This window comes from Fringilla coelebs, assembly GCF_963513975.1.
Source record: "Fringilla coelebs genome assembly, chromosome: 6".
NCBI lineage: Eukaryota > Metazoa > Chordata > Aves > Passeriformes > Fringillidae > Fringilla > Fringilla coelebs.
The window spans coordinates 11,263,340-11,407,518 of NC_140034.1; the positions used below are offsets into that span (position 1 = coordinate 11,263,340).

Genomic DNA, 144,179 nt, shown 5'->3' on the forward strand with positions numbered 1-144,179 from the left:
CACAGTGAGGACATGATCCAAGGGGCAGAAATACTCCACTTTTAGGTGGGTGGCCCATAAAACAATCCAGAACATGGAAACCTGAAATCACAGCTATCTCCTGTCAGTATGTTTGTGAGGTGGATAAAGCAAATGAACACATCTCCAAACACAATCAATATGTGCTAAACTAGCACCTTCCTTTCCAATTCTACAAAGCCAAACCATGAAAGCAGTGCCAGAAAACCACTGCTGGTCAAAGCCCCTGAGACTAATTCCCTTAGAAGGAAAGGATTAAAGGTCATTTCCTGAAAAAGCTGGCAACTCACTAACGTATTTAGGTGGAAAAAATGTCATCGCTCTCAGTATTTTAAAACATTGTATTTTGAGATGTATCTAACCCTGATTTCCAAAGGCAAAAAACTGGATCCTCAGTTGTTTCAGTATCTTGTTTTTCATTCATGATTTGATGAGTTCACTACTGAGTTCATGCAGAAACTGTTTCTTTCACTACACAGACCTAACTTGTAGCTCCAATCTTACATTTGTAACTCAAGCCAGTAGTCAGCTCTTGATCCCTAGCCCAACTCCCCCCAACCCCCCCAGTTACTGAATGTCAGCTTTATGTGAGTAATTTCCTTAGTTCTTTTGAAGATTTTTATGGATTGCAGAGGGAGAACAAGTCTTACTGTAGACTTCAGTTTTTCCCCTATATCACTGGCACCTGATTATGAATCGAGTACCACAATATAATCCCAGATTTTATGGCTACTTTGCTTGAAGCTTGTCAATACAGAAATGTTTCACGGAAAAATACTATGGTATGAAAGATGTTTTTTAAATATTTGTAGATTAGAGTACTACTAAATTTTAGTACTGATTGCTGTTCTACAGGCAAAGTCTGCTTTTTCTGCTGAATATCAATCACTCCTGCTTTTTTTTTTTTTTTACTTAATGGCCTTTCCATAATTTTGTCTTGCTTTTGTGAAATTTATGAAGTTAATTTGTACGGATCATTCTGCTACCAGTGATAATCTGAACACACCCCCAAACACCTTGTGTTAAACTTAGTTTCATGATGAGCAAGTAAAATTCACATGTTCTTTATTTGTCCATATAATACACCTTTTTTTTTAAGTTTTAAAATTAGATAAAAGCATATTAAATGGCAGGTGTATGAAGTTCTTCAGAAACAATGCCAGAACAAAAAATTGAATTACAAAATGTTAAAAAATATGTAGGTACATTTGAACTTAACATTCCACTAACGTATAATGTTACAGATATTGTCTAATGAAAAATAATTGTGCCACTTACCTATTTTTGCTGTTTCTAGGAACTTTTTATTCTGTACATAGGACGATTCTGTACAAAATATGAAGTCTACATTTTTATTACTTATTACCATAAAACAAGGTACAATGTATGTACAATATTAAAATGAAGCCATACTAAAGCCACACTAAAAAGACACTTGTAATATTACTTTCGACATTCCTGATGTACAGGTGTAATTTTGGAAAATGGGGGAAGGTATCAGACAGAACTTTATGAAGAACAACAGTCACCAAAATTCTACTTTAATTTTTCTTTTTATTTTGGATGTATTAGTTTTAGAATTGTTTAGTACAAGATTATACGAAATATATAAATATTGATAACAAACATGCTAAACCATTAGTGATGGTAAGATTTTGGAATATTGCCTAAGCAAATGTTCAGTGACCCAAAATTTCAAATATGCCTTTATAGAGAACTTGAAGCATCTAAATTACCACAATACTTCCCTTTTTGGTGAGTGTTTATCTTCAATAAAGAATAAAAATAAAATCTAGACAGTGAAAGATGTTCTTATACGTTGAGTATCACACAATCAATCAAACACTGATATACAGTTGGGTTTTTTTCCCCCCCTTGGATAACATAAGAATAATTCCTTTCAGCAATCTCTTGCACAGACATACTGAACACCCAAAATCAAAGGTAACTGATAATCTACCAGCTAAAGATGGAAGTTCAAACAATGGTATATCAAAATACATAGACATTGCTTTACACAATTAAAAAAGCACCCTTTTTCCCTCAAAAGTAGAAGGCATCTTTAAACTGTTTTCATATAGTTTATCCTAATGGTAAAGCATTTTCTTTTTCAAGTTTTACAGGAAATGTTTTCAGACACAGTGGACATTCCACTTAAAGGTTGGGTTGGTCTTTAAATTTAGGTGTTGTAAGCCAATATTTACCACTCACAATTTTCTTCCAATAGACAATGTAACAAATATTGGAAATTGAATGTTAAATGCAACCAACAAACAGCAGGCACTACATCTGCACAAGTTTACTATGAATGTCTGCTTTGAGCAATACTTTTTTTTATGGATGCAGGAGATGTTATACTTCCTTAAAAAGTAAAACAAAGCTATTTTTAAAGAAGCCACATTTTTTTATCTCTTTATGCATCAAGACATTAAACATTAAGTTATACCATGTTACTGCCAGAGACAAAAGAAACTAATCACCCATTTAGAATAGCAGAACACATTTCAAACAGCTTGTAAGCAGGATAAGTAAGTCAAAATACTGGCCACCCTGAGAGAAATCAAATATTGAAGACAAAGCACTATATTTTAAAAGAGATTTTCCTCCCGTGCTTTTCCATCTACAACAAAAAGCTCATTACATGCAAGTAATCTTGTGGAATATATAGCAGCATTTGAAGATCATCAGCAACTCAGATGCATTTTCAGTTCACTTGTGAGGTGTATTTGCAGCACATGTGCTCTTTACAACAACAACAAAAATATTTTCACGGTAAAATTATGGTCACTATCTCCTCAGCTCTTAGACTCATTTAAAAAGAAGCAGAATAGAATTCAAGAGTCTGTTCTTTTTTTTTTTTTTTAATTTTAATAAGCTTATGATGTTGTGTTCATCTTTCAGATAAAAACTGATGCAACTGAAATCACACATATTATCCGCCACAGAATATTGAACTCCTAGAGCCCAAGAAAAATGCTGAGTATTAAAAGCTCAGATAAGGGAGAAAACAGTGAAAGAGTTATTTTATTGACTTGAAAAAAATTAAAATGAAATTTTATTTTCAGTCTATTCCCAGTCATAGTAAACAAATTTTCATTTTAGGAAAAATTCTTCTACCAGTTTATATCTGGAATACTGGTGCCATATTATACACTAAAGACTGGAAGTTATGGCTTTAAATATACATAAAGTATTAGGATGTGGTATATATAGATATATATATATCTTTACCCTAAGTAAAAGAGAAATGAATTTACAGAATTCTTAGAAAGGAATGATGACTGAGGATTGTCATGAATGTTACCAGTTTGTAAGCCACGTTTTATAATACGAAAGAATAATTGTATTTTCAAAACTGCTGGTATATAACAAGACAGCAATCATGTTGAAACAACTGTAAAGCTGAGAAATCCTAGAAAAAGTTTAATACTTATATCTGAAATAATTTTCCTTCTGAAAACACACATTTATCATTAGTACCAACTATTGGTCATTCACTTATTTAGATGGGAAGATTTTATGGAACGCTTTTTCCAAATGTGACTATAAAACCTGCATGTTATCAGCTAGTTGGTACTATGACAACACCTCCAGGAAATTGTGTCCACTTGATTATAGTCAACCCAATATTCTGCAAATGGAACTGGGTAATTTACCATTGTTTGAACTACTAATCTTGAGCTGCATACTCTATTAAGTTATTGCCTACAGAAATGGGTTGAAGAAAGCTTTGACTTTGTGTGTAACTGATTGGTATGGCACAAAAAATTAAGTTCTACTGTAGAACTGAGTCCAGAAAAGAAAACAACTTTTCCTCCAAAATAATATTTCACTGTAATAGTTTAATGCCCATCATGTGATATTAATTCATCAGCTCTGCAATGTGATTCCAAGGCTTTCATGGTATAGATATCCTGAGGCAGTTCTGACTTGCGTCGCACAAGAGGACGATCTTTTTTCTGATCTTTTTGTGCCTGAAATAAAAATAGAACGAAGTTAGCCAAACATACTAATTACTAAACATTACTTAAGAGTACATCTTGCACATCACTATATTCACTTATAGGAAAAAAAAAAATCTGGAAAGAAGTTTATACTTTCTCCTCTTTACCCTACCATCTATGCAGTTTCAAGTATTAAAACCAATTTTTTAGCTAAGAGGAAAACTAGAAACAACTATGAAATTCTAAGCTATTAACAATCATGATATCATTACCATTTTACCAATGCTCTCTCAAACCCAGACAATATTCCTAACAAAGTACCTCTAACTTTATAATGGTGTCTTTATGTCTGTCTCACCAAACCTAATTTGCTTGCTTATTCTTTTTTTTTCCTATAAACAAGTCCTTAATAAAAAACTGCCTGGCTTTTACTCAGCCGTTTATTAATTGGCACGTTCTAAGTCAGTCAGTCACAGCAGTCCAACAAAGTTTCTAAGAGGAAACCTTAAAAGAGACTATGTAGCAGATTCACAGGCATTAGAAACATAACACTACTTCTGGCTGCTAGACTATCATTCGAAAGTAGCAGCCCTGCTGAGGCCTATTACTATAGAACAAATGGTTATGGGGCTGAAAATACAAGCCAAGTTTATGATTAATGGTCACCTAAAGAAATTAATTCATAAATTGGAGCACTTTGCCATTTCCACAAGGCTTTACCTGACAAGCCTCTTCTTTCACTGTCTTTTTCAGCGTCTGTAAATCTTCAATTAAAGGCCCATCTGTTTCCATTGCAACAGGACTGTTCAGCAAACTCGTGTCACTGTATGTTGGGTACTAATAAAATGCAAAATGTTAAAATAATCATTCTTAGTCATAATAACTAAACACTAGGAGTGTATTTGAGCATTTGATTTATATGACTAGTTATTTGAGATTAACTTCAATATTTTATGCATCCAGGGACTAAGTAATAGATTTTAGAATTGAACTCCAATACTTTCACACTTGGCAGAAATATGCTGCTGAAAAATAGAGTCAGGAGTAAAAAAAAGATGTTTTGATTATCTGAGACTCAACTTTAAAATACTCAGATTTTGTCAGTATTGCACGGCTATTTTGGCAATCTGAAACTTCATTAATACATTGTTCAAGTGCTCTGTGAACAATATAGTAATCCAAACACAATCATTTCACTTGCTGATGCAATTTTGTGTTGGAAGAAAAACCACACTGTTAAAAGACCAAATATACCTAATATACATTTAATATGATTTCAAACAAAAAAATTTCTTTCTTTGGAAAGAAAAACAATTACAAATGTACTTTAGGAATTAAAAAAAACCCAAAATCTTTGTTGCCCAGTAATCTCAATACATCAGATCTTATATAATTTCAGATGAGGTGTATATAGTTTTGAATTCAGAACTTATTTATATGCACACACAGACCTTTTAATCAGTTTTTCCTCATAAATATTTTGGTATCTGAGTGTACCAATAATCTCAATGCAAATGAGAAAAAAATTAAAAAATCCGAACAGCAAGGATTTGACAAATATAATGATTTAAAATCTTAAATTGTACTTTTGTGTCATGCAGAATCAGGAACAGGTCTGAATAATAAGAATCATCAGTTATTAGACGAATGAAGAAGTTTAAAGACATTTCAGGAAAAAAGAAACTCCTAAAAATCCATTATGTAGAGCACTAAAAGCATTTATATCCTTATGTCAATTTAGTGGAGCATTCAGTAATTTGTATTTTAAATTTCTTCCAAATATTAGCTTTCTTCAAGCAGACTATGCAGAACATACTGTATGCAGTCGGTGTTAACCATATCAGAAAATATATTTACAAAAAATTCCTTGGAAAGAAAAGGAAATGGATACTGTAGAACCCTGAATTTTTCTACAACTCAACCTACTTATTTGGCCAAACAGGTATTAGCCCTTCATTTGTGATAGCAAGTGACCATGTATATCAAATACTCTTCAAGCAATGCTTTTGTATGACTTAAGTCGTTGGAGAAATGTTTTGTCAGTGGAAGTCATTTAGTGCATTCATATGAATAGTCCTTTTTGATTCATTTAACTGATCTGTTGTCAACTGACATTTTATTAATTTTAATAGATTTTACTGAAGCAGTTTAGTAATTGTTGCCTGGTAAATAACCCAAGAGGAAAAAAACATTTACGGATTTCCTCTTCTTAGAAAAAGAGATTACCTCATACTTTCTGTTTTAAAATAGCACTGAGATCAGGAAGCGTCCCACTTCTGTTTACAGAGTACCCTTTCTCCCTCTTCCACCACTTTAAACTCAGCTAGATGGTTTTGGAAATATACAGTACATGAAGTTTCTTGCTACAGTATAACAGAATTCTGGCTGTGAAGTAATTTGAATGTTTGGAGGTTTTTTGTTCATAGCAGAAAACCATATGACTGAGCTGAAAGAAAACTGGCAGCAATCTCCAAGCAAGTGAAGGGGGTGTGGGGGGGATCCAAGCCAAACCATTTCCTTCTCCCGTAATTTCAACATCCAATGAATAGTTTAAAGGACCTTTGTTTCGTTATCGTAACTGGAGCCACACCATTAATGCTGGACAGGATGGTTCCTGTAGGAAAGACCTGAGCAGCAAGTTCACCAGCAGAGCAGCCCAGCGCAAGTATGGGAACAAATGCACCAGACATGAACATACAATATCACTTTAATCCATTTCACATGGAAAACTGACCAGTCAAAACTCGCAGTTTGCAGAAAGAACTCTTTTGTAATGTATTGTTTGCAGAACAGCTTTTCAAGAGAAACCAATTATGGCCTCTCTATATTTTTCCATAATTTTGCACAATAACTGTTCAAACTGCAATATGGTATAAGTCCTATTATAAGGAAAGGGAAAAGTACTTAATATCATACTTTTCAGAAACCTTTTTCTAAAAAAAATAATTACTTGCACAAGAGAAAGGTTACAAATTTGAAAAGTACTTTTATTGTGTATCTTTCATAATACAATTGGTGAAATTCCGTTATTTCCATTATCAGTCAGACCTGTCTCCCCCACTGATATTTAACAAAATTTGAGTATTTAAACATGATCATATTAATCTTTTCTAAATACCTGGGGATTTGATTTGGCTAGATTTTCTATTTTAACCCATGCTTCTTCCCGTTCCTTCAATTTTAGCTTCTCTCTGGAAAAAAAAAAGAGATCATATAGAAGTAAAAGAATTCAACAAAATAGATTATTCAGTTATACCTGTTTGAGTCTACTGTTCAAAACACCACTGTTGACAGGATAATTTGCATCATATCAATACCCCATGATCTCAAATCAACATTAAAATGGAAAACCCTCCAGATTTTCTCATGAAAGCAACAAACTGGCTGATACCAGTTTTATCTTCAGCACACGTGCATTGTTAAAAGTTAAAATTAAAATAGAAAGAAATTTTGATCTAGGCTGAAAACACAGTTTTGTTTTATTTCTAATATTAGAATGCTATATTGGTAAATAAGAAGACAATAACTGACCATGCAAGGGCAGAGATTTTTACTTGTCAGCCAAATGGCTTCAGGTAGCAGGTTAAAGGAAAAGGCACCAGAGACACTTTGAATTGAACTCTAACAGAGAAGTACCCAACAAAACCATGCTCATCCCAGGGAGCAGCAAGCCCGGAGGGATGACATAAATGTGGGTTGGTTTTTCTTGTTTTGTGTTTTTTTAACAAAGTAGAAGAAGTTTGTTTTCTTATGCCTAATGCAATTTGAAAAGGTAAAATGTAGGGTTTCTTTTCCTTTCTTTCTTACAAATTAACATCTTCTTGCAGAGACCAGAATGATCCACTTTGCCTTTGAAGGCTGGTAGAATTTAGAAGAATTTTGAACTAAGAGTGCTAAAAATGCTCTCAATGCACAGACCAGATGATCCAAATGTCAAGAAAAAAAAGGAAGAGCAATTATATCCAAGCACATACCCAATTTGCCTCCAGCTCTCAATTAAATTAATTCAAAATGGGAGGTAGGAACCCTTCAACCATCCCCCTTTTCAGTTCTTATGTGGTGGGAGATTTTTTATTTTGGTTTTGTGTTGCTAGCTCATCGCTCAGCACTCTGCTTTAGTTCACACTCAGAACATCACCCAAAAATGTTGCAAAAATCAGAGAAGATTTGATTTCTCATTTAAAAGGGGTTCCACTTACTTGCAATCAGGAAAAAGAGAATTACAGTCTTTTTTTGAAGAGCCAATGCTCATATTTTGTCATCTATAAACACACAAACCTTAAGAATTTGATACAGTACAAGATCATTTCCTCTTGAATTCTAATAGGAAACTTCAAAACTTGGACAAATCAAGCTACATTGAGAATCTGCACTACTTCCAGTACACCAGTTTAAAATAGGTGTCTAATCTGAACCACTACTTGAAAGAATTACTGATTACTTTGAAATTTAAAATAAAATTAAAATCCAGTTATTTTATATCCAGTTAGTGGGTAGGTACTAACCCACTTCTGCTAGTCCACTAACTGCTTCCAGCCCCTAAAATGAGACCCAAACCATTAATACTTCTAAATTCTCTCTCATTTTAGCAGGATTCTTCCATCAAATAAAATCTGTACTAGAGACCTGCACTACAGTAGAATAACAACTTGATTTCAGTTAACTTCTATAATAATATGAAGATATGCTAACACACAATGCAATGTCGAAAAATACTGGGAAGGTATTTTGGGACAAAGTGAGTGACAACATGAAAGGAAGTAACACTGGGTAAATAAAGCATGCAAAAATAAACACAGGATGTGAACTAAACTGTACAACAGATTCTCTACACTGGGCTCCATCATTAGCAGTGTCCCTCTCAAAAACTTAATTTTTAGGAAGATGGTGACCCCAGAAGTATTAGGTCTAAGCCTACATGAGATGCCTTATTGACAGGAAGATTTACAATTCACATGTAACAAGAAGTTTCAGCAAGTCAGCTTTGAGACTGCTGGAATCAAATGGGCAACTTCTCACTAATGACACAGAGGTTTTTCAGAGCTAAAGCACTCTGAACAAAATACTCAAGAACAGACAGACACACTGACATGAAAACTTACTTCAGTTTTTCTGCTTTAAATTGCTGTGTGCAGTCATCGAACAGTTTTTGGTTCATCTCCATGAAGAGTTTCAGAGCATTGTATATCAAGCCATGTATTGTCCTATAAGTAAAACTTCTGGTTGAAACTCAGAGTACTTTAAACTTTGAAATCTACTTTTTCTGGTCAACAGTAGCCAATAGCCTACATAACTGGAAAATTACATCATTTCAGAATAAGTGGAAATAAAATTAATTAGTGGAAGTTTCAATTTACCCACAAGAGGCCTAACACAAGTACTAACATTACCAACTTTGAATGAAGTTTTCTGACTCTGAAGTGCTACTCATCACTTACACTTCTGACATTTGAACTTCACTCTTAATACTACATGTATCAATACAGGCCTAGCTGTGAAATTTATGACACGAATCCCATAAAGGTTAGTAGAGAAAATGCAGTATGACATTCAAGATCTTGATGTAAGTAACTTACTGGCAACTGATAAATTGAAGAAAAAAAGAGTTAGTAATTAAAAGGAGTGCAAAAAAGACCCCATTCCATTTGAAAACTGCCACACAGCAACAGCACTCAGCTCAACGCAATTATGACAGAACTCTTAAGAAACGTGTTAGAAAAGTAAAGTTGAAAACATCACAAAAATTACACAAAACCAATCTGCTTTGTGAGGCACTTTTACAGATTAATTTACAGCTACAGGCTATAATGTACTGCTGCTCAAAAAGCAATCTGTTAAATGATTACTTTGTATTGTATATGGAGTTACAAGTAAGAGTGCAGCTGTACTGGTAGCATGACTTTTACTCAGAATAAAATGAATGCATGACCTTGAAAGTCAGAAAAAAATAACCAACAGCAACCCACATTTACTATGTACAATTGCATCACTGAATGGGAATTTTATTAATGAGTACATTATTTGTTGCTGCTTGCACCCAGTGACAGTAAGCAACCACTTTAACATCACTTTATTTTCCATTTCTTTCCCAGTGTTTAATTGCAGACTGATTACTCATTCTTGGCCAGCCCATTAGCAGTCCTCAATTCACAGCTAGAGCCAGACTGGGATACTGTCACCATCCCAGCAGTTGCACAATAGCTCAAACAAAGAGGCACTTCACAATGCAACAGCTGCAGAAGGGAGCTGACCAGGACTGTTTTCATGCGTAAGTATTACGTTATTGTGGGGAAAAAAGTGAAAATGGAGAAAGAAGAAAAAAAGCAATGGAGAAAGAAGAAAAAAAGCAATAAACAAAAAGAAAATAAAAAGAAGGGAAAAAATTATCTGATCTACAACATATTTCACTAAAATGCAGAAGAAATGCAAATCAGCAAATAGGTTAGTGATCAGAAATCAAAGTAAATCTTTAGAAGAATCTGAACTACAGATGAATGCCAAATTTGCTCCATATTTTTATAAGAATGTCATGGATTAGATGCACTAAAACACACTTTCTTGTTTAATTAAAAAAGGAAAAATTATCTTCCACAGTTCTAAATACTTCCTCAAGATTGACAACAACAGTCTCTTTATCCAGCAACTTCAATGTCATGGAATAAACAGCTCAACACACTGTTAAACTAGCAACTCACAGATCCAAACTCTTAAACCTACAACTACACATAAGTGAAGAGGCAGAAATTTGTACAAGTGTTTCTTACTTATTCCAATGCGTCTTTGAATTCCGGTACAAGGATGGAAACATGATGGGTAAAATCTTTGCTGCATTATCACTAATTAAACTCATAATATATTCATTATTCCAGTAGTATAATGCTCGCTCTGCAACCTAAGACAACATGAAAAAAGGAACACTTCTTCAATCTCTTACAGAGCAAATAATTACAACATTTGGCAAATACAGGGAAAGGTAAGAAAAGTTGCAAATCGGACTTGGATTTTTTAGTGCTAATGAGAGTCATGGAACTGATGGAAAGAGAGACAGAAAAACTGCTCTTTACCTTGCTAGGGACATGATTCAATCTATAATCCATGAACTCTCAAATTCAAGCAAAGAAATACTTTCCAAAAGAACCAGTAGTTGTAGAACTTGTATTACAAGTAATGAAATGCAAACACTACACTGAAAGGGTTCAGGTACTTCTGAAAACACTTCAGCTTTTTTATGGTAAGCATAAACACTGAAGTGAATCATCCAACATGAATGCACATACTGCACTCTTGAGAAGAACCAGTAAAACCAATGTTTGGATCCCTGCAACTTGACACAGAATTGAAGACTTCTTTGCAAGAAATAAAATTCATTATGGTGAATAATACATTACAAGTTTGCTTTACAAAAATTCTGATATCATTGTACATGCAGTAAATACAGACCTGAAAGTGTGGACTGGACACACATTTGGCTAGCTGTCTGAAGAGAGGTTCCATAACTTTAACAAATTCAGATGGCTCAATAACATCTAAAATTTCTTCTAGTTCATTTAAAAACATGACTTCTTTTGGACTGTGAGTCTTTGGCCAGTATTTCAGCAGTGCCATTACCACCTGTAGAGACAAAGATAAAATAATTTCATGATAATTTCACTTTACCTTGAACTCAATTGTAATGTATTCATTATTCTGGTATTTTAAGCAGAACACAAAAGTTGTGATTTCTCGTCCCATGTGACAGGAGTAATCAGACATGGTTCAGTGTCACAGAAATAACTGTTAGTCGGTCTAAACTCACTTCTTTAGAAAACAAAGCGGTATGTCTGTAAGACATGTTCGAAAATAATAATCAAAATACTAGAGAGAAAACCTAACATCTAACTTAGTATGATCAAAGTGTAAATTCTCTACTACATTTTTGGGAAAATTATCTGCCATTTAAGTGACAGCAGCTTTAAATCTCTACCTTCTTGGGGATGTAATCCAAAACTCAAGCAATTAAGTTCTATCAATATATTTTAACAAAGTATTTATTATAAATGCCTTAATTACAGGTGACCAGCTATTCTAGGTATGTTGCTCTTAAACTTTGATTTGACTATCTTACTGTAATGTTAGTCTTAACTTTCTTCACAATTAATACATTATTTACCCAGCTTGCTTACCTAGCAAACCATGAACACTCAAAACACCATCTTCTGATTCTATGATTTTTAAATATAAAAGCTGTAAGCAATATTTAATATAATCACAAGAAAACTCTGAGAAACATGTGCTTCTTTCATGTATATATTATTTAATCATGAAAGCAGACATTATGTCATCCATGAAGCCTTGGTTAATATACACAGATTCTAAAAAATAAGGTGTCAAAATGTCTCATGTGACAACTGTAAGGGGAAGCAAAGACCAGGATCTTTCGAAGAGGAACTTAGTACTTTGCTGATGTGTATGCTAAGTTTTTAAAGAAAGTTGTAATCACATACTAATTTGGGATCATAAAAGGAAACAAACCTGGTTGCATATTAGTTCTAGATTTCTGGATTCCTACTAGGAAATATGCAACATCCTATCTGATGTCTGGAAGAAAGCTAAGAAAACAAGATCTCATACAATAGAAATTATAGAATGCCTGACATTTGCTATCTTATTAAATATTAAAAGCTCCAGCTAGAAGAGAACTCCTGCTCAGGTGCATACTTCCATTTGTTTCAAGAAATCCCATTTCAATTCTATAATGGAAATGGTCATAATCTAATAACGCACACTTTTGTTAGCAGCAGTTGTTTTACTGATCTACTGATTAAACAGATTAGTTCTTACCTACTTGATATTGGGTGTAATGAAGCAAACCCCTAGATACTATAGAGGGCAGTTAAAACTACTCATCTCTGCAATTATGTGCAGCCAGACCAAAGCCTGATTTTGTCCAAGGCTGGTAGACATGAACAGGATCTGATTTAAAAGCCTTGCACCAATAGGTAGCTGTGTGTCAGAAATCTCTGTTCCATCATAACATCCATCTCTGAACAGAGCACAGTTCAGGCAAGCTAATTTCTGACTAAACTGCTTCTGGATTCACCATCTCCTGTCTGCTCAGCCAGAACAAAATAAGCAGAATAAAATCTGTCCTTCCTAAGACCTGTACTGTAAATGTTGTTCTAGGTATTCTGAACGAGTGCTGGAAAAACCAAAATTTGATAGATCAAAATGGTTAAATATTTGACTCAAATATAAACAATTACAAATAAATACTTTGATTCCCAAACCTCCTTAAGCAGTCTACAGATGTACGGTGTATTAAGAGTTCAAAATATGTAATAATAGCAAGATAAACTTACCGGTTCTGTAAGTGTGCTGTCCTTTTCTAAAAACTGAACTACACAGTATGCCAGCTACAGTAAAAGAAAAAGAGTTTTATTAATTCTCACTATGAAACTGAACACATTTGGAAGTCACTAGCATAAGTCAAGAATAATTTTGAATACAAGTAAATAAAATACAAGTTTCAAATAAAAGACAAGTTTCTTCTGTAATTTAAAAAACTTAAAATTTAAAAAACTATTTGGTAGACAACTTAAACAGAAGGGTAAATAGGCTTTTGCAATTCTTTCCAATCTTTGCAAGTCTGTCCTCACCTTTTCCTGTGTTATAATACAGATACACATGACAGTGTTTTCTTTTTAGACCTGGTACTTTGCATTTCATCACACTTCATCTTTTCAAATACAGGACTTAAAAATCATGACCTTGTCCTATAGAGTGCTTTCCACTCACTAACACTTTGGTGTCCTGTGCTGATTTAGCAAGTATATTCTACTTCATAAACTAAGTTAGATAAAAGTGCATTGAACAGCTGTAAATCTTGGGATTTTTAAATATATCACAACTAATGACAACTATGCCTATCAATGTAAACTGATGGATTAAAAGAAGTCCCATTTTTTCTGTGTACTTCTAAAAGGATCTATTGAATTAAATAATGATGTCCTCGTAAATTCCCAATTCCTTTCAAAACAGGAAATTCAACAAACTGAATTCAGCTGAATTACTTCATGTAATTTAGGATAAAGTGTTTATAGATGACATTCATTAAAACCATACTTTTCTGCAATTTTTTATATCTAAACATTACAGACAAGAAGATAAACAAAAAATCCTGTGTGGATAAATACTAAGAACTCTCACATTAACCAACTACTACATATGTTTCATCTATAAACACTACAGTGCTTTTTAAAAGGGTATTATTCTGTACACACATGTTTTCTTTTTAATTTTTCTATCACACAAGTGAAGCATTACAGGCATCTGTGTTAAGTAATTTTCCCCAGGCTGGTTAGCAAGGAAGCTTTGGAGCTTAGAACCAAATTTACAGCAGATCTACTTAAGTCCCCCAACCTTCTCAAGCAAGCTTACTTAAACACTAGTATGAAAAACACCAAGTAAAATTTACCTGTGGATGGTAGACACTGAGTGATTTCACTTTGTGCAATGGTAACAAAACCTTCAATAGGAATATTTTGTGCTCTTCTTTTAATGGTAAGGCAAATCCATTAATTATGCTGGCCAGGGAAAGAAATTTAAAAATAAAGATCAGTAATTATATGGAAGTTTGCACCATTGTACAGGATAAAGAAAAATTCTTGGGCTTGTTTTCTAATATTTACAAATAAACAGAATAGTCAAATCAATCTCTGTCCACACCTTAACCAAGCTTTCAGCAGTCTCAAATTCTTCTTCCAAGCTGCACACAACTATACCTACAGCTCAGACTTCACCCTTCACTATGAACTACTCATAGTTTCAAAGCTTTGAATATACATCTCTCTCAGCTTCTTCATGGTATTAACAAGTGAAACAGAGACTGGATGTAGAAGAGGTAATCTAGGACAGCAGATAAATCAAAACATGACTTCTACTCAACTATTAGTATATCTGCAAGGCCCTAGAGTACAACCAAACAGCATATCCCAACACAAGACATCCCAGCTAAGGCTGAGTGCAGATGTAGCTCAGTACCGGGTTAATGGCACCTTTACCTAAACCACAGCACTAGACCAAGAAGCTCTGTATCAACAACTGCTCAGTGAAACTTCTTAATGGACTGGATGAATTACCAATACAGAACAGTTCCAGAACAGAAGCCTCACTGAGCTACTAAAAACCTTGATTTGGAAGCCTGAGGGGGTAGAAAATCTGCAAACCAAACTGACAGTGTCACTTTTAAATCTGCAATACTTACAGCCAACCTATCAAAACCAAGAATGAAAGAGCTGGTGACTCAATAACAGTTTGGAAGTTTTAGCTCCATATTCTAGTATTTAAACTTTATAGTTTTCATGATGAGTTTTGAAGACCTAAGTATAGTGTGTTGAAGTAATGATGGACATGTAATTTCTTTAATCACGGAAAATTTAATTGAAAATTACAGAACTATCGGGGCATGTAGATTTAAGAAATTTTAAAACATCTTTGCAATTTCAACAGCCTTCTGGGCTGCATTAGAAACAGCATTGCCAGTAAGTTGAGGTGAGTCAGTGATGCTTCACCTCTGCTCAGCCCTGGTGAGACATCTGGTGTATGTGTCCAAGGACAAGAAGGATGCAGACGTACTGGAGGGAGTCCAGTAAAGTGCAATGAAGAGGCTGGAGCATCTGACATACACAGAGAGGCTGAAAAAGGTGTTTAGTTTGAAGCAGAGAAGGCTCAGGGGGCTCTCACCCATGTGTGCAAATACACAAAGGGATGGTGTGAAGAGTCAGACTCTTCTTAGCAATGTGCATTGAAAGGGCAAGAGACAAACTGAAAGATGGGAATTAAATTCAAGGACAAGAAAAAAACCCTTTTTATTGTGAGCGTGGCCAAATGTGGGAACCCATTGCCCAGAAAGATTGTAGAGGTCTTCATCCCTGGAGATATATAAAGCCTGACCAGACACAACCATCAGCAACCTGCTCCTGCTCATCTGTTACTTTCATGTGCAAAGATATGGAAATACCATAACGTAATCCTAGCTGAGCTTCTGCAGTGTATTAATGTATAAAAAATTGCAAAAAGCTTGTACGTGGATTACAGAAATCAGTTAATAAAAATCTCACTAGTTTCAATGAGGCTATCAGCTTTAAATTGTAAAATTTCAGTGTCAAAGGCTTACAGATAGATCACTGCAGTCTGAGAAATTATGGGATTAGCAAAGTGAGGTTTCTGAAGTTTCATAATCTGTGCTTCCTTTGTTTACCCACTGTATGTTCAGTGAAGAATTTTTTTAAAATTTCAATTCACTACATTTTACTGGTAGTTGCTTTAAAACTAATGTTAATTACATGAATCCTAAGCAGAAAATAAGACCTAAAAATAGGCTTACAAAAATTGTCATGTCCCAAAACATCACCACAAGGTTCAAGTTTTTTCTGTGTTTCTACAATCTTACACAAAACCCACTTAATTTTTGAAGTCAACTCTTAAAACCAAGTGAATTTAATTAAACAAAATCTACAACTCACCTTCCCAGTATTTCCAGTAATTCTGCTATGCCATTGTGATGTTCCGTTTCATAAATAAACCTAAATAAATGAAACATTTTATTGGTTTACTGCTGAAGAGAGACACAAATCTAATACCAAGATCCTCATCTATCATTACAGGTAGCCTTGACCCCAAATATTTCAGTCACTCAGTAAAAGGAAAGCAGAGACACATAGTGGAAAAGAAACTTTGTGGAAACAAAAATCAGCAGCACACCCAGCTGCTTTCAAGCTTCACACCTGCTTGCTCTTTTCTCCCACATTTAACAAAGCAGCCTACACTCAAGCTTTTCCCAATACTCAAATTTTATGCCATTTTAATAATGCAAAACTGAACACAGCAAATAACACTTTAAATATTAAAATAACACAAGAGTATCTGGCATAATTAACCACCATGACTCAACTTTCTATAGCAAATGCAAGCACAAGGTGTTCAAACAGTTACTACTTCTGGATGTAAAAAGCTTTTTGGCATGACAGATCTCTGTGCATACAAAAGGCTTGCAATAAACAAAGGAAATCACATCCTCCTGAATCTTTAGACAGAGCACTGCATTTTACTAGGCAGTCACCTTTCAGCCTCCTTCACTTGAGTGCAAATTTATTGACAAAGTTCTATGCATGGCTTCAGGTAATTTGCAGTTATAAACATTTACATTTATGAGAAAATATTTCCACTAACTTGAAACCATGTTTTAATTTGAAAATTTGTCATAGGCAGACTCATTGAAAGCTACTTTTAATCCAGAATATTTGAAGCAACAGTTTTTAATTCTTAAAGATCCCTTCCTTATAATTCAGGATATAATTCCAAGCAAAATTAAACACAGTGATGCAAAAAGGTTTGGACTGATTTAATAGGCACATGCAGGTTTCATAATTTTTTAAAAAAAGTATTTTACTTCTGGAAAAAATAGATTAACACACTATGGGGAAAGAATTAATGTAATTCTGGTCAATGACTAAAAGACAAATGAAGGCCACACATTTCTTAGGTAAGCACAGAAATAAACTGACAACTTGAAGGTAAAAGTATACAAAAATTAAATATTTTTAAAGCTGTACACATACTTCATGTGTATGTGTACACATACACATCATTTCACATAGCCCAATTCACTAATTCAAGACAAGCTGGAACAACTTCTCCTCGGTGATCATAAACAAATGCACCAGTTTACATTTGGATGCAAAATTTTTAAACTCTGAGCTCCTAAATATTATACACCTGATTTTTTGTCTAAGTTTGTGGTTGGCTTTTCTTTTTCTCCCACAATTTCATAGCTGTGCAAATTATATCATCTCCCATACACATGTCAGATTGAAAACTCTCTTATACAAACTATAAGAAGCTGATCTAACAACCAGACAATTTCTTAAAAAACTTTCTTTAAAAAACTTAGCACCAGAGCTATCTGTATTTGAAAACTTTGCTTTCATTATCTCTGAAAGCAAAGTGGAAGAAATGGCGAATAAAAACACTTTTCAGAAGTGCATATAATGTGCTATGATGCTGTTTTACCATCTGTTCAGATATTTGACCAAATTATGCATTTTGGATTTAATTTAATAAAATCATTGGGAAATTTATTAATGTGTGGGGGGAAAAAAAATCTGCATCTTCAAGATCCACTCGTACTTTTTCCTTGGGATATACTGGCTCTTCACTTGTCCTGTCAAGACTGTCCTGTGAAGTCAACTTCCAGTTGACTGCAAGACAGTACAAGCTCACCAATTATTTTAGAGTAGCTCCTCTGTATCCCTTCCAAAGGCTCAGCTGTTGCCCTGGGCAGCTCCCTCAGCTCCCTCTACAGCTGGTACTGCCAGGTGCCATTCACGATATGGCACTGAGGGCCTGGCAGCTCTTTGCTACTTCCTTAAAGAAGTACCACCATACATTCATTTTGGGATGAAAACAGTGGCAGAGAAGGCGCAGGAGGTAAAACTGATATACAGCACTATTATTTGTAGAAAAGCAAAGAATATCAAAATGAAAAAATTCAAACAGGCACCACAATCTTGCATTCACACTGGATGTAACAGTCTTCCAAAGATCTCTGGTAATACAGTGGTTTGTATGAGTGACAATACTAGAGTTCATTCTAGGCAACAAACAACTATTTCACAAAAACTCAACTGCACATGTTAATTCTGAGGAAAGAAGAGGCTGCAGACATGTTCCTTTAAGCAAATTACACACCCCTCAGTCATTCAATTTCAGCCCATTTTCTGCATTATAAAGAACTACACTTTATGAAGGCGTTATTCTAATACAAACACTACCACCCCCCCCCCCCCCCCCCAAAAAAGCCTCCCTCAAAGTTACCAAACCCCCCACTAAATCATATTCTAACTCAAATTTCAGCTGCCAGATATACGCCACAGGCAAGACTACCCTAATTTTACCACTCTCCCAGAGTGGTATTAATTATTATTAGATGTAACTATATTGAGTATAAATATATTAAGAATTTAAAAAATTGCTAGCAGTGTCTTGGAATGTTTTAATTGCATACCTGATCACATGTACCATAATACAAAGATATTGACATACCTATAAAATATATTATTAATTTGTTTCCGGATGTAAGCTCTTAAGCCTAAGAATTTCCCATATATTCTGTGTAGAGTTGTTTTAAGAAAATCTCTTTCACGTGGATCTTCACTGTCAAAGAGCTCTAAAAGCTGAAAAGAGGGGAAAAAAGATGCACTTTAACTGATTCTAATGCATTGTAAAAATAATTTAGAGCTTGAAGTTAAAAAAAATAATCTTTTTTTACCTCACCTGTAATACAAACTTCTGATCAATATATTTCTTAGCTATATTAGGTTGAAAATCTGGAGATTCTAAAAACCTTAAGAAAAATTCATAAACAAGCTGGAAAAAATAAACAACAAAAACCCAGGATTAGTCTTTTAAACAAGAACCATTTTATAAGCATCACATTACTAAAATTGCTGATTAGTTGCTCAGAACTGCAAAACGTTTTTAGTTATATTTATCTAAATAACACACAGTAAAAGCTTTGCTCTTGCTCTCCTGACAAATTACAAGAACTTCAGGTTATTTAAATGGCAGAAATTCTGCTGAGCTCCATCAGTACACTTTACTCAAATGACACACAGTAATCTAATATTTATCATGCCCAGAAGTCCATGTTCTAAGAAGTCTCTCTTCTCCTCTGTTTGTCACAGTACCTCTGAAAGCTAAAGCTGCGCCAGAGCCAGATCAAAGCATTCATAGTGACAAATAGAAGCTCATTTAAAATCTCAGCAGTTACATCTCTACCACAAGAAACAATGAGCCTTTAACCTATAACAACTGATTTAAAAAAAACCAACTTTCAGTTTTAATTCAAGAAACACATTTTAAAAATTATATAGGAAAGTAACTGCTTTGAGATAAACAAATAACCTAAACAAGTTACAACAGATAAACAATTAATTTAATGTCAAAATTCTGTTATAGACTGTGATGTTTCAGCCTCCAAGAAGTACCTGTAGATGAGGCCATGCAGCTTCTAAGGTTGGTTCATCTTCCTCTGGATCAAATTCTGCTCCCGTTGGATTGGAAGATGGTGGTAATGTTCGAAACATATTAACTGCAAACTGAAATTACATGTGCCTTTAAGACCTCTGAAACAAGTGAATGACTAAAAAATACTTCCAAGATAGTTTTGGCTAAAACTTCTTTACATCAACTATTTTAATTAACATTTGCAAAAATACATGCTGTATAATGCAGTATTTTAAACAGTGAGGAACATTCATACTTTACATAGTTCTAACTTGGAGAACACTTTTCTATGCAGTAAGTACTCTTTGAAACACAAAACTACTGTCAGGATGTGTTTTATGAGGATACTGCTCTGATCTCTCTACATGCAGACATGTATGTAAGCAAACATATGTAAAATGCTTACACAAATATTTTTATATATATACACTTAATAAGGCCTTGCAACAACCTGCAAAAGTGTAAATCAGAAGTAGAGATGCAAACCAAAGATAACTCACATCTGTTCTTCTCTGTAAAATGCTAGTTTCATTTCACATAGCTGCTGCACACATATGGGAACAGTTCAAAACCAAGTTTCACAACACCAACCTCCCCAGTGGTATTTCTCTCAAACCATGTCCATATACCTGACTTTACACAGCACCAAGGGGGAAGAATTAACTACACACCCTCATCCTTTTAATATTTAAATCCTGAACCCACTCAAAAACTTTTAGCATTCTCATGGAAGTGGACCACTCTGCAAACATGAACTACTTTTCAAGTTGTTGATACAAATGTATTTTAGTGTTTCCAAGTGCATGTCTACATACAAGGGCCAAGGAGGATGTGTACGTGCTGTCCTCCCATCTCACATCTGACAGATGGCTGAGCAGACAGTGGGAGGCAGTATCAAACTGCATCAGCTAAATCTGCAAGGCCTAAATTATACTCCCATGAGGGAAAAGTCATCCTGATGCTCTGTTTTTCTGCATAAAATGCCTTCATTCAAGTGATGCAGACATAGGTCTGATACACACCAAGACTGACATGTCAGAGTAATTACTACTGCAGAGAATTAAAACTAAAGCTGATATATCTTTATGTTCCCCTTTTTAAAACCATGGGTATCAAGTGATTAACCACCTCTGACCTTTGTTTAAAACATATGGTGAAAATTTGCAGTAATCAGTGGTCTTCCAAGAAAACAAATCCAGGAAGACCAGACTTGAAATTTAAAACTTGTTGAGGTTGTTAAACAAATGGAAGAATAAGCTTATCTAAAGAATTCTTAAAGTCTCAGGCTCTCACTATAAAAAAGAACATCTGGGTCATGTCAGGTGTTAGCAACCAAGTTTTGTACTTTGTATTTTTCAAAACAGAAAATAGATTAAAAACCTAGAGAGTATTTTTCCATGAAAAATGGAACCAGTGAAGCCTGATGCGACCTATTTTACATTTTATATCCTTGACCAGCAGAATAGAAAACTGCTCAAATCAAGCTGCAGGATCTTGCATGGAAAGCACAAACCTGAAACTCTCTTGGTCCCCTGTCTCTCTTGTCTACCCTTCTGAGGTTTAGGAAAACCCACAATGAATTAGTATCAGTGAGTCCTTTGCCCATTAAATAGCTGATCTTTTTTCTAACTTCTCAGTCTTTTGTCCAAACAGACAAGACACAATTTGCAAAGCCTGATCTCCTCTAAGGCAAATTTCCCAGAGAAGTATAAATAAACACAGCATAACTGAAAAACATTCCCCTCCCCAGCTCCTCCTCCCGCCAATAAAATTCCACAAGACCCCCCAAACTTATGAAATTACAGTATTTATGAACACTGGCCTAGTGTGCCAAAATTCTGTCAGTGCTGCCAGCACTAACAACACTTGACTTCAACGTAACAGGAGGATGGAAGAACAAAAAGGGAAAAGAAAACAACCTGCATTTTTATCAGTTCAGGGGCTTTTGCTGTAATGGCAGTCACAAATCCTGCTTTTCTTGTGGCCCATTTCATACAACATGAGAATATTTTCAAGCAAGTAGGCATCAGAGATACTACACATTTTTTCCTCCCTTGTGCTGAGCAGCCTGAGTGAAGCTTGATGTGAACAGCCCTGAATGAAAAGGCACATAAACTCAAATTCTGTGCCTTCTGTATTGATATGAAGAAAGCCAACCTTACAGTTAACAGAGCAGCAAGCAGCACACTTCTATTCACAGCAGTCCCTCTTATTCTAGAGCAAAGATAGAGAACACCACACCTGCAATGCCCCTTTGAAACAAAACTAAAAAAACCAACCAAACAAAAAAACCAACAAAACCTCAAACTCACATAGGTATAACTGAAAATGTAGTTCTAATAATGCATGAAAAGCTGCACTGAAAACCATATCAGTTGCTAAATAAAATTACTGTTCCTATATACAGTATCAATTAAAAAAAATAGTACTACCCTATGTGCTAATGCACAACAGCATATTCTCATAAAGTCCTGCTTTCTGCTAAAGCCAAGCTAAAAAGAAAAGCATTATTATTTTCTAAGTAAGAATCTGAAATGGATGCTTTTCATCACAAAACCCTGAATACATCATGTACATTTAGAAAATTTACTCAGACATTTGCCTACACATTTTATAGTTTTGAGAAGAGGTACCTAACTATATTACACCTAGGAAATGGAACTTGTATAACAAGCAGTTAATAAAACATTTCCTTTTTCATCACATCTTTGCTTAGAAATATAAAACAAATTTGAAGGACATATCATCTGGCTCTTTGAGGAAGAAACGGAAAATACTCTTGAATCCACTCTGAAAGAAGAACATTAAATCCATTTTAGAAATGAATTTCTCATACCTTTTGAAAAAAAGACTTAGGTTTAACACTAAATGATTAGCTAAGCCACTAGATGAATATATAGCTTAAAGAAAATATCTTACTATAATTTAGTCCAGGACACCTAAAGGCGGGGAAAAAAAAAAGAAGGGTGGGGTGGACAGACATGACATGAGCATTAAGACTATAAAGAATAAAGCAGAATGAGATAATAAGGTAAATGTTTATTTTATCAGAGACAAAGAATGTTTGAAGCTATGGAAAAGGAAACATTATTTTATTTCTAGTAAATAGATAACCTGTGAAATTCACTGTCCTGAGTGATTGGCCTAAGTAATAGTTTAGTAATACCAAACAGAACTTTACACACACACACATATATATGTGTGTGTGTAAAGTTCTGTTTGGTATTACATGTACACATGTACACAAACAAGTAACCTCCAAGCTGTGAAGTCTGGCAGAATGGCATAGCAAAATCCCAACTTTCCTGCCAACTCCACATACTTTCCAAACTGAGAACCATTCTCAAATCTAAACACTTCCTGATCCTCATAACTTAATTGAAAATGCTATTCCTTACTAATATAATTCAGTGGCAGTAGCAGCACATAACTTACAAATGTTTCTTGAAGAGTTTTAAAGTACATGAAGACATTACATTTATTTTCCTTAAAATTCCCACAATCAATTCAGATCTATGTCTAGAATTTAGCAAATGTACATGACAATCTACAGATACATGCCTGAAGGAAGATCATAGATCAAAGATCATGCCTGATCAAAGATCATAACACTACTGGAGAAAGTATACAGTTGTTTCAACAAATGACCAAAGGGAAAAAAAACTATCTGAATTTAAACTCAAAATACCAGTCCAGGTGCCTTCATTGACAGTGTCTCTCACAGTGCTGTGTAAAACCAATGTAAGGGAACTCAATACCCTTCAGACCCTTGCACACAAAAAGCATTTTAATGTCAACAAAAGATTTTTCAAACACTGCCTGCTACCAGCAAAACACTGTCAACCAAGATAGCAGCCAAATTCTGCTGCAAGATTTGTTCAACTGACTGAAGTGCAGACTTGTTTACTATTGGGAACACCTGAAAGCAAAGAAAGTATACATTCTCTTTAGTAGAACGTACTCTGGCCATAACTGTTTGGTGGAGAAAGACAATGCAGGCATAGAAAGCACAAGCAATGAACTATGGGCAGTTAAGAACTCTTGCACAGAGCAAGCACCAGTGTCTGACACTGGTATTCAAGAACTCATCATGAACTCCACTTTACCCAAAGAAAGTCTCAGCAAGTTTATTCTCTTTCATATCTCTCTTTTCGACAGTGTCAAGTACTCCCAAAGAAGCAATCAATTAGAGAAAAAACCCCCAGAGATATAAATAAGTTATCAAAACATGGGAAAAGCCATGATCCCACATCTCCTCATTAACTGTACTCAATGCTTTGGGTACATGTTTGACATCCAGAGTTATGTGCAATCCTCATATTCTGAGAAGTTCTCATGAAAATAACTTCTGTCTCAGTAAACACTTATGGCTGATTTAGATAACAGTATTCATCATAAGCAACGTCCTACATACTATAAATCCTTAAAATCTTTGAAGAAGCTTCAAAGTCTCTGATTTGTAGGAGAATTACTAAATTTGAAGTTTATATTCATGTTCAAGAAGCACTGTTTTCTCAACCCACTGAAAATTCACCCCAAGTTATAAAGACTTTGAAAACATCATCCTGTTACACACAGCCAAGAGCTTCTTGTAGGCTTATTAGTTAGGAATTTCAAAATATGCCTTCTGTCCTCAGTGTTTTGTAGACAACAGCTACAGACCTCAACCCAACTGCTACTCCAAGCCACTGGTGTCTGCTCACCATCACGATGAGAGCTGAAAGACTCTGCTGTAATTTTGTTGTCTCCACCTCTGGAGAGGACTTGCAGACAACAGAAAAATAAGCTAAGTCTAGCTAGCCAAAATCTGGATATTTAGAGGGAAGGGACAATGCAGGTCTGAATGGCTCACATAACTTGCTCCAGCAGAAACCTCATTTGCCATCCTGTGTGCTTAATAAAGTCTGACTCTCATTCTCACTTCTGAACACAGAATAAAGTCAGTCTGTGGTAATGAACAGGATTAAAAGTGTCAAGCTTGCACATGTGATCTTAATTCTAACCTTCCAATTTTTTAAAATTTCAATTTTACAATTTACATGTTTTTTAAACAGTTTTGTGTGAATATATATATATATATGTACGTACCTATGCATGAATTTAACTTCCCTCTATTTTTTTAATTACAAGATTTTTTTTACCAACTTTACCCATCATCTAATTCTGCTTCATATACGTGTCTAGTTTCTGTCTTACAAAAAAGAAAAATCAACACTGGCAATAAAATGTCAAAGTCCTGTTATTCTTTTGCAGACGTGCAAACGTAGTTGATCTTTTCTGAAGATTTCATCAAAATTTCTTAAGATAAATTGATACAGCTGAAGAAACAACACTGAATCATAAACCAGAAACACTTACCATATGTACTACTTCAGGGTAAATAGGTTCTGTAATCACATTGCGATTGTGTGTGATATATTCTACCATTTCACTTAAAGCTGCTCGTTTTACTTCCTTCCACTTTAGGTCACTTAGTGGATCAGAAACAAAGTCAAAAAGTACACAACATTGTCGCAACTTCTGGATAAAAAGCTTTTCTTGATCCGCTGGAGGAACATCTGAAAAGTGAAAATAATTATACAATGTTTAATTATACTGTAGTGGATTCACTGCCCTCCCCATTTTTACTTTGTGAAACACAGGTATAGAAGTGTTTAAGATTACAAGCAAACTTTTTAAATCTTCACACAACTTTCAGGAATATCATGTCCCAGAGTATGAACCCCACCGAAATACTCTGTACATATCAGGATGATGTAAAAAATTGCAACAGTGACACATAACTTGTCCTTGCCAGAAGCAGACACTGCATGGAAAAAAATACATATTTGAAGAAATGCCTGCATATGCTTTGTGTTTTGCTTAAGTAATCCCATGAGCCATTAAAATGACAGATATATGTGAGATTACAAACTATACATAGCAAAAACTTCCAGGATCAGGACTTAAATATCTAGGAAATACTAGATAACTGGCCAGAGGTAAAGAAAGCAATACCATGTTTTGACTGCAGCAAAAACTTGTGTCCAATTAAAATGGCCACATAATTACAGCACGAAGCTTAAGAAATGAAATGTGAACACACCACAGAGAGTATGCCTAAGTTTATACCATAACACATTTTATGTTTTTGCATAATGACTTTTTTATTGTTAGATATGAACTACTAAGGCAGTAATAGCATGTTAAAAAATAGGACTAGAGTGATTTTGTAAATAGTTCTGCAATTTACTCCCACTTCTTCCAGCTGATGAGCTTTTCTTTTTCCTTTGAGTTATCATAAAATGCTAAGAATTTTCTTACACAAGCAGCAACAGCTACCATCCAAGTATTTCAAGTGGCATTACTGAATAAAAGCTCATGTGTATGTACAATCTAATTAACTGATCTATAGTCCAGTTGTTTAAATACCAGTTCCTCTCCTTAAGAGTGGCTGAAAAACTTCCCATGATAACAAAGCTGGAATAGCTCCTCTTTTGAAGAGAAGCTGCTTTCCAAAGTATTTTTGAGATAATAAATCTTGAAGACTTATTTGGTTAAAAACAGCGGGCAATTTTTTAAAGTTATTTGTGCCTAATTGCTCTGAAGAATAATTCCAGTAAGAAAACACTGCATAGTAATAGTCCTGAAGAACATACAGAATAAAAATGCAGCCTTCATGAAAGAAACCACAGCCGGTTAGAATTTAGTGTCACCAAAACACCTGAGATAGTGCAGAATTCTAGAAGTAGAAAGAAGGTGCTAGGTAACAGGTGTCCCTATGCAGAGCAACAACTTTCTCACAAATAAACCAAAATTCCTGTAGTGTTGCGAACAACGACACACAAATTTTGTATCTGAATACCCATGCTTTGGTTTATTTGAATTAAAAAGTAATGAGTGATTTCTCCTGAGAAAATACCAAAGAAGTAATTAATTGAGAAGTCTGAATACTGAAAGCCAGCCAAATTTATGACCTGAATGCAAAAAGTTTCAGACATACAAAGTGGTTGGAGTGGTCACCTTTCCCCCATTAGCTGTAAAATGGAAAACAGTTCAACCTGAAGCATAACAACAGTTACACTTACAGATACTGTGCTACGAATGCATACTCCACAAAATCCAAAACCTAAATACAGACTATAATTACACAAGTAATGGACATACAATTACAGTGATTACACTGTACGGTACACTAACCTTAAAGAGAGGAAGCATTAAAGATGTAATTACCACTAATAGTGAAAGTTAAAGACTGACAACAACTAAGAAGATCAAGAAACACCCTCAGCTAGGCAAGCCACCTCCCTTGCCATTTATTCTGAGATGGCTTAACTATTTTAAGTACCTCAGTCATCCTCATTATTTGAGAGATCCTCTTTATACAGACTGAGAACCACACATATTTCTAACAAACTGTGTTTTGTTTATTTGGGTGAGACATAACAGCCTCCTTTAGGAGTATTCATCCACAGCTTTCAAGTTTCTGGACCTCACATCTCTTCTAGTACTTTTTCTGGAGTAGTTGCCTTGAAATCAGGATCATCCCTACTTTTAAGGTCTGAAAGGATGATTTCAGCATGATAACAAGCAGAAAGTGGTTAAGAAGATGACTTGAGTAGCCCATAATTTTGTGCAGAGAAGGTGTACACACCCGCAGAGCAACTCTGGGACACCCAATAAGTCATTTGTCCTCAGACATTTGCTAGGGACTATATGGTTATGTTCTTTCAGTTAACTGTATGCCAATTTCTAAATCACCTTCCAGTTTAATTGATAACCCCTCACTTCCATTTGCTTAATTAATTGGCATATTTGAAGAGAATGCCATCAGGGAAAAAAAAATCCCTATTTGTGCAACTCTGGTGCTCCATTCTCTGATGACTGTGGGAAGGTCATAATTATTCAGAAGATACTCCTTAAAATTACACCAGAATTGACACTTAGAGCTATTCACTAAGCAAAGTTTTTTTAAAAAAAACCCCAAACACCATCACTCTCAATCAAACCAAACCAACACCCCATATATTCTGCTCCCCTTCCCCAACTGGTAGCAATGGTTTACATAATTTTCACAGGACTTCCTTCTGAACAGTAGCAGTAGAATAATCTTTTTTATTCACTCCAAACACTTATCCCTGTCAGTACTCATATCTTAAATGAGCACTATTTTTGCTCTTCTACTGGAACAGGAGTACAGTTTGTTGTAATCCCAAGAAGGTCAGTCTTATATTTGGATTGAATGTCCATCAGTTCCTGACATAGCTTTACAGAAATTTGTTACGGCATATTTTATGCCTAAGCCTGCATCATTTATCCTACTGTCCCTTTTGTACGAGAGAAATATACACTGGAAAAAGTAAGGTTTTAAAATGAGAGCAAGGTATATCTGTGGGACAGAGGGATCAGCTTTTTGTCTTGTTTGGGCTGTCCAGAGGTTTTTTTCTTTACAATCACAAGGTAATTGCTGGATCAAGTCACACAACCTACAGATATGCAAGCTCTGTCCCTTCTGTTTTAACAGTATCAATACAGAAACAGCTATTCAGTATAAAATTTTCAACACCATCTTAGCCTGTGGCCTTGCCAGATTTTCTGTATACTGATGAGGATAAAATAAGATACTTTCCACTTTATAACTGATACTAGCTGTGCTTTTATTATCAGATTAACTAGACCAATATCTCACTCTGAAAGGCACCACTTCCAGTCTGTATATCCCTTTGAAACAGCCAGGTAAAGATCAGAGGTACTCAGCTACCAAGTGCCTTAGTAGAACACAAATAATTGGATGGAAAAGCCTAAATTCAAACACTGAACTCAGTATGGAAACAGATTCTTTGGAAGCTTCAGGCATGTCTTCAGTAATTCCTACTGTGAGTTCACTGCAAACAGACTTCACACTGGTAGCTGTCCTCGACCTCGAGCGTTTCTCAGACAGGATGTGGTACTGGTCTGCACCCAGGAGCTACCACCCCCACCCTTTCTTTTGTAATCTACAGACCAGCTAAAGAACTAAAACCTGTGAATATTCTAAAAAAGCAAGATATCTTCATGCTAAAACAAAATTTTCCTGTTTTTAAAGAAAATTAGCTAAAGTAAAAAAAACCAAAAAACACACACAAAACCAGAAAACACTGACGTTTCGGTTTTTACTGCCTGAGCTTATGTCCAGTATTCTATGGCACACAGATATTTTTGCTGTGCAGGACTGTGGAGATCTTACTGTTTTCTCAATTGTATTTTTTATGTTCCTTCAAATCTAAAAGTTGTATTTTTAGTCGTGTATTGTAACTGTGACATCACTGGGCACTGATAACAGATCCATCCCTACCTTTTTCATTGAAGCCCATTTTTCTGTGACAACAGTGTAATATAATAGCTGCTGAAAGGAGGACAAAAGGCAAAGCAGGGTAAGTGGGTGACCCAGAGATGTCACATGAAACAGCTGATTTCTAGTACAGATTCAAACTGAAATAAGGTTGAATTTCAAGTTTTAGGTCATATTCTGACACAGAAAAGAGCTGATGCAATTCCTACCACAAAACACAATTTGTGGCCAGTAAAACACACTATGTTACATCATTTTAAAAGCAGAAAACAAGAAATATGGTTGACAATTTGCAAAAAATGCATTCAGAAGACAAAATTCATTTCAGTTGTATGAATACTTTTTTACTCATATATAAAAGCTTAGCATAGGTACCAGATTTGGTTGGCTGACAGGTCCCTATTTCATTGAAAGAAAAGTAGCTCCTTTTTCTTAGAAGGCCACAGAACAAAAGACAAACTAAACATCATAAGCTGAAAGTAAATGCTTCTATAAAACACTGGTGTAGAGCAAAAGCCCAAGCATGCAGATGATGCCTGCTTGCAAGTAGACAAAACATCTCATGAAACGTGTCAGCAACCCTAATGAAGGACTAGAATTGTTAATGATTTGGGAAAACAACGTTTAATTGTCAAGTAGAGGGCTACCCAGGATATCCCTAAATTTATTGGTCACATGGTCCCTTCTGCTAGTCGAAAGTATTAGTGCATTTTAAATTTGATGTTCATTGGCAAAAAAAAGCAGCATTAAAGCTTTATTGAAGCTTTGTAAGATGCCCTATAGAACTGCACTTCAACAAAGGGACTCTAGTATCTTGCAATGTTCTCTTGAAACATTTCAGTTGACAATACCACGGCAGCATTTTTACAAAGAATGGAGTTCAGTGCCTTGAGTAAGAGAAATGGAAATTGCCAGACACAAAGGCACAGGAACTACACAATATGGAAAGGAGAACATAATCTGTCAAAACATGGGATTACCAGATCTAACACTTTTTCCAAAACGAGGGATCAAGTCCTTAAAAATGAGATTAATTAGAAAAAAAATAGAATATCACAAAAGCTGAAACAACATTTGGTAAAATTCCATTTAAAATATTTATTTTAAAATTTTGTAACGACCATCCTAATTCAAAGCATGAAACACTATTCTGGAATGATTTTTATTGCACTTCTATTATGTGATCAACTCTTTATAGTTTTCTGTGATTTTCCTGAAATCATGATGACAATTTTGAACACTGATTAAAGATGACAGTGTCCCATTAACAGAATTCTATCCTAACACATGATATTGGAGATAAGTGGGTGTCACAAGGAAGAAAACTTCCAATTCATGCATGGACAAATTTAATTCAAGCTATTTCTTCTAGCAGCATATAAAAATAAACTCAAGGAATACCAGAAAGTACTAAAATTATACACAATACATTTTATACTATAACTAGCAACTAGTAGTGGGAGTTTGGCTGCAGCTGCAGATAACTCAAAGCAGGCAAGATGTTGTATAGATACACTGGACTAACAAATACATAGAAAATACTGCTGTTTATATCGTTTTATTTATTGACCCTGCAGAAACATTTCTTTGCCAAAAGAAATGCGTAAAACAAGAAAAATGACCACAGTTACCAAAATGCCACAGGAACACTCATGGAAAAACAGAGTGCTAGTACTAAGCTCAAGAGAGCATCACACAGAAACATGTACAGAAGAGGAACAAATTTCTGTTCTTTATCTCACCACTGAAGATTAAGGGATGTACATGTCAGTGTTGTAAAGTGTCATAAGGAATACTGGCTTAATCTAAAAGAATTGTAAATTCAAGGTCCTTCTCCAACTACCATGTATATGACCAGTAAACATTCCTGTTTTGTTTTTTTTTCAAACACTTCAGACATTTCCCTTCAGAAACAGGACACTGAAGAGTAAATAGACTCTGTCTCATCTACAAGCTCATGACTCCCAAACAACCCATGATCAGTAATTAAAAATATTTTACAGGCACTTGGAGCTTCTGTAAGGATTACAAGAAAACACTTAACTACTCCAACCAGCTATAATCAAAGAAAAGCTGTTTTGTTCAAGGCCAGCTAGAAGGTGAGCTGAGAAGAGCAGGTGGGTGCACAAGGGAAGTTTCCAGTCTCAGGCAGCGCTTGAACAGTGAACCAAAACTTCCAAAGTGTGTCCTTCATCTGTATCAGCTGCCCTGCTGCACCCTGTGATGTTCAGCCCCTCTGCAGGTACTCCAGAGACATGGGAATGAGACCTAGCTGCAGTTACAGGCTAATGTCCACTCTCCTGCATTCAAGGAACTGAGCTGCTGCCAGAAATACCATTTGGCTGTTCTTCAGATAACAGAAATTTGTAACTGGAAAAAACCCTGCCTTTCATTTCCCTGTATTTGAAGAAATTACACTGTTCCTATCTGCCACTGTTTCACATTTTCACCTGAAAAGCTGACACCCAAAATGTCATAGACGCACAAAATATAATTACTTCCTTAAATACTGATAGAAAATAAGGTTTAAAAACAAAAATTAAAACTTAAAATTGTAAATATGTGGAACATTAAAAACTTTAAATTTTAAATATGTGGAGCATTTTTTACCTAAATTTCAAAAGCAAGTGCCTTTTATTTAATTTTCAAGTAGTTCAATTTTTGGACACTCCAAAATACACTCAGATACTCCATCTTATTGTTTCTATGCCAATCTGCAGCCTGGATCAAGCTGTAACTCCACTTACAATGAAAAAGTTATTTCAGCTGCGACAGCTTGTGTATGAAAATACTCTTAATCATGTGCCCAGCTCTGGGATCCCTGACACAGGAAGGACAGGCAAGACAAGGAAGTGAGTCTAGAGAAGGGATGAAGATGCTCAGAGGGCTGGAGCACCTAATCTGCGAAAACAGGCCGTAGAACTTGGCGTTCTTCTGCACCTAAGAGCAGTCTGGGGAGAGTTTACAGCACCTTCCAGTATGTAAAGAGGCTACAAGGGAGCTGGACAGAGACTTTTTACAAGGGAATGGAGTGATAGGACAAGGGGCAATGGCTTTAACTGACAGAGGGCAAGTTTGGTGTAGTAGACATTAGAAAGAAATTCTTTACTGAGAGGGTGGTGAGACACTGGAACAGGTTGAGCTGAGAATGTCCATCCCTCGAAGTGGTCAAGGCCAGGTTAGATGGGGTTCTGAGGAACCCAGTCAGGTGGAAGTTGTTCCAACTTATGGCAGGGAAGCTGGAACTGGATGTTCTCTAAGGTCCCTTCCAATCTAAACCATTTTATGATACAGAAGTGGGGAGGGAAAGGCAAGAGCAACATGCTGGAATTCATTAAGGTACATAGCATTTAAGATTTTTAGTTTCTACATAAAGAAATCTCTTGGCTAAATTTTCGTTCAAAAGAGTGGCTTTTCATTTGATGATGAGGCTTTTAAAGCAATATATTTTTTTCATGTAATGAAAAAAAAGGCTGTTAGAATCAAATAAGCTATTACCAGACTAATTAAACAGCAACTGAAAAAAAGAAAGAGGAAAAAAAAAGGCCAACACCTCAAGAATCCTACAATTTAAAGGAGCCTGAAAAGAATGGGAAGCACATGTTTTGTCAGTCCCAGCATGAAGCTCAAAGCAGGTGCTTTACAACACTAATCCCCTCTGAAATCTCCAGTCAATGGGGAATCCAGCACTGAGGCAGCTACCTCCTAACAGAGATTACACTGTGGTTTTGAGGACAGGGGAACTAAGTAATGACATTTAACTGTCAAAGGTTTAAGATGGGAGATTTTAAGGACTGATTAATAATGAAACAGGAAAAAAGGTCTGCTGTAATTTTAAACTATTTGGCATAATTTTTACATCCTAAACAACCTGAGGCACTGAAACTACAGCCAGTAACTTTATTCCAGGTGTAAATCATAAGTCTAATGATGATAAGGGTAGATCAACAGTGACTAATACGCACACCGTATTATCTAACGATTTGTCCAAAGCAGACCAACGCCACTCTCACATAGAAGCTATGTGAAATTTTTAAAAACCTTAGGAGGATGTTTGTAATATGGTTAAGAGAAATAAGGATTTTTACACAATATTAAAACATTTAAAAACAGAAAGTGAAAAGTAAAAGCAATAACTGCAGAAATATTTTAAAGGCGATGTAGCATAAAGAGGAAAACAGGAATGCTTATACAGGAAATGACATGTGAAACAAGCTGAAATGGGCTTGAGCTAATGAAATGGAAATTCTACCTGAAAATTAGGGAGAAAAATGGCAAGGAGAATAATCAAACAGACAATGGAAGAAAAAAAGTGTCTGAACAGGGAAGGAGACAAACCAAACAAAGAAATCTCAGCAGAGCTTTTGGCACACATACAGTTAATATGACAACAAATCTTACTTTTAAACACAAAACACTAAGGGAAAACCCCTCAATTTCATAGCCATTAAAGTGTACTTGAATCCCCTCTCAAGTTACCCAACATCTTCACATGTGCTTGAAAACTTTAAAATGGTTTTTAAATATATGTAACAGTTTCTCTTGAGAAAATGAAGCACTACTGTTGTGAGACCAGTCCTCAGTTATATTCTGTGACATAACTGAAATGTGTGGTGTAAGTCAGAAGATTTGTATTAAGTAAACTGAAGAAGCACACAAACCTGAATAAACTCTGCCACTCTGGACACTTGGATGAAGTTAGAATCAGGTAATCAAGCCTACCCATCTGCTGTAAGCAAACGCACTGTTTCCTTAAACACACCCAAACTCCACACACCAACCCCTAATTTTAGTCAGAGGCTGCTCTGAGTCTGAGTAACTTGTCAGTCAATAGTACCTGTCACACATCCATGATAAATACAATTCAAAGAACACTCAACTGCCAAAATGTAAAATAACTCAGTTCCTTCTCCAGAGCCTGTCAGACTGCCTCCCCCTCTCCTCACTCCCTGTACATTTTGTAAACCTGGGGGCTGCTGCCTGCTTTCTGCTGCATGCTGCTGAATGCCAAAATTGGTGAATTTAACGATGACACTTAGAATAATCATTAACAGATATCTGTGTCTTGTGTAGGCTTAGAAATAGATTACACAAAGCAGGAAGGAAAGCCCCCCCCCAGCTTTTCTGTGATCAAAATTGATGCGTTTGCAACCTAAAGCAAATACCCAGTCCCCATGCAGGAACTCTGGTTAAAGTTATAAGCACATCCTTGCTTGTCTGAAGCAAACATTTATTTTGAAATTAACAAAAACTTTCAAAGACCTTCCTAGAGGACAACCCTGGTTTAGTTTTCTAAATTCTCCACTCTATTTAAAATTAGAAATAGGAAGGGTAAGTCTTTTTTCATAGGAAGAGCTTAAACAGCACAGGTCACACTGAGCCTGAGATGCAAACTAAGGTCCTGAATGACTGGCTGATCAACGTCTAAATCATCTCAAATTGTGACACATCATTACAAGATATGCAAAAGTGTATTCACCAGAAATCAACAGGGCTTTTGTGGTTTTCTTGAGAGCAATTTCTTAATAGACTTCAGTAGACTGCAAGCCTATCTCTAGTACAGCTTGTTTTTTGTATGCATTTGGGTTTTTTTGGGGGTGGGGGGCTGGGGTGGGGTAGGGTTTTTGTTTGGTTGGTTTGGGCTTTTTCTTGTTTGATTGTTTGGGATTTGTTTTGTTTGGGTTTGATTTTTTGTATCCACTGGAGGAAAAACTCCAATTGAGTGCATAGTTTTCCTCAATGATCAAGCAGCACACAAGCAATGATCTGGTAAGAATATAAAGAAATATATTTAGAATTAGGTCAGTAAATTGCTTAGCAGCCAATGCTGGCCATGTCAAATGCTAAGAGCAATTATGAGCAGTTCTCTGTTAGGAAATAAAAATTACTTTCCAGCAATGAAAATTTTGACTCAAACAAAGTAGAAAGCCAAATACAGCCATTTAAAAATACATGCTTTCAACATCTAAGAAGACTGAATATACGTTTTTCATTAAGTGCATAATGGTTTCCCATTTAACCCCAAAATTATTCCTGCATAATCCAACATTATTTCCCTCACATCACGTTTGTCTGAAAACATACACATTTCCTTCAACAGATGTCTTCAGTCTCTGGTCAAACTAATCTCCAGTCTCACAAAGGAATTCTAGCAAGAACTGAAAATGTATCTATTAACAAAAGTGCCCCTATTGCTTAACAGCCAGAAAAGCTGACATTCTCCTGATAATTTCTACCCCTCTCACACAGGAGCAAGAGTGAACTGCAGTATGGAATACATTTAAATTGGAGCCTCCAAGAAATCTGTAAATTTACAGGGCACAAACAAGTTGGCTGTATTAGCTCTGAATCCAAGACTGACTCCCTACTACATGTCTAGAAGTCCTAGACATGGTAAGACATCTCAGTCCCACCACATTTTTCAAAATATTATTATTATATTTACTCTCTATATATATCTATATATATATATCTATATATATATATCTATATATATATATCTATATATATATATATATATATATATCTATAAAAATATTATTATAGTTAAATATCATTATTATACTATTATAGTTAAATATCATTATTATATTTACATTTTCCCTTTTTAACAGAAGACTTAATGTGCAATGAAAGCAACTTGTTCTAATTTCTTTCATTTAACTACAAGCTTTGAAATGTTTTCTTCTTTAAGATACATTAATGATTACTGAGTTTCCAACAATATGAAATAAGAAAAGTTATGCAGTGAAATATACACTCAAAATTTTGCTTTTGAGAGGATGTGTCATATTCTGATTCAAAAGCCATAAAAATCTTAATTTTGTACCGGGACAAGAACAAATCAGTTTTTATTGCATGCAAACAACTTTAAGACAGTCCTCAAAAAAACTGTGGATCAATTTTTGGATTTTAAGGCACTTTATACAAAATTAGATGTAACAGGAGCAAGAAGCATAAAAATATCCTGGGAATAGGTTTGAAGAAAGGTTCCATTGTTACAACTTTAATGGCTTTAATAATTTTATTCAAATTTTCTTTCCATCATGACTTGAATGAACACAGGACACCTCTGAAACATCATGGACACTGTTTTATACATTCACTTTAAATATAAAAGCAGTAACAGAATTTGGTTCTAGAGGCTGTATAAAGCCACACAGTTGGTAGATTTAATCCAAAATGCAAATTAAAAAACTGCCATAAAAATCTTTAAAATGAAAAAGTGCTTCAAATGGGGAGGCTTCTACAATCAGAAAAGTCCCAAATGAACAATTTTAAAATTAAGTTTTTAAATTTTACACTTCATGTATAATTTTTTTTTCATGAAATTCAGATCATTACCAGTAACAAGAGCAATTATGAAAATCGACACAGAACTGTCACTTCCACTACTGATAACAACGCAGAGTCAGATCCCACCCCTAAATTTAACTATACTTTTATTAAAGAAAACTGAATTGGCAAGTTATAGCAGAAATGGTTTGTATGCACATTATGTGGAATTGATTAAAGGATGTGCAGATGTGGCTTTAAAACATGGACTCCAAATGCCTTTTATCTCAGTTTTATCACTTTAGACAGGATGGTACATACAGAGGGCAGCTCTGTGGGGCTGCTGAGACTCTGCTTTACCTGTATGAGCACAAAAGCTCATACAGGTAAAGCAGAGTCTGGAGACTCTGCTTACCCCAGCACCAAGGTTAGAGCACAAAAGCCACCTCCCCCAGATGAGCATCTTGTCTACATATGATGCAAATAACCCAGTATCTATTAAATATTGCTGGTACTCAATCTGTGAGGTTTACAGTGCAGTTTCAGTAGCTAATTATTTGACAGCATATGGAATTAATTTTACAGAAGTCTCAATTAATTATTAGAAGCTTCAAAAAGAAATGGAAATAAAATTTTTTAACAGAAACAGATGATACTTAATTTTTACCTTAAAATGTCTTTCAAAGCAACCATCACAAAACAGTATGAATAAAAATTTGAGGGCCTCCATTTTTGCTTCCTTGAAAGGGCATGCACATTACTCCATGAGTCAGTAAAAGTAATGTAAAAATTCCAGCTGACTACCTTCCTACAATTTCATGGTATTTTTAGCTCAACAAAAAGTCCCCTCTAGAGACACTTTACAGTCATGCCCTCAGATATTTCACATGCAGTGTGAACACTTAATATCCTCACTGTTTCCAGCAGAAGAACCTGTACATACACTCTTAATATTGGCAAGGGGTCTACATGAAGGTAAAAACAACCCAAAAAAGTCAAGAAAGGAGAGTGACAGAGAACAAAGAGTAAAGGCAGTAGCAAGGTAAAAGACACTCTCTGATAGAAAGTGCTGCATGGTAAGTGCAGAGTTAATAAGCATGTTACCATGTTAAGGGCAGCAGAAATAATAACTAAATAACCTCCTTTAAACCTGCTTTTGGTCAAATATTAAAAGCACTCCGCATGACTTTCTTTGGTAGATACATTAAAAAACCATTGGTCTATGTCTGGCAATATCTGAATGTCCTTCCAAAAGATCTAGCAAAACAGTACAAGAAGTAATACAACAAGAGAGCCATTTGTACCAATATCAGTCCTTTGATAATTCAGGTGATTATCTAACACTAACATATGAAAGTTTTCATAATTTGATATATACCAGAGGCCTAGGTTCATTAAGAACAGAACTGCTGCTTGTCCTTGAGGAACATGGCCTTGGTTCTATTTTTTGAGGCAACGCTTTTAGAAAGGAACAGTGGATGGGTTTCAAAGCAACAATTAAGTGTACAAGTCATTAAGCAATGTTAAACAGCAGCAGGCTCAGAATTTTCTAGAAGTTGGAAAGTTTTGGCAAGATGGATGACTATGAACTCCAGGAGTCAGGCCATGTACCTATGGAGTCCAGGTAGCTTGGCAGGAACATAACAGCCCCAACACAAGGTTGATACCTGTTCTCACCCCTTCAGGTTACCAAATTATAATTGGCTAACGGGGGAGAAAAGGGACGAACATTTTCATCTCCTTTAAATCTCAACTGAGATCTACCCATTCGATCAAAACCCAACAACAACTATGACCTGCAAGCAGGATAGAAGGTGCATGCTGATCATGGGAAATCCCATTTATTGGACTGGAATGACTAAAAAAAGTTTTGAAGGTCTTTTGCATGGAAATATTTCCACAAAGGTACAAACAAGCCTTCCATTTAAAAATTTAAATTCACTCAGACACGTAACACAGTTCATCACTACAATGGAAGCATCTCAGAAGAAAATGAAGATGTCTTCTCCAAACACCTTTCCTCCTATGAAGACTTTGCTCACTTCTTACAACACGGAGTGACTGTACCTTAAATATTGACTGAATTTAAAAGTGCTAAAGAATTAAAGAAAATTGAGATTTAAATAAACATACGTGCTCAGACTGAATAAATACCTACTTAGGTGAATGGTGCAAGATGCATTCCAAAGTGAAGATTATAGTTACACACAAAATACAGGAGGAATAAACCAGATTCATTTTCTGCTGCAGAATATACTAAGAGGAAAAAAAACAGTATAATGAAATGTGACCTTGAGATTTTTAGGTATGCTTTTATAATTAGAACAGGCTAGTTTCAGAGTATAATAAAACATTATTACCCCAAAAAGGCAAACTCAGCACATACAAAGGAAAATTACGCTTGAAATGCATCAAGTTCTTGGAAAGTATTAGAAATTTGGTAAGTGACAATTATCCTGGGATTTTTGTACTTTTAACATAATGTTGTTATAATGCAGGAAGATTACTACAAACATGTTGTAAGGATGTGTTAGAATGACACTGTTCAACATTTTCATAAACACCACAGAAGATGAATAGCAAGGTCACACAGTTTGTTAAAAGCTGTACTCATTGTCAATTCAAACCTGTCAAAAAAGGCTAGAGAAAAATCTCACAGTACTGAGCAAGTTAATTCAACCTATTAGATCTTTCCAAAAGCTGATAGATGTAAAGAAATGTGGGTGAAATAGCTGCCTGTGTACATTTATTAATTCTATCTTATTCAGAAGGTATGGACTGCTGCTGAGCTTCTAACTGAAAATTTAGAAATAAATATAAATAAATTCTTTTAGCATGCCAGTGTTTTTAATACTGCATGCAGCTCCAGTCATCCATCCATCCTTAAGAGTTTGCTAAAACATGGTAAGAATAATTTAAACCACCATTAACACCAAAAACTGTGAATTAACAGAAGTACTACTAATACGCATGCTAGCACCAAGTATTAAAAAGTTTGCCTTAGTAACTAAAAAGAAAAGAAGGGGCATAAAGAGAGTTTACAGTAAGAATATGGCTCTTTGAACTTGAAAAAAACCCCTATGTTTAAATTAATATTGTAACATTTTTATGTTACAGCAATGATAGTTATTTTTTGGTCCCACAAGAACCAAAGAATGACAGAATCATAGAATAATTTTCACCAGAAGGGACAGTAATTTCTGCTAGTCTAATCCCTCACTACAAGCTGCTCTCCAAAGTATCTCTTAATTACAGAAATTTCACAGCCCCTTCTGGAATCTTGTTCCAGCTTTTAACCACTTTTATGGTGAAAATATTTTCGCCTTGTGTACAATTGCAATCTCCAGAGCTTGCCAAAGTCGTACTGGTTACTTCTCATTCACCCACTGTGGATCTCTGAGAAGAGCATTGCTCTGTGCTCTATACCCTCCCATCAGTTAGCTGAGGATCAAATCTCCCCTTAACCTTCTTTCCTTTAGGCCAAACAAATCCAGTTCTTTCAGCCTCCTTTGTATATCATGAGGTAAATGGTTGCTGTTCTGCATGTTGAGTTTGGTCTGTACTACTTCTGAAGAGAGAGCTTTGGGCTCTGCTTCCCATTTAATCACAGAATGGATAATTTTTTATTCTTCTTTTAGCTCAGACACAATTCCTGCAAAGCAACAGTCTAGCAACAGTTTTTAGCAACTGTGGTTAGAGAGAAGTATTTTCAGGTCAATTATTTTTCAAGACAAACACACGATAGATTCTTTCTAAAATGAAAGTGCCAAGCTTTTCTCCTTTAAGACATAAATTGCCCAACTAAACAAAGATCTTTCACCACCTTTGAGGAACATGCAAGTTTCTGTCTAAATACTCAGTATTTACATCACAGCAACACTACCACTGACATTTTTTGCCTGAAGAACACTATGTAAAGGCAGAATCTGAAATACCTTCCATGATTCCTCACACAAGATGAACAAGCAGCCCATAGAAAAAATGGACAAAGTTAACATAAAATCATCTTTGAAAAAAAGTCAAAGTATCTTCCACAAAATCTAAAATAACTTAAATAATGACAAGTCAAATCTGTCAAAAAACATTTGTTGCTCTGGAAGGCAAAGGAGGAGGATGGACAATGAGATATTTGAAACATGTTATGGCCTACAGGAAGCATCAGTTTGAGTTAATATAGTATTAGGGTGTTCTCACCCTTCTTCCCACACAATTTTCAGTATGTCTTGTAAAACATATTGAAAATAACTTTTGAAAAGCATGAACATTACCAGTTTCAGCCAGTCAGCAACCAAGCCATTAAAGTAACCTTTACATTCTGCTAATTCTGCCATTGCAGACCAGAACAGAGTTTTATATGTATTTTGTTCAAAGTATGTCTTGAGTTCATGGAGACATTGGCATCTGGGCTACTTCTATCCCCTGACAAAACAATATTAAGGGATTTTTGTCATCAACACTGGTATCAACACATTTTTCAAATGAAAAACATCTCCCCCCCGCCCCGAGTATTCATATTCTGCCTACAGAATGAATTACTGTTGTTTTCTACCTGCTACCACCCACTGTACTACAGTTATGATTTTGAATACTCAACAGTAAATATGAACTGGTAACTCTGAAGTCTGGTGACAAACTACTATTTGTCTTAATCTACGCAGTTTTTACAGCTGCTTTCTCTGACTGAAGTGCTGAGATGGAAATCAAACTGTTTCCTTTCCCCAAGCCTCACCTTGTTTCTGCAGCTCATCCCATCAGTGCCCTGAATTCACTTCCATCACCCTGGGTCTTTGGCTGCCAGAAGGGCTCCATATGGAGGGATGCATCCTGAAAACACCATCCCTATCTGCTTCCCTCCTTGCTGTAAAAACACTAAATTCATGATACCTAATAACCCTCTGTGCTGTCTTAATGTCGTCTTGACTGCAAGTAGCCTGTCGATGCACAAAGATCCTAAAGGAGCTCTCCATGCAGATATCCCAACGCTGAGTTCCTTCAGTTGCATTTGTTTCACAAGGTCAAGTCTCTATCCAAGATCACAAACCACAGCAGTTATTCCATGGCTGTAACAGCTGCTTAAGCTGAAACTGTCATTTTCCTAGAAGCCTTATATCATTCCAATACAACTAAGTTTTCAGTTGATGATGGCAATAAGTGGCAATCAACTCAAGGGCATAATATTCAGCTACCTTTGCACTCTAGAAAGACCAATGCAGCTGCAGCATAGCTCAGATCCCCAGGAGAGCCTGTTGCTGACTGAAGACTTGCAACTTGAAGTTGCTCACTATCCCAGCAGGCCGATCACTCTCACTGAGCCCGTGTTTTCAGCACAAGCAGATAACATACAGCAATGGTGCCACAACACTTGCATTTAGCATGGATTAGGCTGTTTTGGTGCTTGTTATTTTCCAACAGTGGGTCAAAAGTCACCTGCATTTCTGATTTCTACACACTGCTCTTGAACAGCTGCCAACAGTCTACAGCTGTGACAAAGGGCATAGTCTTGAAGTACCTGAATGAAGAAAGGAGAGCAGCTATTCTGACACTGAGCAGGCTCAGCTGACAGTCCTGTGGCCACTGAACAAGTGCTCAGTGCAGAGGGACACCAACCTGGGTAGTCAACACACCAGGAGGCAGATCAGCAAGGCACATGACAGGACAACCACACAGCTGCAACCCAGCTGAGGCAACAACAGCTCCTGAATCAAAGGGGAACCCCAACAAACTCACAGCTCTTTCCACAGCGCTCTGAGTCAGGATTACATGGCTGTACCATACCCAAGATGAATTAGAATATCTTCAGCCAAATGAACTGCTGGGGGATGGGGTATTTATGACCGTGACACCTCCTACCCTACAAGTACCCACTGCTCCTTCTTTTGGTGATGTTGGAGATAACAGTGTCAGCAATAGCAGTCAATAAAATTCTGACATTCTTATTTCCTATTCACAAGACTTTAACATAATTTTAAAAAATCACTTGCATCTTTTTCCAAATGTGTTTTTTAGGTAAAGCTGTAAGCAACCCAGACAACAAAGCTCTGTACAGTTCAGGATGCACAGGGAAAAGGTTCTGATCTGGCATGACATCGTCACTTGCTAAAAATTTCCTTTTTATTCTGCAAACATTACATATTTCATATGATCCAGGAACAGAAAGTGCTTTGGAGTTAACTTCATAAGTAAGATTGCAATTTTTATTTTCAATGAAGTACTAACAGTGTAGTCCACAAGGCTTCACATATTTTTTAGAAACAAGATGGAGTTCAAATATGGTACCTACACCATCTCAAAATTTTAAAAATTTTATGGAACTGGTACTTAAGAAATATTTTTTCTATTTCAACAAACTATTTCTCATAGATATATAGATATAACCCAAGGGGCTTATGCCCCTACCCTCTGTCCTTGACCCTGAAGTTTTAGCTCTTACTCTTGGCAAATGGAACACTTCTAGTAGAAATTTAATCCTATATTACAACAGATGATGCAAAAGGACAACTGTAAAAGCAGCATGCATTGGGACAAAGAGTAATAATGTGTCATTAGCCTTCAGAATTACCAGCTAATTTTTACTGCCACTAATTTTCTACGTATTGCTCTGACAGGCTTCATTTTGGAAGCATCAGTACTGGTAGCATCAGTGCAGGTGGTGACATAAGATACACATAAAAAACCCAAAGGAACTTCTGAGGTACACATGAAAAACCCAAAGGAACTTCTGCACACTTCCAGGATGTATGAAAGAGATGCTTTGCTCTCCCAGTGTCAAGAAACTCCTCTGGGCTATAACACCAGAAACCCATTTTATTTCCTGCCACCTGAAAAATGAAAAACAATCACTCTCCCAGTTATTCTTTAATTGCTTACAAGAAATTCTACTCTCACAATCCACTGAAGGACTGTAACCAACCAAACAGAAAAAAACCATACCACCCAAAAAACCCCTAAACCACAAACCCCTTTAATCACTTCTTTACTACTGTACTATTCAGTGCACCAAAAATGTAGGTCTTGGGAAAGTAAATTTCAGAACAGTTTCTTAAAATCCATGGATTCCACAATTATGTATTACACTGGAGCAAAGGCAGGATAAGAACTTCAATGACAAGAACCTTGTTATCATATTGAGACAAAGGATTAAGGACAATCACTGCAATATTTCATCATTCTGATTCCAACCTTCAGTTGTTTTCCTAACTTGAACCTTTATAAGATGGTGCTTTTCCCCTTCCAAAAGGCAGCACCTAACTGAAAATTAAGATAATTTGCAGAGTGAAAAGCAAAGGCTTGTTCACAGGTCAGGCAGTTCCATTTCTATTCCCTTGACAACGAGCATAGTCCCTCTTTGAAATCAAGGGAATTTTACTGCATTTCCTCCCCAGTCACAGATCAAAATTAGTTTTCTAGAATTTATCCATTGTCACTTCAGACAGAGCAGATTATGGCTCTTTTAAAAGGTAAAGAGAAATCATGATTTTTAAATACCTGAACAGACATGTTCCTACTTAAAAAGACAGACTTCTGAACAGTTGGGGTTTATAAACTTCCAAAGCAAAATCTTTTCAGTGTATGGAATAATAATGAAAAAAAATTTCTTTCCAGTACTGACATCTAGCCTATGCCAGTGAAAGCTGAGAAGCAAAGGTAATTAAGAATGGTACCAGCTATGCTTCTTGCATATAAGTACCATGGTTCAAGATGTGCTCATCCTAGCTAATACATGTTCTGCCTTCATAAAGTTCTAAACCAGAAGCACCTTACAGCAGATATTAAAAAAAGGACTGGTGCTTAAGAGGCAGCTGAAAAAAGATACCCAAAAAACCCCCAACACAATGCAAAATTTTACTACGTAAAAAACTACAGAACAAGAGATACACACTCGATATTGTACAGAAGTGTCATATCAACATGTATTTTCAAATTATATAAAATGTAATTTGCAATGCACTAATTTTATAAACCCAAAAGAACATATTCTGTGAGGAACTGAACATTCAGAACTGCCAAACACGGCAGGCACACAAGAGCTTGCTTGTTAAAGCCAAACCGCATCTCTTCTAGGAAATGCCTTCTAAATACATAAAGGATATTTTCATAGTAAGTGTCACATCTCTTTCCCCCCTCCTTCTCTGACACTTCCAATTCTTTTACAAGCTGCAGTGTACTTTAAGGCAGCTCTATCTGAACAATTCAAACAAAAAAAGGCTCTGAAGCACACCAAAGGTTTGCCCTTATTCTCTAGAAACGGTATAGGGATAACTTGGCTCTTCCCTCCCCCCCTCAGTACCTTTCTGGGGTAGTGACTTCACATCCTTTGACATCAGCACAGCTTGGAAGGGGGATGGGAGAGTTACGGCAGAAAGCTGTAAAACCTGCTTTTAACTATGTATGCAATGCCACCATGAATTCTTAAATCTTCCCTAAACACATTTAACAGAAAATGGGTCTTGCTCTCTGCCGGTTTTACCGCGGCCGTAACAAACCGAGAGGGACTGAGCTACAAAGGACTTCCTGCTCCCTTCTCCGAGCTCCACAATAGCCATTTATTCGCTCGGCAGAGGGTCGCGATTCACTCTCACACGCACAATAACTCACCTCTAATATGCAAAAGGGCCACGGGCTGGAACGGCCCATTGGAATTGGCTGCGTCAACCACCATCCTGCTGCCAGCTCTGTTACATGTCAACATCTAGGCTCCAGCAGGCACGGCACTGTATTCCTTAAGGCAAGAAACCAGCCTCCATTTTAGTTTAAAAAAAGACAGAAACTGAAGCGCTCTGCAGCTGGAGGGAACTGGCTGGGGAGTGATGTCAGCGGGCGGGAGGAGCCCCATTGGCCGACGGCAGCAACTTCAAATGACACCGAGGAGGCCGCGAATGAGCGCGGCCGGTGCGGGGCTCCCCCCGCGCCCGCGCCGGCCCCGGCCCCGCGCCGCCCGCGGCAGGGGCGGAGCGGCTGCGGAGATGACGGGTCTGCTGCGCTGGGTTTGGGTTTTTTATTATTATCAGGATGATCTCATTGCTGCTGTTGTACCCCCGCCCCCTCGATAATATTCAGTAGCACCTGCTAGAAAGAGCGCATGCAGTTTTATTTTTCCTCTTTCCTTAGCCTTTCCTTCAGTACGGTTTCCCAAGATTATCAAACCAATGTTTAATTTAAGCGTGGAAAAACACAGCACTGAGGGTAACATCTACAACTTAAGCTTTCAAGGGCCATAACAAAAGGTAGTTAGTTTACAGTAGGATACAGGTCCTTGGATTATTACTGTTGATTTAGAAATATAAAACCTCATAAACATTCCTTGCACGGTTTCACCACTCGTTACTAGTATGTACATTACAAATAAAAACACATATATATGACAAGCAGCAGATGAAAACCTCACGTTTCATGCTGAATATTTCTTTTAATCTAGAAATGGACCTGGATACTTCTATCAATCTAGAAATGGATTTGCCCTCAGTTTATGTTAAAGTTCCTAGATCTGGATATTGCAAAATACTGGTTTTCCTTTCTAAAAAGATCAGTAATTATAAATAACTTTTAAAACTATTACTGAAAAGTAAAGAAAATTACTAAGAAGCAATATATAAGCATATGGAAGGACTTTTCCTGCATAATCTCAAAAGTACAATAAAAAAAAAGCACAGCATAACAATTTCCAAACTTCTTAGTTTGATTATTTAAGGTATTTACAACAAGACTGTGAGCAGCCTTTTTTTGGTCATATGAGACTTGCACATTTATTTTTACAATGAGCTATTTGAAGGACCAATTTGACTGCCGGGAGTGATGTTCAGAGAAACTGGCACTGTTACTTGCGCTGTCTCCAGATCTGTCCTTCTGCCCAAATACTGTATGTCATATACTAGTGCCAATGAGTATGTACATTACTGAATCTATGACAGTCTTAACTTACATCTGCTCAAAAAAAGGAAAAAAAAAAAAAGGGTGCACGCCAGAAGACACTTTTTCATTAAGTAACTTGCTGATGAAAATTTGAAATAAAAACAAATTAAAGGGCATATGTGTACCTGGTTAGAAAAATTACATCACACTACAATAATATACTGTCAAAAATGAGTTAGAGCTGTACTGAATATTATTCAATTGGTGAAGGGAAAAGACTAACTGGGATATAAAAAAGAAGAATATCATCCACAAGACACACAAAGAAGTCAACTGGATTTAATGATTGCTGACAAGGCCCAATTTGAAGCAGTACATCCTGAATGTAAAGCTGATGAGAAAGCCCAAAGACAACAAATCTTTAAAATATTACTTAGTTAAAAAAAATAAAGCTTCTCTGTTTGATGTGGTGTGTGGGTTGTTTGTTTGTTTGTTTTTAAATAGAATAGACCTGAGTGAGAATATCCAAGTATTTTAAAGAATAATTATGGAGGTGGAAGGAATTAATTTTTCTACATTCACTACAAACAGTAAATGCATTCTTACCTCAAAGATTAGGTTAGAAATTAAATGAAATACTCTCGCAATAAGCACACTAAAAAAAAACCCAAAAACACTGCAAAGTTTCTAGCAATTTAAAAAATGACCGAATGTGTGACATAAATGTAGTTGATCCTGCTTTTGACAACATCAAAACAAACAACATGACATTTTTAGACCTCTTCTCTAAGACTATAGAGATTCAAATCCTTTGTCCTTACAATGTAGGCAAAACCAGGGAAGGTGTATCCTCAAAAATGTCATGTTTTTTATCTATATATCCCTTGAGTATACCTTAAAATCATAGGATCATCAAGGTTGGAACAGAACTTTAAAATCACCAAGTTCAATGTGAGTTTTAGCCTTGCAAACTAAAAAGCTACCATAGACATATGCCTTTAAAAAAACTAGATTGAAAAATAATACCAAGACTGACCTCTAACAAGGGTTTTCTACAAGATTTTGATGGATGAAGGAAAAAACAAAACAACTTGGGTATTTTTTGAAGTATTTTCACATGCAGGATCTTGTAGCAAATTCTGTTTCTTTTCCTGATATTAAAACAGAATTATATTACTTTATGGTAATAAACCACAGTACAAAGTGGCAAAAATAAGGTTTAAAATTCCAGTTTATCTGGTTACTATATATTTAAGAACAGCTGCTCTATCACTCCTCTCTACTCATGTCTGCTTTAATGGTCAGCTGCTGCTTCTGTCTTAAATGGCCAGGAAGGCTGTCCCTGTGGCCATGGACACAATTTCACAACAGAGCAAAAAGGGAACATTAGTTACAGTGCCATTTCCTAATTTATATATAAGCATGACTTGTATTGTTGGAGGTTCAGTAGCAAATTTTAAGTAGTGGTTTAAGAGTCAAGCCTCCTAGAAAATTTTTCATTAGAGAGAGTAAATGTGACATTCACAGAGCCAGCAGTCCTATTGGCAGATAGGACTCAGTCACATTCAGGAAGTTTTCTCTTGCAGAAATGTTCTCATTTCTTCTTTTTTGCTGGACTCTGTTAGGTCTGAGTCCAGTACTTAAAAAACCACAGAGAAACTGGTTAAAACACCCATAAACCAATGCATTTCTGGTGTAATTCTGAGAGAGCACTAGTGAAGCTGAAGTACTTTGATCTTCCTAAGACCTTTTGCTGGTTAACAACATCTGCAGTTTTCTCACCATTGTACGGATTGAGAGTACATTCTGCTCAGATGGTTTTTTTATACACTCCCTTTGTTTCCGTCTTAAAATATTTGATTTGCCACTAAAGGAAAATATTTATTTAAGTTGAATTATTTTGAGCAACTTCATTTGGGAAAAAAAATTGCAAAGAAAATTGAGTTAGGAATTGACTTCCTAATGAAAGGGAAAGAATATTAGTGCAAGTGGAGCAGAGCTAATGAATATCAATGGGAGGAAGAAGAGCTTGCCTTGACAAATTTATGAAGACATTTCTGTTGCAAGAAAATGAAAAACAATATTAACTTCAGCTATCAATTTTTAGAATTAAATGAACAAAAAGCCATATTGACAATGTAGTGAGACTGTAGCTATTACAGGTTTCCTCTGAACCCTGCTCATCACTTCTAACTTTCCAATTATGGGAATAAAGGAAAAATCCTATAAAGTTCTCAGGATATAACTGTGTAACTTTTTAGAATTATAGAATGTTTTTGGTTGGAAGGGACCTTAAAATCAGATCCTTTAGTTAGGATCCAGCATTATAGTTAATGAATACTCTTTACACTTGGAGGCTATCTACCACTTTTTCAAAAACAAACACTCCATTTGGGTTATTGATTTTAAGAACAACCACTCACCCTGCTTCTCATCCCCCCACAACACATATAGCAAATTTACCTGCCCAAAGGTTGTCTTTATTTCCATTCTACACCACCTACTACTCTAACAGATAATGGCAAAATCAACAACCTAATATAATTAAAATTGCACAAACTTCTACTTACATGAAGACACTTGGCTTGGTTACCTCTCAGACTGTATGAGTTTTCATTTTTTGATTGAGAGAGGAAGGGAAGATATTTAGTCCGAGCTCTAAGGTTACTAAAGGCACAATTGCTGAAATTGCTCTTCCTCATCAACCTAAGCCAGCCTTGTTGCAGGCTGCTTCAGGCCCCTTCCTGCACTCCTCTCTGCTTTACATTCGAAAATATTTTGCTCTCATCTGCTTAGTGGTCATCAGACCCACAGCTGAGTTGGTATAAGCCAACAGAAAGACACTATTGTCAGGTTAGTTTTCTCCTTAGACTGTGTTCCACGGCAGTCTAAGCTGAGCTAAACCTACAGGAGCTACTGCTGCAATGCCCTCTCTTCTGAGGCTCAGGTGCCCAAATGTCTGAAATTGCTGTACAAGGGTCTGTGCAGCTGCATGGCTGAACCAGATTAGGAAACTGAGCACAGTTAAAATGAGAAAAGGGTGAGCTTGAGCCATGTTGATTCCATTATCTGGCCCACCAGACAGACACCAAAAAAGAGACAGGAATAAACATGACTTGCTTTTTCTGGTAGGAGCAATGTAATTTACTTTCCCACCCCCTCCAATTAAAACTTACACTAAACTTGCTGTTTTCATAAATGATGTCAGGCTATCAGAAAACATGGGTCTCATCACAACCCTGAACAGTGAGTTACTCAAAGACAGTAACTTTGTTTTAGAGAAGGAAAGGTACTGGATACTGAACGTTCTGGAGGAGAACCTGTAGCAATGGGAAGGATATGGGCTTCTCCTTCTAGGTTCTGACCCAAATCCAAAGGACAGCCAAGAGGAAATTCTTCAAGGAAACAGAGGCAGTAAGCACCATGTTAATACTTAGCTATCAAAAGAAATACAGAGATAAGAAAAATATACTTACCAGGATAAATGAAAGGGATCTGAACTATAGCTTCCTTAAAAAATTCCCAAGACTCAAGCATGGCAAAAGACAACTCCTCATTGAAAAATTTATAATATTCACTCCTTCTAGTACAGCAAAATTTGGTTAAAGAGGAATTGGTAAACATCTGTTTATAACTGGATTTCCCGTCTCTATCTGGATTTCCTAATATTTGCACGGTCACTGTAGCACACAGCTTCAACGGTGCCAAGTTTCCTTCAATCAATCTTGTATACTCAAGAAGTTTTGTGAGTGGGGACAGGGAGGAAAATCAGTAGATATTGGTTGAGTTTAGAAAGCTGTACAAGACAAAATCATTACCTTAAAAGAAACCTGTTTTAAAAATGGCATTGGTACAAAAAAGTAATTCCTAGGGCAGATTGCAGAAGCTAATTTCAAATACTGGCACACTATTTTAATCAAGCCCTGTGCAAAATCCACCAAAATAACACCAAATTCACTAATGTCTGTGGCCTTATTACATAGGTCACACATGCCACGTTTAAGAAATAAAGTGTAAAAGTAACATTTAAGAATAAAAATTTGAGACCAGGCTAGTTATCCAACAACCACTGATTGATAGTCATGCGTATAAATTCAATGTTTGATCTGTAGAGGTCTTAAGTAGAAAGAAGTTCAGTGCAGCAGCAAAAATGTGAAGGTCTGATTATAATGAGGACCTATGCAATGGAACAAAATGTTCCTTTTGTGAATGAGGGCATAATAAAAGGCATTTTTTAAGGGAGATCTAAATTGAATTCAGATACAGGTTAGAATCTAGAAAATAAGACAATACCACATTTTAAATCCTATTTTTATGGATTCTATCCAAACTTCAGTGGAAACAAGTTGGGTAGGAAATGCTGCCAGTGACAGATGTAGTGCATTCTTCTAACACTTTCAGCTGCTGACTAATGAGTAGGTGTTTGATAGGGCAGTTGAAATGAAAAATGGCTCATTAATCCAAGCCTATGATTTCATGTAAAACTAGCTGAAGGAAAAGAATTCACACACTCAAGCAAAGTACTTTTCCTCTACAACCTTTTTTTTTTTTTTTGGTAGTTCATTCATTAGCAATCATGTTTCTTAATCTTTAAAATGCTACAGAGCAATTCAGACCGGATAATTTCTAAATATTTTAATATTAATTACTTTATAACCACTGACAGATCATATGTTCCTGTATGAACACCAAACAATTGTCAGCTTTTGGTTTAAGAAATGTATATGCTTTCCACAGACATTTTAATGATTATTCTAAACATCTAAAAGAAAAATCAGTACAGGAAAGTTTGTTTAGGCAGTACTGATAATGCTTTTAAGGTCAAAGTTCAAGGAGAAAGTTCCTTAAGTAACAGGACAAAGAGCCTCCACATTCCTTCACATGATACAATACATACATTCACTGACAATACATACATTCACCCATACTGATATAGGAAAGAACAAGCTTCTGCAGTATTTTCCATTATGGACTTTTTGTTTCAATAAATTAAATACAATGCTTGGCTGCCAAAAAAACCTATAAAAGCACAAACACAGTCAGGACCAGAAGGACAGCATTTAGCATACTGAGTTACTCCACTATAGGTCACATACAAGGGAGAGGAGAATGATCTGTTTCACAAAACTGCAATCATTGATATTTCACATGAGAATTATTTTGTTTTGCCTCAGTGTCTTAACTTTTAAATGAATTATGTATTAGGGCAAATTATATTTTATAGCAGCATTATCTTGTTTACCATCTTACTTTGCATAAAATACTTTTATCTAAACAGGAATGCTACCACCTTGCAGCTGGACACAATTCCTGAATTGCCAGGTATGCACATAAACTGGAAAGGCCAAAGTACTACATATTTGTCCTCTACATAAATTACCAGTGGAAGGAGTAGATTTCTGCAGTGAAAGTGATCTTAAACATTGAGATCACCAATTTCAGCAGCTTGTGTGAAAAATGCTCCTCAAAACCCCAAAGCAGTCCATTAGTGCCATGATTCTCACAAATTCAATTATTGCACACATGCAGTCTCTTTTGTATCACGAAAATAGATACTAGTTATAAATGAACAAGTAACACACTGTTTAAGTTTAAATGTATTCCAAGATGAGTTTGTAGAAACTATCAACATGCATGGCTGAATTTCTCTACAGTACCGAGAACAAAACTTGATTTGCTTTCTCATTTAGTTGATATCAGTTTTGCTTACTTTTTGGTACTCTGCACTTGAGAAAAACACACAATAAGTTTACATTTCTGACCTCTTCAGCAATTCTCACTTTTCCTCCTTTCTCATGGTTTCAACAATTTTATCAATCAAAATTTGGTTACAATTTTTTCTTTAGGTATCACACTCAAATTGAAATCACCTCTTCTGCAATTTTGATTCATCAGACTTTAATATTTTACAGATGATGAAAACAGAGCTATCTCCTAGACAGCCATTTACAACTTGAAAACATTAGGAAAGCTTTAATAATGCTTGCCTCCCTATCAGAGTCCTGTATCACAGGCAGACAAGTTGAGACACCGCCCTGATGTTCTTTTACACAGAACAGAGTCAGAATTTGGCAGAGGTCTGAAGTCTCTGCTTGAAGAAAAACAAGAACCATGCTCTCTGCATGAAATGTGCTCAGAAAAATGACCTGTCATGTTCCTTTCTTTTCCACCACCCCGCTTTTATTGAGTAGGTTTTTTTGGGCTGTTTTTGGGTTTTTCAAATAGATATGACTAATAGTACTTCTAATGTTGAAACCATGCTAAAGCAGAGACTGACATCACCAGAAGATCAAAACCAGGACTGATCAAAACGTGTGGTAAGATCTTCAACAACAAAATACCAGAATCTGTTTAATCCTATCACATGCAGATATTCTACCTTAAAAAAACAATTCTATACTTCTCAGCACTAAAAGTCAGTACACATGTCCTCAGCTGTCAATGTAGCTTATTTCCTCCTACCTCCATAAAAACATTTAGAAGAATTGTATCCACATGATTGAGATCAAAAATCAAACTCCAAGAGGCAAATAGTAACTTTTAAAATAAATTCAGAACTGTATTTGAAAATAAAAGCTGATATCCAGTCTGTATCATATCTAACAATGTTCACTTTTATCTGAAAGAAACCCCCAAACAAAACCAACAAAAAAACCTCAATCCCAAACGCACAAACTGAATCACGACACTGCATCCCAAGAGGCCTTTATATGGCTGTAAAAGGATTTTACCCAGCTTAAAAAAAGTATATATGAAAATGCTACCAAAAAAGCATATTTTTGAATCATGCCTAAATTTACATATGCATGACTAACATATGTTCATTGGGAAAGTTTGCAACGTTTCAGAATATTAAGTAGTACTGACTTATTTTTTCAAATTTGTTATTCTAGAACTGACAGAGAACATTCCTTTTAATGAGTATTAGTTGAAGGCTAAAGTTAGATTTGTGACACAACTGTATTTGACAGTGCATGAAACATTTAATCTAGTTGGAGTGTTTCAATATTATATTTAAAAATTCTCATTGAGACAGTTTCTTACATATTGTCATGATTCAGACCATATCCTTAAAAATCTCAATACTTTGTACAGTCATTTCTCTATTTTACAGTTTACTACATTTACTGTTTACTAAAATCAGCACATTCATGCAAAATAACTTACAAATACATTCACCTGTTTGCACAGTTAAAAATCTCATTTACCAGGAAAAAATTACCAGTAATGCAACAATGAATTCGTAAAGTTGAAGTGAGCATGCAAAGAACACAAACTCCTTCGCTGTGTCAGTGCTCAGGTATGCACAAGCTTGGATATGCTACTTTTAAAATATATTTACATAATAATATTGAACACTTACACTGTTTATTTCATAGAGAACATATTTTTAAAGTTTTATAAAATTTTAATAATTGATGTAATTCTAATATTTTGTATTTAGTATACTGATTTTAACATATCCTAAATTACTAACTGCTTTCTTAGGAAACTAAAAATTAAGAAAGTGGTACACTTCTGAAGGCTGAAGCACCCTTTGCCATTTATATTGGATATAAACAAACCATTAATCTGCAAGCTTTCAAATGACAATAAAATAAAAGAAAACACATCTTTAGGTCCAGTATAATTTTTTCTCAATTAACAATTTAAACTAGAAATCAATTTTCTGTAACTTAAGTACCTGTACTACCAATGTTAGCTAACAAATGAAACTGGATAAGCAGAAACCAACAAAGCACAAGTTTGCTGGCACAGAATTTTTTCCTTTTTTTTGGTGAAAATAGGTAAGATCTTTTCAAGATGTTTGACACTGTTCTGAAAGCACTTCTCCAGAGATACTTCTAGGTTATCTGTGGGCAGATAACCCTGTTCTACCCAACTAAAGCAGGTTGCACTGCACTGTGCTGCAGGGAGCTTCACGAGTACACAGCTCTGCTAATATGTGGATCTTGATGTTCCACAAACCAATTACATAAGAGACTTCTCTTCTCTATGTTCAGCTCTCTTCTTAAAACCTCTTAATTCATAATCTATTTCCTTTGCTTTGTGCATTATCTGAGCTATCCTGCTCCTCCATTTCCTGGATAATCTGAGGGTGCATAACATTAATCATAAGTTGCTCCAATGAACACAAATCATACCACACCAATACCAGTCACCAGGGCAAATATGCTGGAATTTCCAGAAGCTTATCATCAGCACTTTGGTATAACACCCAAGAGAAAGTTTGCAGCATGCCTGAAGACCAAAAAGCTATTTCTTAAATAAGAAATATTGATGAAAAGCCACCTTTGGCAGCTCCTCCTTTCCCTCCCACTATTTCAAATGATCTGCTGACCTCATCTCCCGACCTGTGGCACAGAAAAAAGGTGGTTATCTCACCAATACCACAGGTCATTCAGATCTTACCAGTTACAAGCTTTCACATATCTCATAGGGACCTTAAAATATGCAAAGACAACCCCATTCTATATTTTGTGCTTAAAATACAGTCTCATGTAAAGTACATTACATGACACAGTAGTCACTGCAACATTTGTAATAAAATACAAATGCTCTTGCTCTACCTCTGCTACAGACAAAAGAAAAGTTCCCCAGGTACTGTAGCCATAGGAATACAGCCACCTGTTATGAGTAACAGGAGTCTGAAAGCTGGTTAAGTGCAGCTAACCTGAAGGAACACTATGTTCTTCCCAGCACTTCATAGAAGTCAAACCTGTCTTAATCATTTCAGTCCTTTAAATTATAGCCTGCCAGTCCAATTTAACTCCTGTCCAGACATAGACATTAAACAACACACAAAGATACCCAAAAAGAAAGTTTCTCAGCTTCACTTGATCCACTAAATGCACATTAAGTCAAGTATCTCTGTATCTTTTAGAGGAACAGCATGACTGGCCAACAGTATCCTCAGCAACCCCAGCAGGCTGGAATTACATCAGGAATAAGCACATGCAGTGAGCACAGCCATTATGCAGACATCTGGTATGATCCAGGAGATTGGGTACAGCTTAATAATAAAGCTGTTACTCACTTTACTAGTGAAAGGTGGCAATTACTACCCCTCGCTAGATCAACAATTGCACCAGTGCTCCATAACAAAGTCCGGCCCTGACAACCTGGGGACATACACACAGCACCAGGGAGAAGCTCAAGATCTTTTCATTCCTTTCACCTGAGTGTGGGGGAGTGAGTGATTGCAGACTCAAGGCAATTACAATGCACAATACTCCTACCATTTCTTCACAAAAAGGTACACTGTGTCAAAAAGTGCTAGAATGCTCTGAGAAAATACCTCAGACAGTTTATAAGAATTTTCTTTTTTATTTTTTACTCCTGCCCCCTACAACTACACGCAAGCATTTTTCTGCACTTCACTGGCCTACTGGCTTAAACTGCAACGTAGCCAAGGTAGAAACAGATCTTGAACTTCACCTTCACTACTGTAGGATGGATTAATTCTTCCCTGTCCTATCTGCACTCATTTTCCCCATTTCCAGCTCTCTGTCCATACTGCTTCTAATTGCATGCTCAGTTCTTGTATCCCTGAGCTGCAGTCCTAGGCACTACCAGAACCACTGTATTTAAAATAGGACCAAGAAACAAATTATATTCTTTGTGGCTGAGTCTTTGAACAAAAGCCAGTCAATGTGGCTGTATGCATAACTGCTTACAAAAATCACTACTTGAATTCAGTATCTTTTGCTTATGTCACTCATGTCCTGGTTGTCACAGCTTGTGCTTGAACCTTCTATGTCAGTTTAAAAGACAGAACATATTATTCATAATCTGTGGTGCTAAATAGTCTTAATAAAAATTTAATACCTATATTGAAATTAACTAACTAAATAAGCAGTAGTTTAGTCTTGAAATACATTAAACAGCATCTTGTATATAGGCTGCTAAATTACCATGATGGACAGTATTTCAGATTGTTTTTGTAAAAACAGTATCTGTGTAAAGAGAAAAATCTTGTAATCTAATTTGATCTGAATGAAATGCAATTCAGACAGGCTGAGAAGCAGAGTTTACTTTCAAGAAACACTCATTTATTATATTAAGAAAATTATGAATGGAGGAAAGAATACAATCATTTCCCCAATAATTTCACATTGCCTACACCAGTACTACTCAACATTTCAGTGATCTATTAGGCCTTCACTGGCAATCTTGAACACTGTAAAGCAGTACACACTGCACTTCAAAACTGCTAAATAAGCCTTCAGAGCAAATAAAGATGATAAAAGCTGGGTTAGTAAGAGAAGACCCATCAATTATCATAATCTTTTTGTCACAGATGGAAGTAAATATAAATCTAAGAGATAAAAAAAGCCTTAAAATCAACAAAGGAAAAATTCATATGCACTAAAAAGGCACCACTCTGCCTGACCCATGCTCAGAAAACTAGACCCATACATAGTGATAGACCAGGTCTTCTATTAGTGTAAAGAGAAATTTTAGCACAAATGAAGCAAGGCTTGAGCACACTGCTCTGAGGACAGATGCCTAATATTTTGCAAAGGCCCCAAATAGTCTGCTTTTATGGGAGATGAGCGAATATGCTCTCACACAGAGACATTGCCTATACTGATTGCCAAGAAGGCAACACACTGGAAGCCCTCAAGTGCAGATAAAACAAAAGAAAAAAACCACCCCATGCAAGTATGTGCAGTTTGCAGATGTGCATACTTGATGTATTATGTATGCTGTCCAGATATTAGAAGTATGATAGCTGAGGTGCTTCTCAGTCTCATGCCCAAATTTCCCCACAAGAGTAATTCTACTTTGGAAAGACATACCTTTTAAAGCTGGCAGTTTTTGAAGCTCCCTGTTATTGCTAACATTAAACCTTGAAGAACTCTGACGCTTTTCCTTCTTCACTACAGTCTGTGGTGCTGGTACTTTGATTTTAGATAGTTGTGCTGGGGGAGGAGTGCTATTTGATTTTTTGTTTGACACCTGTTTAAAAAGAAATTAAAGCAGTTAATTACAGCTGAACTTAGAAATAAAAATCTTCATAGAAATAACTGAAAATGAACATGCTTTTAATGAACCTATTGTATCCCTCATCCTCTGAATGTATTGCCACCTATTCTGCTCATCTTTTCAGCATATTTCTGCACCACAGCCCTCATACAGATGGGAATATATCACCTTGGTACATGCAGTAGCCCATTTATTTGAAGTTACCAGACAACTGAAAAGAAATTTTCAAATAAGGGAGTTCCTTAGCTACTCTCACCTCTCCCTTCCCGAGAAGTCCAGGTCTCCTATGTATTTAAGTTCATCTTCAAAGGGACCAGAGAAACTTGTCTATTTACAGCAGGTGAAGCTTTCACTGCCCATTCATCCTGTGCCTTGTTGACAGAGTTTGGCCAGGGCAGTCAGGATTTGATACAAAGTTAAAGGAGCGAGTCTTACTACTGTAGTAGCTTTAACAGCTTCAAAAAGAATGGTTTACTGCCTACTCAAAGCAAGTTGCTCTTACTGTAACAATTCTTATTAGATTGTCACTGTACCTCTGTATGAAGTTTATAATATAAATCCAGAAAAATGGTTCCCACTACAGGTGGGAACTACAGGTTTTCAGTTTGCTGTTATTCCACTGACTACACTTGACGGTGCTCTCCCAAGCTGAATAAAATGCATCATTAACAAAAGCCTGTCAGAACTTGCGGTGCTGCCTTTCTCATTGCTGTTCTCATTCCTTTTTTTTTTTTTTTTTAAGGAGGAAAAGCAGGTTTAAAGGAGGCAATAGTTAACATTCAAAATCTGAATAATTTCATGACATTCATTACTAGAATGATAAAACACCTAGGAGTGATCTACACTAAAAATATAGGAACAGCTGACAAGGACCTCTTGCTGCAATATTGTAATTCATTTTGCAGGCCCCTAATTTGCTGTAGAAGTCTCTCAAATTTGCAAACTAGAAGCAATACATCTTAAAATATACTTTGGCACTTCTTACAGGAAAGACCATACTCTTCTCTGAAAGTGCCCACAAGATAAGCAATAGGGAAAAAAAATCAGATGGGAATGGGATTCATGATGGAAATCAAGTTGTAACACTGGCACTTTGGCAGTCTGACTTGATTTAATTAGAATTTTGTTAAGTGTTATAGGTATGAAAGCAGCTTCATTCCTGCATGGAATAACACCTGTGGCATTTTCATAGAGATAGTGCTAAACCAAGGGAAACCAATTTTCTTCATGTTCTGAAAAGTATTTCTAGAAAAGCTTATTCATCAACAATTTGCATAGTTTTGTAGTGTATACATTCAGCATGCATGGAAATGTTACCATACATAAATGTCTACCTTTTTTCCAAGGCTCAAAAGGTAACTCAAAGTAATTTCATTCCAATTTTGTTCTAGTAGTATGACTGGGAGAGAATATATACTTCAATAATAGATTAACAATTGTATTATATTATACACACAGCACTTAATATATCAAAGATGACTGAAAGCAACATTTAGGTTTCATTAAATCCATTTAGGATGACCATTTTCCAAATTTAATATTATAAAAGCAAAACCCCTTATACAGCCTTATAGAACAAGTAAGGGGAGACAGTACAGTGAATATTATAAGTCTCAGTTACCAAAAACACTCTAGAACTTGTTCCACTAAAAATGGAATACATCAGCAAATTGAAAGAATTTATGTACAAGTAATACCTGTTACATTGCATTTTTCAGACTATTTCACTTTTCAATCTCAGACACTAAATGTTTATGTTGAAATACAAGTGATCTGCAAGGTAATTTCTATCCATTAATTGAAATTTTAAAAAGCATTGCAAACAAAATTATTAATAGACTAAGCTAAAAGAAAAGCAGCACTAAGAATTAGGAAGCAATGACTTACTGAGTATTGAGCAATAAATGCTAATTAAGATGCATCATAAACATTTTTACTGCACAGGATTCTGTACTTTCAATATTGTTTTTGAGCCTAATGGTGTTTTTCTGAACTGGCTACTTTCCACTGCCACCTGTATTTTTTCATTACTTAGAACAGGAAAAGCCATTTTTCCTGTTTCCTCTATTTCCCAAACAAATTCTCATTTCAAATTAACAGGTGCTCTCATGTGTCGGCACACATGCACGACCTCAGGAAAGCAAGTATTCTAAATTGCAGAAAAATTCTAAAATTAGCCAGAAGTGGTTATTTAAGAGGATGGGTAGCATTTCTGACTAGAACTGTTGAAAGAAAGCATTTTCTGTTGCCATGGCAACTTCCCATCTAGAAGTGATGACTCCAGAGTAAATCTAGTCTTGAATCACTGGACCATTTATCCATCAGATTTCCTCCTCCTTCCTACACATCAAGCCTGATCACCCCTGCTTTTCAGTCATGCTCCAGTCAGCCAGCACATACCAGAAAGTTGCCAGAATAATTTCTAAACCATGATTTCAGTGCCATGCAGCTGTACCCAATGACCTCTGCAACTGGCACTGGGGTGCTACCATGGAAGAGCTCCAGGGCTCCAGGAGCTTGAGCTCCAGGGCTTGCAGACAACATTGGATAGAAGGGCACCCAGAAAGTGAGTTAAGTCAACTTAAGCCACAAAGCTCAGCAATTTTAACCACATCTCTTTAGAAAAGGCAAACAGATTCAGACTGTGTATTCATCTGCTAAAGATTTCAAGGTAACACACTTTCTATGAGAATAGAGAGTCTGAGTTCAGATGGAAGAGCCAAGCTCAGCTTCCTCCTCCCAGTAACAAACCAAACTACCACAGACACCACAGCTCCCAAGAGTAAGTGCTGGACACTGCTACATCAGTGAACAGTTCAATGTATTTGACACCAGAACAGTCAAGCTACAGAAACCTTTTTATCAATTCTCTTTCTATGACTAGAAGAAGCAATACCTATTCTTGCCCTTGTTCTGGCAAACAGCTCCCTCCTACCCAAATGTTTATATAGACAGACACATTCAATTCCAAAAGTTCTGATAAACAACTAAAAATGTGCACAAACTGCTCTGAAAAATGTCACATTGAGAATGGTTCTTCAAATCATGATTAAAACACAACCCTCAGGTTTTCCGATCAATCTACTTCTGAAAAGCTAGAGCTTTACATACATATTTGAATGAACATTAAGACAATCAGCTTAAGTGTGATTTCAACTTTTAAATTCTGATTTTAATAATTGAAGGTATACAGCTGACGTTCCTCAGTGGCCGTGACTAAGCTTAAAATTAATTCAATTGAGTTAAAGGTGGGGAGGAGAGAAGGGTTTTTGCCAGTCATAACAGTTCCAAGGCAGATAGCCCTTGCATCCCTTCATCCCTTGAATCCCACACCAAGCAGGATGTGGTACATTCCTTTTCCTAACATCATCCCTCTTTTGAGCAAAGTTGGATCTTTCACCCTTCTGACATCATACAGACAGGTAAAGATAAGAACACAACACTAAGTTTGCAACCAGGGAAAGAAAGATACAAGTAGAGCAAGCACACCTACAGTTACAGCCAATTTTTCTTTTTAAGTTAAACTGGTCATCATCAAGCATCCCACAATGCAATTTTTACTTGTGGACAACTATCTAAGATGCTGGGACCTGGAAGGAGGATCCACCCTTCATGTTGTGTACATCAGGAAGTCTTTCAGGACAATCTATTCTTCCCTTTCTGACAGTCTCCCAGAAATGCTATTCAAGCTACCTTGACAAACAAGGGCAACCAGAAGAACTCTGTCTGACCTTACCTTTCAAAGCACTAATAACTGAATTAGACCAAAGGACACAAGGTCTTCTGATCCACAAAATCAAAAGCCAAACCAAGCCAAGCCCAGAGTGGAGTCAACTCTATAACGATGCAGCAAGCTTGCATACTGCTTTCTAAGATATAACAACAGGGTGAGGATTTGAAAATTACAGTAAAATCACCTTGATGATCTGTCATTAAAAAAGACCACTGGATGGCTTACTAGTGACAAAATCAGATCTCCTAAGAACAAGGCAATAAGAGATCCTCTGCCTGAAGAAACACGGTGCTGGGCAGCAGGCTATATGGTGTTTCTTTACACAGATCACTCTAAGACTAATATACACATTTCTGCCTTCTAATAAGTATCACCACTGCATTCAAGTTTACATCAGTGTGCACACCATTCCACAATGGCAGCAGCAAAACCTCGAGAAAAAATAGACTATGAAAGCTGGTAGGTGAACCCTGTACCAATTTACACATGATTAAGGTTCCCTGTGAAATAAAAGTACACAGTGCAAAAAGCACAGAACACTTTAAAAGAATCATCGGTCTGAATCTGAGACAGAGGGAAAATGCTTATTTTAATGCAGAATTAATCCTTTCCCTCTTCTCCTTTTGGTATAGTAAGTAGCCTCCATGGACTTATTTTTCATTAAGATAAACAGAAGTCTGATCTACAGCACCCAGAAGAGCTTGTTTCTTGCCCAGGCAGCCTCAGAATACTATGAAAGCATTCTGGATTACATCTAAAACATGTTTAAAATGAAAAATTTAAATACAGGTTACTGAAACTAAATACAGATCATCACAAAACATGAAAGGGACATTAACAACTTGATTTCAAAACTGTATAAGGGCCCAGTATGTAACCAAAATGATTTGGCTAACAGGTTGAGGCTTAATACATAATCAATGTAGTTAGGCTGAGAAGCTGAATTTAATTTAATCTCCTGAGATGACAACTGAAATCAAGATCAAGGAGTCAAAATGGGTGGAGAACAGCTAAAGAGCCTTCCATGTAGTTTTTTCCCCTCTGCAGTAACTTCAAAGTAGTGTGAAAATCTCTGAACACTCCAGGAATCTTGAACACTACCACAGAGCTCTCTCCTTTGCAGATCTTCATTTACTAGTTTGGAGTGGGAACAAGGACAGATAGTATCTGGTATATGGCCCAGCTGTCATCAACCTGGTAAATATATCCACACTATACCTACAGGAAGTGGGCTGGTGATGTGACATCAAGCAGCTGGGACCAAGGCAAGCTGTTCAAGACAACACTACCAGGAGAGCAGTATGTGTCACCTGATTTCCATTCTGTGTTGTAAACAGCAGCAATTCAACATGACTTCCAAGAGGATGACATCAAAATAAACTCTTATTAGTAACTGTATTAAAGATAAGGCCTGACAGAGCTTTAAGACAGTCTGCAGTAATTCTAGTACATGCAAGTGCTGGCAGAGTTTATTATGGAACAAGTAGATATGATTTTTAATGTTAATATTTTCAATCTACAGAGAATCAGTACAAACTATACAAAGCTTGGTATGGAATACACTGGATATATAAAAGGGAATACTGATCCATAAACAACACAGTTAAAAACAGTAGGGAAACAACAAGTTCACAGGGCACCATTTTGGACAGTAGATGTTTCTGAAGTTATTTGCTGAAGATTCTTGCTACTATGCCATTATTGTTCACTAGTTTTACCACCACAAGCCAGTCTGGACAGACAACTTAGGGAGGAATCTCTGGAGAGGCAGCTTATGGTGCTGAAGGCTTTGGGTGGTTTCACACAGATGGCAATTTAGATGTCTATTGTTTTTCCTCAACAAAATCATTTGCCGGAATGGTACCTGGATTGGCTGCTAGAATGATCTTTGCAGCAGCCTTTCTAGCAAATATGCTTATTATTGTTAAACATTCTCAGTAGTGGAGATTACTATCCAGTCTATCTCAGCATTACTTACTACATTTTTATAACAGCAAGAGCTACATCCTAAAGCTTTGAGTTTCCATGGTGTTCTAATCATAAGCAAAAAGATTAACTTTTCAACATAATAATGACAAACTTGGTATATTTTAGCACTCATGGATTTATGTTGCAGTACTTGTTTAGCAACTATGATTTTGCGTTTACATACAGCAGTGCTACTGCCGGCTACTCTCAATGTCTGACTATGGAGTTCCATTAGTGTTTTGCCAGAGACAGCATGGAGTCTGCTGAATTGTGTCAGTGACTGGGATGTTTCTTACAAGCACCAAAGGCCATCTGAGCCTCTTTAATGTGGAGCCCAGCACAAACTTTACTGTCACAAACCACTTTAGAAGACTGATCCACAACTTGCTGAAGCTCTTCTGCCTTTCTTGCTGCTGTTTGTTTTTCAAAGCACAAAGCATTGCTTGTATTTCCTGTTAGCTGCTTATACACAGGACTCAAATTTTATCTTCTAAAAGATTTGTATCATCACAGCTTTGTGTAACAGACTAGACTTGCAACACACCAGAAAAATCCCATGTTTCAGCTTAGTGTGCTGCATCCTTGACATTAATAACTGTAATTTTACATTCACAATTAAGTATCGGTAGCATAAGGCTTGTTTTCCATTTGCTTCTTGTAAATTTAATTTTGCTTTAACTAATATACTCCAGGAACAAGCTGACATTTGATTCCCTTCAGTCAGAGCGCAGATCTCCAGCCCAAGGTTGCAGAGTACTGGCAAAGATGAGAGGGTGCCCAGGCTCAGACTTCAAGTGGATTGACACTGCTTTGTGTTTTCTGAAACAACAGCATCAGTGAGCACCTGGTTCTTCACAAAAGCAGCAAAGCAACATTTGTTTCCTTGTATATCTTCTATCACAGAATTTCAATGCAAGAAATGTTCTCAGGAAAAAAAAGTAAACTATTACCGGCAACCACCAGTTAGCTGATTAAATAAGATTTAAACCAGATAATGTCCTAAGTATTATTTCAAAACATTTATATGAATACAGGGATGAAGAATCTGGATAAAGGATGGCCTGGCTTAAATTACTTTAGTTATAGATTCTCATTATGATTTCTCTCTGATGAGCCTGAAGCATCCTTTTACTTTACAAAGCCACAAACCAACAAAAACCACCTTTGCTCTTTTTAGATAAATATATATATATGTACATACACATATGCACACACATATATGTAAGGTTCCCACATTTGAAGGAAATCACACACTAACTCATTCACTTTAGGCACCAACTCCTATACTCAACTGTAAATTTTAATTATATACAGCTACTGACGAGCTAAGGCAACTGCACATGTGGCTTTACCACTGAGGTCCATATTTTTGTGCTCCCTGATCTATTCATAGAAGCTTCTCACTTCACACGCTCATGTTGAAATCTTTTTTTACTTTGCCTCCTGCCCACCAATTTGGTATTTGTATTAGATGCTATTTGAGAGAGTTATAGTCCATGACAAGTAATCTGGTCTACTGGAAGGTGTCCCTCCCCACGGAGGTTGGAACTAGATGATCTTGTGGGTCTCTTCCAACCGGACCATTCTATGATTCTATGAATAATAACTGTAACTGCTTCTACAGAACTGTTACACCAAATCATTTAATCTTTGGCTCTCATGATGCTTTTACTTTACATGTCGCTGGAGAAGCTTACTTGTCAGTATTTCAGACTGCTAAATTGAGAAGTGATGAGGAAGTATATAAAAGTTACTATAAATGTGTAGCAAATTATAATATTTGGCAGTCATCTTTTAAGAAGCATATTCAGGAATAGGCCAGGATTTTTTTCCTAGCTTTTGGTTGATTTCTGTAAATGGCCCCCTAAGCCTGTTACAGGGAAGGACACACAAACAAAAAAAACCCCAAAGCCTACCATCCCACTTCCAGAATTAAAAATTTATTCTAGATTCAAATGAAATTGAGGTGGGGGGAAATGCACACAAGGTATGTTTGTAGTCTACAAACATATGGGTAGATTCAACAGCTACCTGTTTTTCTCACTGTTTGTATTCTATAAGAGATAACTACATTAATAATTCTGTATTACATGTGTTAATATAATATACATCTGAGTACTCTCTGAGAAGTAGGCCTTAACTCTTATGAAAAAATTTAAGAGAAGCAATTTGAAACAAAGGATGAAAAGGATATTTTCAGTTTACTAAATGCTGGTATCTATTTTTGAAAGTCCCTTTGTTCCTTTTGATTAGAACAGCCTTCACCTTCATTGCTGTGCTGCTTGCATTCAGGAAGGATTCAGAGAGCTTAAAAACACCATTAGGAAGCAGAGGATAGCAAGTACTAAACCACACACAGTTCTCACACCTCATATGTTACACAAGTAGTTGTCAGCCTTGTGTAAGAAGTAGAAGGGCATAAGATCCTGTTTTCAGAAACGTCCCATTTTAGGTAATAAAATACTTGTATACAGCAGTGTTTGGTACACTTTAATAACACCATTAATTTTAGAAGCATAATGTTAAAGTTACATAACAAACACCATTATAGTAACTCCACTATTCAGTGTTAAGGCGCCTTTGCTTGGAAGACAGAAGGAAATTCCAGTTCCCAAAAATCAAAAAGCCAAGATGTCAATAAAAATTGAAAATAGAAAAATTACAGACATTAAAGACAAAAAGTTTTGTAGATGTTCTAAGAATAACACATGGCATCTCTTTACTCAGCAAACAGCTTCTCATTTAGTACTAAGGATGTATACACTCAAATATTTTTTAATGGTTATATCAACCCATTAAAATAATCTCTCTAGTAAAGAAAATCAGAACTTCAAGACACAATCAAAAATTAGTTTTCAAATTAATTTTTTAAAGAAGTTGGCACGCCAATTTTAAACTAAACAAACCCACTCCAAAGCCCACAGACTTTATTTTTTATCAGTTATAACTGATTCAAGAGAAAATCCATCCCAACTTCATACACAGTTTTGGTTTAAAATCCTGTTTTGCTAATGTTATGAGTAAAATCGCAAACTAATAGGCCTAGAAAGCTACATAATGGGTCTAACACTGTCTATTTATAGTCCTTCCATGATTCAAACTTGAGAGGACAAGTTGCTTGAAAATTCAATTTTATTTTATAATACATCTCTTCTTCCAAATGCAAGACCACCAGTTTTAAACCACCTTTATCTACTACTGCATGCTGGCTCATGAAAGCCTTGGCCATGCTGCCTGTCCAGCTGGGACACACCACTGAGCACACACTGAAGAGAAGAACCAGGGCCCAGCTAGGCTTGATATGTGATGAAGATGCCCATCAGTGCCACCTCTACCTCTTTGTTAAGGACACCAGCTCCTACCAAGAACAAGTAAAGAACAATCTTACACCTCAAAGATGATGAATGGCATGTATCCAAAATGAAGTGCTACTGAGTTATAGAAACTGCCCAAATGGTGAGGGCTGACACACCTGAAGGATGGAATGCCATCCAGAGGGGCCTGGACAAGCTTGAGAAATGAGCCCGTGTGAATCTCATGCAGTTTAACAAGACCAAGTGCTGGTGCTGCACCAGGGTCCAGGCAACTCTGGTATCAATCCAAGCTGGGGATGAACAGATGAAGAACAGCCCTGCTGAGAAAGCTTTGGGGTGCTGGTGGATGAGAGGCTGGACATGACCCAGCCATGGGCACTGGCAGCCCAGAAACCACCTGTGTGTGGGGCTGCATCCATAGCAGTGGGCAGCAGGGGAGGGAGGGAGGGGATTCTGCCCCTCTGATCTGCTCAGGTGAGACCCCACCTGGAGCACCACATCCAGCTGTGTGGTCCTCAGCACAGGAAGGACATGGAGCTGTTGGAGCAAGCCCAGAGGGATAGAGCACCTCTGCTATGAGAAAGACTGAGAGGATTGGGTTTGTTCAGCCTGGAGAAGACTGAGAGGATTGGGTTTTTTCAACCTGGAGAAGAAAGGCTTTGGGGTGACCTAATTGCAGCCTTCCAGTACCTGAAGGGCACCTACAAGAAAGATGCAGAAACTTTTGTTCACAAGGGGATGCAGGGACAGGAGAAGGGGGAATGGCTTTAAACTGAGAGTAAGTAGATTAAATATCAGGAAGAAATTATTTACTGTGAGAGTGATAAGGCACTGGAAGAGTTTCCCCTGAGAAGCTGTGGATGCTCCACCCCTCGAAGTGTTAAAGCCTAGGCTGGATGGAGTTGTGGAGTTGTGGGCAACCTGGTCTAGTGGAAGGTGTCCTTGTCCACGACAGAGGGACTGGGACTAGATGGTCTTTAAGGTCTCTTCCAACCCAACCCATCCCATTCTTGATTCTATGACTGAACAACAATAATGGAAAAGACCTAAATGATGGATGGATTTATTCACATAAGTGGATAAATACCTACCTGTGACAAGAAGGTATTTCCAGAAATTATTTAGGAGCAGTCCTAATACATGTTAACAAGGAAGAGAAAACAATTGCAGAACTTTGTCCCCTCCCCAATCCTCAACCCCCTCTGCCTTGGGTGCCTAAATGAACTGCCAAATTAGTACTTACTTGTGCCAAGGCTTTCAAGTATAACTTTAAAAAATTCTGAAGTAGACAATTCTAGTCTCAAACTGGACACTGTGTAACAGTCCCCATCTTGAGGATCAGGTATGTTTATTTCTCAGGGTAAATAGCACAACAATGAAAATCACAAACAGTAAACATGAGAAAATAAGCAGCATATATAGAGAACATTCACTCAACATTCTAAGTAACTTCTGCTGATCACAGAAACCTGTTATCACAAAATAGTTCTGGATTTATTGCTTTTGTCTATTCCTTGCTTTCCTTAAAATGTTAGGATAATTCCACATATGATCTCAGCTTAAAAAGCCATGCTAAAAACATCAACATGGCTTCTACTACCCATTCCTTTCGCAATTTCCTACTTTTAATGGAAGTGATAATCCTTTGTGCTCATATAATCAGGAATTATTATAAGTAGTAGTGAGAATACTGACAGTCTTTCCTCACCATGTGCTGGCTAATATAGGAAAGGTGATCATGGAAAACTGAATAGCCACCTCTGGAGGTTCTTTCAGAGGGATGAAAATCATTACTTGTGCTGAAATGTTTTGAAGATGCAAACAGATATTCCTATAATTTTTTAGGAAAATCCATTTACTGAAAAGTATTACTACTATGCTAAGTAGTTTAAGAAATTAACTTCTAAATTAAAAAAAGGTCTCAAAGAGCAGGGAAGAAAAACTTCTGAAAACAAAACCTTACAAAATTTCTGCACTGGAAGTCATTACAGTAATACACCTACTGAAAAGTGATGGCCATGAAACAGTGGCAGGATAGAAGCACGGATCAGCACTTAAAAATTTTAAATTATTTTAAAAATTGGTTTCAGCAGTAATTATAGTCCAACCTCAGCAACATATGCTATCAATAGATACATTTCTTGCACAGCAAGAAAAATCGCAAATACCATTTGCTTTTTATTACATTTTGATTTACCTACATCAAAAAGAAGGAAAAAACACAACAAAGAAAGAACCAACAAGGACAGTATGTGGAAACAAGAAAATAACACACACACACACACACAGAGAGGCTTCTCAAAACCACATTCGTTTTCCGTTTGCTTTTCTGCATGGCAAAAGAATGAGTTATAATTTCTGTTTTAGATAGTCACCAAGCCAATACTTTCTCAAACAACAAAAACAGTCTTTGCTTTCTACAGACTACTCAGCACCTGGACTGAAAATTAATACAAATTAAATTTAAAAGTTTCATGCCAGTTTAGGCCAGTCCAGCTAGACACAGAAGAAGCTATCACTCCCTGTCACCTAGTTTTATACCAGCATATTGTCATACATGAAAGGCTACCAGCGACTTCTGACCCTTCCACCCCCCAGGTGAATCACAACAGTGAATTAATTGTCCTGGACTGTTCCAGTGACTGATGAAAAGAGCAAGTTTTAGCACCTACTCTCCCACAGACAAAAAAAGTCAGAAATAAAGAGTATGTGGGGTTAAAATTTTAACTTCCTTCCCCTGTGGTAGTATTTGAAAACCACTGCTAAAGTACTGCATTTGAACTATTTTAGGTGTTAGGTTAGGTTTTTCTAGAGACAGAAAAAGGTCATGTTTTTTAACAGTCATTAACTATGACCGAGTCACCTTTTCTAAACAAATGGGACTGTCCATAAATTACTACTGCCTCCACTCAAAAGGAGACCTGTGACAAAACAAAACTCTACAACAGAGCCTATCCAGCAGATAAATCATTTCTTCAAAAGCCAGTTAGATCACAGAGTATATCTCCACAAAGTACCAATGGAATGGCCAATCACCACACCCAGGGGATTTAATTTTTAGTATCAGTTTTTGATGCAAGTATAGCTTTTGGGCACTGTTAAACAAGGGCCCCAAGAATTTACCAGAGCAGAGACACTACTCCCATAGAGGGGAAAACCAATACACAACAGATTAAGTCTCTTTTCACAACCTAAGGACACTATATGCTGGACTAACTGATGAAATAGGAGGTTATACTTAAAGGAATATATTTAACTGTTCTGCCAACTATTTAGTCTAATTTATTAACATTTCCTAACAGGTTACAAAATAAGCTTAGACAGGAGCTTAATCATATTAGCTTTTTTCTTAAGTGTTCAATAAATGAGCAACATGCAACTGGAAACTGGAGTAATGGCATTGGGTACAGAAGGACAAGGCGCCCTCACCTCATACAGACACTGCATTTCTGGTACCTCTAACAAAAAGGAGAACAGTAGATGGAAACAAGAGAAGGAAAATCAAAGTAACAGGAGTCCTCCTATGTAGGGGACATTAACCAGGATTTTGGGGGAAAACCCCTAAATATAAAATACATATTAAAAAATATATAAATGTCAATTACATAATTAAAAATTTAATACTAATTTTACAAAACTTCCAGTTAAACAACCTTCTAAACCACATACTGGCTTAAAGAAAAGTATACCAGAATGGAAGATCATACATATACATCTACTCTGATTCTCTTGCCTCGAGCATCAGCAGTTGACCACATAGCAATTCAGGAGGGAGGATGATGTTACTTCACATGTAGCAAGTTTAAAAAAAAAAAAACCACACTCAGCTAATGCAAGAACCATCAGCTTAAGTGATTTTCACCCTTTTTTAGCATGGGCATTCTGGACATGGTATACCAGGAATCAATTCAATCCCTTTTCAAACTTGCTGTACAGCTTCCATCAACTGAAACATCATTTCTCTGACTGCAAGACAGGAAAAACACATGCTAATTTTTGTAAATACTAAGATCTGTTTTACTTTTTTTATCTATAGAAGTTCAGGGCATCATGAATTTAGTTAAGTGCTATAAAAGTATCTATAAATAAAGTATTTGTGGGATGTTGCTGCTTGTGTTGTCCCTGTTCTTTGAACAGCAGGCGGTTTCTAGTCTTTACAATCTGCCATTTGCATTAAATGCATATGCATTAAATGCATTTTGAGAAACAAAAAGCTGAAACGAACCACCATATTTCCAAACCTACTCATAGTCTAGAAGAGGATTTTTTAAAAGCCATATTAAAACATATGTAGAATGACAGATGACAACAACCTTTTTTGAAGAGAAAGGAAACCTAGAAATGTATTAACAGGATGCTCCTGAATATTTCTGTGTTTACCATTCTTCACTATGTTAATAAATACCCTCCTTTCTGCTCATATAAGCACAAGCTAACACTAACATACAGCAGGATTACAGCCAGCCACGTTAGAATGCAAAGTCTACACTACTATTTGTGTGCAATTACTCTCTTAATTAAGATAATGAGTCAAGCACTGAGGTGTTCAAAACTGTACAGAGACTAAATAATGCCCACTGGGAATGAGAACCATACTGTATGTGCCAGTCACATTCCCAGTTCCTTTCCCATTCTGCCCCTGCTCACATATGGTCAAGTATCCTAGACAAGTAAATGGTACTTTTAATTGGGAATTCTACCTGGATAGACAAAAGAAACAGTGCATGAACAGTAAAACACATTCTTCAATTGAGATTCATCTCTCTTACATTTCGAGTTTAAAACCCAAAAATCTAGATCTGCAAAGACAGGAAGAAATGACAAAGAAACCCACGTACGCATTTTTAGCCACCATACAAAGCTCTTCACTTATTATCTCAGGGAGCTTTACACTCAATCCTGAGGTACCAAGAGCGAGTAAGAAAATTAGTCCTGGTCTCAGCAACGTGTCATTCAGAAGCTTGAGAAAATAAGTAGTCAACAAATCTACTCCAAAGATGGTGGTGACAATAAGCCTTACAACTACACATGAATTAAAATTATGGCCAAGTGGCACTCTTTTTAATACCATAGCAATATACTGCAGAGACAGAACACATCACAATGAAGTACATCTATTTAAACCATTATGAACATCTACACAGATATATTTCCCACTTCATTCTACAAGCTCCTCTAGTAGCTAAGATCCTTTCTAGCAGCTAGTTTCCCTCCATCAAAACTCAATCACTCTTACAGGAATTTACCAAAATACTTTTACACACAAATTACAAGTTTTAATGACCTTCTTAATTTATGACAGTAGCATGAATCACTCTGCACAACAGACAAATGAGAACTCATTGAACTGCATACAATAAATAGTCCAACCCACCTACCCCTAACAGTCATTTCAGGGCAGGAAAAACGGTAAAGCTGGATGAGTGCTTTGTTCTCAAACATCATCTTTCAGTATCAAGAATTGTTTAGAGGCTGAAATACATAACTTTTCAATATGCCATTTTACATTTAAACTACTATGAACATTTTAAAGGAAATTTCAGGAAAGTAACGTTAATGGTGGATTTCCAAATCAAGCAAAACTACTAATTCTGAGTTTCTGGAGGAATCTGTTCAAGGGAGTAAATAATGATTTAATCATCCCTTTTCAAGTTGCTCTGCCTTGCTAGTGGGCAAAACAGAGAGAAATGCAGAAGGAAAAAAACAAATCTACAGAATAATTAGTCAAAAATGGCACACTTCATTGTATACCTATAAAGAGGAACTACACAACACAACAGCTGGCAGCCTTTGATTAAGCCTAAGGTCTCCTGACAATAAACCAGGCTACTGACATGCCAGAATCGATAGTTTGAGAGAAGAGACCTCTGGGAATTACAGAGAATTCTAAAAACAACATTGAGCAACAAGAAGAGAAGCCCAAAAACTCAAAAGCAGAAAATAAGACAGATGTACATCTCATAACCAAAAAAGGGAATAGATGAGTATTTGAGACTGCAGCAAGCAAATATTTACTCTAAATAAAACTGACTTCCTTAAAAGCATCATTTTTTATCTTGCCAAATACCAGGGCAGTATTTCCACACTCACTTTCCCTCAAAAATATTGTCATGTCAAAATTATAATATAGAAAAACTTAAAGCACTTTTTAGAAGTTACTACAAATAACTGTGAAAAATACTATGATTTTTAGTCATATTTACCTCATGTTCTTGGTTATCTTGCCCATCTTTGCCACTTTTCCCACTCTTGACGGATTTTGCAGGTTCCTTAAAAAAAAGTTTGCAGTTTCAGTTTGTTTTTTTTTTTAAGTGATCTAGATAGATTTTCAAGTCAAGGAACCAGGCTTTTTTAGACACTCCCTAAAAGTAATAAAATTGGCAGAATAAAAATGATACAATTTAACTGGAAGATGATAATATTGAAATATAAGTCTCAACTAAGCCACTTTAAGCATTTTTTATCTGTAGAAAGACTTTGGAGTTTTATTTATGCCTCAAAATTCACCTATAAAGATAAGCTTTCCCATAGGTAAGCAGGCAGGGACAAAGAATGCAAGTGATTTGAACCATGTCTAAGAAATTACTTAGTTCTACTACCGTGCTGTCTTTGGTTTTTTGGTTCAGAAATATTTATATTTAGCTTAGTTTTGAAACTAGCATCAGTAGAGTACACGTTTTACACTTTATTATTTTGCCTGTTCTAGGGGCTAGAAAGTCCAGTGTTAAAAGTAGGTCAACAACTCATTTTTCTGCCTCGCAGCATTGCACTTACCTTGAATCCTTCACCCATTTTTGAGATTTGTTACTCTCAGAAAAGTGAAGAAAAGTTTCAATGTTTTTAACATCGAAAGTGCCCAGGATATTGGGAAAAATTAAAGTAAATAACCCCCGCAAACCTCAACACTCAACCTCCCCACATCTAATTTTAAAATGACGTTGACAAACTAAAAGCTCAACAGAAGCGGCCGAGAGGGACAGCAGCTGGCTGAGGAGGACAGCACACTTCACTGTTTCTGACTTCCACTCACGGTTAATTGCCTATCACACAAAATAAAGTGCAATCCAGCTAACTTCCTGCCGGGTTTACAAGTTTTCTGCGATCATTACTTGTGCAAGCCCCTTTCGTAGCCGCCAGACAAATCACTCCCTGGAGCCTGAGGCAAAGCGGGGCCAAACCTAGGTTCATTCTATTGTCAGGAGAAGCAGCTGAAAGACTCCGAGGGGCGATCAGGGCTCCTTGAATACTTAAGGAGATTCCCCCAAGCGCAACTCCCACTGCAGCCAGAGCTACGCAGCAGCCGAACTTCCCAGGACGGGGCCCGGGCAAATCGCCGTGGGGACGGACGCCCCCACCTTGCCGTGGAAATAATCCCTTCCCCCTCCCCAACGCCCCCGGGCCAGCCCCGAGCGAAAGCCCCCCTCCCCGCTCCGCCTCAGCCAGCCCGGGCTGAGGACACGTTTCCCATCCCCTCCCTCCAGCACTCCCCCGCACGCCGAACCCACGGCCGCCCTCCGCCGACTCCCTCCCTCCGACGGCCGCCGGAGAGACGGTACCAGGACCCCGCCTCGGCACCCCCGGACTAGGCCCCGCCGGGAGCTGCCCCCTCCCCGGCACCCGGCGGAGGCCGGCACACCGCGGCGAGGGAGGGAGCTGCCCCTCACCCGGGCTGCCCCTCGCGCGGCTCTCCCAGCGCCTGGGAACGGGCGCCGCTCGCCGCTGCCGCCCCCCACCCCAGGCCCCTCCTCCCCGCGGGGCCTGCACCCCACAGCCTCCCCGCGGAGCTCGGCCTCTCCCGATCCCCCCGACTCACTTTCTCCTTCTTGTTTTTATTCGGCATGGCCGCGGAGGCGCAGCCCCCGCCGGCCCCGCTTCGCTCCGCGCCGCGCCCGCCCCGCGCTGCCGCTCCCCCGCTCCGCGGCGGCCTTGGTGCTCCCCCTTCCTCCCCCGCCCGCGGGGAGCGGGCCCTGCCCGCCCATTGGCTGCGCGAGTCACGTGGGCCGCAGCTCGCGGCGCGTCACCGAGCGGGCGGGGCTGGCGGCGCCCCCGCCCCTGGCGCTCTCCCGGCGGGCTCGGGGCTCTCCCGCCGCCTCCGGGGCTTTCCCGACGGGATCGGAGCTCTCTTGACGGCTCCGGGGCTCTCCCGGCCGGATCGGAGCTTTCTCGGCAGCTCCGGGGCTATCCCGGGGGTGGTCGGAGCTCTCCGGACGGCTCTCCCGCTCCGCCCGGGCTCCGGCCACGCCTCCGGGTGTTCCCGCAGGCTGAGCGGGGCGGCGGGACGGGCTGAGGTGGCCTCGGGGCCCCGAGGCTCCGGCGGGCTCTCTCTGTGGCAGCCCGTGGGAAGCGGGGCCCCTGCAGCCGCTGCCCCCGCCGCTCTTGGGCGAGGGACACGGGCTCCGCCGCGGGCGTCCGGGCGCCCGTCACTGGGGAGCGGAAAGGTTAAGGGAAAAAAGCCCCAAAAAACAGATAAAACAATATAGGGCATGTCTGAAGCTCGCTGGCCCTCTCGTGCAAATCCCGTGTGTCCATCATCACTTTGAGGATTTCAATATGCGCTTGCAGCATGTGGATGGGGAAGGTGAACTTTGGGAAGTTGCAGACTAGTTTTGAAACGGTATCTTGATTGCTTTTAAAAGCCTGAGTTCAGTTGTGCATTGTTTTCATCATGCCTGCCTGTACCAGAGATAATTTTTTGTCCAAACAAATCACTTTTTAATTTCCCACAACCAGAATGCAAAATTCAGGACAATCTTAAAAGAAGAAATGTGCAAATACTCCATCTGGAAATTTACAAAGTGTATTTCTCCCATGGTCAGTTTAAATCACAAATTAATTGTTGGCTGAGAAAAAGTGCAAAGGACATTAGAAGTCCTAATAGCATCAAGACATAAAATATTTTAAATTTAGATTGGATGTACTTGTTAAATTCTAATTGTGTTGCAGTGCTAAAGGATAGAAAAATTACTACTAAATAAATACAGTGTAAAGGGGAAATCGATCTCATTCCTTACCCAGCCTGTGAGTATCAAATCCAGCATGAGCAAACAGATATGCTCTCATTTTTGGGATATGGAATTCCAATAAACACTTGTGTCTGATGGGATGGTATCTAATGTTAGATACTTGTATCCGTGTGTATCCACTAGACTGGAACACTGCTGTGGTGAAAAAGAGAAACTGCGTTTTCCAGGCACTGCAAAGGAATTTACTGGCTGCGGAGAGCTGCTTCCTCTCACTTCAGTCCTCTTCCTTTCCTGTTTCTTAAGTGCTAGGAAACAAATTATGTCTGCCTCTTATCCTTTCTCTCATCTTCTCTGGTTTGGGAGCTTAGAAATGAGGTGCAGTTATCACTATTGTGCCTCTGCTGAGAGCCAGTCATGAATGAGTTACCACTAATAAATGACATTTCTGACTAACAAATTAACATGGACTTTTGAAATACTAATGGACAGCAAAGGAAAGAAATCCACCTCCATCTGTAGTCTGGAGTTTAATCAGTGTGTGAAAGGGTTTGCATGGCGAGGGATAAACTCAAGAGCTTCCACTTCTTTGTTAGGTTACAGTTTTGTAGAAGCTTAAACTACTCTTAATTCCCAGCTGTTGTGCTCCTATCTCCCTCCCCTGTGCTGATGCTGGTACTGTGAAGTTTAAACCTCCTTGTAGAATTGATCAGGTTGAAAACTATCCTCCCAAAATGATGGGTTGGTGTGTTGGTTTAGTTTTGGTTTGGAGTTTGTTTGGGATTTTTTTGGTGTTTTGGGGTTTTTTGCCTTGAACTGGCACACCACCACCTGCTTCTGTAAACACTAACACTGGCTGAAGGAAGGGGGTGGAAATATGTAGCGGGGGCGGGATGTGACCTCAACAGCCTAGATTTAGATCAGTTTAAGCAGCTTAATGAGTTTCTCATTGGCTCTTGGCCTCTTTTGTGCTGCTAGTGCTCATAGTTTTTCTAAATAATGGAAAAACTCTGTCAGTGTCATTCTTAGCCGAGTACTTCTGAATAGGAGCAACAAAAATTGTCTGTCCTTATTTTGCAGTTAGTTGGGAAACCTTGAATCAGTTTCATGTTGAACTGAATACAGGTTCAAAAGTTGGCACTGACTTAGTTAACATTTATGAGGTTTTCTTTGTGACCACAAATGTAGAAACTCTTGTGAAAACTTGACTCCCCCTCACCTTGCTTTGCTGCTGAGCCTAATTCACCAGTGACAGAAAGCAATTGTGTTTTCCAAGGCCTGCTCTATTATATGAAATAATTAGTGGGTGGAGGAGATTTACAAGAAAAATAGCTCTGTCTGTATGCTCTAGTGCCTTCATGAAACCTGAGACTAAGATAAGTGACTTATGTGATGAAATCTTACTTTACTACAACAGCATGGCACTGTGGACCTAATTATTCTGCTATGGAGTAGGAATAACTATGTAAATATGGTGATGTAATTTGAGTGTGAATATGACTATATTAATATTTGCATTAACTTCTGAACATTTTATGCAAATTAGGTGTTTTCAAAAGCCAGAACGTATTCGCATGGATTAGGTTATCGCTCTAATTAAAATCTCAAAAACTCATGCATGTAGCATAGTTTTCAATTTGCATTTTTTACTGGACTGATCAAATTCCCTAAATTTGCAAAAGTCAAGTCACCAAATAATGTCAAGTATTGTGTAAAACACCTGGATAGTACTTAATAGCTTGAATCTAGGCCAAGTGTCCTGTGTGCCAATGAAAGGGGAATATTTGCACCATTAGTCCTTTCCAGCTGTATTGGATATTCTTGTCTGTTTGATTGCTTTTCATTTGTTTTTGTTGCTTGTTTTTTAATCCCTTTACAGTGGTTGAGCAGTCATGCTCTGGCCTGAGTTTACTGAACAGACCACTGTCACTGTGACAGGGATAATATCTTCCATCCCCAGTTGTATGACTTTGCTTTCCATGCCCTGTCTCTGGTTTAATTGGGTGGTATGCCAGTTCAGCTTGTTAAAATGGCAGAAAACTAACTGAGCAGTGGTGACAAGAGACAATGAGACCTTTGCTAGGAAGCTCTTAATTTGGCTCAGCTGAAGCTATGCAACAGCAGTTGTGGACAAGGTTTTAGCAGCCAGTGAACTGTTATCATAATACATAATTGTCAAACATTGTCAGGCTGTTTCCCAAAACATCTCTTCATTGACTGGTGCAGACTTTGGTTGTGTGGCACACTGTGTCAGATAGAACTGAAACCTGAAGGACCAATGGCAGTAAAGAGGCTGGAATAGATGGGTTGAAATAGAAACATTTTTTTCTCATGTTTGCACGAGCCAAAATACTACTTAAGGTAACTTTCCTGGCAAGAATGGTGGAACTGGCAGATTATGTCTGAAGGAACTAACTGAGGGAACAAACTACTTAATCAGCACCTGCAGTAGATTCTGCTTCTATGCAATCTAACACCAAAAGCTGCAAAACCAGTATACTCAACTTCACAAAAAAAAGCTTAAACATCTTTCAGGAACTTTCTCTACAAGCATGGATTCATTCTGCTTACCCTGAATCACATTAAATAATTCTTGTGCTGCTCTCAATCTAAATTATAAGGCTTTAATTCTCAATTATTTTAAAATCCATTAGTGTTGGATGCCCTGCTGTCACAATCTGCAGTATTGTAAAGGTTGCAAAACAATTTATTCACAGCTGTTTAAAAGTCAGGCTCTTTTGAGGTAATAAGTAACAGGTCAAACTTGGAACTTCATGCATGTAAACAACATGATATTTTAGCCTTATATGTGACCACATAATTGTTAATGGCAATTATTGGCATCACTTACCATAGAATCAGAGATTCATGTTCAGAACCATAATTAATGCATGCATGTGTAGTAGTGTTATATTTGATGCCTTCTAGTGATAATATTACTCTATATGTTTGGAAAATTTGGACTAGTAAAAAGTAAAAAAAAAATTCATGTATGATTGATTATGCTATCTGGATTTTAGCTTTAAGAATTTTCAGTATTAACTAACACATGGATTCTGGATTTCTATTTGGGCCAACTTAATTTTAAAATGAATTTGGAAAACATAAATAATGAGAATGGTCAACTCATGCAGAATGTTACTAAGGCATTGTACTGGTTTTAACTGGGATAGAATTTTACATTTCTTCATTGTAGCTTCTATGGCGCTAGATGTGTTTTGAATTTGTGATGAAAACAGTGCTAAGAACATAAGGATGTTTTTGTTGTTGCTGAGCAGTGATTACACAACCTCAAGACCTTTTCTCCTTCTCACACTGCCTCACCAATGAGGAGGCTGTGAGTACACAGGCGGTTGGGAGGGGACACAACTGGGACAGTGACCCCAGCTGACCCAAGGGTTATCCCATACTCTATGATGTCTTGCTCAGCACTAGAACTGCATGGAGGTGTGTGGAGGTTGGCTGAGGCTAGCACTACTTGGGGACTGGCTGGGCATCTGTTGGCTGGTAGTGAGCAATTGTTTTGGGTTTTTTTATTTTTTTCTTCTTTTCTTCTTTGTGTGTTTTCTTTTAATTGCTATTAGATTTTCTTTTTCTCAACCTATGAAGTTTCCCATTTTTACCCTTTTGATTCTCACCCCTATTCCATTGGGGGTAAGTAAGCAAGCAGCTGTGTGATGCTGAGCTGACTACTGGGATTAAACCATGACAAGCATCTATACAGAGATTCAGAAATATTCTGGACAAATAATATATCACAAAAATATCTAATAATATCTAATGATAGTTAAAACATTTTTATCTGCTTGTGGCCACAGTTACCACAGTGGTTATTAAGTATTAAAATGACCTACATGGGGGAATTCAGAGGATGATCAAAGTAAAAGACAGGCTATTAAGCCGGATGAACCATTTGTCTTATCCAGAATGCCAATTCCTGTGAGGAGTGCCTGAATTTGTGAGCTGATACCCAAATTCCAGAGAGATGGGAGTTACAAAAATAGTAACATTAAAACACTTTGTACAAATCGCTTGATATTCTTCTGCCTCAGTGAAGCAAATAAAAAGATCTTAAAAGCAAGACTTTGCTGTATGTCATGGACTTGAATCTTTTCAGGAAAAAACCTCAAAACCAGGAAACTCTGTTAACTCCATTTGTGGCGTTTATAAATTAGGATGTCTGCTTTCACATTTCCTCCATTTCTCTGGGTTTGTTTTTTTGTCTCTATAATGAGTTAAGCATTACTTGAAAATAAGATACAATAATCTGTTTAAAATTTATTGTCTCTGCCTAGCATTTAGGAGGTAGAAGGGACATATTTATTTCTGATAGTTCATCTCTTTATCATGTCCAAATTGAGTATTTTTGTGGGGTGTTTTGGTGCAATTTTTAGCAGTCTTTGTTCATTCCAGGTTTTTGCTGCATTAAATACAATGTTCCCATACATGTACTAGCATTCCTTCCCACACGATATCAAAGGAAAGATTAATTTTGTATCAGATGAGTGAGACAAGTATCATAAAGGTGACTGCAGCTAAAACTCCTACATTTTCATTTTTATCATATTTAAGTTGGTATTTATAGAATGAATGAAGACATCCAATTAATTGTACCTCCTGTTGATGCCATACAAGATTTTCTCCTTCTACACTTCATACCTTTCTTCTGCCATTTTTAGGATTGGTCATAGCTAATATAGCTGTATATTTTTATCTCAGTGTGGGAAGAGTTGAAAGACATACACAGAAGGCGTGCTCAGGACTTAACCCTGCAAGTGCCATGAGTTTGTGGACTCAGGAGGCTCCGTGTCTGGATGTTCTCAGAAGTACCCATCTTCTGAGATGATGCATACCCTGGATTTCTGATTTTCAGGAGCAATCCGTGCTGCCTTGTCAGAATGCGAGGAGCAGCTTCCACCAGCAGCGCTTTTGGCTCGCTCCCCCTAGGGCAGGCTGCCTGCCGCTGCACCGAGCAGGCTCTGCAGGGATCTGACAGAGCTGCAGGGATCTTAGAGAGAGCTGCAGGGATCTTAGCTCTGCAGGGATCTTAAAGAGAGCTGCAGGGATCCTAGAGAGAGCTGCAGGGATCGTAGAGAGAGCTGCAGGGATCGTAGAGAGAGCTGCAGGGATCTGACAGAGCTGCAGGGATCTTAGCTCTGCAGGGATCTTAGAGAGCTCTGCAGGGATCTGACAGAGCCGTAGGGATCTGACAGAGAGCTGCAGGGATCTTAGAGAGCTCTGCAGGGATCTCAGGGAGCCCTGCAGGGATCTGACAGAGCTGCAGGGACCTGACAGAGCTCTGCAGGCCTCCACAGCCTCTCTGCATGCGTGGCACAGACATCGCTCCTCTGCTGTCTGTGGAAGGATAAAATCTGGGTTTAGGTATCATTGCCTGGGTCTACACTGAAATCCCTCAGCATGAAGCAGCCTCACCAGGTCTGTTTTGGTAGGCAGGGTAACTCCTGCAGTCAGGGTTCCCTGTCTTCAAAAGCTGTGGTAGTCTAGAGGCTTCTGCCAGACTGGGCACTTGAATGTCTATCTTTGCATATAAGACATCTGAACAATTCTGAAAGGTTCTTTAATAACAAAACCTTTTTGTTTGCCCAAGATAGAAGGAAAAATGCTTGTGGCACGCCACTTACCTCCTACTATGCCATGTTATCAGAGAGACGTGTTACAGGGTCATGCCAGGCAAAGGCTTGCCAAATGATGTTGGAGGATTGGGCCAATAAATTTTGTTCTCATACCATTCCTAGAGCTATCTAGTCACTGAATGGCTTCTAGAATTTTTCCTAAGAGCAAGCCTTGTTATTTTGATTCAGAGTGTACTCCAGGAATAATTAAACGCACACAAAGTGAATGCTAATGAAGAGGACCTTGGAACAAAACAGGCAGTAATTCAAACTCATAGTGCAGGTGTGCTCAAAATCTCCTTATGTGTCATGATGGAAGCCTTGGCTTCTAATTCAGCTGTGAATTCTACTGGTTGGTAAAAATTCTGAGCCATAGAACCACAGAATGGGTTGGGCTGGAGAGGACCACAGTGAGTCATCTTGTCCAACCTCCCTGCTCAAGCAGAGTTATCCTAGAGCACATTGCACAGATAGTTCTTGGGTAGCTCCAGTGAGAGAAACTCCACAGCTTCTCTGGACAATCTGCTCCAATGCATGGTCAGTGCACAGTAAAGAATTTCTTCCTCATGTTCAGCTGGAACTTGCTGTGCATCAGTTTCTGCCCATTACCTCTTGTCCTGTTGCTCAGCACCACCGAGAAGAGCCTGGATCCATTCTCCTGCCACTCTCCTTTCAAATACTTGTAGACATTGATGGGGTCCCCTCTCAGTTGTCTTTTCCTAAGGCTAAACAGTCCAGCTCCCTCAGCCCTTTCCTCATAAGAGAGACACTCCAGTCCCTTAATCACCTTTGTAGCCCTCCAGCTGGGCCCAGTCCAGCAGCTCCTGTCCAGTCTCTTTGTACTGAGGAATTCATAATTCTAAATTCAGCTTTTCAATATAAGAGGTCTTGAGAATAAATCACCTTCATCAAACCAGAATGTTTTTGCTCAGTCACATTTTAGAAGGTGTCAGCTCCATTTTTACTGAAGGTTTTAAATTCTGAAAGAAAGTAGACAGAGCAATTAAATGTTGGCAAAGCTTAAAATAATTTCAAACCAGAATCTTACAATAGGAAGTGTTAGATCAACTTAACTGCAGATTTCTCTTCCATCTGTATTTATATCATGCTGTGTATTGACTATCTGGTATGCCTGTACAAACTTTGCCCCAACATTAAATTCGTTTGCATCCTATGTTCAGTATTTATTTCAGAAATTTTAAATAGATATGAGTTGTATTTACATTTTATCATCAGTTCTTAAGTATGTTAGAAATTCTTTTGAACATCAGGAAATTGATTAGAAGTATTGGGTAGACAATTACTAAGAAGTCATAAAACAAGGCCTTTGACGCAGATATTTCTCCTGTATGCATTCCACAGAATGCATACATTATGACACATAATGTTTATACTTCATGCATTTCCTTGACAGAGGTTCATGGTTTTTTTTTAACTTTATGTTCCCTTTTTGCTGTCCATAGTTTTTTGCTGTGAAAACGGCATGTATCAATGTCATCACAGCTGATTAATCACAAGTCTTCTCCGAGAGTTTAATTCCCAAACCAGCTCCAGTCTCCAGCATGCAGTATGTTGCCTGCTGTTGCTTTTATTGCTACTCTCACATATTTCTATTCAATTTTATCTGAAGACTCTTGGCTCATATGTTTCCTGGGTATTCAGAGAAGTATTCCATGCACATATAACATGATTCAAGGACCAATTGTGAAAGCTGTTCTTCTCTTCCTTTCACTGGGGCTACCAAGATAGTTTTATGGGCAGCCCTTTGCTTGTCTTGTGTTCTCTAATTTATAGACTAAATGCCCAGATTTCCTTATGTAATCTTTTTTTTTTTCCAAAGGAAGAATTAGCAGGCATTTGAACCAAAGTTATCTGCTTTTTAATATGAATTGAAATGAAAAATCCCTGTTGTTAGCAGAGAAAAGAAACAGATTGGTAAGTTGGTAAGTGCATGTTCATAATTCCCAGGGCACTTTGCATTTAAAGCTTCTTTCGTATATGTAAAGAGGATAATGGTAATAAGGTAAATAAAATGCGTACAGAAACGAAATAAGGTACATAAGATATATAAATAAAGGTTTCTTTACACACATTTATATAAAGTCCTACTCATCACCCCAAGTTTTCTGACTGCACCAACTTGGATTTGAATTTTTGTTCTGCTAAATATGTCAAGGCATTTTAATATTTATCTAGAATGTCAGAAACTAGATGAACTAAAGCTTAAAGATTTCTTTATTTATTTAGTTATATTATGGACCCAACCAGGGATTTTAATTCAAGGCTGAAACATTATAGAACTGTATTTGAAATGCTAGTAGGGAAATGTTCTTTTCACAGAAAGATCTGGTTTTGCTATGTCTTTCCCAAACAGTATGCTCTATATATAGTATTATTGAATTAAATGCTAAATTACCTATATGCATAAGTTGTGGCCTAGAAACCAGAATGAGGGGAAAGTGACCAAAAGCTGAGCAAGTAAATAGTAAAATTAATTAAGTAGACATAAGTTAAGGGATGCAAAGGCTCGCCAGACACTGCCATGAGTGTTCAAGCTCTGATGGTGCCTTTCCAGACTTCTCAGCTGTGTCCAGGCCAGTGTTGCTTGGCCTGAAGGATAAAGTTCATTGCCTGATGCTGCCCCTTGCATTCCTGTGCACACTCTTGGATGCAGAACAGGGTAAGGCATCAGCTGGCCCAAGAGGCTCTTGTAGGCTTGAGTGAACCTTAAATACACTTGGTGCAGCATGAACATTCAGGAGCCTCCTAGTCAACTTCTTGATTATTCTATAAATGTTACAGAGGAAGTGGAATTTTGATAGATAGTAAATTCAGATGCTTTGTGTTTAAAAGGTCTTTTTATGGTCTAACATTAATTAGCACCAGTAAACACTGATGGCTAATAAAAATGTCTTAGAAAAAGCCTGAGGGAATACTCTGTGAGCTCAGCAACAGACTGGGGTTTGAATGGTCTGAATTTTATTCTTAATTTGACCATTAATTTGCAGTATGATTTTGGCAAGTTAATCTCTGTGTTTCCTTTTCTTTTTCACATCTTTTATCTCTCTTGTCTATCTTTATGGCAATTTGTCTTTACAGTGCCTAGAATAAGGAGGAAGGCAATCTGGACTGTGATTCTAACAACAGTGATAACAAGTAGCTTTAAAAACAAACTGAATTTCAATTGTTCTATTGAGTATGATTGTAATTGGTTTTTATAGGTATACAGAGTTATATAATTAATAAGAAATGATACACATAATTTAAATTATGTGTTCAGCCACCTTTAACCTAAGGGATTCAATCCTGTCAGAGAGCAGTCTTTAGCATCTGTCTTCATGTTCTGTACTGACATGAAAGAAACCATAAAGATAATGTCTGTGGGTGTCAAGGAGGTAACAAAGTTGTATTTTTAAGAATTCTGACTCAACAACTATTATGACCTACTTCTAGATGTCTGCAGCACTTTTACATGTAGAATTCCCTTTCATTCCTGATACATTTTCAAAAATATTATCATAAAAAAAACTTTTCATATGATACTGACCTTATGTTTGAAATTGACTGATTAATTATATTTGAGATTTATTTCTATTTCTATTTGAGTCTATTTCTAGGCTTACTGCAAATACACCTGGATGGTAATTTTCTTTTCACAAGAAGAGGGCTTCTACATTATGACTAATTTTTCTATCAGATTTGAGGTAATGAAGGCAGCCTTTGAGTCTGCATTGAAAGCCCTTGAATTTCAGTTGGATTCCCTGAAAACCTAAGTGTGGTTATAAAAAAACCTCTAATAAATTCAAAGCTCATGGAGACTGCTGAACATGAGTTTTGTTGAGAACAGCAGCTGCCAGGTTTTCTGCAGAAGGGAGTTACAATCACTTGATTTTATCAATTTACTAATTCTTTTTTTGACAGTACAGATGTTTTGCATCCATACTGTTTCCATATGAAAAATGTTGTGCCTTGAGTGTGCAGAAGAACACGTCACATCCTTCATGCAAAACTTCGTGAAAGCAATAGTCTGTCTCATGACACTAATTTTTTTCCCATTCATCTCAGGTTATTTTTTTTGTTCTTGTTTTCTTTTCATTTGTTTGTCTGTGTGTTTAAAAGTTAATCTGGTAATTGAAAAAAACACCTGATGGACGCTAATGGAAACTGATCACTGGGTCCATTGTCCCACTTGCACCTGGGTTTCAAAATTGTTTTGATGGGCTGACCCTTTAGCTGTAAAAGGATAATCAAGTCTCCTGGCCTACTCAACCCTGAGTTTGAAAACAACATGGCAGCTTTGTTAAGCAGATTGCACAGGAAAAGCAGAGTCTCTAGACTGAGCCTGGCTATCACATTTTTGCTGTTGAATGCCTGTCAAATTGTACCTTTCAGTTACAACCCACTCGAGACAGACCTGACGCAGATACTTGGAGATGAAAAGCTGTGTATCCTATTACCAGTCACTTGAGCTGTTCAGTGGCCATCTGCTGATTGGAGAAGAAAACATCATTAATAATGCATTTGTGGAATGTGCTCTAGCTTTTATGTTGCTATTAGTTCTTCCAGCATGAACTATACCAGCATGATTTAGCTTCTGAGCTCCAGCATCTCCTTAGTAGCCATGGCAAGATTTTTTGTATTTTCTGTTTTAGGGGATAAAAGGAATTAAAGCATATGACTTGAAATTAGAATTGATCCATGAGTGTGCGTTTGCTTAGTGTTTTCATAAGAATCTATACTACATTAGTAAGTTTTATCACTGTTTCAAAATAGTTTTCCAAATGACAGAGTGTGAACAAAGAAGAGGAACTTGTGCAATAATTTATTATAACTATAACAACTAATCTAGTGCTTGATTATAAAAATCACTTAAGGCTATGAAACACGTAATGCAATGCTTTAGACTTAAGATGAATGCTGACATAGATTGGTGCAGCTCTGTTGAAAAGTCAGTGCTAGAAAATAGCCAGAAATATCTAGAGAATTTTGTTTGTTTTGAACACTGTTTTAACATTTTTAATTGACAGTCTCACCAGGCACAATACAATTATTGCATTGGAACGTAAGCCATTAAAACCCATAATTTACAGTCTTATCATTTGGAGGAGCTGTTTTGTTTTTAAATTGATGAACAATATGATCTGAAAAGTTGTCAGATTAAAGCCTCCAGCCAAAACAAGATTGTGTTAGCTGTTAAGTTTTTTATGTCTCTGGAAGTGTTGTTTTTTCCTAAGTATTGATCTTCTTTTTCCCTTACAAAGGGTGGTTTGTATACGCTTGGAAAATAATTATGTGCCTGGGAGAAAATGGCATGCACGTTTCATCCTTGATCCAAGGCATTTGCAAAATAAAAGTTCTTTTAAGGCTATTGTTTTTTTTAAATTAATTTTAATATCAGATATTATGACTGGCCAAAACCACCAAAGGCTTGGCTGTTTACCTCTGCTACAGATCTCTGTAGGTTTTATGCCTTTGTGTCTTTGAGATTGGGTTACTGCAGTACAGGGACAGAGAAGCTATAGCTATGGCAACCAGTGCCTGGTAGGTTACTGACAGCATGAATTACAGCATCTCTAAGGATTCATGCAGACTGCTCTCCTTGCTGGTCTGATGGCTCATTTTGGTTTTAACCTTCAGGACAAGGACCAGCATCAAGACCTTTTCTGTTCCTGGTATTCATCTTTCTGTAAGAAACTCTAAAGAGGTTATGTAGATAAACAGGTGCAGTCTTAAACTGGTTTAGATGGGGATTTTCTTGCAGTCATATTTATTGTTATTTTTCAAGAGGGACAAATTGTCTCTCATTTTCGCTAGTATCAGTATTGCCACATCCACTGCACCACTTTGACCACTATAACTGACTCATTGCTCACAGCCTTGCTTGACTCAGTGGTATGAGTAAATTCCTGAGGTCAAACTCAACTTCAAATACAGCCCTTATATTTACAATCAGATGGGTGTTAAGGTGGGATATGAAGCATTCTTGTTTCTATTACTTAGGTTATGCAAAAAGTGTCTGAATTACAAAAGCCAGCTGCAACCTGACATTAAAAATCCAGGTCCTCCACAGTCACTGGCAATTGGAGAATATTTCATAGCCATATCACAAAAGCCAAGAGTTTGAAAGGGGAGATATGAGAGAAAATAATTTCTTAATATTTCTGTGACTTGCTGATTAAATTTAAAGAATAATTATACTGATGTCCCTGGGTAATGTGTGACTGGTCGTGGTCCAGAATCTGAAATTCAGGTCTCCTTGCCCAAAAAACCCACTTAATGCTGATTAAAATACTTTATAGATCAGAGTTTTGTATCTCTGTTGACTATGTATTTAGACTTCTTTTTTATGAAAGCTCTTGGCCATTTTTGTAAAGATCATTTGCCAGCAGTTATCTGCTCACAGTTGCTTAATCATGTACATTTAAAAGCAAAACTGAATGTGCTTAAACACTTATACCTACAGCCAAATACCTTGTTAGTGCAGATATAATAACATTATGTAATAGCAATAACAATGATTTAATTGAGCAACCCAGGATGCATATTCTGACATTGTATGCAATTAAATAGCTGTTGCAAATGTTTCAAGGAAATTGAAATTAGTTTGTAGAAAATGAGAACTGCAACTTAAAACCAGTTTCAGCAGTCATAGCCAAAAACCCCAAACTCTTATCTGAATGAAGCAGTTCATAGCATAGAAGATCTGATAGATTTGGTGGATTTCTTTAGAATGCAGAGATCACACACAGAATTTTATTGCTTAAATATCCTCTCAAACAGTAAAGTGTAAAGCTTGATTATTAAGATGTTAATACAAAAGTTTGCTAAAATGGGAATAAAATACATTTATGAAAACAACCACAGCAAGGTGATTATAACTGTAGAAATATAAGGCATAATGAAACAGTTCACAGGAAAAATCCCTGTTAAGTATTTTTAGAGTTTGCTGGGTTCAAAATTACTCAAATTTTCTTAATTTTAAATTAAGATGACCTAAAAATATTATATTCCTAAGTGAATTTAAATAACTCTGTTTAAAAGAAGAATGCTTCAGTTGTGGCATGACAAAGCTGAATCATTTGGGTTCTTTTGTTTTTAGTAGCTGCTATTTACTTTTTCCAGTGGCTAGTCCAGTGCTGTGAAAAAACTTTCAGAAATTGTTAGTAGAGTTTCCAAGATTGGATATTGCTCAATATTATTGATGAAATGATAGCTAAGACAAGAGGAGGGAACTATTTACATGGTTGGTTTTGTACAAGGGCATAGAGAAAGTGTGCTGAGTATGTGTTCACTACTGAAAGAACCTCATCAACAATGGGGACAGATTTTTCTTAATTATGAATAGATTTTGTATATACCTAGTTCAGATCCCTTTTCCTAAAAATGCCATATTACTATTGCTAATAACATGAGTGGACCTGTCAGACACAATGCCATATTCCCAGTTTGTTTTGATTTTACTAAGATTGCGAATGATTAGAGATTTTTGTCTCTCAACAGTTTAGGATCATGTAAGAGTTACAAATATGTAGGAAAAGTGGGATATGCCTGAAGAGATGATCCATGATAACTTATGACTGCTGTCAGTTTTTTTCTCCTAAATAATATATGACAAGCTCCCTTAAATTTATGGAAAATCTTTGGTAGAGAAGGTTTTAAAGCCTTCTTAGTGAGTCTACTGCTTGGCAGAATTATCACTATGTATATTTTAATTCTTTTCAATGTACTATTTAATTAATATTTCCTGTGCTTCTCCCAGTCCTCCTTCTAGTGAATATATTGAGCAGTAAATGATCGTCTTTTTATAACTGCCTTTTTCATGTACAAAGAGAATTAAAGTTCTGCACTCTCAGATTCTTCATCTCTTTCATAGGTTGCATTTTCTAAGCCACATGCACTGTTGTTTTCCTTCTCCAAATATTAACAATTGCTAACTCTATGCACTTTTAAAATTAAAAAAATACAAAATAACTCAGTAAATAGACACCTTACTTTAGGTATTGTCGTGTTAGTAATGTAAATAATGAACACTTAATAAACATGAAGAAGAAATGCTCTCTGGTTCTGAAGGGTGAAGTGAGTATTCCCAAGCTTGGCCTGATCTGGCTCCTACTGCTCAGAACACTCACTCAGTTTTCAAGTCTGATACCTGTAACTCTCACACAAAACAAGTGACACCACCAAAAAACTCAGTTATCTGCTTTATGTCAGACCCCTGCACCAAGGCTGTGTCTTTCCAAGAGATTCCCAGGTAGCACACTCAGCCTGAGGTGCATTAATCTCATTTCCTTGAAAACAAAGAACATATTAAAGATTGCTAAGGCTACATATTAAATTTACTAAGAACAAACTAATAAACAATTATGCCATGTGATTTTACTCTCTAATTTTTATTAAAAAAAATAGTCTTCAGGGCTTTTCAGGCAAAAAATTTCTTTATTGAAATATAATTTTTCCCCCTGGCTTTAGAAAACAAGCAACTTGAACTTTACAGTAATTTCATGTACTCACTGTGCTTAAAGTCTGTGCATAGCCATATGGCAACACTATCCTCTAGTGGCAGATTGTATTAACACAAGGCTCCAGCTCCAGCAGTGGGGCCTGGTTTGAGTGTTGAAAAGATATCTATGTATATTTATATGATTTCTTGTGATTTTCCAGACTATTGAACTTATGTAATTGTATTCTGCTATGGTCACTTTTTTATAGGTGCTGTGTTTAACACGGTTGACCACCAGTTGGTTTTTGGTCTCCTCATCAACATGCTGTTAAAACCTAACTCTCATGGTGAGAGTGTCTCTAGATATTGTTATCCACAACCACATAAAATATTCTTAATTTCTTTTTTTTCGGTTTGAAATTTGAAAAATCCAGCATATGGCTTAAGAAAAAAAAGGAAAGGAAAAATTTGGTGTAAGAGAGCAAATTGAGATTTCAATGCATCATTTTTTTAAACTTACTCACCAAAAGGGCTGGTCTAGACTGAAAGTGTATTTGCTTACTGTGAATATAGCCAGTACAAAAAATTAAATTATTTCTCACTCATCCTCTAAAAATATTCCTGCTCTGGAGGTTTGGAAATTTATCTATGGTAAAATCCTATGTCATCTTTTTTGTGGGTTTTTTGGTTGTTGTGGGTTTTTTTCTGTGTGTGTATGCATTGTTAGGGGTTCTTTTTTGTTTGGTTTTTTTTTAGCAATTCTGACACATTTTGCAGAAATCTTATCTAAATATTTCATCATGTATTTTAGGAATAATGAGATTTTGGTGCTTCATGATTCATGCATGTCCCACATAGATCCAAGGCCAAGAGAAAGCAGGAAACAGAGAAGCAAGTGAGAAGCAGAACAGATTGGAATGAACATGTTGATTTTCCCACTGCTCTGATTTTACTTTTGAAGACCATTTGACAAACAGCCAGCTCACTTGTGTACCGGGTCCAGGGAGAGGACCACATACCTGGCTTAACAATGCTTTCATTTTTCTTCTCCATACCCAGATTTAGCAGACATGTTTTAGGAGGTGGCATTATACCTTTTAAATGTTGCCATTTACTGCTCCATAAAATATAAACAATGGATACTAAAGTGCTTCTACTGACATTGACATATATGATATCATTCATATAACTTACTTCTTTTTTATAAATTAATTTTTAAATTCACAAGTGTATTTGTTCCTACTGTGCCAAGTTGCTTTTCAGTTCTGTACAAATAATTCAAAGTAAATACTTTCTTAATTTCCATGTGAGTTGTTCTTAAAAAACAAAAGCAAAAATAAGAACATAAAAATGCAGTATTCTTTTCTCCAGCATTCAATTTATATTGCAAAATTTTTACACTGCCTTTTTTTTTTCCTCTGAGGTCTGTACTTGGACCAAAGGAAATACTTGATTTGGACAGCTCATGTGCACAGAGAGAAGTCATTGTCTTGTTGCCTTTGTTCCACAACCCTCTTGAGCAGTGTTTGCTATAATAATGTAAACTGCAATATGAAAACATCAAATTTGTGACAACATAATTGTAGCTATAGAACAATAACTAGTCAAGAAACAATTCTCTTGAAAGAGGCAACAACTATTTATAACGTGTCAATAAGAACCAGTAGTACTGTAAGTAGTGTACCACTGAGGGTCAGATGTAGCTATGCAGTGAAGGCTCTTATTTTAAACACACCATGCCAAGAGCTCAGATGTTACAACACTTGAAAGGTCTTACTCAAGGGCTTGCATTGAGTTATGGATCCTCTTGCTTCTGCCTCGTGAGTTTAATTCCAGTTCGCATTGCTGGTGACAAAAATTGTATGTCAGAACATATCACTGTGTTTCATGACTTGACTGTATGTCTCCAGTCCCCAAAAATTCACTTAGAAGTTTGCATTTCAGATTGGCCAGTGACAGAAAGCACCAGCCAGTGATTTTTTTTGGCAATGTTTGAATTGCCAGTGAAGATTGACTTGCTCTTTTTTCCTCTAATTCTTCTCTGAATGTTGAGCATTGTCCATGTGAAATACAGAGAAGTCCCAGAATTTCTGTCTCTGCTATGTGTACTCTGCAGAAAAATAAAGAAATGAACACTTATGTCAGGAAGAAATAATATCCAGATATCCTGGGGGAAAGGCTTTAGAGGATCTGTAAAAGGGAACTCTCTGTGACAGGCTGTGATCTGTTTATATGAAGACAGGTCCTACATCTTAGGGGACCAAAATAATCTCTTGAGCTGTGTAAAAATAATGTAGAAAGAGTAAAAAAAAAATACTTAAGTTCCATATTCTCTTCAATAGGTCTGTACCACCAGGTGAATCTGTCTCCTGTTTCTATTTCCACTTGTCTGACTCTCTTAAATTCTTAATTTCTTGATTCTGTGTATCCAGAACTAATAACTTAATGGCATAAGAAAATGGAGTTTTAATATTATATGGGTTTTTATGTGTTTTAGTGTTCCTGTTGGCTAACACCAAATTAATTTGATATTATGTTACTGAAAGTTGCATACACTTGATGACCATGTTTTTGAAGTGTTGTCCTTTTAAAGTTTCTTCTGAAAAAATACTGTTCATGTAATAAGAAATACAATAAAAACAAATGTTCATTATAATTTGTCGTGTCACATATTCGCAATTGCAAGAATCTCACCTTAAATACAAATGTAGGAATTTAAGAATTATTCTGAAACATTTGAAAGCATTATACTTGGCTATGAAGTCTCATGATTTATTGTTTTGTATTCCAGTGCAGAGTTTCCTCAGTGTTTCATTGAAGTATGGAATGGACAGTAGAAGAGCACAGTAATAAACACAGACTTTCTTACCCAATATCCTGTTTGCAAGTGGAGCTTGACTGCTAGCTCTGCAGAAATGAATTAGCAGGGCAGACAACATGGGAAGAATAGCAAAAGCTCCTTGGATAATATCCTTCTCTGCTGACCTATAACATGGTTCATTTTATCTGCTCCTTTGAAATTCCTGCTGCTTGCTGATCTGCACAAAAAGAGAGTCCAATAAGGGCAGAGTGCTCTCACTTCTGTTAGAAATCTGTGAAGAAATACAGGAAATAAAATAATCAGATGTATTTCTCACAGGTCAATGAAGAGCTACAATGTCATGTGCAGGCAATAGTTGCACACCAACAATCTGGAGAATGTGAACTGGCAGTCTGGCACAGTTGTCCTCTGTTCCCAATAATGACCATGTGAAACAGCCCCTGTCATGGTGTAATGATGCACTCAATGCAGAGCTTAGACTGTTAGACCTTTCATATGGCAAATGTGTCACTTTTCAGGTGGCTTCCCTCAATGCCATCCAGTAGGGCAGGTGTGCTCCAGTGCATTGGGTTATTGTCATGCCCTATGGCACTGAGTCCTATGGCTAAGAAATTGTGCTCTGTTTTTCTGGAGTTTGACTAAAAACATAAGAAAGAATAATTCAGCATGTAACAGAGGATAGGATAAATAAATACACTGAAGGAATTGACTTTGATTTGCAGAGTGTGTTTTTCAATTGCACCAGAGTGAAGTATACCTTCTCTTTCTCTCCACTGACACTATCCCATACATCTGGAAGCAATCACTCTTCAACACAGGGCCCTGAGACCTCAAGTTAGAGAAAGCAGACCCACTGTATGTGGCAGGGCTATGACAACAAATCTGAAAATCTGTCTTCATTGATTTCAGTTGCTTTAATTTAGATTTGATGCAAAACTTATTAAAGTATCATCTCCCTCTTACGTGGATTGCTGCCCAAGCTAAATATCTGGAAAGTATTAAGAATTACTTTTTAATATAAATTGAATAGACAGATCATATAAGCATGTGCTGAGAATTTATTAGATTTGATAGTCTGCATAAGAGCCTAAAGTACAATGAAGTGTAACTGTAAAGTAGTTTTTGTACTATAGAACTACAGAGAGCAGAATCCTTTTTCCAGTCAGGTTTTGCACCAGCTGCTTAATCTTTCTAGAATAAAAAAGCCTTGTGATTTTCCATATTGTGAAGTCAGAAAAAAAAAAAGAGTTTACTAAAAAAAAATCTTTATTACTACTAAATATTTCATATGGTGGTATATTTTTTTGGTATCAATTTGTGAGCTATAGTTTTTGAAAATTAAATTGTTTTCAATGTACAGCTTTGTGGAAGTTGTGAAGAAAATATACTGCATTATTTTTGCACTTTGCAGACTTTCAAACAAATATCTCTAGATAGAGTATAAATCAGAATCTGGCTTGTGAAAGGATAGCTCCTCCTGAGATTCAGTGGAGACCTAGGCTACAGGCAGGTTTATGTTCAGAGATATTTTAAATCTTATATGAGGAAAAGAGAAGTTGACTGGGGATGTTGAAAAAGAAGCTGTGTCCTTCTCATTTTTTAACAATATTACATACTGTATGAAACAAAAAACCTACTAATTTGTTACCAAGTAGAACAGAAGGCCAGAATATGGCCACTTAAAAAATTAGTTGTCCTGTTTATTGAGCTGGGACTATAAGAATAAGAGAGTAAGTACTCACCATTGTGAAAATAATTCATTATCTGGCTCTGGGAGCCATTTGCTATTCAATTTATTGCCTCATGTTTTAAACCAAGAGTCTTTTGATGTGATAGGGGAGTTGTTTCTTCAGCTTGAAAATGGCACCATTTCTAGGTACATATTTTTTTACTGCCCTTCTCTGAAAGAGAAGTTTGTGAGTGCAGGAGTGAATGAAGAATATGGTACTAAAGTCATTAACATACAGGTTTGTGATGGGAGATAATATTGCTATATTTGACTGAGTTAACAAATGAAACTGATACGAAGTAAAAACAAATTTCTAAATTAGGCAAGAGTTCTAAATGTTTTGGTCAAAATATTGTGTAACAAAAGTGCTACAGACAGAGGAGTCACACAGCTTTTCCAGGGAGTGCCTATTTCTGTGTTTCAGCAGGTCTCTCCTGGGAAACAGTGCTACAAAAATTGCTGCTAACAGAGTGGGAGAGGACTGAGTGCTTGAAGAATAAGAAGCATTTTGCCTAAACTAAGTAGTGCTGTAGTGTTGATACAATAATCTAAAATAACATGAATTCTTAATTTTTTCTCAGTAATTATGTCACTTCCTGCTCTCTTCAGTACAGGATACCCATTCTTCATTGATATTATCTTTAAAAATCAGTCATTAAATTCCACATGTCCTTTACAGTTTGAGAACACAAACTTATGAATAGAGGAATTAACAATAAAAGTCAAATAGTACTTTTGAGGATGCTTAACTAAATACTAATCTTATATGCTGTGTGGTTTTTTTGCTTGCTTAGCTAATAAAAGAAACTCATGGTTTCTGATATATTGTATGACAATTAAAAAAATCCCATGGGAGTCTGCATTCTAACCATTCTTTCATTACATGTCTGTTGTTTATAATACCACTTTTCAAAGTAATTTACTACTCAAAGGAAAAACATTAAGTAGATACTTTCTACAAAAAAATTGTTATTAATCACATTTCTTTTGAGGATTGGAGAACATGATTCCATAATTTTATTTTGTCTGTTAATCACAACAAACTGCAGTTTCTTCATTACCTTCCAAACTGTTTCCTGTGCCTGCACCCACCTACTGTGAAATTATTTTACCCCTAAGAGTGTCTCAGATTATTTTCTTGCCAAAAAAATATTTTTAGCACCTTACATTCTGTTCTTTAAAAGTATCAGAGAGGGTGAACTACTAAGCCAAATTCCCCTCAGGATTTGAGAATGTGACTCTGTAATCTTGTGTAAAGAGGCATTAACAATATTAGTCACAGTACTCTGCTTTTCTGTATTCCTGACTAGTCCCTGATGTGGCTGTTCTTTCACTGGCATTAACAGATTTATCAAATCATTCTAAAAAAGAATTGAGATTTGTAGAAGATTACTCCTGTTGCTAAAAGGAACTGCATATTTTATTGTTATTTTCTAATGAATACAAGTTGCACAGAAAATTTCAGAATTTTGAATGGATGATATTTTTTAGTAGGGGATGCCTGGGTGGGGACCAAAGGCAAGATTTTATGTTTATGTAACTTCACTACAGTAAATAACCAGATTTATATGTGAGCACTGCCTCTGTAAGAATTATATGATAAAACTCCTAAAGGATGATTCAAAATATGTTAATGATAGTGGGCTCAATTTTTTGGCAAAGGACCAGGAGGGAGAACTCTTAGAACTTTTTGATTCCAAATTCAGTTTTACACCAGCTCTTGCAGCATCACAGATAGAGGACCAGTCAAATTCTTCACCTTAGTTATGATCCACATGAGGCTGGAACTGTTTTGCTCATGTTCTGTGCTTGCTTCTCAGTTCATAGAATCATAGAATGGTTTGGTAGGGAAGGGACCTTAAAAGCTGTGGAGTCACTGGCTTAGACTGTAGGAGTTGATTATATTGAATGGATCACAGAATGTGCCCCCAAGGGTGTTTGAGAGTAACTGACTCGTACAGGGAAGTGCTTAATGGAATGTGTGCTCCTTTCAGATTTATCAGCAGAAGAAAAATACCTGGATGAGGAGCCCAAGATGTTGTCCTTACTGTGCTCTCCTTACCCTTTCATTAGTTTGTTTTGTTATTGTGAATTTTGAGTACATAGAAATAGTCTGCAATCGAAGAATCAGGTGCTTTTTAGAGTATGTTACAACTTCCATTTTTCTTGAATGTTCATATTTGAACTTCTCTTAGTATTTATTTGACTGCTTAAAATTTTCCTTAATTTGTTTTAGTCCATTTAATATAATGATAAATGCATGGGGTTGGGTTTTTTCCCTGACTTGCCTCTTTGTTCCTGGAATTCCTCACTTATTTCAGTGAAAAACAAGAATTGATTTCATATCAAAAGAAGGATTCTGAAAACTGAGTGATATCAAGAATGAGGTAAACTATGCATGAAAGAATATTTACTATTAAAATTTAGAGTCTTAATATCCTTGTAAATTCTGGATATGTGTGCCTAGGGCTTAAGTAACATTATGGAGTGTGTTCCAGATTGAGGTATTTTTATTTTCTTGTAGTTGTTTTGGCCTAATTTTTTTGTGTCTGTTTGAGTAAGAAAATAGTCTTTAGTTTGAAAACTGATTACATTTAAATGCTACAAAACTAGGGACAGATATCAATAATTATTTGACATAGTATAGACTAAGAAGTATGTTTTAATCAAGGTGAATCAATTGTCTGTTTTGAGGTCAGCAATAGTGCAGCAATATCAAATTTTAGAAGACAGTGGTCAGCATTTTTTAGGATTTCTACCACTGATTCATTGGAAGGAATGAGCTGTGACATATGTTAAATTGCAGCTCCTACATGGGATAAGAACAATAAATTTTGATTGAAAACACCCATTAGACCACTCAGCTTTACTATTTACCTCCAAAGGCATTGGTGGCTCCAAAGCTCTTTAATCAGCATTGTTCAGATCTGTCTTTTAAGTGTTTTAAAACAGATTGTGGAATTCTGTGTCTTGAATTGTACTTAAAATAGAAAATCATTGTAGTGTATAAGACAGAATTTGGGAAAGTGGTGTTTCTACAGGGTATTGCCACCCATCTTTTTATTTCAGTTCATTTTCTGGACTGTATTTAATGTGATAAAATGTTCTATTGTAACATCACCCAACATCTGTAATGTATGACTTGGTGTGCACACACTTTTTCTGACAAGTGTGCAGGAGTCACCTATTGCACCTATTAATAATAATCTATTAATAATTATGATTAATGCACTAGTACTAATAATGCAGTAGATATGGGTTATAGTGCAAATAACAATAACAGGGACTCCTGCTAAGCAATTTCTAGTGCCAATTTTTCCAAAAAAGAGATGATTCTATGAATGGAGTTCTTAAAATATTGAATTTATACACTAATATGTGGGCAGTGTGCTCATTTTCTCACTGAGAATTTATTTGCTAACAAACTATCTCATGAGACTTGTTAAATAAGGACTCTGCAAGTTGTATGCAGCAATTTAAATTTATTTAGTGCCAAAAATCCAAGAATGTGAAAGCACTTAAAAATAATAGCAGAGTAAATATCTGATTAGTTTAATAATAATATTATATCTCTTGCAGATGAGCAGAAAGAGGCCTGGAAAGGAGGTGTGATGGTTAAACACTAAAAAGATCTGTAAAAGAAGTTGGGATATGTTAACTTGTGTGTCAAATACTGCAGTAGGGGTGCTTTTCCCTGTCTTGCTGGCTGCTTTCTTTCCATAGCTACTAATGGACTTGTGGAAAGATGAAAACTCAATAATTGATTTACTTGGAAACAAAACACAAAGTGATTATACTTATGTAAACAGCAAAAACTGTAAAAATTTTAAACAATTTATGTCTCTCAAATGGAGGACAACTTTTTCTTCCTTTTACCTAGCTTCTTGAAATTAGGAACATTCTTGTTAAAAAGCCAGTAATGAAAAATCCTTCTGCACTGCTGTTTCCACAAATCAGATTCCAATCAGATAAACTTCTGTCCTGTCTCTTCTAAAACTTTGTGGGAAATGTATCGATTACTTCAATAACAGAAATGTCAGGGAATTGGTAAGCTAAATGTCTACATAGTTAAATGCAGCATGACCTCTAAGAATAAAGTCCAAAACATTTGAAGTCATATTTGCAAGCTTAGGTGCTAAAATGTGATTTCTTCACAGCTTTGTAGGCTCACAAACAGCCAAATTGCTGTCTTCCCAAAAGCTCAGGTCACTTTTGTTTCAGTATTTTGTTTCCCAAATCACTTTTGTTTCAGAATCTAAACGGAATATTTAAATTTTAGGCAAATATTTAAAAATGCAACCTTTGGGCACTGGTGGCTGATTTGCAGGAAATTTTAATAGTTCATTTGATGATCCATAAACGAAGTCCAGAAGACTCATGGCCTTTTAATGCACTTATCACCACTTATTTTGTAAAACTGCTGTGCATAAACTACTGAATTCTGCTGTGGTGTCTGTGAGGGCCTGGATACAGACATGCATCTTAAGTGACTGTCAGAGCTAGCTCTAGATGTACATCATTCCTCTTTTCCACTAATCTAATGCTGTCATTTGTGTTGAATGGGAACCTAGAGAAACAGGCAGAAAGTTTTCAGTCTAGACAGATTACCAGTCTGAATAAAATTAGAGTAACTGGATGACAAGGTAAACTCTAATCCACGTTTTAGGATCATGAGCAATGAGAATTCAGTCCTGATAATTTAAAAAATAAATAGACATCTCTTTATGGACTGCAATAGAACAATATGTCAGAGAAAAATTATGCATTTGCTAAAGAATTTCCCAACCTTTCAAATTCAAGTGAGAATTTTATTTTCTTGGTTTTCAGAATTGTCTTAGTTTCTAAAATTAATAATGCAGAATATAGAAACTACTCTAGTAACTTGGGGATAGGTGCTGTATAGGACTTCAAGGAAAGATGGCAGGAGGCATCAGTGGGGTTTGGACAGTGTTTGTTGACACAGAGAAACATTATTAGCAGAACTGGTAAAAACAGAACTAAACAGGAACAAGGGGTCAAATAAGGATAAAGAGCCACATCCTGCAAAGTGCTGGGCATACTTTGAAGTGCTGCCCTTAAGTCCTGTTGACTCCTGCATGCAAGGAGAGAGGATTCAAAGAACGTGTGTATGTGCATGTGTGTGGAATCAAAGAACCTTATTTGAACCTGTCTTTGGGTCATAGCCAAGGACTTTAAGTCAAGACCATAGTCAGATGCCTGGGCTATGGAGTTACTTAAAGCAAAAGAAAAAAAATGAGTATAGCTGCTTTGGTTTTGATCTTGCTCATGTGATAAAAGTTCCAATAGCTTTCGATCCTGCTGGCAGGTCCAAAGACCTTTTCTCATTATATTTATATAAATGTTAATAACTATTTCAGTATTATTAATGATGGCAAGATTTGAACTCATTAAAGGTGGGAAATTTGTGGGATTAATTTGCTCAAGCTTCTATTTGCCAAGCGAGCATTTTCCCAGCATTATTCTTTCTCCATATATATTAACTTTGTAATTGTGGATCAAAGCCTACACAGCTTTGGACATATTAAGTGAATCTTACTGAAATAGAAACTCAGGCATTTTCTGCCAAAAAATGTAAGTGGAGAAGTCACGATTGAGTTCAGCTTATTAAGTCTGTTTACTCAGTGTGCCCAAATCATATTGGAATTTAAAAGAAAAAGTAAAACACGGATATGCTTGGGCTGTGGGACATGACAAGAAGTATATTTTAAAAGTAGTCCTGGGGAACAGGTTTGAGAAATATCAACAATACAGAACAATAAACAGGACCTTATAAATATATTGCCTGGAATAATATGTGGCTCTATGAGATGAAAATTATTCAGGAATTGTGAAAAATCAGAACTTTAAAGGCTTGTACTTCATGTTCATCTGAATATAAGAATTCCATCTGGTCCTGTATCCTGTCTCTGAAAATTGCTGATACATTTGTGCTTTCAAAAGAAGGTGTAAAAAATGTACAGGAAACTACTGTGGTTGGCATTTTCCTGAACTCTAATTGCTAATCTGATTCAACTTTAAGTAGCTCTTTCCCTAAAAATAAATTTATATAAAATAATAATTATTGTAAGCATTTGCTCTATTTATATTATTTTATATGAATATTTACATATAAGTTCTTGACCCCATTTACTAAATGTAATTTAGAATATCAGATCAGTCACATGAAATGAGACTAAAGGTCAGTATAGCTTAATACTGCTTCTCACTTGCTATGTGATGATTTCACTGGTGAGCCTTATTATTTGGAGAGCAACAAAAATCAGATTATTCTTCTCTGTTAGCCTCTTTAATTGCATTAATGACTTTAGTTATCCCAACATTAATATTAGTCATCTTTTGCTTCCAATCTTCTGGATTTTTTAAGAGAAGCGTCTTGCGGTGCTTTGTTTTTCTTTTCATAGAAACAGAAAATCATTAGGGCTGGAAAACACTGCTGACACCGAGTCCAAACATTAACATAGCAGTGCCAGGTCTACCACTAAGCCATGTCCCTGAGCTCCACATCTACATGGTTTTAGTGCACTCCCAGGGATGATGATTTCACCACGTCCCTGCACAGTCTGTTCCCATGCTTGACCATCCTTTCTGTGAAGAAACTTTTCCTAATATCCAAGGTAAACATCCCCCGGCACAACTCGAAGCCATTCCCCCTTGTGCTATTGTGCGTTGCCTGGGAGGAGAGAGTGACCTGCACCTCACTACAGCCTCATTTGGGGTAGCTGTAGAGAGCATTAAAATCTCCCCTGAGCCTCTTTCTCTACAGGCTAAACACGCCCAGCTCCCTCAGCTGCTCCTCAGGACTTGTGCTCCAGACCCTTCACCCTTCAGTGCCCTTCCCTGGACACCCTCCAGCCCCCCAAGGGTCTTCCTGAGCGCAGGGGAGCAGAACAGGACGCAGCCCTCGGGGTGTGACCTCAGCAGTGCCGAGTTCAGGGGATGGTGGCTGCCCTGCTCCTGCTGCCACGCTCGTGCTGACACAGACCAGGATGGCCTCGGCCTCCTTGGCCACCTGGGCTCACCCTGGCTCAAGTTCAGCTGCTATTGACCAGCACCCCAGGTCCTTCTCTGCTGGGCAGCTTTGCAGCCCCTCTGTCCCCAGCCTGCAGCGCTGCAGGGGTTTTGTGTCCCAAGGACAGGTCCCAGAGCCTGTCCTTGTTGTCCCTCGCACCATTGGCTTCGACCCATCGATCCAGCCTGTCCTGATCCCTCTGCAGAGCCCTCCTGCCCCTCAGCACCAACAAACCCACTGAGGGTGCCCCCAGTCCCCTCATCATTGATGGAGACATTAAATAGGACTGGCCCCAGGACTGATCCCTGGTCACCAGCTGGGTGTAAATCCAGGCACTGCCAACCTCTGAGCCCAGCCATCCAGCCAGTTTATTACCCAGTGAAAAGAGCACCCATCCAGGCCCTGAGCAGCCAGGTGAAGCTGTTCCATGCTTTTATTTGTCTTTGATACTCTTTCTACAGTTTTATAGACACTATAAGATTGTAGAAATTAAAACTATTGTTTTATAGGATCTTTTTTGCTGAGATGGAATGTCAAAACGGCATACTTTATAGATGTTGGGAGCATGTAGGTTTATGTTGTTTTAGAATTATTTCTGTTTCTTTCCTAGTAGTTTGTATTGTGTGCCTTTTTGAATCCTGGCGCATATTTAACTGCTATTTTCAAAGAATTATCCAGAATGAGTCTTCTTCAGACCACCCCTCATTATGATAATATAAAGGGATTATATTTTTATATAATTTGACCTTTTGTATTATGCTGCCTTTATTGATTTTATGCATCCACAATCCATTTTAAGAACTTGAGGATGATTGTCCCAGGCTGAACTAAAGGTTAGCCTAGGCCAGCTTCCTACCTCTGTCACTGGCTAAAATAAAATACTGCTGGGAAAAAAGTGTTCAAACAGGGCAATAGTGTATTGTTACTTAGAATATTCTCCCCAGCTCCAGCAGTTTGCAGTTCAGGAAATTCCAAAGTCAGAGATACTGTCTTTGCAGTTAATGAATTTTACTTCCTGATCTCAGTACGGCATAATTCTGCAAATGCTAGCAGTAAATTTTAGATTTGACTGTCCTGACTAATTGTTGTCATCAATAATGCTGCCTCCTATTCTATCCCTATTCTATTAGACTTAATTGAAGCCAATTAGTGTTCATCAAACTTCTACATTTGTTTAGAACCTCAATTAATTGGTCATTCCACTCTTTTTTTTTTGGTCGTATCTAATGTAGTTTATGTTTTTTTCAGCCCTTTCTTGACTCTGAAACTTTTAATTTCCTACTTTGATTGGTTTGGCTACTAAATTTTTTCCCCCACAAAGTAGAAAACCCTTATTTGAGGAAGAGATTAATTGAATTTGAGGCATCCTTTGACTGTTTAAGCCAAAGCATGCTGCTGCTTAAGCTGTAGAAATTAATAGGTATTCAAAATGCATTCTGTACCAGCTGCAACTGTTTAAGTAATTCACTATTTTTTTAAGGAGTTATGATATGAATAGGGATAAAAGTGGAGAGAATTGATAAGTATTTTGATTTAAAATATTTCAGCTCAACCCTTTATTATGTTCACATAGAATTTTTGAATTAAATACTGTACTTAAGAAATTGGTCTTTGACTAATGATGTACTGAAAATATAAGTCTCTCCTCCAGTGTTACATGGATGTAAATTGGATCCTGCATTGTTGGAATTAATAGCTTTCTGCTTTGACCTTGTTTTAAGGAGCAGGACCTTGGACACCAATGAAGGATAAAAGGTTTTCTGGGGTGGCTTTTTGTGTGATCCAGTAGAGAGATAAACACTGTAACGCTATTTACATTTTCAGGGCTATTGCTACTGTAGTTTTAAGGGTGATATTGTGTGCACCAAGAATGTGTGTTGTTACTCCTTTGAACAACTTCATATTTTAGGCATGGTATGTTAGTTGTGGCTTAAGGAAAGAACAGACGTGCAGTTTACCTTGTGGGAAGGGGATTCTTCTGGTATTTCCCTATGATTGGATAATCTCTTTGATGAGGAACAGTCCCCAAATTTCTGTTCTCCCTCTAAGTCTGGCACTTGTCCCAAATCTGTGTTTATTTGGAGAAACAGGCCCCCAAAATGCCTTGCATATTTAGCACTGCTGTTTCCATTTACTGCCTGATCAACCTTTTCAGAGACTACACTCTTTCTTCAAAGGTTATTGTTGCTGGGAGAAAAAGTCAAATCCTAGATATGCCCTCTGGTCTTAAACAGTGTCTGCTCTCAAACCACGGGTTCTTGAAATGGGTCCATGTTAGCTATTACAATTGGTTTGCTACATCACTGGCGCTCAAGATCCAAAATTTTGTCCTTGTGGTATAAGTAGAGGTGTGCTGTTGGGTCTTCATACGAGGAACTACTCTTGTTGAGAGGGAATGGTTTGTGGAATTTTTGCAATTAACAGATTTGCTTCTCCTGAACTGAGGATTTAATCCAAAGCCTCATTTTGGCTGTGCAGAACGTGCAAAGGTTAAGACACATGATCAAGCCTACATGTGGGATTACCTTATTACCTTTGTTTTCTCAATTAGGGCAATGTTTCTCAGGGGTTTTCTCTTTGCTGATTGTTCAAGATGCAAATGCTGTGCAAAAGGCAGCTAGACTTTGAGGTTTTCTTCTCAGGAGTTAAGAAAGTTTTTGTATTATATTTATCTTCCCTCTGATCACTAAAAGAGCTCATTCCAGAGAGTCTAAATTCTCCATATCACTACCCAGTGGTATGTGTGTGTTTTACTCCAAGGCTGTCTGCTTCTTGAATTGGCTTATGTGGGTCAACCTCCTCTCTCCTCAGTCTAAGTGGGCTTGCTTATTTCTCAACACCATTGCAGGGTTGGCTGCTGAAGTATTTGGCTTTGTTTTCTAGATACAGATTCAAACGGCTTCTTCTCTGTGTTCTTTTGTCCTAATGCTTCCTTCTCTGTTTTAATGAAGGCCAGATGGTCTCTCAGCCCTGACATCACTCCTGACTGTTCTTGATATGGCAGACACAGGTTCCCATTCTATGGTCCTACCTGTTCATCAGTGATGATTTACATAGTTACAGGACACTGGCCACCCTAGGACATGCAATACTCATAAAGAATTTGCTGTCTAGTCATTCCTCCATTTTCATTTCCAGAATTAAGCTCCACTCTACAGTCTTTAGAATTCTTTTCTAATCAACCAGTTCTGTTGGCCAGGAGTCTTCCCTTGCAAAGGGAACAATGTTTTACTAATTACTGATATGAGATGATCTGTCCCTTCACAGGCTTTGAAGATTGTAAGCCTTGGCCATGAATTATTCATTTTAGGTTTTTAATTTATGTTTCCTCCCAGACAGAGAACTTGCAATAGACACAGGATGCCCCTATTTTCTACATTCTGTACTCAGATTTTGGATGAAGACTCTGGCTACTGAAATAGATTATTGAAATAACTGGCAAGCTAGGCATCCTGGCTTCAGCATGTCTAGCAATCAAAACACTTGAGAGAAGAAGTCAACCAATATTTCAAAGTATTTCAAAGAATAAACTGTTTTTTACCAGAGGTAATTAATTACTGAAGGGTAGTGCATAACAGTAATATTCCATATGATGGCATTACTGTTAACCCTTAGAAAACAGTTCTTCAGGACTCATGATTGTCTTTTAAGCTCTGCCTAGGCAGTGCTAAGACACACCTGTAAGTTCCCCATCCAAGCCTCTCCAACTTTTCTGCATAGCCATCGACTCCATTTTGATTTCACAATGGCCTCAGGTTTTATGCAAACTTTAACTAGTTTTGATATTTCCAGAGATCCAAACATTTTAAGAGTAATTTTTCCAGACACTCCTTGTTTATAGAACACTGCAGCTATGGTCTTGATCCAGAGTATTTAGTTAGGATCTAGTAAGGTGCATGTGTGAAGGTAAATATGAATTACAGAGGAAACTTCTGTATCAAACTTTCCATCAAAAATTAAGAATTCCAAACTGCTTTGCTGAACAGATTTTAGTATCTGTGTTTTGGAAACAAAAAAAGAAAACAATTGCATATTTGGGTGCCTTATATTTTTATTTCTCTGAATTACAGAATATCAGCATCTCTTCTTTTAGACAAGACTGTGAGTTGTAGTGATAAACAATCAATCTGTTCCAGAATATTTGTTGGACCACTGTTTATTAAAGATAAACATTGCTGCAAGTTGTAAGCAGTGTATACAATGAAAGGTGATTGTTTTATGACTAATGTGAAATTCTAAGAGAGAACAAAGCCTTCAGAACACATTGATACTTCTTTTAAAACTGTGGAATGAAGATCTTAAGAATTAATTTTGAGAATTAGTCTATGATCATGAGCAGACGGAGCTGGGGATATCAGATTGCCAACAGATAAGTATTTTCACATTGGAAAAACACATCAGTATCCACCTCAGTATTTTCTGGAAAAAAGTTTTGGCTTTTCTTTATTCACAAAAGGATTTCTAAATAGTTTTCTGTATATAATTTATATTGTTTAGACTTTTAGGATTAAAATAATCCCAAATTCATTGATACAATTTTGTTTTCAGAGCCTTCAATTCCCCAGGCGAAAAAAATGTTTCAATTGCTATCTAGCTTCAATTAAAATTTGGCTAGAAGGGTTTTTTTTCATTGGAAACATTAATCTGTTTCCATTCCAACTGCAGGCTAACATCCATGCTTTGGGATAAATAGCAATGAGCCTTCTCACAGTTTCTCAGAAGCTCTTTAAATAAACAATAATTGTGTATCAACAGCCTCCTGATGTCAGAAGTTCTTTTTAAGAGGCATTCAGCCTGCTTTTTGGGTTAATATTTCTTCTCCAGATAATGTTTAACTAAAATATGTCTGTAAATGACATAAGATGAAATTCTACGAGCAGGAGCTACGGGAAGACAGTGTGTTGGAAAGTGAGAGTTAAACAGTGCTAGGATTCTGTTTGTCTGTACTGTCATAGCTTAAGAGACATTGCTGGACCTTGAGCTGCAAGTGGGGTGTGCCATGGAGCTACCTAAGGGAAAGGGAAGAAAGTTCTATTGAAATTCTCTGATAGCAGAAGAGAGCTCTGAGTCGCTCTGTCCCTGCTATGCTGACTGCCAATGGCCCCATTGGGATGATCCAAAAACCACAGGAAAACTTCATTTTGTGCCCTCTGGCTCTGCCCAGCGACTCGTTATTGGTGGAGAAATGGGATAGAGGGCACTGTGCTGGGGTTGCACCACGGGGAAAAACTCTGTAGTGCATTTTTCTTAGAGAACTGAAGGTGTCACTAAAAATCATGAAGACAAATCTGTTCCCTGGAAGCCAGAACAGGGAAAATCTGGGGAAGTGGTGAAAAAGATGAATCCTTTTCCAGTTGCAGAGTCTGATAAGCCAACATAACAGAAACCAGGGTGCTTTTTTATTGGTGTTAGATCTGTCTCAGTTCTTTATACATCTATGTCCTTAAAAAGTGCTAATTGTGGCTATAATTGGACTTAGTAAGTTCTCCTAGTAGTCATTATGGTAAGAACAGTCTAAAAGGTTCAATTTCCATCTGTTACTAGATCCATGGCTTGAATAGCAAGCATTTTTTTTTTTCCTTAAAATTGGCTTTGTTTTTATGTTACACTTGTTTGTCACTGTGTTCAGTATGTGGAAGATAAATACATGTCCCTGTAAAATGTTTTAAAATGATTTTTAAAATGCTTCCTCCTAAATAGGAAGAACTTCTGATAGTCATAATTTCTCTTTCTTTCTCTAGATTCTCTGGTGGTGAATATTGCTTATTGAAGTATTTTTATTCCACAATTCCTTCAGCTTGGCTTTCCTTATCATTTAGGATCTCATGCTTTCTTAGGTCCTGTCATAGGACATAATGGTATACTTAGTGGAAAGATAGAGAAAATATCTTGATAAGCATGTTTTAATTGGCATGATACTGGACACAGTGGAGAATGGAAGACAGTATTGCAATAGTTCTCCATTCACTCTGCATCTTTCAGTTTCCTCCCTTTCAATTTTGACATAGTGTTTTAAGTTTCATCCTTGGCTGGAAGACAGAATTACTGGGAGTATTTGCAGTCAATGATCTGTCATAGTGTCAAAGAGTACATCAAGTATTTAATAAGACAATTACCAATGAACCCCACTCTTTTTCTTTAACAATGGGAAATGAGCACTTCATCACTTTTAACAATGAACTATCATCTCTTACCTTTCTACCAGGAAGGGTTATCAAAGAAATCATTAAATATCTACTTAAGGGGGAAAAAGCAAGTAGGAAATTGAGAAAGAGATGGCCATACAAATGGATAGCAGCAGGCTGAATCTAAAAGGTCAGTGTGTCTCTCTTGCTATAAAATCTAGTACAGTCTTATTGGGCTGGGATTGTTGATCTCTGCCTCTGAATGACCCTTAAATTGTGAATTATTTTAGAAAAAAATATCTTTCCAATATCAAACTACTGCTGGCTTCAATTCCAAAACAAGTTTAATTTGCATGCAGTGGTGTGGTGTGCCAACACTTCCTGAATTGGAGGAAACACTGATCATTTATTCATCTCCAGAAGCACTGTGAGGGCTAACTTCAAAACTGATTTGAGGAAGTTGTGTAACGGCCAAAATGGAAAATGCAATTACTTTTTGTCAAACATCTGTGGAAATATGAATTACGACCTCATGAAATGTGTTAAGAAGTGTTTTGCAGAATTTATTACTTTGCTGATTTGTATCCTGTTGTACAAGGTGTTAACTCTGGAGATAGTTTGTGTCTCTGTCTTGCTGACTCTTTCTCATCTATCATCTATCAGTATTCTCTGGTAGTCATGTCATGAAAAATATATACTAGATAACCTGATAATGCAGTTGGAAGCTTAATATCATTGTTGAGTTCAGCTTCTATGGGAAACAACATTGAAATAGAAAAGTGCACTTTCCCAATCAATTTTCCACTTTTGCCAAGTTTCTGTACCTTGTTAATCATCTTCAGCAGACATCTGAAGGACTAATACTTTCTAATTTTTAATATTTTTTTAAAAAGGGCTTCAATTTGTTTTTAATCATTTGTGTTCTACCAAAGCCATAAATAAAGCATCATGCACATCTGCCTGTCTTTCTCTACCAGAAAAAGCTCTGTGCAGAGCTTTCCCACTTTCATTTTTCACTTCATCTTTATTGGCTGAAAACCAAACGCCTTCTTGTTTACTTTGGCAGGCAGTTGAAGGTTATGACAGAGCCCCTCCATTTTCTTTCTTTGTTACATTTACAGTAGTGATCAAAACCATGAAGTTTCCTTTATGTATTTCTTTGCTGAGAATTCCTGTGAAATAACATTGTGGACATAACTGCTCTTGGCATTTACTGCCAAAATTTAATTATCTGATGTCTGTGTCATATTATCACTTATTCATTTCAGTCTCTTCTTATAATAGGGTCACATTGTGCCTGTAACCACATTTTCATTACTTGTCTTTGACACCTTTCTCTTTCAGCTAAACATCTCTTGAAGTGGCATGGAACACAATAGTCGAAGTTTCATTGCACCATCACTAACCTTTACACAGTTTATATTGCTTTCCAGCTTTTTTCTCTGCTGTATTTGATTCTCAGTTTGATGACTTTCTGTGTGAGTTGTAAAACTCATTTGTTTTCCAAATATATCAGTGGGTTTTGCATCACACTTATGTTAGCTACAATATAATGTATATTTCTCAGATTCAATATTTGAGTTTTGCAGCTTGTCATAATAATGAAAAAGAAAGCAAGGATTTTATCTATCTAGTTCATTTCACTATTTTTTTCTCTTGAAGATTATAATACTGTTGTGCTTCTAGTCCAGCAAATGGAATATAAAATTTCGTATAGATAGATTAGATGAAAATATTTTTATGTGAGAAATAGAATTGTCTAAAAAATTTCTACAAATGTTATAAGATACAAGGGACATATTTGTGTTTTATTGTATCTGAATGTTTTTAGTTGGTTGACAGATACTTTTTGTTCTGTTCATGAAATGGTATTTGCAAGCACTAGGCTGTTTGAGAGTTTGTTGTGCTACTTGGAATATTGAAAAATGTTATGCTTGCACTCATATTCACATGTCTAATATGCATAAATACTTGTTTCATTATCATAGTAGGTGAGAAATAAATATATAATATGTGTGAGTAATTGAGACAAATTATGACTTTACAATTACCTCTGGAAAGAATGTGCCACTGTTTGTGGAAACTCTACCTAGAGTTACCTTTTACAAACCTGAATTTGTGGGGAGAGGACTTTTACTGCACGTGCACCAAAAATTTTGCTGGCAACTTTCCCCATCCCCATCCAGCACCACAGGAATGGCTCGTTGCCTTAAAGAAATACAAAGGAACAAGTGAAGGGAAAAGTCACTAAATGCCAGAATGAGAACAACCACAAGACTGAAAAAGGAAGAAAAATAAAACATTCAAAATTTCATAATAAACTGGAATTCAGATGGAGGTCAAACTGAAGGAAATAATAAAAGAGAAATCAAGAAACACAGAATAATGTATTCATGTACACTGATATATATTCAAAAGCAGTAATTAGTGATCCAAATTTGTAGATTTCTGCCACAAACTCATATCTGGGAGATTTTGGCCATCTTCCTATGAGAAGGCAAGGCTTTTAGAAAGCATGGAATTCTCACAGCTGAAAAGAGACTTAAATGTTGGCACACAGATGCTCCATTGGCTTCTTAAGCTGTTGATCTAAAAACATTTCTTATTCCAGCAAAGGAATATATGGTAGAGTTGCAGGCTGTGGATCATCTCCACTTTCTCCTGCAACAGAGAAGACTTCAGGAAACTGAGTTTTTATGGAATGTAGAGCCATAGGAGAGGGTTCTTCTCCTTGAGTCTGCCACGGAGAGGAAAAAGAAAATGGTGAATAGGTCTGAAGTTCAGTATCATTAGCTAAATACAGGGGATGTTTTCTTTATATTGCCTTTCAGTTATGAAAAGCCAGTTTTGAAAGCATATTAAGTCCTGTTCTGAGATACATTATGTGCCTAACAATCCTACTGACATCGCTGTAAATTTGCAATCCTGTGTAGGAGGTCAACAAGTTCATTTTTACGAACTCATTGCCTTGTTTTCCTTTGAGGTTGACTCCTGAACTACCCGGCAACAGAGTTCACTGTCTAGAATTTGCCTTTGCAGTCTTGTCTTAGCTTATTCCAGAGCCAACATCTGTGCTCTTCCTTTAAATTCTCATTTGAGGGAAGCTGGCTCACTTGGCAGACAGAGTTACTGGGACAAATATAACTGGACCTCAATGTAATTCCCTCATGGGCAGATGTAGGCTGACATTTTTGCTACTTGTTGTTTGGCAAAAGGTCTTGCGAGGCCAGATTGGTTGTTGCTTGTATTATGAAGCATTGTAGATGATATGCAGTGGGGGACAATAGAAGTACATGAAACCTGAAAAATAAAGAATCCATCATGCTTTTGCATCTGTGAATTTTCATTGGTTTGCGATGTAACCATTTGATTTTGGCACTGTACTCGTGTTCATGTCAATAAGTCAGATAGCAAAACCTCTCGGGAATTACTGTCTCTTAATCAAGCCCATCATTAAACTGTGCATGCAGAGATGGGCCTAGAGACTGGAGTTCCTGCCAAAACCCCAGAAGCCAGAAAAGAACATCATGATTTTAAAAAACATTCCTGTAAGACATTTACCAATGTTTATGCAAGTCTTAGTCCATCATGTTTTTAGTTGATTGAGAGCATAAGGTACTGTGTTTCCTGTGAGTCAAGAGAAGCCCCTGGAGAAACAGATAGGAGTGATGCCTTTTTTCACCTTGATGTCATATGATCTTAAATTTCCTCAAGGATTCCCTTGGATCCTCCTCTGGACCTCTGCAGTCTGCAAAAATCCTGATTAAGCAAGACTCCTATTTGTTTTAATAGTGCCACAGTATGTTTGGAGTACCTGCGGACATTAATTTTAAATTGTCATCTGAAATGTGTTTACTGCATGCTCCTAGACTGAAATGTGTTTATTGTTATGTGCATAGAACATGCATTGTTATATAAATGTTTAATGTATGTATAAGCTTTTATTATTTTTTTCTTGTTGCATTTCCTTGTTGCTAAGATTAGTTCAGTCTAACTTATGTGCATATTGTAAGAATACATGCAAACAAACACATCCTGTCGGTATTGGTGTAAGCACAAACCTAATGGAAGCATCACCTCATGGTCTGGCTCTGCCAAACATTTACTATCACATGGTCACTGTGTTTCAACAGACTATAAGTGTATTACATGCACATAGAAATATACTGTCAGATGTAAGGATCTAACATTGAAAATCAGATGTCTAATCTTACATTTTCTGTATTTTCAGATTTTTTTTCTACTTTCCCCTCTAATTTGAGCAAAGTTTGAAAGTAAATTGTTGTCTTTGAAATTAAATAAATTGCAGAAAACACTAATTAGGCACAAATCATCTTTTTAACTCTTGTACAAAATTTGAACCTATAATCATAAGTGGCGAGGTCCAAAAAGAGTAGCTCAGGAGTTAAACTGACCTGAAGTACATTCTTTTTACTGACTTATGTCTCTTTCTCGAATGAAAAAAACCCAACCAAACAAAGCTCAACAAACAATCCACACAATTGGTGCACAGATGGTACGGAGCAGAACCAGATTCCTCTGCAGAACTGTAAAGCTTTCATGCCATGCAGTTTCTACACTGATACAGATTTTACCCATCCATCTGAGCTGCTAAGTTTTTGTGCACCGAGTGTGAGACTCATAGATTTGGCTCCAGAACGCGCTCACCCCCACAGATAGGGGTATGTCTTACAGACTTTCCTAGCACAGTGCCAGATTCTGTCTCCTGCTGCATGACCTGATATACCAGCTGCAGGTGGTTGGCAGCTCCTCTCATTCCCGGTCTCCCGGTGGGCTGCTCTGCCCAGTGGGACAGTCTGCTGGGCTGCATGTCCCCCAGCTCCTGCCCAGGAGTCAGCCCCCAAGGAGCCTCCTCCCAGGGCTGTTTCCTGGCTGCAGCACAGCTGCTTTGGCCTCTTTCCCACCACGAACCCCAACATGCAGATATGTCATCTGCACAGGACCAGTCCGCAGTTTTGTCTCATTCATTGGAAAAGAAGAAACATGAGAGGACGGAGCCATTTTTAAATGAAGTTATGCAAAGCTACAGTCGGGTTTTTTTTTTTTTGCCAGAGCTTGATGATTTAAAAAATTTGTTCGCATATTTCTTCCAGCCTGTATCAAATATTCTGGAAAGTCATCTGCTTCTTGAAACATCTTTTTGGTCTTCTGTTGTATCTGGATAAATGTATCTGAGGACTGCTGGTTAAGTGGAGTTCTACTTTTATACTAATAATGCACTAAATTGTCATTATTTCCCAGAAAACAAAAATAAAGATTTCATTTGTTGTTCCATAACTTATTCCACTCATGTGGTTTCTTAAATTTTTGCTTATTTCAGGTCTGGCTCAGCCATATTTCATCAGGCAAAGCTGCCACCAAAGCTTGATGGGAGATTTGTCCAAGTAAAGGCTTTAGGATTTGACATGTATTATTTTGCTGTGTGTTTGTGCTGTTTCTGTCTTTCATTTGATTTGGAACATAGATAATTATATTCTAGATTTAAAACAACAACTTTTTTTTTTTTTTTTACAAATAAAATATTTGTTTTACTATACAACGCCTGGAAACACCTTCAAAGAGGTGATTTTAGTATCTTATAATTTTCTGTACACCATAAATAGTTACTTGGAATGTGCTTCTAGTTGTCTCCCCTAAAAGGAAAAAAATACTGACCAAAAGAATTTAAAGTGCTTAAGAGTTTTAACCACAAAGGATACACAAAGAGGCTAGAATGGCACATGGTGCTGAGCCTGTCAGATTCTTAAAATACCACCAATTTGGTGGTCTATAATCCTGTCACTCTTTTTATGTATCTGAAAAAAATGCTTAACATCCTTGTTAATTTAAACTATAGCTTTCAGGCAAGAGATTTGATTTTTTCCAGTATCAATGTTTTAAAATCAGGGAGGATTTAGAGTAAGAGCATAGGACTCTATTTTCAAAAATCATACTGAAAATTTATAAAGAGATTTTCCAAAGCAGTTTACTCAGAAGGGTTCTCTTGTATGTCATGTTATCCACAACTTCTCTTTTCCCATTTTTATTGTAGAACTTTCTTTACAATCTTTGTGTTTTAAAATCCATGCACCCCTTTTTCTTCCTGCCCATGAGAATTAATTCTTTCTCTGTGATTTCATTCCATCAAACTTTTTATGATGCCACAAAAGATTAGATTCAGAGAAAACCTGAGAACTGATCAAAATTAGTGCTCAGGATTTCACAGGATTGAGACCACTGAAAGAATTGCAGTCATGTTGAGGCATAATTTTCTAGCAAAAGCCATTGAGCTTTAAGTGTGAAGTGGTCCAAGAATATATGAAGCATAAGGATGAATATTTCAAAATGAAATGTTTTCCAACATTTTCTCTGAAGACTCAGCTATACAATTCCAAAAAAAAAAAAAGATTCTTGTTTTAGAATCTAAGAATAGAAGGTTTTTAAACCAGAAATGATGGTACTAAATAGCATGTAATCTACTGTGTATGAACTTTAAGACGTTCTAGATTAACCTGGAGCTTTGTAATTGTTATCACAATCATCTTATAATTATTTATTCCAATATATTTATTCAAAAATTTCTGCTTCCCTTCACTTATCTAAGTCTTAAAAGAAAAATGATATAGAACCAATAGGACTAATGAAGCAGTAAATTGCAATGCCACATTAATCTTATTTGTTGAGCTACACATGGTTTGTGTTGCAGTTTGGGTTTGAGTGATTTGTTTGATTATTTTGGTGAGAAATCAAGTCCTCTCCTCAACAGCTACTGTAGTGACAGAGAAGAAGGATCAAGCCATTCTGAATTTCAGTAGATACATTAGTCAGCCTGCCAGTCTTTCAATACAACCGATTTGCTCTTTGTGCAAACCATTCTTAGGTTCTTTCACTGAATAAGTGGAGACAGAATAGGTGCTTCTTTCAGCAGACCAGCTGGGGGGAAACTACCTTTATCTTCTGCTATATAGCATGTGCTTACAGGTGTCCTTATCCACTTCTCACCAATGAAATAGTAGGAAATAATTGTTGAGGATAGGAATTCTGAGAATTTGTAACATGCAGGTTGAGTCTATTTGATGCTAACAATAAGGTCAGACCTTCATTTCACTGAGGTGTATGTATATCCTTAAACCTTTTCTCCATCTGACAGCAGCAAGGTGTACAGAAGGTTGAAAGTGGGTGTCCTTCCACCAAAGGAGGTCATCCTTGGATTAGCACAGTATGATTGTGTATAATGGGAAAGATGGAATCTTTAAAGTCTCTGTTGACCTCCATCACTAAAATGGGAACACGACCACATCACAAATGTGACACTTATGTCATATTGAAGGCTGACCATGGATTCCTGTATGCAAACAATGTGTGCAATTGATCTTTGTAGATTCTGGAAGACTCTTATCTGGGAAAACAGCTCAGAAATTAGTGGCTTCTTAAGTGGGACAACTAGCTTTGGTGATGTGTTTTTGTTTGATGCTTGTCACATTTTAGATTCCATACAAAACAACCTGCCTGCACTGTGATGTGATGTCCCTGCAACTTCTGCTCCCTGGATGAAATGGGTCTTCTTCTATCATCTATTCTTCCTTCATTTCTAAACTAATAAGGTTTTAGAAAAGTCTTGTAACAGTGTTCATAAACTCTTGTCACGTATCATATATTACACAAACTCTCCTAGGTATTCTTTGATTTCCAGGTTTTCCAAACATCTCTCTCCCAGATATTTTTGAATTATTATTTCCTTCAGCTTGCATTTTTCCAGAATGAATCTTATTTTGGGTGATATCCAAAGCCCATTGAGGTCAGAAGAATGTCTCCTCTTGACTTCAGAGAGCTTTGGATTTGTTCCTTTATTTCCTATTTCCAGAAGCCAAATTCTGCACACCTTATTGTTTTAATAGGAGTTTTGTATCAGCAAGGCAAGCAGTGTTGGCTTCCATAGTCTGACATTTTCAGACTCCTTTGCAAAATATTTCACTCTTTTTACTATCATTTATAATGGCACAACATAATTTACAAATCTAAGTGCTGTTTATCTGTCACCATGGATAGCTAATGGAAATCTTAAGTAATACTTAAGTGAGTGAACTCTGTTGCATTTGGTACCACCTCTTTCCAAACTTGATATATGTTCTTCCATTACCTTTTGCTTTGGTCTTTTAATTGCTTTGCAGTTCATAAGGCTTTGTAAGGGTTTGGGAAAATATGAATAATTTGTGGGTAAAGTTTTGAAAGGCGCTGTAATCAGATATGAACTCCAGCTACAGGTTGTATTTTACATATAACAACTCTTGCCCAGATTCAGGAAAGTGCTTTAACATGTGCTCAAGTGTAGCCCTGTTAAGAAATGCAACTAGATTCTTAAATGTAATTGTGTAAGTGGGACTTCAAGCTCATTAAAAGTTAAGGAATACTTTATCCTCATTCCTGAATAGGGAGGTCTTTTCAAATAGTGTCCTTTATATATTATCAGTTCTCTTCCATGAAAAATTCCAAACTGATCTAAAAAGACTAATCACCCCTGCATTATGGTTATCTCTGAAGTGAGTGTGCTATACATCTTGCCCAGGATTTGTGAGTTCAATTTAAAACTGGAGCAAGCTTAGCAAAGGGCCACCAAGATAGTCAGGGATTGAAGGATTTGCCTCAGGAGGAGAAGCTGAGGCTTATTCAACATGGAGAAGATACAGCTTTCAGGGGATCTTGGAGGATGGAGCCAGTGCTGCATGGTGGGATGATGAGAGATAATGGGCAGAAGTTGAAAAAAGAGAAGGTCAGGCTGGATTTAAGGAAAAACAGTTTTGCAGTTTGGTCAGACAAGAACAGATGAGAATCTCAGGAATCAGAAGAGATTGCTAAGAGAAATTGTGCAGTCCTTGAAGGTTTTCAAGACCAAGCTGCATACGAATAAGTTGGACAGATCTCACAGCTGACCCTGCTTTCAGCTGGAGGCTGGTCTGGATAAACTTCAGAGGTGTCATCCAACCTGAATTATCCTGTGATCTTTTGATCCTATTCATTTTCTGCTGTTGCTTATGGTCTTAGTCTGCTCTTGATCTCTTATTGGGTCCATAATTTTTTTTTCTAATGTATCCAATTGCTTTTCTGGAAGGAGAAGAGATAGTGGAAAGCACGTACTGGAATTCCTTGGACTTCCTTGTGAAAAGTATTAACCATATTTCTCTCTTTGGAATTTTTTCATTTCTCAGTACCTGTTCCTCTTGCCATACCAGTTTAATTGTCAGTGGTTCATAAATTGTCTAAGTAATTCTTCTGTGATCTGTGGATGCATATGCCCTCCTTTCAGTTTATATTTTTTCCTATCTGTTTATTAAGTGCTTATTATAAATGTACCAGTAAGATTCTGCTGCTCTAATTGCTCAGGAATATTTTTCTTAGTTTTCTTGTTTAAGATGATTGTTTTAATTATTCCCTTATTCTTTCATTTTTCCTCTTTAATCTTTTATCAATTTGAGTGATATTTCACAGAATCATGGAATGGTTGGTGTTGGAAGGAACCTCTGGAGATCATGTGGTACCACCCCCTTTCTCCAGCAGGACCAAGTGGAGAAACTTGCCCAGGGTCCTGTCTGAATGACTTTTGAATATGTTAATGGATAGAGACTCCATAACTTCTCTGGGAAATCTGTGCCATCACTCAGTCACCCTCACAGGAAAAACAGTTTCCTGATGTTCATATGGAAACTCCCAGGTTTCACTTGGTACCCATTGCCTCTTGTCCTGTTCACTGAGCACCACTGAAAACCTGCACACCTTCAGGTACTTATTTACACTGGGAACCTTCTTTTCTCCAGGTTATACAGTCCTCTCCAGGCATTTTTTAGTGCATGGAGTTATTTTAAGACAATTTCTTACATAACAGAGGGCCTGCAAGGATAAAGATCAGCTGCTGAAGAAATCTAAAACCAGGTATTTGATACAAGCTATTCATATGCCTAGAGCTTTAGTTGGGCTGTATGGAGAATTACAGATTGACTGAGCAGGCGAAGCCAATTTTTGGTTCAGTGCTTTGCTACCAAAAAGTTGAAGATTAATAAAAAATCCTCTATTAAAAATTAGGTGGGATTTTCTTCAGTATTTTTCCTCATTTTTCAGTAAAAGTTTTAGTTTCAGCCTAGGTTTGTCTGGGGCAGGACACTTCAGTTTTTTGTTTCAGGATCTACTACACACAAACCTCTTGAAAGATATTTCAGGGAACAATAATCAACAAGGACATACTCTACCCAGGAAAGTGAATCTATGAAGAGGTAATTCTAGACAGATAATGTTTCTAAACAGAAGATATTAAGAATTTCTCAAAGGCAGCTATTGTGTCATTGTCCACTCAAGACATGTAATGGACAAACAGATCCTGATTTGGTCAATGAATGAATGTGTTTTTTTTTCAAAAAATAAATTTACACTTTGTAGAATAAAGTCACCCCAAGTGGAAACAAGAAAGAGAAATTCTTTAACATCTCCTGAAAAAAAAATTAAACTATTTAAAACTACTTTGGGTTGTTTGAATTGTACTGTTTGGTTAAAATAAAGACGTTCAGTTTAAGCACTTGCAATTTTTTATAATGTGAAAATTCGAACCTTTCTTTTCCAGAAATGTCTGATTGAAATATATCTACATTTTAAATGGTTTTCCACTTTCCCAAGAAATGCGTAAATTTAATTCAATTTCCTTGAAGACGGGGTTCAATGGAAATGAAAGTTTTCTAGTAGAGAATTATCTGACATATTTTTAGCATTTTGTGTAATCCTTTAACTGAATTATCTCAGTTTTCATTCTATGATAGTTATATAGTTTATAAAGATCATTAGTTTGTATTTATGAAGCACTTAGAGAAGATTTGTCTCTGAATGGAATTATAAAAAATACTGTGATAGTCTAAAAGACACCAATGAAATTATAGTACCCTGAATCATGGACATAAATTAATATTTGATTTAGTTAGGTCATTAAAATCTCTGTAGACTTTGTTGTTCAGAGTTATATCAGGCAGGCATTATGTGCAAAAAATGTGTACACACCTTTTACTTTCCTATTTAGAAATGGCATTTAATTACCATCAAGTCATTTGGGGCTGCGAGGTACTTCTGCACTCTGCCTCACACAACTTTGGATTTGACTGTCCTGAGTAATTTTGGATCACCAGCAGAACATATAAAGTTTCTATTTACTCTGTGTCTGAGGTTACTCAGGAGTGGGAGCAGCAGAGATTCCAGCAGAGACCTGGTAACGCCCTGTGAGCAGCTCCTTCCCTTCTGGCAACTGGCTGCTCATCCCTTCTTTTCCCTCCTAACTTGAGAAAAGCTAATAATATTCAAGAGGACTGTTCCTCTTGTGCCATGGTAACTTTGTTCTCTGAAAGGCCTGTGAATTTTCCCCAAGCCCCATGGAGATCTGTGACATATGCACCAGAGTATCCAAGTATGGAATTGCAACACTGCAGTTACCAGATCGCCCTGTCCACATGCTCCTTTGGACAAGCCTAATGCATTTTTGAGACATGACTTCCATCTGCAGATCTGCATTGATTCTTCTCCAGTTAAAATCTCTGTCACAGCTGTAACTCCCATCATATTGCCATACTAGGGTAGACTTGATAAAATATGCAGTCTTTATCTTCTAAATTATTTGGATACTTACTTTTTGATTCCCCCCAGTACTATTTTGCTTTGGTTTTTTTCATAGAAAAAGAAGACAAAAGTGAACAAAATACCACTTATTTTTCTGACTAAATAATTAGCACCAGAGAGTTCATTAAAGAATGCTTATAATGAAAACCAAATTCCAGAATTTTACTTTATACAAGGAAAACAAAATGAAACGAAAAAAAATCATCTAAGGTAAGGTCCTGCATCTCTACTAATTAGTTACTAACCTGTAAATAATTAAATATTATTGTCTTTATGGGCTCTCTGATATTATTTTCTGTGTTTTGATTTTCAGATACATATGTCTCCAACTTTTATAGAAAGAAAGTTAATCTAGGCTTTGGCTCTCACTCAGCTACGTCTGGCATATACACATCTGAGATCTGTAATAGAAGAGGCTGCTTTAGAGACATGCACACTCACATCAGTATCACATTTCTAAATTTCACAACAATCTTCATTTTCAGGCCTTTATACTTCCTACTTTGTGCTGGATTTCCCTATTGTGTCACTTGGCATTTCTGCCTGTGGAGCACTGAATAAAGCGTCGGTAAATTCAGTTGGAAATTGCCTGCGCTCTTGACATTTTCTGCAGTTGAAAACGTAGCAACAAAAAATTCAATTCTGATTTTCAGCTTGCCTTAAACTTAAAGAAATGGTGCAACTGCTGCCTGTTTCTAATTATTCCTGAAAAGCCAGTAAGAGGTAGTATGAAGTATCATTCAGGGGAATGATTCAGAGTAACCTCTGAATCTTAGCCTCAGCTCTTGTTCTCTGACGTTCTCCTTGCTAAGCCTGAAGTGTGCTGCCCAGCCCACAGGCTGTCCTTAGAGTCTCTTCTGCCCAAGGCACAAAATCACACTGATGGGGGTTCAGAGATGGTGAGGATATTATTTTTCTTAGAAATAATAAAAATAAAGAAACAAGTGGCTTAAGGAGGTGTTCTGTTGGCAACAGCATCTTCTGTGGAAAATGGAAATCTCTGCAGCTCATCAATGGCATCAGCAGTTACCAAATATTTGAGCTCACCGCTGCTAGACTCTTATGACAAACATTCAAAACTGGATGCCTGTATTTAAATAGGCTCCTGAACCTATAATGATAATGGATTTTTTAGATAGTGTGATACTTGGCCAAGTTGTACCTCATACTCATTCACTGAGACGTGTGGATATCTGTCACTGAGAATTAACAACTTTACTGACATGAGGGAGACTAAATATGGATTTAAAAGTTTAACATTAGGCTAATAAATGTGTTAATATTTTGACCTATTTCCTAGAAATTTTTCTTTTGTTATCTTAAAAACGCCCACAGTAAGTAAAGCAATTTTTAAATGTCTTGGCCTGGTAGTTACAGCATCTTAGAATCATAGAATTGTTTGGGTTGGAAGGGACCTTAGGCATCATCGAGTTCCAATCCCCCTGCCACTTTCCACTAAACCACATTGCTCCAAACCTGGTCTTGAACACTTCCAGGAATGAGGCATCCACAACTTCTCTGGGCAGCCTGTCCTGTGTCTCACTATCCTCTGGGTAAAGAATATCTTCCTGGTATCTAATCTCTCCTCTTTTAGTTTAGAGTCATTCCCCCTCCTCCTGTCTGTGTAAAAAGTTGTACTCCCTCTTTTTTCCAAGCACCCTTCAGGTGCTGGAAAGCCACAATGAATTCTTCCTGGAGCCTTCTCCAGGCAGAACAGCCCCAACTCTCTCAGCCTTTCTTTGCAGGAGAGGTGCTCCAACACTCTGATCCTTTTTGTGGCCCTCCTCTGGACTCACTCTAACAGGTCTTTCTTGTGTTGAGAACCCCAGAGCTGGATACAGAACTCCAGGTGGGGTCTCATGAAAGCAAAGTGGAGGGGCAGAACCACCTTCATTGACCTGCTGGCCTCACTGCTTTGGGTGCAGCCCAGGAGTTAAAACTTACTCCAAATTTTGGTATTGGTACAATCAAATAAAAAAATTGGTCCAGATTTCTTAGAGACACCCAGAGTAGAAACAAAATCCTACCAAAATGAAAAGCAAGTTTATTGCTTTTCCACACCTTTTGGTATGAGGCAGTGAGACAGAAAAGCCCTGTATGAGTAGGATGTAAAATGAGCAGTTTCAGTATGATTGTGTTTCATTTTATGTAGACAAATAAATACATGAGTAAACGTTCCTAACTGTGACTCTTGAGGAGCCTTGATCACTCGTAGCTTCCTGGCTCTCTGCATTAATGCTGTGGATTCTTTTCTATTTCATTTAACATTGTTCTCACCTTTTCTTAAGTAAATCTCACTCATCCTACCTCCATTTCTCAATGATGTGTTTATTTTCACAGTTCTCTCAACCATCTCTTGCACAGGCAAGCTCACTGACCATTTTTCAGTAACTTTTGAGACCCAAGTATGTACTTTCTTCACATGATCAGCTGGTAATTTAGAATCTAGGTCTCTTCATCCTCTTATTTCCTGGCAGCTTTGTCTAAAAACTATCCTGGGGCAGCCAGCCATCCTCAAGTGCTTCATGCAAAAGCTGATCTCTACAGAACTCAGATAACTGTTGTCTTCAGGGATCTTCTTTATTGAACAGCCATTGTCCAGTGCTATGTGCTTACCTTAAGGTATATTTATTCAGTGTGTCACATGAGCATCTGCACAGCAGATAACAGCAATTTGTGGAACTTCAGTCCCAAGATGCAAATAACTCTTTCGTAATAGAAGCTGCCTCATCCCTCGTGCTCAAAAAAAAAAAAAGGGGCAGGCATTGAAACACAATGAAAATGAACAGATAACTTCACTATAGCTTAGTAACTTGGATTCTTTTTTCTAATTAATATGGAAAGTTCTTCAAACAGTAGAAAAAAGATTTATGTTTTTCTTATCAGGGATAGTATTTACAACTACAGCTCATGAAGATAACCATCTCCTCTGTTAAAATGCCTTTTTTTGAAATCACTGCCAGAAGCAGGCATAAATTCTTCCCTTCCTATATTCACAGTTGGACCAGTGGTTTCTGCATTGCCTCTGACATACCAGACACATGGCATTGCTGGGATTCAGATAAGATGAATTATGGCTTAGACCTGATGTTTCTTTGTTAGTTTTACAGTACAGCATATAATTTTTTTAAAGTATAAACCCGAATAAAACTGTCCCATAAAGAAAGCTCTCAAATGGTCACAGGATCAATGTCCCTCCATCCTTTTTACAGGAAGAAAAATGACTAAAACTTGAAGTCAGACTCTGGCATACTTGAATACCATATGCCTGCACTATTGAGAGACTGGAGCAGAGTATCTGGAGAAAGATGAGAGAGTGTGGGTGGCAATAGAAAAAACAACCACGACTGTAAGTTAGCAAGATAATATCCTTACTTTCTTCTGTGGGTCTCAAGAGTGATTAAAAAAACATTGGTGTTTTAAAAATATTGCTGAGGACTACAGTGTGACTCATAATGCTTCAGAGAATGGAATTCTTGGAAGTTTCAATGTAATGCCAGATTTTAGAATGGAGGGCAGCAGAGCTGCAGAGAAGTAACATGAGGCTATGTTGATGGAGAAAGAACATTTCTGAGGAAATTCAAGTGAGAGAGGGAGAGAAAGGAAAAGAATGGGCCTGGGGAGATATGACAAGACAATTACTTATACTGAGAACTGTTGCTTGCACTGATGGGAATGTTTCACTGCTTTTTGAGGTTTTATTGGCCAGCACTCCTGCCTACACAACACTTGGTCATATGCACAGCAGGGGAAGATAAGTAACCATGTTGACCAGTCAGACAATGAAAGCAATTACAAGTGAGTCCAAAAGTCTATCCTAGAGCTGACCTTAAAGTTTTAGATGAAGCCTTTCTTCTTTTTATTTTCTTTTTTTCTTTTTTCTTTTTCTTTTTTCTTTTTTCTTTTTTCTTTTTTCTTTTTTCTTTTTTCTTTTTTCTTTTTTCTTTTTTCTTTTTTCTTTTTTTCTTTTTTCTTTTTTTCTTTTTTCTTTTTTTTTCTTTTTCTTTGTTTTGTCTTGTTTTGTTTTGTTTGGAGCGTGTGTAAATTTCTGGTGAGTTACGTCCTTTTATGAGGGAATGCATTGGTTAAATGTTGGGAAGCTTTTTCAAGTCAGAATAGCCTTTCTGGTCAGAATAAAATAAAGAAGAATGTTGGTCATCTGGAATTAAATAGTAGCCTCACAGTTATGGCATGTACCTGATATTTTGCTTAATACTGTAACACAGCTGTTTTATATCCTCAGTAAGCAGCTTTGCTAGGAAAGTGAACAGTCTTTCTCCAACCATTTGCCACAAGTGTTGACCAGTACCCCTTCCCTTAAAGTTCCAAGAAAATGGTTTCTGTATTTCACAGGCTATGACATTGTCCAGGTTATGGAATTTTCACGTTCAGATCCATGGATATGGGCTGGGCTCGTACCAGAATATCCTCCTTTAAGTAAGTGTCCTCACTGTCTGGCAGCTGAGGTAGGGTTGAGTTCTCCCTATTGCTTATATTGGAAGCCTAAATGCTAAAATGTAGACTTTTTATTTATTATTTTTAAGAGCATTCTTATAATCTGGGTCTCTCCTATAAACTCTTAGTGAATATTATTAAATAAAAGATGTTGGTTCAGAGTTCTGAAAATGTGTCAATGGCTTAAACGTAGATAATGCTGCTGTCTGGGTAGAAAATTTGTATATCTCATAAACATTTAATGAGTATTTGTCTGATAATTCACATCTAAAAAAAATGACATTACTTGATATTTGATATTTACTTTGATATTTGGTATTTCCTGTCTGAAAAAAAAAAGCCTTATCATCAGCAGGGGAGCAAATATGACACCATTCATATAAGTGATAGTTCTATATCACAGTCAAATAAATATCCTAAGTGAACAATTAGTTGATACATTCTTGGCTGAGATTTCTTCATGTCATTTTACCAATGAAATGTTTGTATAAATTAACTGATCAGTTAATTTAAAACCAGTTCCTGAACAATTCATGAACAGGAAGACACACTACAGACTGGGGAATTTGAATAATGTATATTTTATTTCACTTGAATAACTGGAAAATGTATATTTTTGAGTTGGCCAAAAATGGAAAATGATTTTTTTTCTGGAAAATTTAACCGAGCTACATTTAGAAATGAAACAAATGAAAAAGGTGGTCTAGAAAGAAAATGAGCATAAGGTGTTTTGTTTTAATGTTTTTATGTTATAATGAATTCTTGGTGGACTAATTTTGCAGTTTTCAGATGAATGACACATGGATTTTAACCAGGTTGAACTAAAAATTGGGTGGATAAAAAAATTGATTAAACATTTTTCCAGATTTCCTGGGCTTACAATCTACCAATTCCTTCATTTCCCAAAGCATTGAACTGAGAAATGTTTATTCATTATGGGGTTAGAGCAACTATTCCCTGTCATCCAGTCAATTTCATAATATGTGAGCACAGCCAGACTGGGACAATCTGAGTCAGCAGCAGAATCTACAATGCAAGATGATAGTAGGTTCCCAAATATACAGGACTTTGGATGAAAAAATGCACCAAAATTTTGAGTAAACAGCAGAAAGTCAATCTGCATCTTCTCAGTTTGTGTAGGAGAGATAAGTCAGAGCTTGGAAACATTTTCTCTTATGCGCATTAATGGATGCACAACTCATCCAATCACTCAGGAGCTAATACTGCACTTTTCTGTTCTATGCATAAAAAATGTCATGCCAAATGACTCTGAGTGGTATCCATAATGATGAATTTACAGCCATCAGTAAGGAGACCTCTTCGATTGTCTGCATTAAAGCAGCAAATGATAATGATCCAATCCAGTGATGCTTTTCCTTGGCCTTATTAAAAAGAACAGCATAGAAGGCAATCATACCCTTGGGTGTCTTTTGACTTGCTCAAAAGTATGACTTAAGTGTTGATTTCTTCTCCAAAAAACCCCAAATTCCATTTTGCAATGATGACACATCCATCGTCTAAAAATGAAAGACATGGGAATTGCAAAGAACACCCTGATTTCTCACCTGGTAGCAAAAATAGCACCAGGTTTCACAGACAGTATTTGTCTGTGCATGTCTGTCAGCTGTCAGTGATGTTGCATGGGAATGGATAATCTTCTCCCTCTTCTCATTGTCCCACAGTTTGTCCCTTAATTCAGGAATTTGTAGGGGAGTGCTGTGGTCCCTCTCAGAGCTCTCAGTGGCTTCTTCCCCATTGTCTGGCCCTTGAACCACTGCCCTACTGCATTGAGCAAGAGGGGCTTGACAGATCTAGGAACAAACTGTGAGTCAGTGGGCACCTTCAATAACTGGAAAGACAGAATAAACTCTGATTTTCCTGTCTGTCAAATCTCTTTTCTTGGGATTAGATTTATTAAAAACCAGAAGATTCCAAAGTGATTTCATAGTGACGCAGAATATGTGGCAAAAGAAAAAAGATCTTTCCACCTTCCAGCAGTGTCTGCAGGAAGTGCTAATATACATCTTTCTGTGTCGCTTCCTACCCAGCTTTAGAAAACAGATGTACTTCTAAGGTATGTATCAATTTGTTTCAGTTCTTCTGGTAAATCACTATGGAGCTCCTCCAAACCCGTCTTTGTGTTCATGAAAAGGCAGCAGAAGACTTTATTCAGTTAGTAAAAAAACTGGAATGCAAGATCCATGACATTTCTTCCTCAATCTGCTCTTTTTTCTTCCATTCTGTTTCTCCCAAAAGATAACTTCTGGAATTTATTATGGCTGAATGAATCAATGGAAGACATCTCATGGGAATAGGAGAGGTCTGGACGGTCAGTTCTGGGGAACAGTTCCAAATTCTTCTGTTGCATTTGCTTACCATACTTTTGCTCTAATCAGGTAGATAGAACAATTGACTCAGTTTGATGTCATGGTAGATTATTTAGTATCAAAAATACTTCAGTCAACTAAACACTGACAGAAATGCACACAGATCTGCATGAGCAACAAAGAGACTAGAACCCAGCATAATAATTCCAGTGGTATGCCTTCTAGAGAAGGCAATATACAGTTAAAAGGGAAAAAAACCCCACAATTCAATGAGATGGAGGGAACTAGTTTCATCTAATCTCTTCCATTTCCCCAAAGCTGTTCGCTATTCACCATGCAATGGATGTGTTCCACTTCTGAGTGAGAATACACAGAAATTAACTTAGTCATTTAAAAAATGTTTTGTATATTTATCACTTCTTGAAATAACTATTTTATTCTATAAAATGCCCAACTCCCTGCCTCTCCCTTTCCAATGTTCCAAATACACTTTGGGCTAATTTTGATCTCTGCAATTGTATGTGTCTGTGTGTTAGTGGCACAGTATGTTCTCTATGCCCATGTGCTGCAAATCTGGTTGACAGCAGTCTTGCATCCTATTCTTTCCTGATTGTCCTTCATCACAAATGGAAAATGATCAAATAAACTGTATTTTTTTTCTTGCATGGAATTATGCAACTTCCAGAATTTCTTCAGCTCAGTCCCATAGTTTTTTTAAGGACCACTTCCATTACAACAATTCTTAAAAGTCATAACATATATATTAAAATTCTATTTATAACTTAATAAAACGCATTTTAAAATAAATACGTATTAAAAATTTATCCAGATGCTATGAAATTATTTTTTTACTCTTAGGAACTATTCTCATTATCAGGTCTTTGGCACTAAGGGTATCATTGGTATAATTACGCTTGCAAAGTTATCTGAACTCAGAGAAAAATGTGGAAGAGGTTTCAACACAAAGTATTAAAAATTTATGATACTTGAAGTGAGGTTCTATGCAGCGACACCTCGTTTAATTTCTGTAAGATGGTACATAATTTGAGAAATTGTGCCTGACAGCCTGTAGTGATTAAATAACTATACTGAATTTTTGTCAGTGCAAGGGATTAGCTCAGCTGGTTAGAGCATGGTACTGATAATGCCAGAGTTGTAGGTTTCATCCCTGTATGGGCCATTCACATAAGAGCTGAACTTGATAATCCTTGTGGGTCCCTCCCAGCTCAGAATATGCTGTGATTCTGAATATACATCCTGACTGACTCTTCAGGCAAGAAAATCAAGAAAAATAGAAAAATTACCCTAAAAATCCCGCCTGGGGTGACTTGGAATGGAATGTGAAAATCTGGTCAAATGCAGACCACTGAAGCACTAGATGCTTTATAAACCTAAGATGGTGAGAAGATGGGCGTAAAAGAATGAAAGCTTTGTCATGGTCCTTACTCTAATTGCTAGAGGTTTCAGTAAAATCCAAATCTGTTTATAATTTCCCATGGCATCCATTGCTTTATAATGGATAATGGAATGATCTGCTGGGAGCTATGTGCCAGTAAAAAAGAAATGCAGCTCTTGGATACCTTTATCAGACTTTCAGGGATCACCTTTGTGTTGGGGTAATTCTGGCCACTGGGAGGTTGTGTAGGGCGTTGAGCTACCTTACCCCATATGAGTCCTATGGGTCCTTTTAAGATGGAGGATATTTATTACTTGAAAGGAAATGAAAGAAAATGCTTCCATGAGCAAAGTCAGGACGGAGCTCTAATTTGCCAAAGAGGGATGAAACAACATACGGACCTGATCTAAGATTGATTGGCACAGGAATTCCATGGACCAGAATGAGGGAGCCTTACTTTTGAGGGCACAAGCCCTGAGAAGGATTCTCATGCAAAACATACAGGCTGAAGGATTTTAACCTTGTCCTGTATTGCATTTTCCCTTAGGAAGTACTGAATACTGTTCACAATTCTAGTTAAGATGCTTTTGGCCATCAAGTGTTAGTGCATTTACCAGTGTAAACCACTTCCAAAATCTCTGAAGCAGCAGGTGGAAGGCCAAGAAGATGAGAAATACATGAGTTAGTCAATTAAGTGGAGGTCATAAATGAACCCCTTTTCAAGAGGAATCATCAAACTTTTGTCTGAAAAGAGAAATTTGCAAAGAGGGAAGCAGGTGTCAAATTTCCTTTTGGCAGCTGGATCTTAAAAACAATTAGAATGAAAAGCTACCTGATCTAAAGCTCAAGACACCAGGAGGATCTGCCTTAACAAGTGGAAGGAAGTACATATTGATGGGGTTTACAGCCCTCATGCTGTAGGGAGGATGCAGAACGGTGAGGAAATGCGTTGACATGCCTAAATTGTGGCAGGATATAGGACCCTGGCACTGGCAGTGAGGAGGAACTTGAGAATGATTTTTGAGCTCTATATGCAAACAGCTGTCTGTCTTCCATAGCATGCTGTAGAAAAATAGAGGTTTTGAACCATTAGAAAAGCAAAGGAAGTGCAATAGCCCAGATTTTGATCATAATTACACCCAGGTGGTTCTGAAGTGACTACACCCGTGTCATTGAAGTTACACCAGTGCAAAACTTGTGTGAGAAATGAATCAAGCTCTTTGTTTTCCTGCATTTGTGTACCAAAAGAGTACTCTAACAGCTCTTAGTAAATAATAAATTAATAATGATATGATGATCTCCCTTATGACTGGAAGAAGTACAGAAAAATAAGTGTCAGAGTAAGAATTTTCTCGCAAGACTATTTGAATGTGTCATTTGTATTGAGTATAGGATGCTTTGCTGGACTAATTTTAATTTCTGGACCAATTTAAATTTTTATTTCAAACATCAGAAACATCCAATGTAGTCAGGTAGTATGTGGTGAACAATAGAAAGACTACAACATATAGGTCATAGTTCAAATGAGCAAGACCTTTGGTCTTTGCATGGCAAAGTACCTTTAAATCCCCAACAGAAAGTAGTAATGAAAAAAACTAATGAAGGCAAGTGCTTTTTCTGTCTCTCTGCTGTAAATCAAATAAGATTTTAGTAGTTAGTTTCGTTTGTGTTTCCCCATTTGTGTCTCAGAATACACCAGATTGCAATGTTACATCACATTTTTAATGACTGGAACCATGTCCTGAGATCCCCCTCTGACCACACCACAACTTCCTTCTTTCCTTTCTCCTCCTGGCTAGAGGACTGTATGTAATTATGATGAGGACATAATTCAATTAATTATTGACAGAACATGTAATTGCCACTCAGATCTCTCTCTGATAAATCTCTCCGCGCTCTCTGACTTCTGTTTGTCGTGCACTAGGGAGGTGAAAAGGCACTAAAAATGCGTTTTAAAGATAGGACGTTTCTCAATCCTTTGTATCAGTCGGAGAGGCTTCTGCCGCCCGGGGCTCTTTAGATGTACAGCGTATTGTTCTCGTCTGTGCTAAACAAGTATCCCCGAGAAAGCTCAGTGGGATGGAGGCTTATGATTCATTTTAAGTGGAGGATATAATAGAAGCAGATAACTTTGATTTGTGCAAAGGAGAAGTGTGATCTCTTTCAGGGATTCCAGGAATTCATAGCAAATTTTTCTTCTGTTGCTGATTAAAAAGAAAGTGATAAATAAGATCTCTGTGTTGGCTTTAAAGGAGGAATGTAGCTTTAGAAAGCTGACTTATTTAGGAGAAAAAAAAATCCTGACCTCATATAGCCTTTGACCAAGATCTGCTAGTAGTAGAGAGTAAAGATGAGGCTGTTTCTGTTATTATTAAAGCCCACAGTGACCACTTCTGTCTGTATGACCGGAAAATGTCCTGGGGGCCAGGCCGGGGTGGGGATGTGCCCGGGTCTTGCAGTAACTTCGATTACAACTAAAGCTTGCCAAAAGCGGATAAAGGAAAGAGATAACGAGGTGAGAAAGCAAAGAATGGCTTTATTGTAAAGTCAGAAAAACTAAGCTGGTTAAAAAAAAAAAAAAGGCAAAAAAAAGCAATCGCGTACACAGTCTGTCCTTGCAGCCGAGAGAAGAGACCCGCTGCTCGTCTGCCTTTGTTTTTTACGGCACGACGTGCGTGGGGCTGGGAAAGGCGCAGCAGGGCAGGGCCAGGGCCGGTGCCGCTCTGAGAGCCGCGGGCAGCAGGGCGGAGCGGGGGCTCTGCTGTCCCGCAGCGGGGCAGGGCGAGCTTTGCGGTGCTCGGGAGCCTCGTACCAGGCAGGGAGGAGCGCTCATTCTCCCTCGTGGGGTGCCGGGAGGGAGCCGAGGCTGATGTGCCCATGCAGGCGGGAGGCACTGACGGGCTCTGGCCGCGGCTCAGGCACACACACCTTTGCCGTGCCTGGGCGGGCGCTGCCCGTGCCGGGGAGAGCGGGGTGATGCCGGAGGGAGCGGGGTGATGCCGGAGGGAGCGGGGTGATGCCCTGCCTCAGCCTGTCGTGCTGGCTCTGCCGCCGAGGCTCCCCTCCTCTCCGGGACTTCGCAGAGGGTTCCACGCTTGCGCCCAGCGCCCGGCCAGGGAAGCAAGACCACCTCAGAGTGGGCTCTCGCCCTGCAGCCTCAGCATCAGCCGGAGGCACCTGAGCCGGGCGGAACCGGTGCCTTGAGCCTGGTGCCGGGGGGTTGGCTCTTGGGTGCAGCGGAAAGGTGAAAAAGGGCTGAAAGGGTTTCGACCCCGTCAGAGCAGGCTCAATGGCCGGGCGGGTCGGGGTCCCAGAAGCGGGCACCTAAGCCAGATCCTTTGACACCTCAGTAGAGTGGCCCCATTTTCAGGGGTGCTGCGGGGGTGAAGGGGACGGACGAGCAGGGTCGGAGCACCTGATTCTCTGTGAGGGACCACTCGGTGCTGCTTTTGTTGCGGGGAGAGGCGGGAGCAGTTACGCGTGCTATTCTAAACCGTGAATGTTGAAAGACTGGAACACTGCGGGTCCAGAGGAGCATTGTCAAGGCAGGGGCTATAACGCCCTTACAAACAGCTTCCCGCAGGTTTAGTTTAGCACTGCGGGCGCGACTCGGTGCCCAGCTGCGGAGAGCGGCGTCCGCGGCTTGCCCTGCCTTCGGGCCGTGCACCCCTCCCCAAAACTTAGGGGCTCAAAAGCGGGCGCCTCGTCCCGCTGCTGTCAAGGACGTGGAGGCGTTCAGAGGCGCCACGGGTGGTCCTTAAAGACCCACTGTTTCTGGGCAGCTTTGTACGGCTCCTGCGGATGTTGCAGGATGCTCTCCACGCCCTGTCTCACCTGTCGGTGTCCAAGGGAGCAAGGTTCGGCACCCCGCACCCTTTCCAGCGTATCTGCCGGCCCCCGGGGGTGGGGCTGAGCCTCGCACGGCCGGGCTGGGCGCTGCCCTCTTGCCCGAGCCGCTCAGCTGCGCCTCGCCGCAGGTGCGGTTCGCGCTGCCCCCGGCCGGGCTCCGGTCCTGCACAGCCTGCGCGCCCGAGACGAGGTGTCCTTGGCGGGGCAGCTCGCCCGCCCAGGACGGCTTTCCCCAGCCTGTGTTTTCGGTCGGGACTCACTTGCCGGCACGGCGCCGGTCAGCCCTGCACCTTCGCCCTCCAGGGCTCAGGGCTCAATCCGGGGCCGGCTCGCCGGGGTCACTGAGGGAGCACGCGGTCCTCCTGACCGGTCTCCTCCCCCAGGAGCCCCGAAGGTTTGGATTTCCCCATGGGGACACCCAGTACTCTCCCTTTCCTCCGGGTCGCGGGCGGTGCGCGCTCCTGCCGCTGCCGAGCCTGAGCTCGCCGCCCCCAAGCCCCCGGCAGCGCATCCTCTCCCGCCTGCCGCTCCGCCTGCCCCTCCTCGGCTGCGGGGGGGTGCTGCGAGGTAGGCGAAAGGGAAAGTGAACGTAGCGGTCTGAAGATAGAGAAAGGCAGTCAACCTTACACGTGTAGTTACTCAACCTTTATTATTTAAAAAAATTCATAAAAAAAAGGAAGGTGAACGAACGTCTTACAAAACCCCCCCACATAAATAGGACATTCCGTCCAGCTCTGGCTATTGGCAGTTCTAGTATTTGACAACATCAGACGCGATTTCCTGGCATTAGAGAAACCCATTTCAAAATCGGTCATCACAAAGAAATACTAGAAATCCCAGTTAGCACTTGCTAGGCAGCACGGAGCACTTGTACACAACTTTTCAGACACACACCCGCGCACACACGCAGCCGGGAACAGATCCCGTAGGAAGAGAGCCTCCTTAAAACATAGTAAACGCTTAAAAAAAAAAAAGAAAAAAAAAAAAGAAGAAAAAAAAGAGAGTTATTTACAAAACGCACATGGAAACACAGTATTGACAGAGCGTGGCTGGCAAATCAACATGATTTGAATAGAGAAAGGACTATGGCACGTCTTGCTCGAAAGCTCGCACAGCAGCCTCCTTCGAGTGTCCCCGCGGGAAGACAGCTCCTGCCATCCGCGACGCAGTGCCTTCTCCCTCCCCACCTCTCCTCCCGCCCTCCCTTGCCTCTCCACCCCTGCGCTTCTTGCCAGGTCCTTTTTACACTTGGATGACCACCGTGCTGGGGCTCTGGAGCCGGGTTTTGTACTGGTCTAGCCAGCTCCTCAGCTCCGAGATCTTGTAGCCCTCTGGTCCTCTGCCTCCCTGGTACATCACCTTCTCCTCCTGGATGATGTAGAGCCTCTCGAAGTAGGCACCGTAGGCGGCGCTGGAAGCATTGTCCATGGTGTCCACGGCCAGGGGGCAATCGGGCGCCCCTTCCCTCATCAGCTGAGCTGCCCGCAGCCTGTCCTGGAGGCACTGGTGCTTGGGGATATTGTAGGCTGCATCCGAGCTGACCCAGCCGTCGGAGGGGTGTGCTTCTTCAATGTACACCAGCAGGAAGTCGGCAATGTCCACGAAGTGCGCGGCCAGGCGCTGGAAGGACCTCAGGCGGGCCATGAACGGGGGTCAGGTGCAGCTGCCGAAGTTGAGGATGAGGGGTCTCTTGCCGCGGGCGAAGTCCAGGATGCGGAGCCTCTTCTGCCCGTCCAGCTGGATCACCTCGGGGTTAGGGGCCAAGGAACCCACGTGCGCGGACTTGAAGAAGTCTAGCTTCTGCCCGTGCCACACGGCTTTCAGCGACTCCAGCGTGAACATGCGGTTGGAGTCGGACACGCAGACCGGGGGGTCGTCGGGGGGCGGCTCCTCGCTGGCGCTGGCCGCCTCCTCCGCCGTGGGCATCGTCAGCATCTTCTTCCTAATGCACAGAAAATCCAGGAGCCAGAGCATCACGGCGGTGAGCAGGAAGCGGGGAAATAGGAGGATGCAGGCGGCCGCCTGGGTGAGCAGCTGCAAGGTGTGAACGCCGACGGAGTGGAGCATCGCAGCGGCTTGTGCTGCAGGGCGCTGGCTGCCGGGGGGCCCCCACGCACCCTGCGTGCCGGGGTCTGTGCAGCACAGCTGAGATCCCGCTTCTCTTTAAGCCCATTTTATAGTCAGGGATTTAAATGAAAAGTGACTCCACCTCCGTCCAGAACCCGCCCCTCTGGAACTTGAGCCTGGGGATTACCTACCCCTCCACTCTAATGACCTAAAAATACACAGACAAAAGGGGAGAGAGCCCCGGCGGGAGCCGCAAGGGACGTGCAACGGAGCAGGGTGCAGCCGCTATCAGGCGGGGCAGAGAGTCCGACACAGGGCACCGCCGGGGTCCCCGGCCTCAGATAGCGGCGGGCGCTCACGGACAGCCCCGCCAAGGACAATGCAACAGGCACAGCCCGCCCCCGGCCCGGCTCCCCACGGGCTGTGCGGGCACGGGCCGGGCGGGAGCGGGGGCCGGGGCCGTCCCGGCAGCGCCTGCAGGTGACAGGGACAGGCCGCCATCGCCGCGTCCCTTCCCGCGCCTTCCTCCCCTCCCCGCCCCGGCAGCCCGGTCGCCCCCTGAGCACAGCCTCCGCCCCACCGCACGCCCCGGCGCCGCGGGAGCACCCGGGTCTCGAACCCGCCGCCACATCCTCCGGCGGCGGGACGGGCGGCGGGCGCTGCCCCGGCCCCCCTTTTCCCCCGGGCCCGCGCTGGGCGGGCCGGGCCCCGGCGGCGGCGGCGTTCCCGGCGCGGGGGGCACCAGGTGGGCGCGGGCCGGTGGGCGCTGCCCCGGGCGGAGGAGGGGCGCGGGCGGCCGCCAGAGGGAGCTGTTGGCCGAGAAGCCGCGGCGGCGGCGGGAGCGCGGGGCCCCTCAGTCCCGGCCGGGGCGTCCGCGCCCGGGCCCGGCCCCGCCACCTGCGCGGGCCCCGCCACCTGCCCCACACGGCACTCGGGAGTACGGGGCTGCATCGCGGCCGCTGCGGGGCCGGTGCTGCGGGAAGCGCTACAGTGGGTGGGCACAGGGGACGGGCGAGGCGACAGGAGGAGAGCGCTGCGTCTGCGATGTCCCGCTGCTCTCTGGGGTCCTGCTGCATCCCCGAGAGCAGCGAGTCAGGGCAGACACTCCGTTACAGCGCCCCAGGAGGAGCCAGCAGTACTTTTCTGCACCTGTCAAGTGACATACAAATACAAGCTTCTCAAGGGACTAGGTCTGGCAAAATCCTTAAACTGAGGGTTGAAGTGTCACCTCACGGGCATGGCCAGGTAGGCCTGTGTGCTGTCCCCAGGGTGGACACGCGAGTCCTTGTGGGTTGGGTGGGTTGTGTATCAGTAGCAAAGTGCCCACTCTGCAGGGCTGAACACTGACTGGCCACCTTCAGTCTTCACCCATCAGAAGGAATTTATGGCCTGCAAATTCCTTCCTGCTGAAGTAGATGGAGACCTGTCCCAGAAGTACAGAGCTCAAATGTAATTTGGTGTCTCTGCTCAGAACTTTGCTGCTCCATTGTTGCAAGGTTCCCAGCTTGCAGCATGCACTTCATTTTCCCACCGGCTTCCTCAGAAAGGGACATTACTTGTCCAAAACGCTGAACACTGCCCTCTGCTATGCAAATGCGGCTCATGCAACCCTGAGCTACTGCTGCAGCTGCCACTCATCCAGGTGCTTGTCACATTGACTTTGGGACATGCAACCCAATGTGCCTGTGGGTCCTGAGTGCCCCTGTTTCTGCCTGTGGCCAATGCTGGGTCTCTGGCTGCAGATTCCCAAAGACCCTGAGGACCTGCAATTCCCCCAGCTGCAGTTGCTCCAAAAGTGACTTTGCATGTCTGTACCTCCCATCTATCATCTGTGAAATGGAAAAATGAATGCTGAGCCTCCTCATGGGAGGCTAGGCAGCTTGCTTAATTTTTATGTAACTTATTACAAGAACCCTAAATAAAAGACAAAATTAAAATCCCATTTAATTTTTTTCTTTTTCTGGTTCTGAATAGGCTGGTTTAGAGCAATCTGATCAGACGGCTGGTTTGTAGTGTCCTGGTGCGTCAACTTTAGTTGGAGTTAGCAGCAAGGTAATTCAGCATTTTAACATCTGAGGGGAAACTTATGCTTCAGCCCTCATAAAGCCACGTTCATCCACTAGCCTGATTAATAACTTCTTTGGCATTCCACGGTGCTCAGTCCAGGGAAAATTACTGAGTAGATATTTACTATATTGTCAAACTTATTTTGAACTATTCATGTGGGCCTCTCACCACCTCTCAGTGCAGTTATGCAATCTTGAAAACCACAAATTAAAGCCTCTAAAGAGACGCAATAACAAATTGTGGTAGCTCTGAAGAAACCCCCAGGAAAAAAAATTGATCTCTCAAAGTGACCTCTTCAAACTATGCTGACAGACAAAAGCCTGAGTAAACAGATGGGTTTGCAACCCTGAATATCAACAAACTTTGCTCTACTAGATCAGTGAGAGATATTCTGAGGTAAAAATGCTATCTGGTCTTATATACTCTATTTGCAGCTGGATAGGGACTTTGGAAATGACTATTTCTCCATTCCCTGTAAACAGCTTTGCTTTGCTTTGTTTTTATAGCTCGAAGGAAATCTTTGAATTGGGGTTTCCTATTCAGCTGTGGATAGAGCAGAGAACTGAAGCATTTTGCTTCTTTTGCTTCACTAGCCCAGTGCTACACTTTGCTGCCACAGGAAAATTCAGGCATGTCCTGAGGCCGCTGTTTCCCGGTGGAGCAAAGGGTGGCTCTGCATGGCCCTACAAGCCGTGCTCTGAGGGGCTCAGCCGAGGTGCAGCACTCCTGTATTAACTCCGTGGGAAAGGGTGGAATTCCTTCTGCAGCCCTTTGGTTCTCAGAAGGTTTGAAGTGACGTCTTGCTGTTGTTCTCACGTCTGTGTTAAGCTGGATGGTTTTCAAAATCCTGTGTTTTAACTCCATTAAACCCATTCTCTACTTCCCAAAGGCTGTACCTCCCAGTTGGAACTTGGTTTATTTTTAGGTGTGTGAAGGTAGTCAGTCTTTCTAGGAATCCATATCACTGATATTAGTAGTGTGGGAACTTATGTCTTCCTGTATACTGAGGATTTCATAGAATATATCCTAAAATATGGGTTTTACAGTGGCACATCTGGTTATGGGTGGTTTCTACTCTTCTGCATGTGGTCTGTGGTTGAGCAGTCACTAACTTAAAAATACATAAGTTTGTGTGTGTGTGTCCTCGCACAAGTGCACATACATGGTTCACATTATTTCCTTTTTTCTGAGAACTTTATAGCTGTAGTTTTTCTTCATTTGATAAATGTAATTTATAACTCTTTTAAAGCTCTTTTCATAAACAGGAGCTACAAAATAAATTCAGCAACTTATAAAAGCAAAACCTCAAAAAGCTGAAATTAAAACCATCAGGTCTGCTTTGATGTAGAGGATGTGTTGAAATGGTATATTTACATGTTTATTTTCTATTTTATAATTTCCTGCACAAAGGCACGCAATACTTTCTGACAGGAACTGAAATGTATTTTGGAAGAGTTCCACTTCTCATGTCATCTAAGCTCCATGTCATTAATGTGGTAGAACTCTATGTGAAGGAAATGAAAAAGACTTTCCTGAAATAAGAGCTGGACAATTTCTACTCATCTAAGTGGCTACCCGGTGACTGAAGAGAGGTGCAGTGGTGCAGTGGTAAATTACTCACCTGTTTGGTATCTGTAAGAAGTGGGTAAATATTATATTGCTGAAATTGGTGGTGGATAATCTCCATTTGCAGTTGTTTGCTTGGAGCTACACCCCTGGAAAAGTTACCATATGCTGGAGACTGTGTATGGGTCTGGCTGTCTCTGGAGCTGCTTCTCACTTAATCTTTCACCACTTTTAGATGACACCTGTTCTTATTTTCCTCCCTTCTGTCTTTTTTTTTTTTTTAATAAAATATATATGACTCAGAAAAAACCATACAAATCCAAGCAGCTAGGCAATGCCTGAAGTTGGTTTGAGTATGGAAAGAAAAAAAGTGCTGTGCGGCAGATTTGTCTGTAAAATCACTAATAGAGCCATGGCCTTTGAATCTCCTACCCACCCTGTCACTCTTACCTTCAAATACATGACAAACATGTCATGTATGACAAAGAGGTTCCCTGCACTGAACCTTTCAAATTTTGTTCCTTTCACTTTTTGCTGACTCTAGGTTGAACTGGGAAAGAGTTGTTTAATTTGGGAGAACTGATTCTACAGCCAAAGGTCTGTAAGTGCAGTGTTCACCCTGAATAAGTGGAAACCAGCATTTTCTTGAGCCTGTGATCCATCTACCAATGCTTTGCCACATGATCAGTTATGGAGTTCCCCTGATGTGTTAGTGGGTTTCTGCACTTGCCTCTCCATGGCTGCTCCTTAGTGCCCCCGTTGTGCCAGCAGCCTGTCAGGCTGGGGTAGAAACTAGGTAACTAAAAGGTTCTGGATTAAAGAATTCTGGTTTTCAACCCAGATGGTTTTGGTCATTGGGTTTACTTTAGAACCCCTAAAATAGTGTAACTTAATAGCATAACTTTCAGTGCAATTTGAATAACAAAAAGTGCAACTTTCCATCCCATTAATTCTTCCTCACTTCTGCTTGCACTGTGTCTTGTGTGATCCTGAAATTATCTGCAGTGACCTGCTTTGGGGACTAAGAAGGCAGAAGAGCTTGGCTTTAGAAAAAAAGAGTTATTTCCTGACAGGTTACTTCCCTAAACTTGCTAATTATGAAAGGAATTGATCATCTGTGGTGCAGGGGAAGCACAAGAGAAATGGCTACAGCTTGTGGCCAAGGCAGGGCTAACAGGACCATCCCATCAAGACTGACTTAAAAATATTATCCATCCACCCTGGGTGGAATTGCATAGTGAGAATGTGTTAAGAGCAGAAACAAGTTTCACTGCAGATGTGGATTGTCTTACTCTTTTTTGTAGTGGAAGAGCATAGGAGATGTACAGGAGGTGACAGTGGCTGTCACAAGGTCCTGCTGGGCAATATAGCTGGATAGGGTGCACAGATGGCTTCTGGGGGGAGCCAGCAGTATCAACTTCAACAGCAGCTGCTAACACACCTCCATCAGTGGGAAATCAGATTAGCCAGAGCCCCCTGTGCCAAGCACATCCCTGCTACCCGTCAAGCAAACTGCTCAAAAGCTTCTGTGGCTCAAGACCTGAGGCTGGACCCCCTGGTATTACAGTACAATTACAACCATCTGAATGGTTTGCTCTGCAGCAAAGACAACAGTCTAGTCCAGAAGTGGAACCCTGTAGAGTTATACTTAAGCAGCGACTTTATACACAGTGAATACAGATGAAGTCCTTGTCAGACAACAGAAAATACTTCTACCATTGTCTTTGTTTCAGGTGTGCTGTAGATGAGAATAAGTAGATGCAATTTGCTTGAATCTAAATCTCCTCTAAGAAGATTGTAACAAAATTCACCACGTGCAGTGTTTTACAACAGGATATGTTTCAGTGCATGACATAAAAATTCAATATACTAAACTGTTTAGAGAGATGGGGACAGCAGGCTGATAATTTTCATCTTTCAGAAGGCAGCCTAGCAAGAGTGTTTTCTCAAAATGTTACTGGGATAGTTTGGAGTTGAAGGACTGGGTCTGTCAGGGTAAAGGGACCACCATTCCTTTGAGACCCTTTGCCAAGGGGGGCTCTCACTGCTGTCTGGCAGTCTTTGTCACAGGCTGGTCCTCCGAGCCCCAAGGTAGTGAAAGCTGTGAGTGATCAGCAACAAAACTCCTGGCGCTTTCCTTGTGATTGTTGATTTTGCCCAAGCCATGTAGTATGATAACAGAAAAAATGGGGTCTGAAAACTCAGGGTCCAGTATTCATCATCTCACTTTCCTTAGCAAGTGCAGTAGAATATCAAGAATTTTGATATAATATAGTTTAATAATTCTCAGGTTTTAAGGCGATTGCATGTGCCCTGCCTGAAATGATGCACACGTTTGAATTTTCAATCTGTAAGAGACTCAGAGGGGAAGGGAGGAAAAAATAGCATTTAAAAAACCATTTATTCAAGGAAAATCTTTAGGGATCATGTATAGGATAATCTTCTTCAGGGTGACCCTCATTTTCTACAATATAATGGTTTTACCCAGCAGTGGTTTAATGGTTTTGAATAAGCTGTAGAGCAGAGGAACAAACATTTTAGCAAGAATGGAGGAGTTTACTCAGAAAGACTGGAGTATCAGCCTACTTTGAATATAGAATGGAGATGATTATTCTGCTGACCTTTTATCCCCACCATCACTAAAATGTATATTATGAACATAATGGGGTCTGGTTTTGTGTAAATGATTGCTGTAAGCATGACTGACTCGTTCAAAGCAAGGAGGCAGGAAGGCACCAGTACTGAGCACTGAGGCTCTCATCAAACAACTTTCTTGCTTCAAGCCTTTTATTTGAACATAAATGTTTGTGAAGTTTTCCAGTGATTTTTTTCCTGGCATTCACCCCATGACTCTTATTATTTTTAGCCATGTAAAATGGCATTATGCAATTGCTGAATTTGTTTCTTTCAGCCCATGATGATTTATAGGACTTAATTTCCAGGATACTCCCTTGAAGTTACCTTCTCTTTGTGACCTCAGGATTTCTCTTCCCAGACCTTTGGTATTTATTTTTACTATTTCTGTGGTCGAGGTTTGGCAATGTTGTTTTGGATTAATGACAAACATACATAAGGACTGGAAGGAATACATGTCTTAATCTCCTAATTTAATGTGTGGATTGTTTATCAATAGTAGAAAGAAGTTTCTGGACAGGTTTAACACATCCTAATAATAATAGGCCTCTGCAGCCAGATAGAAAGATTTTGATGTATCTGAACTATGTGTAATTCTTCACTTGTTCCAAAATAGATGAAATTTGCTTATTTTATATTGCGATGCAGTATTTCTTTCTCAGACTTTGCCCAGAAAGAATTGGAAGTGGAAGTCAGTTAGTTTGGACAAGTATGCATTGTTTATATGGAATATTTTAATTGACATAAAATTGTGTAAACCTTCTAGCTCCTCTGCTCTTGGATGAAGAAAAGATCTTTGGCATAACAATCGTGAATTTCTGTTCTATTTTTTACTTTTATGCAGGAAATTGCAAATAATTTAATGCACAAATGAAATTACTCAGCATTTTACTCAGTTGTTGAATTTTCCTCATAAGCAGTATATTTTGCTTTCATCATATACCCACTAATCTTTTAACTTGCATCTTATTTTTTGATTTCTCTTTATATTCTCATCTACCTTCATGGTTTATTTACTCATGCTTAATTCCTTCCCTACACAGCCTACTGTGAATAAAGCGTTCCTTTGAAAATGATTAACTTTGCACTTTGTTTACAGTGTAGTCTTGCAATGTTATATCTGATACTCATTAGCAGGAAAACAGAAATAAAAGGAGAAACATTAGTTATCACTGCCAATCATTTTGAATTCACTGGGATCAGGATCTGACCTGAAATGTTTAGGTTAGCTCAACAGCTCAAGTTGATTTGAAGGGTCTTAATGTTTATGCCTAACAGTGTGTCCTCCTATGACTTTTTATTTTTAACTGTTCAACAGTTCTCACTTTCTGTGAATTTTAAAGTTATTCTTAGACTAAGCAGTATAGTCTCTTCACAGGGAAAAACTGTGACAAGCTGATCTATGTGATACAGCTCATCATTTCTGAGGGCACATCACATCTACCTGAATCTCTAGCAGGGAAAAAAACCCCAACCAAATACTAAATGGTTACTTTTAAACTTAGATATGAAAATTTGGGTTCCGATTCACTGTCTTTAATGTGTGAATTATTCTGCATACCTGGAATGGTCCACCCTTCCATGTGGACCATTAATTTAATGGCCGCAGCACCAATCCCTTGCTACTCTATCTTACTTGAAACCAAGTTTGTATTTCTTAAAACAAGAAAATGCTGCCTTTTAGAAAAAGTATTAATAACTCCTTTTTAAAAACAGTAATCATATACTTACACATACAAATAAAATGGATCAAAGAGAACTAAGTCCACTTGTATAAATGGGAAAGATCTCTGAAGTGCACATTTATTGCAAACAAACTCTGGATTTGTTAGGTAATGAGGGAATAGTTTTTTAAGAACAATTATGTTGTATTTGGAAAACCTGACATTTTCTCTCTTAACTAATTTTAATTGGCATTGTGATCCCACTGAGCCAAAAAACCCCACACAAACAAGGAAGACAGCAGCAAAATATAAATATAAACTAGGAGTAAAGTGTCTTAGCTGATGAAATCATAGACAAAAGCCTCTGAAGCCTTTTTACAAGTACCTTCTTCAAAGTGGGGTGATCCTTGAGCAGTTGTGGCACATGCCTATTCCTTGGCCTCTTCTGCAGTTGTTGACATTGCACTGCCAATGAAGCAGCTGTCACTTTTTACCAGCATAGTGCCTGCCAGCAGCTGGCTCAGAAGTGCTGCTTTTAATTAAATTTCTGATTTCAATTGGATTTTGGTTTGCAGTTCACAGCTAACAGAGATTTTCAGGATGGGGTATTATGGGGCATCTGTGGGTGTTTCAGACACCTCTGTGGCACGGAGATGTGTTCAGAAAAATCAAGCATCACCTTAAAATTTGTTACAGTTTTTCTCCATTACTTGTGAGAGCTCTTCCAGGGTCTTGCTGCTATAATGGATAGGAGTATTAATATTTTCAGCTTAACTCTATCTATGGCATATTTACACTGCTTGTTGGTGTGCCAACATTGTCTCTTTGCTGAGGCAGTTATCCTGCCTCCCATTTCTCTGTGAATTAAAGAATTGTAGAATCATAGATTGGAAAAGATCTTTAAAATCCTTGAGAGTCCTACCCCCTGGGGCACCACTCCACTGGGACTATCAAGCCAAACTCTTGTGGGGTGCATTGGCACTGACAAGGACAGGCAGACCCAGGCTCTCTGCTAGCAATCTCAGTGAGTTGGGATATGAATTGAGCCTCTCCTGCTGCCTGTAGGGCTATGGCAGTGGAATGTTAAGCCTGAGCTTGTGAGTTCTGCTGGAGACTTCATTAGCACTGATTTAATTCAGGCCATGTGGATTTTGGGACAGTATGAGGCCAACTGAGGCTCACATTGGTCTGCACCTGTTTGTTCAGATGTGTGCACAGTCTGTTCTCATGAGATGGATTTTCCATTTCCCTGATCCTTCTAGAAGCAATTTTCTGCACCTGTTTCATGACAAGTCTATTTTGCTGCATCATATAGGAAGGAATTAATTGGAGAACAAAAGATGGCTCTACCCTCTCCTCCTTTTCCTTGCATCTGCACTGCTTGGCTGACCATATGGTCACTGGTTCAGCACAATCATTCTCATCAGTCAGGTTGGCATCTGGAAGTCACAGAAAAACACAGATGCAGCTTGACAGCTGAATACCTGGGCAAGGAGCGTGGCATGGTGGGGACATGCTGGGTGTACCCTACATGTGCTGCGTTATTTGAGCACCACTTTGCAATATGGCTTGGATCTACTGGAAACTCCAAGGACAAATGAAAAGTTTGGGTACATTTTGTTCTGAAGCCTCTCTTGTATCAGCCAGCACACCACAGAGTCAACCCATCTTGGTGAGCCTGGTGTGACCGAAGAGGCTTGGGCGGATTGTGTGCTCGCTGGCCATCTGTGTTCACGTTTCCACAGGCTGGATTTCCTGCTCATGGCATGGGATTTCCCAGGCACAAACATGGGAGCCCAGGCACATGCTCGGGGGCCGTGTGACAGGGCTGTGGCTGTGGAGCTTCCCCATATGGAGCACAGCTGTGTCTGTCCTTGAAAGGAGTGACCTAAATTTTACACAGTATTCCAGTGACGTATGACCAGCACATCCCTCACTGCTGGATGCCCCATGTGTTTTTAAATTGTACTTGTTTACCATTGCTGCCTCTCTTTAGGGGCTTATACTAACCCTGACTTTGATTGAACCATCTTGAGTTTTCTCCTCCACGTGCAGCTGGCAAGTGCCCAGTTTATTGTGATATTTTTTGCTGCCAGCTTCATGAATTTGAGTTAGGCAGTTCTGGATTTCATCCTGTTCATACTGCTTCAGTTCTTGAAGTTGTTTAGTTCTTCCAGTGACATACTCCAGTCCTGTTCTGTACACTTACAGATTTCCTAAAGTTGCTCCCAATCTTTGCACCCCAGTGTTCTATGTCATATATATGGTCTGCTGACCATATTATTGTATTTTAATTTGATCATGATAATAAGCAGAGAGCAGATAACCTTAGCTGATGTAACTGTCACAGCTTTTGCTATCAAAATAGTGCTGGTAGTGTTCCCAGCTAAGGTTCTGCCAGAATGCAATTAGAAATGTACCTTTAAAATGTGATCTTTCTTTAACTACTGTAAACATCTTTTAAAAGAATTCCAAAGGCTTTGCTTAAAAATAAAACTATGCTTATGAAACACATACTCTTATACCAAATTAACACTAAGGATGTAACATAATATTAAAGGAACCACAATATTAAAGGATTAGATTTCCATTATGAGGAATATTTTCCCTTGTTTAACTCAGCCTCAACTTTTCCCTATATACAGAATCATTTAGGCTGGAAAAGAACTGCAAGATCATGGAGTCCAACCTCTGACTGACCACCACCTTCCCAAATAAACCATAGCACTAAGTGCCGTGGTCCAGTTGTCTCTTGAACATCTCCATGGATGATGACTCCACTACTTCTCTGGGAACTCCATTTCAATGCTTGACAACCCTTTTATTCAATGCTTGACAACTCCTTCAGAGAAGAAATTCTTCCTGATGTCCAACCTGAATGTCCCCTGGTGCAGCTTGAGGCCATTTCCTCTTCTTGTCACTGGCTGCTATGAGAAGAGGCTGATTCCCAGCTGGCTACAACCTCCTTTCAGGTAGTTGTAGAGAGCAATAAGGTTTCCCCTGAGCCTCTCTTTCTCCAGGCTACACAACCCAGCTCCCTCAGCTGCTCCTCATATGACTTACAATGACCCCAGCTATTGTGACAAAGCACACACCTCTTTCTGAATCAGATGCCAAAGAGATACTGCACTATCAGTCCTGCCGTCAGTCCCTTCCAACAGTGGTGCTGAAGTTGGCCTTTAAAGCAGTTTGTTCTGTTAACACAAGAACTGGGCATTATATTGCTATTTTCTCTGTGCCACAAGCGCTGTCTGGTTCCCATCCCCTTTCTCCAGCTTTCTGACTGAAGAAAACTGAAGCAATATAAACTGAATGCAGTAGTACAT

The 144,179-nt window shown here is 38.2% G+C and overlaps 2 protein-coding genes across 3 annotated transcripts; both read right to left on the minus strand.

Annotated features, from left to right (window-relative positions):
- Nucleotides 1–2,866: 2,866 nt before the first annotated feature.
- PPP2R5C (protein phosphatase 2 regulatory subunit B'gamma) lies at nucleotides 2,867–74,386 on the minus strand. Of its 2 annotated transcripts, XM_084208144.1 has the most exons (16): nucleotides 74,258–74,386; nucleotides 72,648–72,713; nucleotides 57,243–57,402; nucleotides 25,365–25,564; nucleotides 19,988–20,098; nucleotides 19,275–19,367; nucleotides 19,044–19,174; nucleotides 16,466–16,525; nucleotides 14,416–14,524; nucleotides 13,301–13,354; nucleotides 11,403–11,573; nucleotides 10,727–10,854; nucleotides 9,065–9,166; nucleotides 7,081–7,153; nucleotides 4,683–4,799; nucleotides 2,867–3,992 (listed from the first exon to the last, which is right to left on the minus strand). In XM_084208144.1, exons 1-16 carry the CDS (start codon nucleotides 74,282–74,284, stop codon nucleotides 3,861–3,863), a joined length of 1,734 nt encoding a protein of 577 aa, XP_084064270.1. In that variant the 5' UTR covers nucleotides 74,285–74,386; the 3' UTR covers nucleotides 2,867–3,860. The 2 variants fall into 2 exon arrangements, with proteins under 2 accessions (XP_084064270.1, XP_084064271.1); XM_084208145.1 differs by lacking the exons at nucleotides 57,243–57,402; nucleotides 72,648–72,713; nucleotides 74,258–74,386 and adding an exon at nucleotides 45,187–45,361.
- A 57,225-nt stretch (nucleotides 74,387–131,611) lies between these two features.
- On the minus strand, nucleotides 131,612–132,922 carry DIO3 (iodothyronine deiodinase 3; the record flags this gene model as incomplete). Its single annotated transcript, XM_084207218.1, has 1 exon — nucleotides 131,612–132,922. One exon carries the CDS (start codon nucleotides 132,920–132,922, stop codon nucleotides 132,098–132,100), a length of 825 nt encoding a protein of 274 aa, XP_084063344.1. The 3' UTR covers nucleotides 131,612–132,097.
- Between the last annotated feature and the right edge of the window lie 11,257 nt (nucleotides 132,923–144,179).

Excerpts from the sequence above, each read along its gene's own strand:
- PPP2R5C (XM_084208144.1), bottom strand. The coding sequence starts at position 74,284 with ATGCCGAATAAAAACAAGAAGGAGAAA. Across the intron at positions 16,526-19,043 it reads ATTAATAATATATTTTATAG|GTTTATTTATGAAACGGAAC; the intron begins GTATGTCAATAT and ends TCATTTATTTAG. Across the intron at positions 3,993-4,682 it reads TGAAAGAAGAGGCTTGTCAG|GCACAAAAAGATCAGAAAAA; the intron begins GTAAAGCCTTGT and ends TTTTTATTTCAG.